The following is a 144,179-nucleotide window of genomic DNA, read 5'->3' as shown; positions in this document are numbered from 1 at the left end:
CTAAGCGCCAGGAAAATGGTGATGCGTCTCACCCGATGTATAATCCTTTGACATGCGCAGTAGGGATGCTTTAAAATGAACAAGTACGCATGCGCTGTGTGAAACGCGGAACGTCATTATCTGGCGATGCGTCTCATTCAACACAGGATCTCCGGACATGCGCATAGGCGATATCTATCGCCAGGAGTATTATTAGCTAGTTTGTTAATATTATCTATTTTTGAGGGTGAATGTTGAATATATGTACATAACAGAATGATCTTAGTGTCAGTATCTTGAGGATATAGTATTTGTGAGTTTCTCAAATAGTAGATGGTGGGAACGTAGGACCTTTTTGACCCTGTTGGGACCCGGTTGGAATACTGTGAGGGGGGCGTGTCCTGATTGGACGCGCGGACCTCATATGGTCTATTTAAACCTGCATTGTGTCACCGCCGGCTTATGCCTTATATCGAGCAAACATCTGGCATCATGCATTGGATATCCTCCTGATGAACTGCTAAAGCGGGGAAACGCGTCGAGGAGAAGAGAAACTGACACACGCTAAGTTATCCTTATAACAAGGAATTTTCTACCAGCATGCCATATGCCCATTTGTTGTTGGGGGATGTATTGTTAGAGATGGATCGTTGTTATCGATCCTGTGAACATCGCTTTTTAGGCCATATTGCTTTTGTATAAGAGTATACTCTTTGTATATATTAATTTTGTATGCAATATATGCGGTATGTAGTTAAGGTTATCTAATTAGACACACACCGAGCATAGGAATTATCCATTTGCATGCTAGAGACTTCTCTCTCTTTTTTGAGACGGGGGATACTCTTTCAATATGGGACCTCTCTAACATAATTTGTCTAGGCAATTGTCTGGGAATAAGAGGATATTAACGTATGCAATATATGCGTTGTGTTGGTTATACATTTATGATTATTTATGATGCTTTTTGGAGATCTAGGTTTTGATTAACTGTGTTTTCACCACTACTCCCACCTATATTGTTTTCCCACGTTTTATCTAAAGGGAAAGCGTAGGGGAGTAAGGGACAGCCTACGTTGAGCGGGGGCGCCAAAAAATCGCCTCTTAGGGTGCCAACCCCCGCAGCAAGGCAGGTGTTAGTGGTAGGTGTACCTAGAATCTTAATAGGTTATCAGGACATTTGGTGACTTATTTATCTTTGGTAAAATATTTCGTTAGTGGGTTGGGATTTTAATACAATATCAATAAAAATTGTTTTTAAGGGAATACATGTACGCAGATTTGATATAGATTCCTCTACATATATATATTTTTTTGAACTTATGTGTGTTTAGATAGGATATGGCTAGTTTTCTTTCGGCACCAATTAACACAGATTTATGGGCGCAGGACGCTAATCAGGTGTTTTCTACCAGCACATTACCTTCAGGTAGCACGGAGAACCCCTCTTTGAAAACATTGTTTAAAGAATTATATTGGGGTTATAAAGAAAATATAAAATCGTGGTGGGAGGTGAAAGGATTAGAAAATTACATCAAGAATCAGATTGTGCCCAAGGGGCTACGTATAAATATACAACCTTCACCACGAACTGCGAACCCTCAGCTACTTGCAGCTTGGACAAAAGAATCCACGGAGGCTTCAATCCGTTTTATGCAACTCCTGATAAAGGAGGAACAAAAACTTTTTGAAGAGTCAACTAGGAGACTTAATGGTCTCATAGATAAGATTCAAAAATATAAATCTGATCCTGAATTCGTAAAGCGGGAAAATACTTTACAAACTTCCGTGGAGAGATTTCAAACAAATTTGAAGGACCGCAAACATAACCAATTCTTGCGGGACCTTAGTGAGTTCAAGGAGAACAGAGCCTATGAATTTCAGCTAGGAACACAATCTGAGGTGTCTTCATCAGATATTGACACCTCGGATACAGAGCGTTCCGAGGGGTTCTCTGGCTACCGAGGAAAAGGAAGGTATAGAAGGGGAAAATGGCGTTCATCCAGGGGCCATTACGGACAGAGGGACATGGGGAGAGGAACCCAATTAAAGTCAGCAGGGACTATGCCATCAGCCTCCTCATCCTTACAGTCTTCCTCTTTTTTAGATCGGGGCCCGATAACAACAGGGTACGATCTACGGAGGAGACAACTGTAGGCCAAGGACAAATTATTAATTTATCATCACACACCCTGTCTAGGGAAGAATATTCAGTTTTACAGAAAGGCTTGAACTTTGTACCAACAGGGGCCTTCAATTGTTTTCAGTGGGTCAAGGACTTGAATCTCTTTGGCCGTAACCTTAAATGGAAACTGTTTTTTCAGAAATGTGATCAAGAGCAATGTAAAAGGTTGGGCCTGTCAGAGGAGGATATTGACGGACTACGTGATCTGACTGATCTCTTGAGGGAGAATGATCGTGAAAGGGGCAAGGGACCGTTTACTGATCTCAAAAACAGAAGCACCAGAATGCCGCCCTCTAATGAGGTAACTAGTGTGGATATTTTTATAAAAATGGTGGAGGCCGACCTGAGTAAGATACCATCTATTAATCAATTTGGTTGCTCTAATCTATTAAGGGAAGAACATTTGGCTCTAGAGGCTTTAGAGAAAAACAGTGATCTGATTATTAAGGCCTCGGATAAGGGCGGCAATCTGGTGCTGATGGATCAACATGTTTATTTAAGGATGTGTCATTCTTTGTTGGATAAAATGAATACATATGAGGTCTTGGGATATGACCCAACTGAGGAATATAGTGGAGAGTTGTTGGATATTCTTAATAGGGCCAGGGAAGGGGGCCTTCTATCTCAGAACGAATGGAAATTCTTGGCACCCAAAAACCCTGTTAAACCTACTTTCTACGCCTTACCTAAGGTGCATAAGGGCCTGTCCCCCCTTAAAGGTCGCCCTATTGTAGCAGGGATTGATTCACTATCACAAAATAGTGGAATATATTTGGATCAAGTTTTAAGGCCTTTTGTTTCCTCTTTGCCCTCGTACGTACGGGATACGTCACATTTACTCAACCAACTGGAGGGTATTACAGTGGGAGCAGATACTTTACTAGTATCAATAGACGTCGAAGCTCTCTACAGTAGCATCCCGCATGAATATGGGATGGAGGCGATCTTCCATTACCTTCAGACACGAGCGGTTGAATGTAGGGAGCACAACTTATTTGTGGAGGAACTCCTTCAGTTTTGTCTCACTCGCAATTACTTCCTCTTCGATGGGAGGTTCTTCCACCAGCTCAGGGGTACTGCGATGGGGAGTCCTTGTGCCCCCACGTATGCTAACATCTTCCTGGGCTGGTGGGAGGAAACCCATATTTTTGTCGAGGAGGAAGCATGGTGGAGCCCGTACATCAGCCTCTGGGCCAGATATATTGATGACATTTTGGTGTTTTGGTCTGGCCCAGAGGCGGACCTTCACCGTTTTGTGGGGATGATTAATGTGAATAAAATTGGTTTGCTTTTCACATATGAATATCACGTTAGGAGCATTAACTTCCTTGATTTAACCATTTCCAAAGAATCTGATGGTAATATTAGTACTTGTACGTATAGAAAACCTACGTCGACAAACAGCTTGTTGAGATGGACAAGTCATCATCCAGCCCCCCTAAAAAGGGGAATACCCAAGGGTCAGTTTATGCGCATAAAAAGGAACTGTACGGATGAAGGGACCTTTAGGAGACAGGCAAGAGAGTTGTATCATCGCTTTAGGGCGAGGGACTATCCCTGCGAGGTGCTGGATGGCCCCTTCTATGAGACTTTGAAAATGGAGAGACAATCCCTCCTCAGATCTAAGGATGCCCAGAGACATGCCAAAAGTGATATAGTGAGACTAATTGGCACTTTTGATGGACAATCAGAGAGGGTCCATCGGGTATTGAGCAAACATTGGGGGATCCTTCGGGCCGACCCTAATTTGGAAAAATTTATACTACCGAAACCAAGTATCACATATAGAAGAGGGAGGTCCTTAGGAGACCGCTTGGTACATAGCTTATATCAGAGACCGGCCAAACAGGGAACATGGCTGGAAAGGAAACCTCTTGGTTTCTTTAGATGTGGGGGATGCACGAAATGTAACTTTATGACTCAGGGTAAAACCTTTCAAAGTGCGGCCAACGGCAAGACCTTTATGATCAGGGACTTTGGTAATTGTAAATCGACTGGCGTGATATATAAGGCAACCTGTGTTTGTCCTAAGGACTACATTGGAAAGACCCTGAGGGAGCTCAGGGTAAGAGTGGGCGAACACCTGGGGGATATTAGAAATAAACGTGATACACCGGTGGCTCGTCACATGAACAGTTGTCATGGGGGTAACCTCAAAGACATCACGTTCAGTATGATTGAATTGGTTCGTCCCAAAATCAGAGGGGGGGATTTGGATAAAACCGTATTAAGACGAGAAACGGAATGGATCTATAGGATGCATTCACTCTCCCCGGGGGGCCTAAATGAGGAGCTCTCCTATGCATGTTTCCTCTAAGTGAAATCTAAAATATGGATCTCATTTGCTATGTGCTGACTTTGGACTACGCCTGATATGTTTAATGTAGCCTGTACTGTATAATTATGGGAGTAAATTGCTGAAAAACATTCCATGTCCGGACATATTTGTATATGTCACCTATTGGTAGGTCTTTATCTTATATCTGACATTTTTTAATGTACTATTTATTTATAAGGATATCTTATGTTCCCATCACAATATACTATGGCTTAATATATGATAGTCTATCAGTTGCTCTACTACACCCTAGTAATAGTCTACATATATAGCGTTCCAGAAGGATAATTATTTTTCTTTACTAGTCTAATCTTTGGCATATTTAAGTACAGACTATTAAATCGCAGATGGGGGTTGTTTCCTCGTATTGCGTGTTTACCTATTTAGCTTATTTATTTCAGTATACTCGGAGGATCCTCTATTATCAAATGCGCATATTTCTAGTGACGCGCTAAGCGCCAGGAAAATGGTGATGCGTCTCACCCGATGTATAATCCTTTGACATGCGCAGTAGGGATGCTTTAAAATGAACAAGTACGCATGCGCTGTGTGAAACGCGGAACGTCATTATCTGGCGATGCGTCTCATTCAACACAGGATCTCCGGACATGCGCATAGGCGATATCTATCGCCAGGAGTATTATTAGCTAGTTTGTTAATATTATCTATTTTTGAGGGTGAATGTTGAATATATGTACATAACAGAATGATCTTAGTGTCAGTATCTTGAGGATATAGTATTTGTGAGTTTCTCAAATAGTAGATGGTGGGAACGTAGGACCTTTTTGACCCTGTTGGGACCCGGTTGGAATACTGTGAGGGGGGCGTGTCCTGATTGGACGCGCGGACCTCATATGGTCTATTTAAACCTGCATTGTGTCACCGCCGGCTTATGCCTTATATCGAGCAAACATCTGGCATCATGCATTGGATATCCTCCTGATGAACTGCTAAAGCGGGGAAACGCGTCGAGGAGAAGAGAAACTGACACACGCTAAGTTATCCTTATAACAAGGAATTTTCTACCAGCATGCCATATGCCCATTTGTTGTTGGGGGATGTATTGTTAGAGATGGATCGTTGTTATCGATCCTGTGAACATCGCTTTTTAGGCCATATTGCTTTTGTATAAGAGTATACTCTTTGTATATATTAATTTTGTATGCAATATATGCGGTATGTAGTTAAGGTTATCTAATTAGACACACACCGAGCATAGGAATTATCCATTTGCATGCTAGAGACTTCTCTCTCTTTTTTGAGACGGGGGATACTCTTTCAATATGGGACCTCTCTAACATAATTTGTCTAGGCAATTGTCTGGGAATAAGAGGATATTAACGTATGCAATATATGCGTTGTGTTGGTTATACATTTATGATTATTTATGATGCTTTTTGGAGATCTAGGTTTTGATTAACTGTGTTTTCACCACTACTCCCACCTATATTGTTTTCCCACGTTTTATCTAAAGGGAAAGCGTAGGGGAGTAAGGGACAGCCTACGTTGAGCGGGGGCGCCAAAAAATCGCCTCTTAGGGTGCCAACCCCCGCAGCAAGGCAGGTGTTAGTGGTAGGTGTACCTAGAATCTTAATAGGTTATCAGGACATTTGGTGACTTATTTATCTTTGGTAAAATATTTCGTTAGTGGGTTGGGATTTTACTGTGTTATATACTACGTGGCTGTGCTATATACTATGTGGCTGTGCTATATGCTACCCATTTTGCACTTTTACAAATGTTCTACGTTAATACTTCCTAATGTTTACTTTAAAAAGTTTTCCATTAAAAAATTGTCATATTCAATGTATGCAGTTTTTTCTTTGCAGCAAGTTTAGCTAACAATAAAATGCCTACTGGTAATTGAGGAAGAGGGAGTAGGTCACAAAAATTGGCATATAGGGGATTGACTTATATAAACCCCCTCTGCTGTATGGTATTGTAGAATTTACAATAGCTATCACTCATGTAAGAAGTGAAATCTGGCATTGTACTATACCTATATTTCTCTGCTGTATCTGTGCATCATGAATCGTGGTATGTGTTAAAGGGGGGGCCCACTGAGACTCTTTCGCCCGGGGCCCTCAAAAACCTGGAGCCGGGTATAACCTTGACCTGGAGTTGTGGGTATAACCTTGATCTAATAAAAAGCAGAATTTGGGTTGGTGATTTGTTAGTCCTGGAAAGTACAGCTTGATGTGGGTTCTGTCTGATTATCTAAGGCTGGGTTCACATTGCGTTAGTGCAGTCCGTTCAATGCATACGTTAAACGGACTGCGTTAACGCAAGTGCCGAAAAAGATCGCGTTTATGCGATTGCGCTAGCGCAGATGCTCTATCTGTACTAGCGGTGATGGACCCGAAAACGCTGGAGACTGCGTCCGAGGGTCCCTCACAGAATGACGGCACATCGCTAACGCATGCCGATTATGACATGCGTTAGCGATGCGCTACATAATGGCAGTTAATGGGTGCGCTAACGCATCCGTTACATAGCGTTAGTGCCGCTATGTAACGGATGCCGTCAGCGCATTGCTTTTAATGTAATGTGAACCCAGCCTAAGGAGTACCTGCTTCCGCTAAGCTTTGAGCTATTCCTGTGACACCAGGTTTAGTAATGTTCTTTTCTTCTTTTTCAATCTATGTGATTGTATATACCATATTGTTTTGTTCACATTTTGTATCATCTTTGTATATTTTTTTATGAACACTGCCTACCTATCCGGATTAAATATATAAAATTGAATAGCTTTGTTCCTCTTTCTCAGCAAACCACACCCCTGAAGGCATTTTTTGTTGTTGTTGTGAAATTGGCAGTGACTGTACCGGGGGTACGTATTGTTATGGTAAATATTTATACTTTACTTTGATTTTTACTAAGACAATAAAATTTACCTATATATTGCTGATAATTTTGTATTTTAATATTAGCTTAACAAGTGTTATTCATAAAAGCAATAACACAGGCGTTGTCTCTGATATAGAGGCGTCTGTGTGTTAAGCTTTCTTTGTTACATAAGGCATAGAAATCTGGGTATAACTAGTTTGAAAGAAATTTTGGCATAACCCATAATTTACGGCCTTGTTATTCCCAAATAAAATACTTTCTTACTTAGGTAATGTAATGCAAGAAGCCATTCCCACTTTCTTTGTCTCTGTGGTTGTAATAAAGACTTCTGACTAGGCATTTAAGAACCAGACATGAATTGTACACTGACAGACACTGGCTGTGTTATTTTCTTGCCTCCGATGCATCGTATTTATTTAATTTGAACCAATAATGGCAGATTGGAGATCATTTGTATCTCAACCCAAATTAGCTCTTCTTGGGAGGGGTATACCACAACATTACATGGTGCCTGAAACCTGGGATGGTTAACTGGATCTCTCTTTGACCCGACTACACGGACCTTTCCATAAATCACTGAAAAACAAACAAACCGCGGTGAGTAGCCTTTTGTGCTACAAAGTTTCAGTGCTTTCTGGTTGGCCAAGTCGGGTATATAGTGGTCCTACAAGACCATTTTTATCAAACCTCTGCCATTGTTTGGATTTTGTGTGTATTATTGAACTTATAGATAATTTGTTGTCTATTATATGCTTCAAGGAGTCTTTAGATGTATAACTAACAATTGTTGAATGAAATTGGATGAATTGCTGAGTATAATATTTAAGGAGTCGTAGGATTGTTATATGTTGTCTTCATTGTCTATATGACTGTCATGGCTGGAATGATATTGCTGTAAACTATGAAGATCTTTAGATGTTAGACTGAATGATTTTGATTGACTAATAAGAGCACTGTGCCAGCGACTGTGTAGTGTGGATTGTGTGAGTGACGTATTGTGAACTAGTTCTGATGGATGATGGTCCTTGGTGCCTGTGCTACTTGTGTCTCAAAGTTGCATGGGTACAAAGGGCTGGTTAGATGATGTTATTAATTACAGTTAGAAATACTGTACTTCTCTTCCTAGAACAGTGGTTCTGGGAGTTGAAATCCTTCTCTTGCGAGCAAATTAAAGGGGTTATCCACTACTTTCAATTAACCCCCCAATGTATCCCCCTGGGGCCCCTAATGAATTGTGCAAATACCTTCCGTTGCCGTTTTTGCCTGTGAGCTGCGCTATTCCAGCAGCTGAGTCCGGGTCACGTGACCCCCAGGCTGCAGCCGCCGCTTATTTCCGCCGACGTCACGTCAATTTCCAGACTCTGGAAATTGACATGACGTCAGCAGCAGGCGTGACCCAGCCTCCACAGTCAGCAGTCACTCATCAATAGTGACTGGGCTGTGGGTGGGGCTGGGGGCTGCCTGCGGGGCTGTGCTGGGGGCGGGCGGGGCTGTTCTAGGGGAGGGCGGGGCTAGGCAGGGATGATTGTGCGGGCACCGGGGGTCTGCGTGCCGGTGCCGGTATGTGCGGGCGCCGGGGGCCTGGTGCCGGCGCCGGTATGTGCGGGCGCCGGGGGTCTGCGTGCCGGCGCCGGTATGTGCGGGCGGTGCTGGGGTCTGCTGCAGTGGGTCTGCTGCGGGGGGTGGTCTTTGGTGTGTGTGTGTCTCTGTGTGCAGGCATCGTCCGATGGGACTACAAGTCCCATTGGGCTCTGCCTGCTACAGTGACAGTGAGTGACACATTAGCCAATGATGGGACAGTAGTAGTCCCATCATCCGGCTAAGGTGTTGAATGTAAAAAAAACAAATACACTTATACAGTACATACATACATACAACACACACCATGTGACATCATGCAACATGTGACTACATGCGACATGTGACAACATGCGACATGCAATGACATGCGACGACATGCGACATGTGACAACATGCGACGACATGCACCATGTGACATGCGTTGACATGCAGCATGTGACATGCGACGACATGCAACATGTGACATGCACCATGCGACATGCACCATGCGACGATATGCGGCGACATGCAACATACGACATGCAACATGCGACAACATGCACCATGCGATGACATGTGACATGTGACAACATGCGACGTCATGCACCATGTGATGACATGGAACATGAAACATGCAGCGACATGCAACATACGACATGCGACAACATGCAACAGCTACATGTGACATGCGACATGCGATGACATGCAACATGCAGCATGCGACATGCGATGACATGCAACATGCAGCATGTGACATGCGATGACATACAGCATGCGACATGCAACATGCGGCGACATGCAACATGCGATGACATGCGACATGTGACACCATGCGACGACATGCAACATGCGACGACATGCAACATGCGACGACATGCACCATGCGGCATGCACCATGTGACATGCACCATGCGATGACATGCAGCATGCAACATGCGATGACATGCGACGACATGCAACATGCGACAACATGCAACATACTATGACATGAAGCATGCGACATGCGACGACATGCAACATACGACATGCGACGACATGCGACATGCACCATGCAACATGCGAGGACATGCAACATGTGCCATGCGACATGCAACATGCCACATACAGTACATACAGTACATACATACAACATACATATAGACATACAGTACATATAACAGAGTACATACTCACCATCACTTGTCACCTTGATCCCCGAAGCCAGTGTCAACTTTAAAAAAATATTAAAATAATAAACAAACACTATACTCCTTGATCCGCAGAAATCCAATTAAAACGAGTGTCCCTTGACGATCTCCCGTGGAGAGGAGGAGCATCAGCTGATGTGACAGCTCTTCAGGGGCTCCAGGAATACAATGATGGAAGGTATCCTTCCACAATGTATTCCTCACAATGTATTCCTACGCCCCTGTGAGAAAATAGTCCCTAGTCTCACTTTTGGCATTGCTGTGTGAGAAATTTTCCCAGGCAGCAATTGCCATAAAGTGAGACTTTGTCCTAAGGTAACCTCTCAGTGATGCACTGCAGGAGCTATTGTCTCCTGTCAGTGTGTCACTGAAGGTCCTATAGAGCAGTGACATCACCTGATGTCAATGTTCTATAGGGGAGATCGTCGTGGGACACTCGTTATTAATTGGACTACGGCGGACAGGTAGTATACGGTTTATTATTTTATGTTTTTTGCAGGCGCTGAAGTATGGTTAAATGAAGAATATTAAAATACTTTTTTCCTAATGTGTGTGTGTTTTATTAACCCTTTATTAGTATTGGATTAATAATGGATAGGCATCTTATTGACACCTCTCCGTTATTAACCCGGCTTAATGTCACCTTACAATAGCAAGGTGACATTAACCCCTTATTACCCCATATCCCACCGCTACACGGGAGTGGGAAGAGAGGGGCTAAGTGCCGGAATTGGCGCATCTTACAGATGCACCATTTCTGGGGCAGCTGCGGACTGGTATTTGTAGCCGGGGGGACCAATATCCATGGCCCCTCTCTGGGCTATGAATATCAGCCCGCAGCTGTCTGCGTAGCCTTTCTGGCTATAAAATATAGGGTGACCCCACGTCATTTTTTTGGGTGGTCCCCCTATTTTAATAGCCAGTAAAGGCTACGCAGACAGCTGCGGGCTGATATTCATAGCAGGCTACAAATATTGACCCCCGGCCGTCGGCTTTCCCACTCTGGTGCAGAAAATTGCGCGGGAGCCCACGCCGGTTTTTCCATTTTTTAAAATTAAATTAAACGCTCATTAAGGCCTCTTTCACACTTGCATCGGTACGGGTCCGTCGCTATGTGTCGGACCAACGTACCGACGCACGTTGTGAAATTTGTGCACGACGTGGGCAGCGGATGCAGTTTTTCAACGCATCCGCTGCCCATTCTGAAGTCCGGAGAGGAGGGGGCGGAGTTTTGGCCGCGCATGTGCGGTAGAAAATGGCGGACGCGACGGACAAAAAAAGTTCACTTGAAGGTTTTTTCGTGCCAACGGTCCGCCAAAACATGACGGATCCATTGCACGACGGACACGACGTGTGGCCATCCGTCGCGATCCGTCGCTAATGATCTTCTATGGGTAAAAAACGCATCCTGCGAGCGCATTTGCAGGATCCATTTTTTTCCCAAAAAGACGGATTGCGACAGATTGCTAAAAACGCAAGTGTGAAAGTAGACTTAGAAACATCGGCCTTTCTATTATATATCTATGGATATATCTATCTATAGATATATTTATAGATAGATATATCTATAGATACATAGATGTATCTATCCATATATCTGGCTGCTTTCACACATCATGTTTTTGCCGTCAGGCACAATCCGTCGAGTTTTGAAAAAAACGGATCCTTTTTTTCCGCCGGATCCGTTTTTTCTCATAAAGTTGTATTAGCGCTGGATTACGTCTGATGGCCACACGTTTCATCCGTTTTTTGCCGGATCCGTCCAAAAAGCTGTTTCCGACGGACGGAAAACACATACAGAGGAACGTTTTTTCTGTCCGGCGAAAAAACCCACAGCGATGGATCCAGCGAAAACCGTATGAAACTGAGATGTGAAATGATGAATCCAGCCTCCAAATCCATTTTTTCATGCATGTTTCCATTCAAATCATGCACATTTTCCGTTTATTTATTTATTTCCAAAAATTGCATCAAAACCGCGCAAAAAACGCACCAAAAACAGCATCAAAACTGCACCAAAAACTGCATCAAAACTGCACCAAAAACTGCATCAAAACCTGGTGCAGTTTTGCAGTTTTCGTGCGGGTTTGATGCAGTTTTTGGTGCGGTTTTGATGCAGTTTTGATGCAGTTTTTGGTGTGGTTTTGATGTAGTCTTTGGTGCGGTTTTGATGCAGTTTTTGGTGCAGTTGATGCGTTTTGATGCAGTTTTTTGTGCGGTTTTGATGCAGTTCTTGGTGCGGTTTTGATGCAGTTTTGGTGCAGTTTTGATGCAGTTTTTGATGCGTTTTTGATGCAGTTTGTGGTGCGGTTTTTGCGCAGTTTTGATGTGGTTTTTGGAGCAGTTTTGATGCATTTTTTATGCGGTTTTTGTGCGTTTTTGGTGCGGTTTTGATGCAGTTTTTTGTGCGTTTTTGGTGCGGTTTTGATGCGGTTTTTTGTGCAGTTTTGATGTGCTTTTGGTGCAGTTTTTGGTGCGTTTTTTGCACGGTTTTGATGCATTTTTTAATTCGCTTTTGGTGCAGTTTTTGAGCGGTTTTTATGCGTTTTGGTGCGTTTTTGAAAGCTAAATAAAGATGTATTATTGAACATAAAAAAAAAGATTTGTGATGTCATTATTGTCCAACCTCCTCTTTTACATTTGTCCAACCCACACTCCATTACACACACAGATAGATGATAGATGAAATGGATAGACAGATCTACATATAGATAGATCTATAGATGCATACATCTATCTATTCATATATCTATCTATAGATATATCTGGATAGATATATCTATTGATAGATGTATGGATAGCGTAGGGTGTGTGTCCACTGTCCGGATTACATCCGAATGAGCTGCAGATTGGATGCTGCGTACTTGTAGTCCCATTGGATGATGCCTGCACACACACCCCAAAAGACCCCCCGCACACACCCGAATAGTCCTGCACACACCCGAACAGCCAGGCACCCACCCGAAAAGCCACGCACACACCCGAACAGTCCCGCACACACCCGAACAGCCCAGCACACACACGAACAGTCCCGCACACATCCGAACAGCCCGCAGACCCAGCACACACATACACGCACACAGTCACTGCCCACATTCCGCCCACACACTTCCCTCCTCCCGAACTGCAGCATTTCTCAGACCCACATCCGCAGCAAAACTGCAGATCTTTTTTACATCTGCGGTTTTGCTGTGGATGTGCCCGACTCAATGAAAGTCTAAGGGTGCAGAATAGCTGCAGTTCCGCACAAAAGAAGTGACATGCTGTGGGAAAAAAAAGCTGCGTTTCGGTGCGGCTTTTTCCGCAGCATGTGCACAACAAGTTTGCGGCTCCCATAGACTTACATTGGTTGTGCACTACACTGCAGATTTGATGCAATTCTGTGCAGCAAAAAACCCTGCGGATCTGCAATCAAATCCGCAACGTGTGCACACAGCCTTAGCATTTAGTGAACCTAGCAAAAAAGCCAAGCAAAAAACAAGTGTGGGATTGCACTTTTTTTGCAATTTCATCGCACTTTGATTTTTTTTTTTTACATTTTCTGTTACACAACATGGTAAAACCAATGGTGTCGTTCAAAAGTAGAACTTGTCCCGCAAAAGATAAGACCTTACATGGCCATATTGACGGAAAAATTATGGCTCTGGAAAGAAGGGGAGCGATAAACGAAAACAAAAAAGCTCCAGGGGTGAAGGGGTTTAGAAACATGGATATGGACATATCTATGGAAATAGACATAGATATATAGATATATCTGTATGTATTCATCTATCTATTTGTTATCTATCTATCTATCTATCTATCTATCTATCTATCTATCTATCTATCTGTGTGTAATGGAGTGTGGGTTGGACAAATATAAAAGAGGAGGTTGGACCGAAATGGCATCGCAAATCTTTTTGAAGATAGAGGGGGGAGAGGAGGGAGGGGTTGGGGTGTGTTTTGGAGTGGGTGTGCCAGGTGCAGAGTTACAGGCGAGTGCAATGCATCATGGAACTTGTAGTATTAGAGCACAATAACTCAGGAGAAAGTAAGTTGTCGATTAACCCCATTAGAGCTGGATCCAGCACTGAAGATGTGCTGCTACAGCATGATAAAAGGTAATATTGCTAAAATAAACACAGTAGATGTTTTCAGTGACACATAATAGCAAGATTTATGAAAAAAAAAAAAGTTATAGTAGTGGACAACTTCTTTAATGCTGGGAGAGGAGTAGAGTCTTCCACAGTTAAGACTCTAAGGGTATGTGTCCACGTTCAGGAAACGCTGCGTTTTTTACGCTGCATTTTTCCGCAGCATCAAAAACGCAGCGTCCAGATGTTACAGCATAGTGGAGGGGATTTCATGAAATCCCGACTCCACTATGCATTAAAAAACGCATGCGCGGTGAGTTTTTTCAAAACGCAGCATGTTGCTACAATGAGCAAAACACGCAGGTACATCGCAGGTGACCTGCCAGTGACCTCAGGTGCAGTTTTGGTCAGGATTTTACTTGCATAAAATCCTGACCAAAGCCTGAAGCAAGCCTGAACGTGGACACATACCCTATGAGCCCATTCAGTTATTTGGATAACTGCTGGCATTGAAGTTGCAGTCAGGAGGTCTGGCAACTGCAAGGAAATAAGCAACCTCAGAGATACCACCATTGTTCCTGCATGTGATATAGTAGAAAGAAGAAGAAGGAATGGGAGAAGCGTATCTGCAATTGAGAAGGACTAATGGAAGATAGATAAGAGCAGGCTTGAGCTTGCTAGGTTGTGGTTAGAAGTAGTCAAAGCATGAACTGAGTGAACATAATTCAGAGCAAATAGACACAGAACGGTGTATATAATTTTTGATAGTATGAAAATGCAGACAGCCCTGTAGTCTCTGTACTTGATGTAAAACTTGCATCTTTTTGACACCCCTGCATTATGCAGGAATGATAGGATGGAACTGCAGATATTATGGCCAACAGAATCCACTGGGGTTAATTACTGTGTCCTGTGGGTCCCCACCCCCATGGATGCCTAAGGAACCTCGGATCCCCATGAGGACCACGAGTTATGTACATTTTCTACCTCCTAGGAAAGAAAATAACCGTATTAATGCAGGAAGACATCTTGGAGGACATACTGTTCCCGAATATGTAACTTGTGAAGGGGGTACAGGGACGACCTACTAAATCACAAATGACTCAGCCCCCCTGACTGAATTTGCATGATTCAATTTCAATGGTAACCCAGGTTTTTCAGTTTCTCCTGATGTACCTTCTAAGGCTACCGTCACACTAGCAGTATTTGGTCAGTATTTTACATCAGTATTTGTAAGCCAAAACCAGGAGTGGGTGATAAATACAGAAGTGGTGCACATGTTTCTATTATACTTTTCCTCTAATTGTTCCACTCCTGGTTTTGGCTTACAAATACTGATGTAAAATACTGACCAAATACTGCTAGTGTGACGGCAGTCTAATTCGTTAGGGACAGACGTGTTACAGAAAATTGTAGCCTGCATAGAATTTACTCCAAATGGTCCTAAGATGACTACCCCCATAGATGAAATAGATGAAGGCCCCCTGAATAGTCTCCTGTGTCTGACAATTCCTACAACCTTGGACAGTATATTCTCCAATCCCCATTCCCTACCTACTTGGCTCGAGAACATACACAGCCAGCTGTGGGCATGTCACAAGCTTGATTTGGGAGAACAACACATTCCCCGGTTACAGTAAAACTTAAACCAGGTCTCCAACCTCCTGTATAAAGCAGGACCCTATAAGTGCTGTCCAGAATGCGGTGATACATGATAACTCCAGACAGGGGTCTTACTGTTCCTATAACATTCCCGCTTAACACCCTCCAATATAACTATCAAACGCTATAATGTTCTAAATCCAGCTACACTGCTATCAATGGATTTAGAAAAGGGAGAACAATATCAGGATGGGGAAGAGGGAGGAACTGAGAGCCAAAACCTGCTCCTGTAAACTAGCAGATGAGAAAGCTTAGTCTGACATTGACACATGAACATGACTGTCAGGCATTGATGGAGGCAGAAATGTAGGGCTTGTTTGATATCACTGATGTTCCCCTCACTAAACACTCTGCTGAGTATTTTGTAGATGGTTCCAGAGCTTGGTACAGTGATCAAGGTTGATTCATCACCGGTAGTGTTGAGCATTCCGATACCGCAAGTATCGGGTATCGGCCGATACTTGCGGGTATCGGAATTCCGATACCGAGATCCGATACTTTTGTGGTATCGGGTATCGGTATCGAAACAACATTAATGTGTAAAATACAACATTACTGTGTAAAATAAAGAATTAAAATAAAAAATATTGCTATACTCACCTCTCCGACGCAGCCTGGACCTCACCGAGGGAACCGGCAGCGTTGTTTGCTTAAAATGCGCGCGTTTCCTGCCTCCCTCGACGTCACGGCTTCTGATTGGTCGCGTGCCGCCCATGTGGCCGCGACGCGACCAATCACAGCAAGCCGTGACGTAATTTTGAGGTCCTGGAAGCCTAATTCTAGGCATTCAGGATTTTAAAATTACGTTCCGGCTTGTGATTGGTTGCGTCGCGGTCACATGGGCGACGCGACCAATCACAAGCCGTGACGTCACGGGAGGCAGGACACGCGCGCATTTTAAAATTACGTCACGGCTTGTGATTGGTTGCGTGCCGCCCATGTGGCCGCGACGCGACCAATCACAGCAAGCCGTGACTTTAATTTCAGGTCCTGAATGCAGAAATAATTCTGTGGATCATGCTGAGAAAACCTTGTTGGCCCTGTGTCAGGGTCAAGTAGCGGCAGAATCATATTGCCAGAAATTTAGAAAATGGTCTGTGCTTACTAAGTGGAATGAGGATGCTTTGGCGGCAATTTTCAGAAAGGGTCTTTCTGAATCTGTTAAAGATGTTATGGTGGGCTTCCCCATGCCTGCAGGTCTGAGTGATTCTATGTCTCTGGCCATTCAAATTGATCGGCGCTTGCGTGAGCGCAGAGTTGTGCACACTATGGCATTGTCTTCCGAGCGGAGTCCTGAGCCAATGCAGTGTGATAGGATTGTGTCTAGAGCTGAACGCCAAGGATTCAGACGTCAGAATAGGTTGTGCTTTTACTGCGGCGATTCTGCTCATGTTATTTCTGATTGCCCTAAGCGTGCCAAGAGAATCGCTAATTCCGTTACCATCAGTACTGTACAACCTAAATTTCTGTTATCTGTGACCCTGATCTGCTCATTATCGTCATTCTCTGTCATGGCATTTGTGGATTCAGGCGCCGCTTTAAATTTGATGGACTTAGAATTTGCCAGACGTTGTGGTTTTCCCTTACAGCCTTTGCGGAGTCCTATCCCTTTGAGGGGTATTGATGCTACACCATTGGCTAAAAATAAACCTCAGTTTTGGACACAGTTAACCATTTGCATGGCGCCAGCCCATCAGGAAGATTGTCGTTTCCTGGTGTTGCATAATTTGCATGATGCTATTGTGCTGGGGTTTCCATGGTTACAGGTACATAATCCGGTGTTGGATTGGAAATCTATGTCTGTGACTAGTTGGGGTTGTCAGGGGGTTCATGATGACGTTCCTCTGATGTCAATTTCCTCCTCCCCCTCTTCTGAAATTCCTGAGTTTTTGTCAGATTTCCAGGATGTTTTCGATGAGCCCAAGTCCAGTTCCCTTCCACCGCATAGGGACTGTGATTGTGCTATTGACTTGATTCCAGGCTCTAAGTTTCCTAAGGGCCGACTTTTCAACCTGTCTGTGCCTGAACATGCCGCCATGCGGAGCTATGTAAAGGAGTCTTTGGAGAAGGGGCATATTCAGCCATCTTCTTCTCCATTGGGAGCAGGTTTTTTTTTGTTGCCAAGAAGGATGGCTCCTTGAGACCCTATATTGATTATCGCCTCTTGAATAAGATCACGGTCAAATTCCAATACCCTTTGCCTTTGCTTTCTGATTTGTTTGCCAGGATTAAGGGGGCTAGTTGGTTTACTAAGATTGACCTTCGAGGGGCATATAATCTTGTTTGTATTAAGCAGGGTGACGAATGGAAAACTGCGTTTAATACGCCCGAGGGCCATTTTGAATATCTTGTGATGCCATTCGGACTCTCTAATGCTCCATCTGTGTTTCAGTCCTTCATGCACGATATTTTTCGGAATTATCTTGATAAATTCATGATTGTATATTTGGATGATATTTTGATTTTTTCAGATGATTGGGAGTCTCATGTGAAACAAGTCAGGATGGTATTTCAGGTCCTTCGTGATAATGCCTTGTTTGTGAAGGGGTCTAAGTGCCTCTTTGGAGTACAGAAGGTTTCTTTTTTGGGCTTCATTTTTTCTCCATCATCTATAGAAATGGATCCGGTTAAGGTTCAGGCCATTCATGATTGGATCCAGCCCACATCCGTGAAGAGCCTTCAGAAATTTTTGGGCTTTGCTAATTTTTATCGCCGTTTCATTGCCAACTTCTCCAGTGTGGTTAAACCCCTGACCGATTTGATGAGGAAGGGCGCTGATGTAGCTAATTGGTCCTCTGAGGCTGTTTCTGCCTTTCAGGAGCTTAAGCGCTGATTTACTTGTGCCCCTGTGTTGCGTCAGCCGGATGTTTCTCTTCCTTTTCAGGTTGAGGTTGACGCTTCTGAGATTGGGGCAGGGGCCGTTTTGTCTCAGAGGAATTCTGATGGTTCCTTGATGAAACCGTGTGCCTTCTTTTCTCGAAAGTTTTCGCCTGCGGAACGCAATTATGATGTCGGCAATCGTGAGTTGTTGGCTATGAAGTGGGCATTTGAGGAGTGGCGACATTGGCTTGAGGGGGCCAAGCACCGTATTGTGGTCTTGACCGATCATAAGAATCTGATTTACCTCGAGTCTGCCAAACGGCTGAATCCTAGACAGGCCCGATGGTCCCTGTTTTTCTCCCGTTTTGATTTTGTTGTCTCGTATCTTCCGGGTTCTAAGAATGTTAAGGCTGATGCCCTCTCTAGGAATTTTTTGCCTGATTCCCCTGGGATTCTTGAGCCGGTTGGTATTCTGAAGGAGGGGGTGATTCTTTCTGCCATCTCCCCTGATTTGCGACGGGTTCTTCAGGAGTTTCAGGCTGATAAACCTGATCGCTGTCCAGCGGGGAAACTGTTTGTTCCTGACAGATGGACTAGTAAAGTGATTTCTGAGGTTCACTGTTCTGTGTTGGCTGGCCATCCTGGGATTTTTAGTACCAGAGATTTGGTTAGTAGGTCCTTTTGGTGGCCTTCTTTGTCACGGGATGTGCGTTCTTTTGTGCAGTCCTGTGGGACTTGTGCGCGGGCCAAACCTTGCTGCTCCCGCGCCAGTGGGTTGCTTTTGCCTTTGCCGGTCCCTGAGAGGCCTTGGACGCATATTTCTATGGATTTTATTTCGGATCTTCCTGTTTCCCAGAGGATGTCTGTTATCTGGGTGGTCTGTGACTGGTTTTCTAAGATGGTTCATTTGGTACCTTTGCCTAAATTGCCTTCCTCTTCTGAGTTGGTTCCGTTGTTTTTTCAGCATGTGGTTCGTTTGCATGACATTCCGGAGTATATTGTGTCCGATAGAGGTTCCCAGTTTGTTTCTAGGTTTTGGCGGTCCTTTTGTGCTAAGCTGGGCATTGATTTGTCTTTTTCTTCAGCATTTCATCCTCAGACAAACGGCCAAACCGAGCGAACTAACCAGACTTTGGAAACTTATTTGAGATGCTTTGTGTCTGCCGATCAGGATGATTGGGTGGCTTTCTTGCCATTGGCCGAGTTTGCCCTTAATAATCGGGCTAGTTTTGCTACCTTGGTTTCACCATTCTTTTGTAATTCTGGGTTTCATCCTCGCTTTTCTTCAGGGCAGGTTGAGTCTTCTGAGTGTCCTGGGGTGGACTCTGTGGTTGACAGGTTGCAGCAGATTTGGGCTCATGTTGTGGACAATTTGGTGTTGTCTCAGGAGGAGGCTCAGCGTTTTGCCAACCGTCGTCGGCGTGTGGGTTCCCGGCTTTGGGTTGGGGATTTGGTCTGGTTGTCTTCTCGTCATGTTCCTATGAAGGTTTCTTCCCCGAAGTTCAAGCCTCGGTTTATTGGTCCTTATAGGATTTCTGAGATTATCAATCCAGTGTCTTTTCGTTTGGCCCTTCCAGCCTCTTTTTCCATCCATAATGTTTTTCATAGATCTTTGTTGCGGAAATATGTGGTGCCCGTGGTTCCCTCTGTTGATCCTCCTGCCCTGGTGTTGATTTATGGGGAGTTGGAGTATGTTGTGGAGAAGATCTTGGATTCTCGTTTCTCAAGACGGAGGCTTTAGTATCTTGTCAAGTGGAAGGGTTATGGCCAGGAGGATAATTCTTGGGTTGTTGCCTCCGATGTTCATGCTGATGATTTGGTTCGTGCCTTCCATTTGGCTCGTCCGGATCGGCCTGGGGGCTCTGGTGAGGGTTCGGTGACCCCTCCTCAAGGGGGGGGGTACTGTTGTGAATTCTGTTGTGGGTCCTGCTCTTGGGCTCCCTCCGGTGGTTATAAGTGGTAGTGCTGCTGTTTGTCCTTCACAGCAGTCATCAGGTGCTTCCACTTTGGACGGGGCTATTTAGTCTGGCTTCACCCTTTAGTGAGTGCCAGTTGTCCATTGTTTTCTTGAGGATTCACATCTCTGCTTGGTTTCTCCTGCTGGATTGTCCAAATCCTCAAAGATAAGTCCTGGCTTTGTTTTTGCAGTCCACATGCGGTGGACTTTATATTTCAGTGAATTGCTATGTTTTTCTTGTCCAGCTTTGTCTGTGTAAGGATTTATTCAGCCAAGCTGGAAGCTCTGGAGTCGCAGAGTTACCCTCCATGCCTTTAGTTAGGTGTGGAGATTTTTGTATTCTCTGTGGTGGATTTTTGTAGTATTTTAATACTGACCGCACAGTACTCTGTCCTGTTTTTTCTTTCTAGGTAGCGTGGCCTCCTTTGCTAAATTCTGTTTTCAGTCTGCGTTTGTAATTACCCTCTCCTCTCACAGTCAATATTTGTGGGGGGCTGTCTTTCCTTTGGGGATTTTCTCTGAGGCAAGATAGTTTTCCTGTATCTTTCTTTAGGGGTAATTAGTCCTCCGGCTGTGACGAGGTGTCGAGGGAGTGACAGGAACATCCCATGGCTACTTCTAGTTGATGTGTTAAGTTCAGGGTCTGCGGTCAGTATAGAGGCCACCTACTCCAGAGCTCGTCCATGCTGCTCCTAGGCCACCAGATCATAACAGGAAGCCCCCTTTTGACAAAGGAGACTGTCACTGCACCAGCCCAGTGGTCATTGATCACAAACTACTGCAGGTTATCCAGAGCCAGGCCCCCACATGGACAGAGCACATGTGTCTACGAGGGTGCCATACGGTCATTGTCAGGGGTATTGCAGATAAACACCAGGGTTTGTCTCCCACGCTGCCTATTTCCCATGTTGGCTGCCCAAGCACAACTCAAAGGGTGTGATGTATGTAGTGGTGCCACAAAACTGGTGTGCCCAAGGGTTCCCAAATGTGGCTACAAAGTATGTCACATTTGTGCAAAACATATCCCGGCAGACCTATTTGAGTCCCACAGAAATGCACACCAAAACCAGATTACTTGTTTCAGAGACTGCAGGTGGACTACATACAGATACCTAAAGGTGGGTATTTATACCTTAATGGTATTCTGAAATTAAAAATCCAGAAGTGCATGGAAGAAATACAGTGGTTCTAGGTAGATTGCTTCCCATTGCTTTCAGTGAGGACTGCCCAATGGTTAGAGAGACAATGTCTCCGTATGAAGTACTGTTTGGTAGTGTCCCTAAAACAGGATTGTATTTCCCGCAGGAGCTGCCGGCCTCCTATAGTTCCCTCACTGAATATGTCTTGGAGTTGCACAAGCATCTGACTGTTACTCATAACTGTTTTCTTTCCTCCATCCTCCACTGGTGCCAGGAGACTGGGTCGTGGTCAAGAGACAAACGAGGAGACCACTGGAACCCAGATACAGTGAGCAATTTTACCTACTACTGACCACTGTGCCACTTTTGTCAAGCTCCAAGGCAAAGACACTTGGATCCATGCCAGCCACTGAATAAGGTCCTGAATCCTGGCAGCAGCAAAGATTATGACCCTGCCCCTTTGGACCATGCTAATGACCATTGCTTCCCTTGCGCTAACTCTCAATGAGGTACTAAATGATGACTGGGACAACAAACTGATAAGTAATATCAAGTTCAGCTGCAACGCATAGTTTCTAAAGACGTTCCTAAAAACTGCTGGATATGCACCCATAGCCCAACCAACCCAACCCTGTGTTGCCCACACTCTGAGGACTAGAAAAAGTGTGAGAGCACTTCTGTGATTTGCGATGATAGATATTTTCAGGGAAATAATCATTAATATTTTGACATTATTGAGTTGCGGTTTACAGATTCTTCCCAGACTTGCTGAAGGAATGAGTTCGTTTTTCAAAACAACCAAACTTGGTGTGCCAAACCTCCGATGCAAGGACTTTTGACTTTTACATGTTGTCTTGGGAGACCCACTGACATCCTTCACTGCTAAGGATTTATATCTAGTATGTGGTAATCAGGCCTATAAATGGCTTCTCCTGGGTGTAGAAGGAACCTCCACCTTAACATCTCTTACGCCTGCAATCTTCATACTTCCGCATGGTGATCTAGATATAAATGCTGTCCCCAAACATTTCCTATATAAACAAGCTGCAGGCAATCGACCCAGACCAAATGGTAGACCTCATAGAGTGGAAATGGGGATAGGGAGTAAGAGTACAGTGCCTAAAAGTAGTATTCAACCCCCTGCAGATTTAGCAGGTTTAATAAGATGCAAATAAGTTAGAGCCTTCAAACTTCAAACAAGAGCAGGATTTATTAACAGATGCATAAATCTTACAAACCAAAAAGTTTTGTTGCTCAGTTAAATTTTTATAAATTTTAAACATAAAAGTGTGGGTCAATTATTATTCAACCCCTAGGTTTAATATTTTGTGGAATAACCTTTGTTTGCAATTACAGCTAATAATCGTCTTTTATAAGACCTGATCAGGCCGGCACAGGTCTCTGGAGTTATCTTGGCCCACTCCTCCATGCAGATCTTCTCCAAGTTATCTAGGTTCTTTGGGTGTCTCATGTGGACTTTAATCTTGAGCTCCTTCCACAAGTTTTCAATTGTGTTAAGGTCAGGCGACTGACTAGGCCACTGCAACACCTTGATTTTTTGCCTCTTGAACCAGGCCTTAGTTTTCTTGGCTGTGTGCTTTGGGTCGTTGTCTTGTTGGAAGATGAAATGACGACCCATCTTAAGATCCTTGATAGAGGAGCGGAGGTTCTTGGCCAAAATCTCCAGGTAGGCCGTGCTATCCATCTTCCCATGGATGCGGACCAGATTGCCAGGCCCCTTGGCTGAGAAACAGCCCCACAGCATGATGCTGCCACCACCATGCTTGACTGTAGGGATGGTATTCTTGGGGTCGTATGCAGTGCCATCCAGTCTCCAAACGTCACGTGTGTGGTTGGCACCAAAGATCTCGATCTTGGTCTCATCAGACCAGAGAACCTTGAACCAGTCAGTCTCAGAGTCCTCCAAGTGATCATGAGCAAACTGTAGATGAGCCTTGACATGACGCTTTGAAAGTAAAGGTACCTTACGGGCTCGTCTGGAACGGAGACCATTGCGGTGGAGTACGTTACTTATGGTATTGACTGAAACCAATGTCCCCACTGCCATGAGATCTTCCCGGAGCTCCTTCCTTGTTTTCCTTGGGTTAGCCTTGACTCTTCGGACAAGCCTGGCCTCGGCACGGGAGGAAACTTTCAAAGGCTGTCCAGGCCGTGGAAGGCTAACAGTAGTTCCATAAGCCTTCCACTTCCGGATGATGCTCCCAACAGTGGAGACAGGTAGGCCCAACTCCTTGGAAAGGGTTTTGTACCCCTTGCCAGCCTTGTGACCCTCCATGATCTTGTCTCTGATGGCCTTGGAATGCTCCTTTGTCTTTCCCATGTTGACCATGTTTGAGTGCTGTTCACAAGTTTGGGGAGGGTCTTAAATAGTCAGAAAAAGCTGGAAAAAGAGATAATTAATCCAAACATGTGAAACTCATTGTTCTTTGTGCCTGAACTACTTCTTAATACTTTAGGGGAACCAAACAGAATTCTGGTGGGTTGAGGGGTTGAATAATAAATGACCCTCTGAAAAGACTTTTCACAATTTAAAAAAACAAACAAACAAAGAAATAACATTCTTTTTTGCTGCAGTGCATTTCACACTTCCAGGCTGATCTACAGTCCAAATGTCACAATGCCAAGTTAATTCCAAATGTGTAAACCTGCTAAATCTGAAGGGGGTTGAATACTACTTGTAGGCACTGTATATTCATTTACCCTTTAATTACATAAATGTTGGTATTACCAGTGTATGTAACCTGTTATGATCCCAGTGGCTGGGGATCACAGGAAATACTAGCTAAGTAACTAAACATAGACACGAGCTCTAGGGAGGTGGTAACTGGACTGACTGCAAAACCTGATCCTATCCAAACACACTAAAGGTAGCCGGTGAACGTGCCTAAAATCCTGGACGTCTCGACGCAGCCTGAGAAACTGACTACCCCTAAAAAGAAAGCAAGACCTCACTTGCCTCAAGAGAAATAACCCCAAAGATATAGGAAGCCCCCAACAAATAATAACGGTGAGGTAAGGAGAAAAGACACACGTAGGAATGAAAACAGATTCAGCAAATGAGGCCCGCTAATACTAGATAGCAGAAGACAGATAGCGAACTGTGCGGTCAGTAAAAAACCCTACAAAAAAATGCTGAGAATTCAAGAACCCCCACACCAACTACGGTGTGGGGGGAGAAACTCAGCCCCCCAGAGCTACCAGCAAGCTGGGAAATCACATATTAGCAAGCTGGACAAGAAACATATAGAACACTGATGATCAAAAAATGAACAAAACGGACACTTAGCTTCTCTTGAAGAGACTGGGAGCAAGGTAGTCAGAAGGAATCAGAATAGCACTGAATACATTGACAGCAGGCATAGACTGAGAGTCCAAGTGAGCTTAAATAGAAAACCAGCCCACAGATAACGAGACAGCTGATGCCAGTCACAAACCTGCAGAAAGACAGCACTCACACAGTACCACTTGTGACCACAAGAGGGAGCCCAGAAATAGAGTTCACAACAGTAACCGCTATAACTGGTATAATTGTTATGATGACACTATGTAAAGAGTCGTAAGATCAGACATCATTGACCGTCACTTATCACGTATACAAAATATCATAGTGCTCCTCCAGTAAACATATATAATTAAATTTACAAACAAGGTATCTGTCGGAGAACGGGATTCATCCCCTCCAGGCTCTTAGAGCATGGGGAAGTAGCAGATAGATAAATTGTCTGTAAATAATATAAAAGAAGGAATTGTTTTGGTAAATATTTATACTTTGCTTTGAATATTATTAAGACAATTAAATCTACTTATATATCTTTGATAATTGTGTATTTTAGTATTAGCTTTATGTTTGTCACGGGTGTGTCAGGTGCAACAGTCACTCTACATCTGAATGCATAAGGTGTCTGCGTTTGGCATTGCAGCCGCCTTCTTAGTCCTTTGAACTGTTGGACCCAGCGGCAACCTCCCTCCGGCTCTAATTGATACACCTGGTCTATGGTGTTTATAAAATTCTAGCCTGCTTCAGGGAGTTGCCGGTGATATTCACTTGTGAAGCTTTTGAGCTGTAGTTGTCAGCTAACTTCCTCTCTGGTGCTGTTGGAGAATGCTTGGTGTTAACTCTCTGAAGTCTGCTCAAGATAAGTTCCTCTCTCCTTGTTTGTGTCCTTTCTTGACATTAGTTATCAGTGGGGACTGACCAGGTCTCATCCCCCCTCCCTAGCTCTAGAGATATACAGAACTTAGGTTTCCTGCTCGGCGATTGGAGTGGAACTAATTTTGGGATGGTAGGGTAGGCAAGGTATTATAACATCTGCCTAGGGGTCTCCACTCCCTTATCCCCTAGTGTTTGGGCTTCCTTCCCATCATCCCTTCATGTTGCACTTAGTCTTTCCCACACGAGACAGTGTTATTCATAAAAGCAATAACACAGGTTGTTGTCTCTGATATAGAGGTGTCTGTGTGTTAAGTTTTCTTTGTTACAGAAGGCATAGAAAGCTGGGTACAACTAGTTTGAAAGGAAATTTGGCAGAATCCATAATTTACGACCTTGTTATTACCAACTAAAATACTTTTTTACTTAAGTAATTTAATGTAAGAAGCAATACACACTTTCCTTATCTTTATGGTTGCAATAAAGAATTGTGACTGGGCATCTGAGAACCAGGCAAGAATTGTACACTGACAACACTATCTGTTATTTTCTTGCCTCCGATGCATAGCATTTATTTAATTTGAACCAATAATGGCAGATTGGAGACCATTTGTATCTCAACCCAAATTCGCTCTTCTTGGAAGGGGCTACCACAACAATATATATATACAGTGCCTTGCGAAAGTATTTGGCTCCCTGGAACTTTTCAACCTTTTCCCACATATCATGCTTCAAACATAAAGATACCAAATGTAAATTTTTGGTGAAGAATCAACAACAAGTGGAACACAATTGCTTGAACGAAATTTATTGCTTATTTTAAAATTTTGTGGAAATTCAAAAACTGAAAAGTGTGTGTGTGTGTGTGTGTGTGTGTGTGATATTATTTGGCCCCTTTACTGTCAGTGCAGCACACTCACTCCAGAAGTTCATTGTGGATCTCTGAATGATCCAATGTTGTCCTAAATGCCTAATGATGATAAATATAATCCACCTGTGTGTAATCAAGTCTCCGTATAAATGCACCTGCCTTGTGATAGTCTCAGTGTTCTGTTTGAAGCACAGAGAGCATCATGAAGACCAAGGAACACAACAGGCAGGTCCGTGATACTGTTGTGGAGAAGTTTAAAGCCAGATTTGGATACAAAATGAATTCCAAAACTTCAAAATTTTAAACATCCCAAGGAGCACTGTGCAAGCGATCATACTGAAATGGGAGGAGTATCATACCACTGCAAATCTACCAAGACCCGGTCGTCCCTCTAAACTATCATCTCAAACAAGGAGAAGACTGATTAGAGATGCAGCCAAGAGGCCCATGATCACTCTGGATGAACTGCAGAGCTCTACAGCTGAGGTGGGACAATCAGGCCTTTATGGAAGAGTGGCAAGAAGAAAGCCATTTCTCAAAGATATCCATAAAACGTGTCATTAAAGTTTGCAACAAGCCACCTGGAAGACACACCAAACATGTGGAAGAAGGTGCTCTGGTCAGATGAAACCAAAATCGAACTTTTTGGCAACAATGCCAAACGATATGTGTGGCGTAAAGGCAACACAGCTCATCACCCTGAACACACCATCCCCACTGTCAAACATAGTGGTGGCAGCATCATGGTTTGGGCCTGCTTTTCTTCAGCAAGGACAGGGAAGATGGTTAAAATTGATGGGAGAATGGATGGAGCCAAATAAAGGACCATTCTTGAAGAAAACCTGTTGGAGTCTGCAAAGGACCTGAGACTGGGACGGAGATTTGTCTTCCAACAAGACAATGATCCCAAACATAAAGCAAAATCTACAATGGAATGGTTCACAAATAAATGTATCCAGGTGTTAGAATGGCCAAGTCAAAGTCCAGACCTCAATCCAATCTAGAATCTGTGGAAAGAGCTGAAAACTGCTGTTCACAAACGATCTCCATCAAACCTCACTGAGCTCAAGCTGTTTGCCAAGGAAGAATGGGCAAGAATTTCAGTCTCTCGATGTACAAAATTTATAGAGACATACCCCAAGCGACTTGCAGCTGTAATCACAGCAAAAGGTGGCACAACAAAGTATTAAGTTAAAGGGGCCGAATAATATTACATGCCCCACTTTTCAGTTTTTGAATTTCCAGGAAAAATTAAAAATAACCAATAAATTTCGTTCAACTTCACAATTGTGTTCTACTTGTTGTTGATTCTTCAACAACAATTTACATTTGGTATCTTTATGTTTGAAGCATGATATGTGGGAAAAGGTTGAAAAGTTCCAGGGAGCCGAATACTTTCGCAAGGCACTGTATATATTTTCCATGGGATCACTCTGAGATCCCCAACAACTGGCCTAGCAGTGGAAGCAGCTGTGTCCATCTCTTGTTGGTCAATCGCTTAATTGTCCTGACGATTGGAGGCAACAGAGTTTCTTCCCCTGACAAACTGGTGATGGCAATGGGGAGGGACCTGAACATATTCGCTCATCTCTAGTCACCACTACATTTCTCACACCTTTCTGGGATTGGATTACAAATACTGATCAAGTACTGAACATGTCTTAAAAAAAGTTTCATAGAGGGACTAAGAACTTTGTTGCTCATCATAAATATGGCGAATGGCGTTGTCACGCCCCACCTACTTTGTAAGAGCTGGTCGAAACTGGCATAAGAATGCCAAAAGTCGCATAATTTTCTCTGACGCCCACGACGGCACCACGGAGAGAGGGGATCCGCCCACCAAGGACAGGAAACCTACAGATAAAAAAGGCGGTACCTCTCTCCCGCATCAGTTGGTTTCCTGTCCTTGATGGGAGACCTACAGATCCACCTCCGTCAGAGGAAAAGTTTCTTCGTGGTAGTCCGGGGCCAATCAGCCGATCCATGCAGCGGGGGCCCCCCTGCCTCGGTTAGATGTGGTGACCCGAAGCGCCACCGCTAGGGGCTGGTAGGCCTTTTTAGGGTGCGCGGAGAGAGGTGGCCGGAGCCGCCTCTCTAAGAAGACTTACCTGCAGCAGCCGTGTCCAAGGGTCCGCCCTATGGATAGGAGCAATGTGGCTCCCTGGCGTCAGTCTGCAGCCTGAGCTCCCGGGGAGTACCGTGGAGTCAGCGTGTAGTAAGTGCGCCGCCATTTTGCCCCATCTGCGTCCGCGCGGGAACAAACGAGTTTTCAAGCGGCAGGGGCTTGCGCGCGCACAAGCACTGCGATCCCCGCCTAGAGCGCCTGCGCGGCCGCCAGAGAAATGCGCAGGCGCGGGATTTCGTGCTCAGGCGATCTGCGCAGGCGTGGGATTCCAGGCGCAAGGCGAACTGCGCATGCGCAAGAAAAAAAAATAAATAAAAAATGGCGCCTTCCACCGCTATTTTAAGCGGGGCATCTAGGGGCAAAAGCGCTTCCAAAATGGAGTCTGGCCAGTGCTCACCAGTGAGCGATGTGGAGCAGGTATCTCCCCTGCCCAGGGCATCTCCACAACCAACACCGCAGCAGCAGCAGCAGCAGCAGAAGCAGCGACGGACCCAGAAAGGGCACCAATGCTCTACCGGAGGGCGTTCTGGATCACTGCGCAGCAAAGAATCCAGCATAGCGTCCGGCTCTAAAGCAAACACGGATCGTGCCCAACCGGTATTTATGGGTCCAGAAGGTGGTGAGTGATCTCCGTGAATGTTAGCGATAGTGAGAATCTATCTTTGTGTCTTTTACCATAGGGGAAGAAAAGCACAAGTAAAACAAAACATATCATATGTGCCCTATGCAAAGAAGACCTTCCATCTTCATGGGACAAAAGACTTTGCAGTATTTGTATTCAGCAGACAGTGTCAGAAGGCCTTCCCGGGTTTGCAGCAGATCTCAAAAACCTGATTAAAGTCCAGGTAGAGGAAACCTTTAAATCCCTCAAAGGGGGAAAAAAGAGAAGGAAGACTAAGCACAGATCTCCATCTCCTGAATCGGGGGACAAGAAAGCGGATGGTTTCCTCAGAGGTTCATGGGAAGCGGCTGGTGGAGGCCTTAAACCAGCAGTTGCTGCAGCTTGTACATCCCGCTCCCTGATGGTATGGCTAGACCAATTGGAAAGCCAACTCAAAAACAGGTCTTCCCGAGACTCAATTCTAAAAATGTTGCCCATTATGCGTGGAGCTGCCGCCTTCTTGGCTGACGCCTCGGCGGACTCAATCAAACTATCCGCTAGGTCAGCAGTGTTTTCTAATGCCGCAAGGCGGGCCCTCTGGCTAAAATGTTGTCCAGGAGACCTCCAGACCAAGGCATCCCGGCAGTCCAATGGGCTCAATTACACTCAAGGGAACTTCAATGGCAAATCTTGTCAGAGGAAGTCTCTCTAAAAGGGAATTTAGAAGGTCAGCTCGTTTTATCTCTAAACACAATTCGGTCTCTAGGCTGGTGGACATCGCTGGGCAATCTTTCTCAAGGGCTCCCGTGGGTAACTCCAGTATCTCGGGTAGTAACAACAGACGCGAGTCCCAGCGGGTGGGGGGCCCACCTGAACGACCTGTTAGCTCAGGGGAATTGGGCTCCATATCTGAAAAAAGCGTCCTCCAATATGAAAGAACTATTGGCAGTCAAATTTGCACTCTTAGAGTTCCTGGGGCCCCTTCGGTCTCACCATGTCAGAATTATGTCGGACAACAAAGTGGTGATAGCATATCTGAATCACCAAGGGGGTACCCGTTCTCGGAGTCTGATGGAGATAACCAGCTCAATCTTCCACATAGCCGAAAGCAACTTTCAATCTCTATCGGGCCTGCACATAAAGGGGGTAGACAATTTCAGAGCAGACTACCTATGTCGCTCCCGCTTGAGGCAGGGGGAATGGGAGCTAAATCAGTCGGTGTTCGATCAAATCTCGGTAAAATGGGGCACACCAAACATAGACCTCTTCGCAAACCACCTGAACAAAAAAGTGAACACCTTTTGCTCAATAACTCCGGGGGGGAACCCTGTTTCCCTGGATGCGTTCCTGATACCCTGGAACCATCATCTAGCATATGCGTTTCCCCCTATTGCTCTGATTCCAGCGGTGCTGAGGAAGATTCGGGAGGACGGGGCTCACATGATCTTGATTGCCCCTTTCTGGCCGAAAAGGTCTTGGTTTTCCTGGATGATGAGAATGTCCATCGCCGATCCATGGGTTCTGCCGGATCTCCCGAACCTTCTCTCCCAAGGCCCAGTGCATAATCCTCAGGTGGCAAGTTTGCACTTGACAGCTTGGCGTTTGAAAGGGAGCTACTAGAAAACAGGGGGTTTTCTCCGGGGCTAGTATCTACACTGTTACAAAGTAGGAAGCCCGTTACAACCAGACAATACGGGAAAGTTTGGAAAAAATTTCTTTCATCTTCAGGCTCCAAAATTGGGGAGGGCGTCCCCCTTAATGCCATTCTGGAGTTCCTACAGAATGGATTAGAGTTGGGTCTGGCCACAAACACCTTAAAAGTTCATGTAGCGGCCCTAGGAGCTCTATTCAACTATGATTTAGCAGGAAATCGATGGATATCTAGATTCATCAAGGCAGCTGGTAGATCAAGGCCTCTACCCGTAAAATCTACCCCTCAGTGGGATTTAAATTTAGTTCTTAGGGCGTTATCTAAACCTCCCTTTGAACCTTTAGCGGATGCTTCAGTCAAAATCTTATCCCTAAAAACTTCCCTGCTAGTTGCACTCACTTCCGCACGTAGGGTCAGTGATATCCAGGCCCTATCCGCTAACCCCCCTTTCACGCAAATCCTAGATGATAGGGTCATCCTAAAAACTGACCCTGCGTATCTCCCAAAAGTGGCATCCCGTTTTCATAGGACACAGGAAATATCTCTGCCCTCCTTCTGTCCTAACCCCAAAAACAAAGAGGAAGAGGCGTTACATACTTTAGATGTAAGGAGATGTCTGATACATTACATAGAAGCCACTAAGGAGAGTAGGGAGGATTCCTCTCTCTTTGTGTGTTTCCAGGGTCCCCGGAAGGGGAAGAAAGCCTCTAAAGGCACCCTGGCAAGATGGATTACAGAAGCCATCAGCCTGTCATACTCAGCGAGTGGCGTACCCGTTCCGGGAAATATCAAGGCACACTCAACAAGAGCTGTGGCAACCTCTTGGGCGGAGAAGGCCGGAGCTTCTAATGAGCAGATATGTAAAGCTGCTACCTGGTCTTCACCGTCCACCTTCTATAGGCACTATAGATTGGACCTTACTTCCTCTTCAGACCTTACCTTCGGTAAAAGGGTTCTGGAAGCGGTGGTCCCTCCCTAATGTACAAATCTCTGCAAATCTCTCCGTGGTGCCATCGTGGGCGTCAGAGAAAAATATAGTTCTTACCGATAACGGTATTTCTCTGAGCCCACGACGGCACCCGTACATTCCCTCCCTTCACTTCATGGGTGTGCACATTAATATAGTGCCTTATGTTAATAGTATAATAGTCACGCGGTATCTCATGATAAATATTTAGATAATGTTAAAAGCAAGTCTCTGTTCATAGTCTCCCATCATTCTCTAGTAAACAACTGATGCGGGAGAGAGGTACCGCCTTTTTTATCTGTAGGTTTCCTGTCCTTGGTGGGCGGATCCCCTCTCTCTGTGGTGCCGTCGTGGGCTCAGAGAAATACCGTTATCGGTAAGAACTATATTTTTTGCACAGCTCCAAAATCATGCAACTTTTCAAAACTTTTTAAGCTTTGATGAATCAGGTCCATGGTGTACTGCTCTGCTTCCTAGGCTGCAGTCTTGGGAAACCTTCAGCAGGGATTAACATTGTAAAATAAAGTCATGGCCATAATTGAGCTGTTATACAGATTACCTTTATATCTTAGGTGAAGAAATACGCTCTATTGTTGTTTAATCCGCATTTAAAGTTTTTTTTCTAATGAGATTTCTATACACAAGGGTGGGACTGTGGGTAGGGGCTTCTCCTCCTCCTCTGGCCCCTCCAGCTGCCTCTGGTGTTTCTATGACAGCTCACTGATTTTTCAGTGACCTGCACACTGTTTGAAATTTTGTGTTGCCACTAGTGATGAGCGAATATACTCGTTACTCGAGATTTCTCGAGCATGCTCGGGGGTCCAAGAGTATTTTTTAGTACTCAGAGATTTAGTTTTTCTTGCCGCAGCTGAATGATTTACATCTGTTAGCCAGCATAAGTACATGTGGGGATTCCCTACCAACCAGGCAACCCCCACATGTCCATATGCTGGCTGACAGATGTAAATCATTCAGCTGCGGCAAGAAAAACTAAATCTCCGAGCACTAAAAATACTCTTGGACCCCCGAGCATGCTCGAGAAATCTCAAGTAACGAGTATATTCGCTCATCACTAGTTGCTACCAACAATAGCATGGGCGGCGGATGTGCAGTTTGACCTCACGGAGGGTCTTAAATAAAATGGCACTGGAAAGCGTCTTCGTTGAGCTGAGATCTCAACCTGTGCATGCGCCACCTCTGGCGCCTTTTTATTTACTACTGTATTTTATCATTGCTACCACATAATGCTGCATTTTCTCTGCACCAGAAATATACTGTATGTTCAGGGGTTATTCCCTGGCCTGTGTCTACTGTATTTAAGGCTCGTTTGCATTGTAATATTGTGTTGTATGGGACTGTATTTTGGCACCCAAGCAGTCTATGGGGTCATATTTTATTAGCTTTATATAATGGCATACAAAGGTTTAAATGAGCAGTCCAATACTTAGATCTTGATGACATCATTAGAATAGGTCATTAGTATGAGATAGTTGGGGTCCAACACTAGACACAACCACCAATCAGATGTTTGTAGATCCTGCAGTGGCATAATGTAAGCAGTTTACAGAGCAAGAATGGCACACCTCCTATATAGTCTGTGTAGAGGTGGTTCTCGAGTACTGAAGCTCAGCTCCCTTTCACGTCCTTGAGGAGCTGAGCTTCAGTGCCCAAGACCGCAAACTACATAGAGTATGGAGTTGTGCTTTTCTCCACCAATTTGCTATTGTTGCCCAATCCTTCCTGAGGACATTTCATGAATTCCTAAGTACTGGACAAAAAAAAACACTGCAAAACTGCAGTAAGACCTAAAAATATAATCCCGCTGCAGAACAAGAGCGATCAAACAGAAATGGATTATTGTATGGAAGCCATTCAAATAAACAGCCCCAATGTAACACATGGAGAGCTTGCGTCCAACAGAACAAGACAAGTTCTTACAGGATGACTCTCCATTGTGTAGGAGCTCCAAAAGGAGGGCCGCTTTCTCATTCTTTCCAACTGTACTAAATTACGATACAATACACTTTATTGATCCAGAGGGAAATTATGGTATTACAGCAGCGTTACAAACAGCATTTCAAACATTACAAATAGCATTACATAAAGTAATTACTAGACACAGATCTTCCACATGACTAACCACATTGCGTAACAAACAAATTTGGGTGAATGTAGGTACTTAAATCTCTGATCATTGCCATTAGTGCACCAGCCATAGGTCATTGTCATCTTTCACCCTTAGGAAATTGTTTATATATCCCCATAGCAGTAGGCACAAACGATTTCCTGAATTTCTCCTTCTTGCACCTAAGTAGGATTAGACGACTGCTGAATGTGCTCTTCTGCTTCAAGAACAGCTCGTATAGTGGATGTGTATTATTGTTCATTATAGCCCTACACTTCATCTGAATCCTATCTTCCACTACCTCCTCAAAAGAGTCCAGATGGCGGCCAACATAAGCACTTGCCTTCTTGATAAGTTTGTTGAGCTTATTAGCGTCAGCTACTCACACACTACTGCCCCAGCATATGATAGCAAAAAAAATGGCGCTTGCCACAACGGACTAGTAAAACATTTCGAGCATTTTACTGCACACACTGAGTGACCTGAGCTTCCGTAGAAAGTACAGTCTGCTCATTCCCTTCTTGCTGGGATATTCTGGAATTTCCAGAAACAGTCTGACGTGAACCAAAAGGGGCAGAATTTCTGCCAAAAGTGAGTGGTTCCATGCATGTTGGGGGAATTCCTTAACGCTTAAAGGGGTTATCATAATTAAATTTATAATGTACTCTAAGGTTACATAGATCTTAAATCACAAATAGAACTGTTCTTCACAATTTGCAGGTAGAGTGCTGCCTCTATGCAACTGACTATGGTCGTTGTTGACAGGCTGGAGTAACTACAGAACTACAGTAAGGGTACGTTCACACAGGACTTTTTTGCTGCTTTTTTTTGCTGCTTTTTTATGCTAATTTTCAGCTGCTTTTTACAGTACCATTAAAGCCTATGAGATTTCAGAAATCTCATGCACACACGTTGGTTTTTTGTTTGATCAGTATTTTCTGCTTTGCTGCTTTTTTTGGACATAGGGCATGTCACTTCTTTCAGCGTTTTTGCTGCGTTTTTGCAGCGTTTTTTCACCCATTGACTTGAATGGGTGATGAAAAAAACGCTGCAAAAACGCTGCAAAAACGCATGTAGCATTATTTGCTGCGTTTTTTGTGCAGAAAATTATGGCCAGCAGGAAGGGATCTCACAGCCAAGAGCTTAGGGGTGTGGTTAGTGAGGTGTGAAGAGCCATTGTGAGGTGTGAAGAGCCATTGTGAGGTGTCCTGATTGTGATCTATTGTGAGGGAGTTCCTGGTAGTAAGGTGTGAAGAGCCATTGTGAGGTGTGAAGAGCCATTGTGAGGTGTCCTAGCAGCTGAAAATTGGCCTAAAAAAAAAACTGCAGCAAAAATCTGTAGCAAAAAACTGCAGCAAAAATCTGCAGCAAAAAAGTCCTGTGTGAACGTACCCAAAAAATGCACCAAATACGCACCAAAAAAACGCACCTAAATTAGCATAAAAAAAAGCAGCAAAAAAGTCCTGTGTGAACGTACCCTTAACGAGACCACTGAACCTGATCACTGAGCTTTATGGCTTATGCCAGCTACATCAGTATCAATTCTGAGCCCAGTGATTGGCAGAGGCGGTCACATGTGCTGTAATCATGGCAGCACACCTACAGCCTGTCAACAAGACAGGAGATGTAGCGAGTCAGAACTTGATCCTGGGAGGGTAAGTAACTAGAGATGAGAGAATAGCTTCAGACAACTCCTTATCCGAATGGCTATAGCAGTCACCAAATAGCTGCATCGGGAACTCGGATAACTGGAGCGCTCCCGATAATCAGCTGTTCGGTGGTGCAGCTTCATGTGTCGCGGCTGTGTGACAGTCACAACAAACAGGCTCTCCATGCATATGTTGTGACCATGGCTGGACTGACCATCTGGCAAATACCAGAATGGCCTGTCTGGTCATTATTATTATTATTTATTTATATAGCACCATTAATTCCATGGTGCTGTACATGAGAAAGGGGTTACGTACAGAGTTATAGATATCGTTTACAGTAAACACATTTACAATGACAGACTGGTACAGAGGGGAGAGGACTCTGCCCTTGTGGACTTACATTCTACGGGATAATGGGGAAGAGACAGAAGGTCGGGGGTGCAGCAGCTCGGGTGGTGGTGAGGCGGCAGCTCGGGTGGTGGTAAGGCGGCAGCTCGGGTGGTGGTGAGGCGGCAGCTCGGGTGGTGGTGAGGTGGCAGCTCTGGTGGTGGCAGAATGGTTAAAGCAGGCTGTAGGCTTTCCTGAAGAGATGGCTTTTCAGGTTCCGTCTGAAGGATCCGAGGGTGGTGGATAATCGGACGTGTTGAGACGTGGAATTCCAGAGGATGGGGGATATTCGGGAGAAATCTTGGAGGCGGTTGTGTGAGGATCGAATAAGTGTGGAGGAGAGTAGGAGGTTTTGGGAGGATCAAAGATTACGTGAGGGAAGATATTAGGGAGATTAGTTCAGAGATATAGGGAGGGGACAGGTTGTGGATGGCTTTGTAGATCAGTGTTAGTACTTTGAACTGGATTCGTTGGGGAATTGGAAGCCAGTGGAGGGATTTGCAGAGGGGAGAAACAGGGAAGTAGCGAGGAGAGAGGTGGATTAGCCGGGCAGCAGAGTTGAGGACAGACTGGAGTGGTGCAAGAGAGTTAGCAGGGAGGCCACAGAGGAGGATGTTGCAGTAGTCTAGGTGGGAGATGATGAGGGCATGCACAAGAGTTTTAGTAGATTGTGGGCTGAGGAAGGGACGGATTATGGCAAAATTTTTGAGGTGGAGACGACAGGAGGTGGCAAGAATTTGGATGTGCGGTTTGAAGGACAGGGCAGAGTCGAGAGTTACCCCGAGGCAGCGGATTTTAGGTGTGGGAGAGAGCGTGATGCCGTTTACCATAATAGATAGATCAAGTAGGGGGATGTTATGCTCTGGTGGCCTAAACGCAGCATGAGACGTACTCTGAAGAAGGTGGTACCTGTACTGACCGCAGACCCTGAACTTAACACCGCAACTAGAAGTAGCCGTGGAATGTACCTATCACTCCCTAGACATCTCGACACAGCCGGAGGACTAATTACCCCTAGAGATAGAAAAGGGAAAACTATCTTGCCTCAGAGAAAATCCCCAAAGGATAGACAGCCCCCCACAAATATTGACTGTGAGAGAGGGAAAAAACATACAGACTGAAATCAGAATTTAGCAAAGGAGGCCACTTCTAGCTAAATAGAAAGGATAGGACAGAGTACTATGCGGTCAGTATTAAAACACTAGAAAATATCCACCACAGAAAATACAAAATCTCCACAGCTAACTAAAGATATGGAGGGTATATCTGCATCTCCAGAGATACCCGCTTGGCTAAACAGATCCTTATACAGACCAAGCTGGACAAGACAAAAACATGGAAAAGAACTGAACAATAAGGCCACAGCATGTGGACAGCAAAAATCAAGGCCAGAACTTATCTTTGTTGAAATGAACAGCAAAGCAGGAGAGACCAGGCAGAGATGTGAATCCTCCAGGAACAATGGGCAACTGGCACTGACTAAAGGGTCAAGCAAGACTAAATAGCCCAGTCAAAATTGCAAAAAGTGAACACACCTGATAAATGCTGCGATCCAGAGACAGCAGTGCTACCACTTATAACCACCGGAGGGAGCCCAAGAGCAGAATTCACAACAGGGGGATAAGCGAGATGGGGGAAAGATGATGAGTTCGGTTTTGTCTACATTGAGTTTTAGGAAGCGAGAAGTGAAGAGTGATAGACACTCCAGGATTCTGGACAGCAGAGAGGTGACATCTGGGCCAGAGAGGTAGATCTGAGTGCCGTCCACATACAGATGGTACTGGAAGCCATGGGACTTTATGATTTGTCCTAGGCCAAGGGTATAGACAGAAAAAAGTAGGGGCCCCAGGACAGAGTCTTGAGGAACTCCAACACAGAGGGCGGGATGAGGAGGTAGTGGGAAACGCTAAGTGTGCGGTTGGAAAGGTATGAGGAAATCCAGGACAGGGCAAGGTCGTTGATGCCAAGGGAAGAAAGAATCTGTAGCATTAGACAGTGGTCGACTGTGTCGAAGGCAGAACACAGGTCGAGAAAGAGGATGGAGAACTGTCTGGTAGCTTTGGCTGTAAGTCATTAGTAATTTTGGTCAGGGCAGTTTCGGTGGAGTGGTGGGGGCGGAAGCCAGATTGGAGGTTGTCAAGGAGAGTTAGATGAGAGGTGGGAGGAAAGTTGAGCATGGACATGCTGCTCAAGGAGTTTTGAAGCAAACGGGAGCAGTAATATGGGGCGATAGCTGGGCATAGCAGTTGGGTCGTTAGTTTTTTTGAGGATGGGTGTGATGGTGGCATGTTTGAAGGCAGAGGGGAAGGTACCAGAAGATAGCGATAGGTGGAAGAGATGGGTTAGGGCTGGAATGAGCATGTTAGTGAGGTTGGGGAGCAGGTGGGAAGGGATGGGTTCAAGTGCACAGGTGATGAGGTGTGATTTGGAAAGGAGGTGAGTAAGCTCTCCTTCAGTGATGTTGGAGAGGGAGGTTATTAGGGAAGTACAGAGGTCTGGTATATGGAGTGGTTGGGGTAGTCGAACAGTAAAGGAATGATTGTTTGGTCGATCTTGTTTTTGAAGTAGGTGGCAAAGTCCTCGGAAGAGATGAGGGGAGTTGGGGGTGGCAGTGGTGGGCGGATGAGAGAGTTAAATTTGCTGAACAGTTGTTTTGGGTTGTAGGATAATGAAGATACAAGGTTTGTGAAATAGGTCTGTTTAGCAGAGGCGAGGGCTAATTTGAAGGCAAGTGTAGCTTATTTGAAAGCAGTGAAGTCGTCTGTCAAGCGTGTTTTCTTCCAACGCCGCTCCATCGCCATCATGGGCTGCCTTGTCTGCTACATTGTTAACAGAATCGGTGTTCCCAAGACATCCATACGGTTAAGGGTTTTGATGGAGCACAAAATCACTGACTCCGTCACTTACCCCAGCAGGCCACGGGAATCATTAGAAATATTGGTCTTGAAGTAAACCTTCCTTTCCTCCATTCAGGGTAATATTAGTAATATAGCCCATCTGGTTCTTGGGACAGGGACAACATGTGCCTGTGCGATTTCAAATGCCAGGGCTGAATTTCAACCCCAGTTTTTGTGATTGTCAGTTGTGACACATGCAGCTGCGGCGCCGAATAGCTGATTATCAGGAGCACTCCAGGTATCCAGGTTCCCCATGCAGCTATTCGGTAAGCGCTATAGCTATTCGGATAAGGAGTTATCCGAAGCTATTTGCTCATCCCTATAAGTAACCTCTTTGACTGCTTAATGACCTGACATGTACATTATCATCAATAGTGGAGATTGCTCAGAGGCCACTTTCACATGTTCAATATATGGTCAGTATTTTATCTCAGTATTTGTAAGTGGCTCCCATTGGCCCACGCGATGCAATTTTGGGAAGCTGATGAAAAAAAATTGAAACACCAGAAATACCAATTTTATGGTAGCTCAAAAAAATGAAGGGAACACTAAAATCCCACATCCTAGATATCGCTGAATTATTATTATTTATATAGCACCATTGATTCCATGGTGCTGTACATGACAAGGGGTTACATACAAGTTACAGATATCACTTACAGTAAACAAACTAACAATGACAGACTGATACAGAGGGGCGAGGACCCTGCCCTTGCGGGCTTACATTCTGCATTGAATGAAATATTCCAGTTGTAAATCTTTATTCAGTACACAGTGGAATGTGTTGAGAACAATATAAAACCTAAAAATGATCAACGCAAATCACAACTAATATCTCTCGGAGGTCTGGAGTTGGAATGATGCTCAAAATCAAAGTGGAAAATGAAGTTACAGGTTGATCCAACTTCAGTGGAAATGCCTCAAGGCAAGGAAATGATGCTCAGTAGTGTGTGGCCTCCACGTGACTGTATGACCTCCCTACAACGCCTGGGCATGCTCCTGATGAGGCGGCGGATGGTCTCCTGAGGGATCTCCTCCCAGACCTGGACTAAAGCATCAGTCAACTCCTGGACAGTCTGTGGTGCAATGTGACGTTGGTGGATGGTCCGAGACATGTCCCAGACGTGTTCAATCAGATTCATGTCTGGGGAACGGGCGGGCCAGTCCATAGCTTCAATGCCTTCATCTTGCAGGAACTGCTGACACACTCCAGCCACGAGGTCTGGCATTGTCCTGCATTAGGAGGGACCCAGGGCCAACCGCACAAGCATATGGTCTCACAAGGGGTCTGAGGATCTCATTTCGGCACCAAATGGCAGTCACGCTACCTCTGGCGAGCACATGGAGGGCTGTGCGGCCCTCCAAAGAAATGCCACCCCACACCATTACTGACCCACTGCCAAACCGGTCATGCTGAAGGATGTTGCAGGCAGATCGCTCTCCACGGCGTCTCCAGACTCTGTCATGTCTATCACATGTGCTCAGTGTGAACCTGCTTTCATCTGTAAAGAGCACAGGGCGCCAGTGGCGAATTTGTCAATCCTGGTGTTCTGTGGCAAATGCCAAGCGTCCTGCACCTTGTTGGGCGTTGAGCACAAACCCCATCTGTGGACATCGGGCACTCAGACCATCCTCATGGAGTCGATTTCTAACCGTTTGTGTAGACACATGCACATTTGTGGCCTGCTGGAGGTCATTTTGCAGGGCTCTGGCAGTGCTCCTTCTGTTCCTCCTTGCACAAAGACTGAGATAGCGGTCTTGCTGCTGGGTTGTTGCCCTCCTATAACTCCTCCACGTCTCATGATGTACTGGCCTGTCTCCTGGTAGCGCCTCCAGCCTCTGGACACTATGCTGACAGACACAGCAAACCTTCTTGCCACAGCTCGCATTGATGTGCCATCCTGAACAAGCTGCACTACCTGAGCCACTTGTGTGGGTTGTAGAGTCCATGTCATGCTACCACGAGTGTGAAAGCACAACCAACATTCAAAAGTGACCAAAACATCAGCCAGAAATCATTGGTACTGAGAAGTGGTCTGTGGTCCCCACCTGGAGAACCACTCCTTTATTGAGGGTGTCTTGATAGTTGCCAATAATTTCCATCTGTTGTCTATTCCATTTGCACAACAGCATGTAAAATTGATTGTCAAACACTGTTGCTTCCTAAGAGGACAGTTTGATTTCACAGAAGTTTGATTTACTTGGAGTTATATTCTGTTGTTTAAGTGTTCCCTTTATTTTTTTGAACAGTATATATATAGCGTGAGGTAGTGACCCCTGTTACAGCTAGGGGGCGCTGTTTGTGCTCTCCAGAATGCGCACAGAGGCGTAGTGAAGCCATGAGGGTGTATGACAGTCACAGGTGTGGCTGTAATTAGAATGAAGCAGTGACTGATTAAAAAGCCCTGTAGTAGAGGGGTAGGTGTGTCAGTGTTGGTCTGGGAAGCTCTTTCTGTGTGGAGCAACACAGGGGCAAAAAGAACCAAAGAGACTGACACCCTGCATCCAGGGCTGTCTTGTGTTTGCCAGGCTGCAGTCCAGAGGTTAGCGTGTGGTGCACGGCGTGAGTAAAGAGACTTGGTAACGGCATGCGGTTGCCCCAGGGAAACTGGACAAAGGGAAGTCTGGCCTGTGTAGGGACTGCAAACTGAAACCGTTTACTGTGTATTTCTAATGTACTGTGTGAAGTAACACAATAAAGGAACGTTTGTTTGAAATTGCTTGGGTCACTGCCTTTTCACTGTGTATGGTCCTACCGCTGCATCACAATATATATGTAGATATATATCTATCTATATCTATCTATATATATATATATATACATATACAGTACATCCGGTTAGCGTTTAGTTGGACCATCATTTATTTTTCAACAGGACAATGACCCCAAACACACCTCCAGGCTGTGTAAGGGCTATGTGACCAAGAAGGAGAGTGATGGGGTGCTACGCCAGTTGACCTGGCCTCCACAGTCACCAGACCTGAACCCAATCGAGATAGTTTGGGGTGAGCTGGACCGCAGAGTGAAGGCAAAAGGGCCAACAAGTGCTAAGCATCACTGGGAACTCCTTCAAGATTGTTGGAAGACCATTTCCGGTGACTACCTCTTGAAGCTCATCAAGAGAATGCCAAGAGTGTGCAAAGCAGTCATCAAAGCAAAAGGTGGCTACTTTGAAGAACCTAAAATATAAGACATAATTTCAGTTGTTTCACACTTTTTTGTTAAGTATATAATTCCACATGTGTCAATTCATAGTTTTGATGCCTTCAGTGTGAATGTACAATTTTCATGAAAATACAGAAAAATCTTTAGATGAGGTGTGTCCAAACTTTTGTACTGTATATATATATATTGAATAGTTTATGAAGATACAAGTGCCGAAATTTTTTGCTTGGATTATCATAGATTTTGTTTACATCGTTTTGGATTTTTTTTTGGAATGTTTTTCACATTTTTCAGCACATTACATGGTAAAATGTTTGGTGCCATTCAAAACTACAACTTGTCCTGCAAAAACAAGTCTTTGTATGACGGAAAAATAAAAAAGCTATGGCGCTTTGATGAAGGGGAGGAAAAAAAATTAAAGCACAAAAATACTAAAAAAGAGTCTGCGTCCTGAAAGGGTTAAAGAAGCCGTTCCATCAAAGTTTTATCCTCTTGATATATTCCAGCCATCACATTATATAGCACTGTGTACTGACAATTGCTCATTTTGCCTTTCTACCCAGATAATTGTTTTCTTTTCTCTTCATTATGTGGAAACAGGATGTCACTTTTCCCAGCAGAAGTCATTCCCGTCTTGACCTCCTGACCTGGCGGCTCCCTCTGCAAGTGACGTTTGCAGTCACTTTTGACATTACATGTGGACACAGAGTGTGGCACGCCACCACATAAAAAATAAACCAAAGATGCAAAGACTAGACGCACGTGATGCTGCGCCATATCACGTGTCACTGAGCTCCCCGCGAGGTCCAAGTTATAGATTACATTTTCTTCTAGGACTAATTTCCAGTGTTGGGAAAGTGCACAGGACTGCACAGTATACAGCACAGCACACAGCAGAGCACAGTACACAGCAGAGCACAGTACACAGCAGAGCACAGTACGCAGCAGAGCACAGCACACAGCAGAGCATAGTACGCAGCAGAGCACAGTACACAGCAGAGCATAGTACGCAGCAGAGCATAGTACGCAGCAGAGCACAGCACAGAGAGCACAGCACACAGCAGAGCATAGTACACAGCAGAGCACAGTACACAGCAGAGGACAGCACACAGCAGAGAATAGTACACAGCAGAGCACAGCACGCAGCAGAGCACAGTACGCAGCAGAGCATAGTACGCAGCAGAGCACAGTACACAGCAGAGCACAGCAGAGAGCACAGCACACAGCAGAGCACAGTATGCAGCAGAGCATAGTACACAGCAGAGCACAGTACACAGCAGAGGACAGCACACAGCAGAGAATAGTACACAGCAGAGCACAGCACGCAGCAGAGCACAGTACGCAGCAGAGCATAGTACGCAGCAGAGCACAGTACACAGCAGAGCACAGCAGAGAGCACAGCACACAGCAGAGCACAGTATGCAGCAGAGCATAGTACGCAGCAGAGCACAGTACACAGCAGAGCACAGCACAGAGAGCACAGCACACAGCAGAGCATAGTACGCAGCAGAGCATAGTACACAGCAGAGCACAGTACACAGCAGAGCACAGTACACAGCAGAGCACAGCACACAGCAGAGCATAGCACACAGCAGAGCATAGTACACAGCAGAGCACAGTACACAGCAGAGCACAGCACACAGCAGAGCATAGTACACAGCAGATCACAGTACACAGCAGAGCACAGTACACAGCAGAGCATAGCACACAGCAGAGCATAGCACACAGCAGAGCACAGTACACAGCAGAGCACAGCACACAGCAGAGCACAGTACACAGCAGAGCACAGCACACAGCAGAGCATAGTACACAGCAGAGCACAGCACACAGCAGAGCACAGTACACAGCAGAGCACAGTACACAGCAGAGCACAGTACACAGCAGAGCACAGTACACAGCAGAGCACAGCACACAGCAGAGCATAGTACACAGCAGAGCACAGCACACAGCAGAGCATAGTACACAGCAGAGCACAGCACACAGCAGAGCATAGTACACAGCAGAGCACAGCACACAGCAGAGCATAGTACACAGCAGAGCACAGCACACAGCAGAGCACAGTACACAGCAGAGCACAGCACACAGCAGAGCATAGTACACAGCAGAGCACAGCACACAGCAGAGCACAGTACACAGCAGAGCACAGTACACAGCAGAGCACAGTACACAGCAGAGCACAGTACACAGCAGAGCACAGCACACAGCAGAGCATAGTACACAGCAGAGCACAGCACACAGCAGAGCATAGTACACAGCAGAGCACAGCACACAGCAGAGCACAGCACACAGCAGAGCACAGTACACAGCACAGTATAGTACACACCACAGTACACAGCAGAGCACAGCACACAGCAGAGCACAGTACACAGCAGAGTACAGTACACAGCAGAGCACAGCACACAGCACAGTATAGTACACACCACAGTACACAGCAGAGCACAGCACACAGCAGAGCACAGTACACAGCAGAGCACAGCACACAGCAGAGTACAGTACACAGCACAGTATAGTACACACCACAGTACACAGCAGAGCACAGTATAGTACATAACACAGTACACAGCAGAGCATTCTGCACAGTGTAGAACACAGCATATTATAGAACACAGCACAGTATAGTACACAGCATAGTACTGTCTCTGCGCTACATAATACAGGTTACAGAACCACGGCTGCACGCAAGGTGATCGCCCTGGAGAGCGCGGACAGCCGCATACACATCTTGCGCAGTGCCACCTATATCATTCCTGACAGAGAGCAGAAAAACTCCAGAGCGCATGCGCATACTACTCTCGTGTAAACGTCACACCCGGCACAGAAGCAGCGATCATGGGCGTGGCTAACGACGTAGAGACGCGTGGAGTAGTTCAGCCAATGAGACAGGACAGACCGGGATATAGTTCTATACGTGTGACGTCATTAGTTACACGCGGGAGATCTGAGCCGAGCCGTAACCATGAGCGGGTATGTAGTGTGTGCGTCACTCACTGGTTTGGTTCTCAGCTGGGCTCTGTGCTGCGCACGCTCCTCGTCTCCATTGTCCTGTATACATGATGACAGGTCCACACATGGCGATTTTGGTGCGGTTTCCTGAAGGCAGTGTTACACATCGCCCTGGTTTTGTGGGCAGATCAGATATGGAGAAGGCAGTGACGTAATGTGTGGGTGCAGTGTAATTCTAAGCAGTGCAGGCGGCCTGTGCCCCATCACTGTGCAATGTTCCTCAGCTCTTACTGCTGCACCTCTGCCCGTCACTACACGGTGTCCAGTCTCTGTACCTGCGCCCCGTCACTACACGGTGTTACTCCTGTACCTGCGCCCCGTCACTGCACGGTGTTACTCCTGTACCTGCGCCCCGTCACTGCACGGTGTTACTCCTGTACCTGCGCCCCGTCACTGCACGGTGTTACTCCTGTACCTGCGCCCCGTCACTGCACGGTGTTACTCCTGTACCTGCGCCCCGTCACTGCACGGTGTTACTCCTGTACCTGCGCCCCGTCACTGCACGGTGTTACTCCTGTACCTGCGCCCCGTCACTGCACGGTGTTACTCCTGTACCTGCGCCCCGTCACTGCACGGTGTTACTCCTGTACCTGCGCCCCGTCACTGCACGGTGTTACTCCTGCGCCCCGTCACTGCACGGTGTTACTCCTGCGCCCCGTCACTGCACGCTGTTACTCCCGTCTCTGTGCCTGCGCCCCGTCACTCCACGGTGTTCAGTTGTGCAGTTCTGTCCACTGCTGCTGCTCCTCTTCCAGGCTGCCAAGGTCCTGCAGCGAAGCAATGTCTCTTGCTGTGAAACACTGTGTGCTCAGATCAGACTGTTTCTGTACTGCAGCCTCCCCAGGATTACACTTAACAAATTCCCTTTAAGTAATTTTAGTTTTTTGTCTTGTGATATTAGTAGCTGTTTTTTTTTGCGTTAAATTCATTAAAATGGCGCACTCAATTCATGAATTTTGCACAAACTTATTAAAAGAAAGCCTTTTTCCTGTTTTGAACTCTTTTTGGACCCCAAAAAAGCATGCTGGCGTCAGTTTTATAGATTGAAGTTACACTTAAAGGGGTATTCTCATCACAAAGATCCTATCCCAATATGTAATGGGGTAGTAACAAATATTATCAAATACCTTCTATTAGAAATGTAGTATAGTTTTTCTAATTTGCGATGTCTTTCCTCATGTGCAGGCATTGCAGGACCTTATGTATCCATGGTTATGACCACTGATATAGTGACTAGTTGCTAGTGGTCGTAACCATGGATACCCAAGGTCCTACAATGCCTGCACATGAAGAAAAAGGCATAGTGAATCAGAAAAACTATACTATGTTGTTATTATTATTGTTGTTGTTTTCAGCCTACAGTATAACCTAATATGATCTTCTAGAGGAAGACAAAAACTCCATAGGGAAGACACTAGAGTGGTCAAAACTTGCAAAAAATGTGCGAAAAAAATACACCACTGTGAGGACAGAAGTAGAGGTGCACCAGATTTTGTAACTTTTTAAATAGTCACAATTGATGAATCGGGCTAAAAGATTGGGAGTTGCTAAATGCCATCTACAAAGAAAAAAACTGAAAAATCAGGCGAGCACAAAAAGATTCAAATCTAGAATATTGAATTGGATGCCAGCAAAAAAGGCACAAAAATCATCCAAATTTATGCGCCAATGATATAATGAAATGGAGTCATAGTTCTTGAAAGAGCTCAGGCGGGAGGTTGTTCCAAACATCTTGGAGAACTGACCATAGATCTGTGGATGTCGCATGTGCAAATCCTTCTGTCTCCATGTAGTCCCTCACTGACGGGCTTTGTGGGGTACAAGTCATCACTTCTAGTACTCCCCGAACGGTTCATATTGACATGTGCTGGGTATCTGTGGTAGTTGTTCTGCTGCAGGATAAATTTGGAGCCAATCGGACGCCTCCCCGTTATCTGTCCGGTATAAATGGTTACAGATGCACCTGACTGTGATCCTACCAATCCCTGACTGTGTCAGTGGGCCTAGAAGGATTGCTGCTGGTTTGAAGGTGAAGGTCGGCACAGCAGCCTTTGATTTAGATTTCTCTTTAGTTCATTCACTTTGCTAATTTTGAAAGCCTTCTTGCCTTGTGAAAGTTTTCGGGAGATGTGTGTATTTTATAATCTCCCATGTCTTGTGACCTGGCTCCTGCATGGTGCTCTAGATGATAGATTAGGCCGCTTTCACACATCTGACTTGTGTGGGTGAGATGACGGCTGTGGGTCTCCTGACTCTGACATATTGGGGCTGTTGTGTTTAGGTCAGGGGATCTGCAGACCATGAATCTGATGTGTGAAGGGTGAGATCTCCGCTGCGCTGCCATAAGCAGAACGTTTGCCTTGCAGATGGCACAAATCCCGTTTTTCTCATCTCCGCTAGCTGTCAGGTCGATGATTACTTGATAGAAGTGTATAAAACAATACATAAACCCTAATGGTCATTATTTGTGGCTGTGTTCGTACTAAACCCTGGTGTAAATGAAGAAATGTCGTGGCCTGGTACCAGCTCCCTGCAGGGCTGCAGTCACCAGTGCTGGCCAGGGCTCTGTGCTGCATCTTTTACCCAGAATCCCTCCTGGCATAGATTATGGAAATCTGTTCATTAGTGCTATTTACAATTGCTCTGGGATCTGATGGAGTGTCATGGGAGCCGGCTGCTGACCCGGGAAGAATTGACAGCTATCAATATTTGCATTGTTTGCTATGCGGATTTCTAAGGCTCATTGCACTCTCCCCATTTACATTTTGCTTTCTAGGCAGCCAGTTGATGCGATGTGTAAGAAGCGCGAAGACTACTTGGAGTGGTGTGAATATTTTATGGCTGTTGCCTTTTTATCTGCTCAGAGAAGTAAAGATCCAAGTTCCCAAGTAAGTGCCCCGCATCACTTATCTCGCCTGACGACGGTAACGTGGAGGCGCCTTTTCTTCTCGTCACATAGTAGCTCTGTGCACTGCATACGGGAGAATGATTTTGGGGGAATTATGCAATTGGTTTCATCACTGTAAGAAATTACATGTGCAGTGTTTTGAAAGTTTTGTGATCTGCCTCGAAAAATGGGAGCAGACTAAGGGAATCTGTCAGCAGGTTTTTACCATGAATTGTGAGATTAGCATGATGTAGGGGCAGGGACCCTGATTCCAGTGATGTATCCCTTACTGGCTGCTTGCTGCAGTTTAAAAAAAAAAAAAAAAATGCCTGTTTTCTCTGTCCCTCATGACGGCACCATGGAGAGAGGGGATCCGCCCACCAAGGACAGGAAACCTACAGATAAAAAGGCGGTACCTCTCTCCCGCATCAGTTGGTTTCCTGTCCTTGATGGGAGACCTGCAGCTTACCGACTGGAAGACATCGTTAGATTCCGGGGCCAATCAGTCCAACTCAGGCAGCAGGGGTCCCCCTGCCTTGGCTGGTGTGACCAGAAGCGCTACCGCTGGGGCTAGTGGGCCTCTAGGGTGTGCGGGGGAGGTGGCATGGACTTCGCGGCCACCTCCTCGGGTAAGATGCTGCAGCAGCGATAAACATCCAGGGGGGTCCCTCTGTGGTTGCGGGAAGAGTGGCGCTCTCCCTCCTGAAGCGTCAGCCTGCAAGCTGCAAAAGCCAGGGCCTCCGGTGTGCAGCGTGAAGGAGAGAAAAAAAAAAAAAAAAAGCTGCTTGCTGCCTCTCCCAGAATCTTCTCCAGAGAACACCGGAGCTGAGCCCAGGGCTGAAACCCTCCTGGGGGGGAGGGACCCTCAGCCACAGAGACCAGTGAGCGGACGAGGCTCCTGGGTGGAGCCGCTTCCTCCCGTAGCGGAGGCACTCTGCTTTAACACCGGCTGGCAAGCCACCGCTACTTCAAGTTTTGTTGCCAGGCCAGACTGATCCAGGCAGCGGGGGTTCTCTGCCTCGGCTGGTGTGGTATACGGGCCTTTAGGGTGTGTGGGGAGAGGCGGCAAAGAGGACGCATGGTGGAGAAGGCTGTCGCACTTCAGCTGACGTCAGAGCAGGGCGCCGGGGCATAAGGTCGCCTTGCGTTTCACGGTAGAAAGTGCGGAACGAGACAGGCAACAGGCTGGTTTCCTGGATCTCATGGGGCAGGAGAGAAAATCATTGACAGCAATGCAGCATTCCTGATGGGACGCCGCTTCCCTTCATGATGGGCTCTCGGTGTTAGGCTACTTTCACACTAGCGTCGTACGACGCACGTCGCAATGTGACGTGGCGACGTACCGACGCATACTGTGAAAGCGCCGCACAACGGATGCAGTTTTTCAACGCATCCGCTGCCCCATTGTGAGCTCCGGGGAGGAGGGGCGGAGTTCCGGCCACACATGTGCGGTCGGAAATGCTGGACACGACGCACCCAAAAACGTTACATGCAACGTTTTTTGTGCCGACGCAACCGTCGCATGATGGTTGCGACGTGTGGCAATGCGTCGCTAATGTTAGTCTATGGAGAAAAAATGCATCCCGCAAGCAATTTTGCAGGATGCGTTTTTTCTCCAAAACGACGCATTGCGACGCTAGTGTGAAAGAGGCCTAACCCGCTCCCCTTGTTTTTTTTAGCAGGTATGGAGCCAGCACAGGTAAGTGCATGGTGGAATGTTCTGTTGATAGCTCATGCCTTTGTGCCAAAGCTGTGCTAGAGCTTCATATGTGAGGTATGGTTTCACATATACACAGCTAGGCCTTGGACCTCTAGGCTATAAGGGTATGTGTCCACGTTCAGGAAACACTGCGTCCAGATGTTACAGCATAGTGGAGGGGATTTCATGAAATCCCGACTCCACTATGCGTTAAACGCATGCGTTTTTGTCGCGAAAACGCACATGCGGTGGGTGCATTTTATCAAAACGCAGCATGTTGCTACAATGAGCAAAACACGCAGGAACACCGCAGGTGACCTGCCAGTGACCTCAGGTGCAGTTTTGGTAAGGATTTTACTTGCATAAAATCCTGACCAAAGCCTGAAGCAAGCCTGAACGTGGACACATACCCTAATAAGGCCATATGTCCAGGCTACATCTCATGATTTGATTTAAGTTAGTTGCATGTCTTGTCTGCGCAAAGCCTCATGATTGGACTTCAGAGTGACTTTTTGGAAGCATGTTTTTCATTTTTTTTTTTTTTTGGTTCGATAAACAGGTGTTTCACTTTTCTTTGCAACTTAACTACTCTATGCCTTGGGAGGACACATGGTGTTAATGGAGCACTTTGTCTCCATGAAGACTGCCCTTCAGCTGCGGCTCATTAGTTAGCTCCTTTGGGTGGGGTCAGTCTGACAAATGAGATGTACTATTCAGAGTGGAGGCTTATCCGTATCTCTGAGAAATTGCTCTTTTGCTTGTAACTGTGGGCCTGTTTGGCATCTTCAAGCATGACTGTAGCTCTATGCATTATATTGCGTGCCTCTTTGCATCAGTGCCTCTATGCATTATATTGCATGTCTGTGTATCATATTGCATCATAGTGCCTCTATGCATCATACTGAGTGCCTCTGTGTGTCATATTGCATCATAGTACCTCTGCATTATATGTCTGTGTATCATATTGCATCGTAGTGCTTCTATGCATTATATTGCATCCCTCTATGTATCATATTGCATCATAGTGCCTCTATGCATTATATTGCGTGCCGCTGTACATCATATTGCATCATAATACTTCTATGCATTATATTGAGTGCAACATGTTGCATCATAGTGCCTCTATGCATCGTATTGAGTGCCTCTGTGCGTTGTATTGCATCATAGTGCATCTATGCATCATACTGAGTGCCTCGGTGCTTCATATTGCATCATTGTGCCTCTATGCATCATATTGAGTGCCGCTGTGCATCATGTTCCATTATAGTGCCTTTATGCATCATATTGAGTACCTCTGCTTCATATTGCGTCATTGTGCCTCTATGCATCATAGTGCCTCTGTGCATCATGTTGTATTATAGTGTTTCATATTGCATCATGGTGCCTTTTGCATCATATGGCATCATAGAGCCTCTGCATCATGTTGCATCATAGTGCTTCACAGTGCCTCTATGCATCATTTTGCATCATAGTGCTTCATATTGCCTTTATGCATTCTATTGCATCATGGTGCTTCATTGTGCTTTTTTGCTTCATATTTCATCAGGGCTTCATGGCACCTCTAAGCATCAAAATGTGTGCTTATGGGCATCTTATTGCATCATATAGCTTCAGTGCCCCTGTGCCTCGGGGGGTATCATTAGTGTCATAGTGCCTCTGTGCTTCATAGTACTTTGGGCTTGGTGGCTTTTTTTGCCTCTGGGTTAGACTTTCTGACTTACGATTTGCAGCCACGCAACAAGACATATCTTTGGCCTACCACTTCACATTTATGTCTTGGGCCCCAACTCTGGCTTATAGAGTCCTAGTGGTTTTGTACCCAGTTCCAACTTCTGTTGCTTCATTCTTTACAACAGGGCTTAGCCAATCAAACAGCTATGCTTGAATTGGCTTAGTAAATTAGCAGTTCTTCCGTTTGGAACAGTTTTCTCAACCTATAAAAGGACATACTACTGTCCGGGGAGCAGAAAATATCAAGAGGTGGAAGGAAAGAATCCTTCCCAATTCCACATACGACAATCAGGCTAGTTTCCTTGATTAACATCCAGTAGACAGATTCTCGTCCCATAAGTCTATTGTATTATGGTTACCAGTGACGGCATGTCTGCCTTTGCTACCTTGTGGCGAATCAGCACCTCTCTGGTGGGAAGAAACCTGCTTTTCTCTAGAGTATGGCTACTCCCTCCATGGCTGTCTGGGTGTATAAATAACACTGACACAAGCTTGCCTTTTAGGATATGTATATGTGTGTAAAATAGGAGTGATGATCCACGTTTCCCTTTCAGCGCTTCTAATGAGAAGGCCAACTCTGGTAATGTCAGGAAATATCACCTGCCGGATTGTGTATTCCTTAGTTTCAATAATATCCAACCCTTGCTTGGGGTTTAGACATCTAAGGATTCGGAATAGATGTGATCTCCTGGATGAGTACTGTGTACATCCTAATGCTCTGCCATTATCTACGTACTAACTGTTATTGGTTTGATCTCCAGCAGTCCAGGACCGGAGGCTAGTGCACACGTGCGGGGTGAGCGCGCGCCCCTATGACGCAGACGCCGCGGTGCATGACTGTGTAATCCAGTCTGAACAGGCACATGTCGCTTCTCCAAGTCCCCTCCTCATGGAAATATGGTGCAGGTGGTCGGGGGCCGGTACTCTAAGCCCTAATATGTGGCAATGGTCAAAAGTCTGGTCACCCAGACTTCACTGGTGCAACTCCTCAGAATATTAACTATAATATTAATTGTGAATGTTTCCAGGAGTGGAGAAGACCATATAGGAACCACCAAACTGCATGGGGGGGGAAACCTGGAGGAACTTCTTTTCAGGTTCCAAGTTAGAAGAGGGAGTTTCCAATAACAGCTGTCTTAGAGTTTCTGCACAAGGGGTTGGAACAGGGGCTAGCCACAAATACTTTAAAAATTCAAGTCTTGGCTCTAAGGGCCCTGTACAATTACGACCCAGCTGGGAATCGGGGGATATCCAGGTTCATCAAAGCGTTGGCCAAGTCTAGACCCATCCCCTCTCGGTTTACTCCTCCTTGGGATTTAAACTTGGATCTTACATCCCTATCCAAACCTCCTTTTGGCCCAGTCAGAGGCTTCTCTGGGAATCTGTCCCTTAAAACATCACTTTATGTAGCTCTCATGAGAGCTCGTAGGGTCAGTGACATTCAGACATTGTCAAGCCAGCCCTCGCTTCACACAGCTTAGAGGATAGGGTTAGTCTTAAGATTGACCCAGCCTAACTTCCAAAAGTGGCATCGCGGTTTCTCAGATCTCAGGAGATCTCCCTCTCTGCTTTTTGTCCCAATCTCAAAGATAGTGAAGGGGAAATCTTACATACACTAGACGTGGGGAAATGCCTAATCCAGTACCTAGCGGCCACACGGGAGCGTAGGAAGCATAGGTCTCTTGTGTGCTTTCAGAGTCCTCAAGAGGGGCGAAAAAGCTTCTAAGGGCACGCTGTAAGATGGATAAGGGACTCCATCACCCTGGCATACTCCTCACATGAATCAGCCATCCTGGAGAAAAACTAAGAGCCCATTCATCAAGAGAGGTGGCAGCCTCCTGGGCAGAAAAAGACGGGGCCTTAATAGAACAGATATGTAGAGTTGCTACGCCATCTTCCCCCTCTACTATGTTCTTTAATCACTATCGGCTGAATCTAGCCTCTTCTTCAGACCTTACCTTTGGGAGTACGGTTCTGGAAGCGGTGGTCCCTCCCTATTGTACAATCTCTGCAAATCTCTCCGTGGTGCTGTCATGGGGGACAGAGAAAAATATAGTTACTTACCGATAACGGTATTTCTCTGAGCCCATGACGGCACCCGTACATTCCCTCCCTTCACGTGTGGGTGTGCACACTAGTAAAAGTTATGCTAGTCCTCATGAAAATAGTCACGCGGTATCTGTTAAGACTATGAGTAATGTCGAATATATACAGTGTGTGTGTGTGTGTGTGTGTGTGTGTGTGTCTATATATATATATATATATATATATATATATATATATATATATATATATATATATATATATATATATATATATATATATATATATATACACACTCACTGGCCACTTTATTAGGTACACCTGTCCAACTTCTTGTTAACACTTAATTTCTAATCAGCCAATCACATGGCGGCAACTCAGTGCATTTAGGCATGTAGACATGGTCAAGACAATCTCCTGCAGTTCAAACCGAGCATCAGTATGGGGAAGAAAGGTGATTTGAGTGCCTTTGAACGTGGCATGGTTGTTGGTGCCAGAAGGGCTGGTCTGAGTATTTCAGAAACTGCTGATCTACTGGGATTTTCACGCACAACCATCTCTAGGGTTTACAGAGAATGGTCCGAAAAAGAAAAAAAATCCAGTGAGCGGCAGTTCTGTGGGCGGAAATGCCTTGTTGATGCCAGAGGTCAGAGGAGAATGGGCAGACTGGTTCGAGCTGATAGAAAGGCAACAGTGACTCAAATCGCCACCCGTTACAACCAAGGTAGGCCTAAGAGCATCTCTGAACGCACAGTGCGTCGAACTTTGAGGCAGATGGGCTACAGCAGCAGAAGACCACACCGGGTACCACTCCTTTCAGCTAAGAACAGGAAACTGAGGCTACAATTTGTACAGACTCATCGAAATTGGACAGTAGAAGATTGGAAAAACGTTGCTTGGTCTGATGAGTCTCGATTTCTGCTGCGACATTCGGATGGTAGGGTCAGAATTTGGCGTAAACAACATGAAAGCATGGATCCATCCTGCCTTGTATGGAGCATCTTTGGGATGTGCAGCCGACAAATCTGCGGCAACTGTGTGATGCCATCATGTCAATATGGACCAAAATCTCTGAGGAATGCTTCCAGCACCTTGTTGAATCTATGCCACGAAGAATTGAGGCAGTTCTGAAGGCAAAAGGGGTCCAACCCGTTACTAGCATGGTGTACCTAATAAAGTGGCCGGTGAGTGTATATATGTATATGTATGTATATATATATATATATATATATATATATATATATATATATATATATATATATATATATATATATATATATATATATATATATATATAAAAAATAGGAGAAAAATACGGAGTATAAAGGTATCAAATACTTTATTAATACATATACATAATAATTAGTCAGTGCACAAAAATAACACAAGGTGTAATAAAACCAGGATGGTAAAAGAGATGAGTGGGGGTCGCCTGGTGTGCACCGCCTATGGGGCCAGCATGCATACCATTATTGGTAAGAGGCCTACTGCTATAGTAGCATATATATCTATGTGCCAAACTGGCATGAAAAAGACCGGTAATAAAGGTTGCTCTTACCGCTGCTAGGCACCAAGGCGGCGCACCCCCGGGTAGATCCTCAGGCACAGTCCCCGACGCGCGTTTCGCCCACGATTTTGATAGCTTTATCAAGGGGAGATGCCCCTGAGCGTATCCACCATCTTTAAATGTGGCCGGCAGAGAAACATGTGACCGGTCACATGTGAAGCAACAGCCAATGGACACCGGGTATGTCGGCGCGTGCGCACGCCGCACGCCGAGCCCCATGCAGTAGAGGGCGTCATGCATCACAGGCGCGCCTGGGACCAAAGGCCCAGAGCGCACGTGCGAGGCAGGAGAGACGCCACCACGGCAGGGGGCAGGGAGAGAGGCGGCGCACGCGCACTCCGGTAAGTATACAATGAAACAGACTTGAAAAGAAATAGAAACACATTGTAAACTCACAACCAGCAACAATAATCAGTTACACCAGTAGGTATGGTTCATAAACGGCAGTTGGTAACAATGTGGTAAAACAAGCCACGGTCATTAATATACAAACCCATGCATCCCCACCACAAACAAAGTATATATAGTAGCAACAAGAGATGTCATAGTTAAAAAACTGAAGAATCAAGTCCATTTTATTGAGAAAAAAAATAATGGAAGTTGCAGTATGATGGAAGGGATTCCAGTACGGCCAACGATATATAGATGTGAGTTGGTGGAATGAACGCTCAGACATCAATAAATTAGAGCTAAAAAATATACAATCAGAAAAAAGAGAAACATTAATGAAAAAATTTAAAAACAATTAAAATAAACAATGATAGAATCACAAATAGATACCCACCCACGGGGGAAGATAGTATGAGGGGGCACAAAAAGGTGAGGGCATACAGAGGCATAATTAAATGCCAACTAATGCATATATACACATATATATATATATATATATATATATATATGTGCTGTACAAATATATATCAAAAAAATTTTTCTCTTCTCCACGACAGCACCCACTGAGAGAGGGGATCCGCCCCTAGGAACAGGAAACCCTACGGAGAGATAAAAGGGGCGGTCCCCCTCGCTCCCACAGTTTGGTTTCCTGTTCCTACGGGAATCCACGGAGAAGAGGATGCCTAGCCTGGATGCCGCTTGCGCAGTTTACCTGTGAGGACGGCAAGGGCTCCAGGGCTGGATGCAGCGTCGGGGGTCCTCTTCTCAGTTCCCCCCTCTGCTGGCAGACGCCATGAGGCCACAACTGCAGGGGTTCCTGGCTCATGGGAATCCATCCGGGCAGTCTGCGGGACCTAGCGCCGAGGAGAGGTAAGCGCTGCGCTTTGGCGAGCGCTCAGGCGGCGTGGAGCTCCACAATTTACCCGGGAGTCCTGAATTGAAACTCCGGGCGGAGGAGGAGGTGGACGGCACCCGCGCTGATGCCGGTGACAGCGCGAGTGCACACAGTATGGCCGCGACCCGGAAGTGGTTAGCACTTCCGGGTTCAACCGGAAGAAGATGGCGGCCCCCATGTAAAAGGACGCCGGCACAAGCGCCCGGTGTCCACAATGGATTCGTCACAGACCCCTGCGATGCTCTCCATAGAAGACACCGCGGCTACCCCACGTACACGGGGCAGCAGCAGTCGCTCCAAACAGAGCGGATCCTCCAGGAAGAAATCCGGTTCTCCACCTAAATCTCCTCGTCAATCGGTACCGTAAAAGCTTCACTGGGGTAAGTGTGCTTCTACCCTCATAAGCTGACTGGTGTTCCCTTTCCCTTTATACACTTAGGGAAAGAAAACAGAGAAAACGAAGCACAAACAGTGTGCATTATGTCTCCAGCCTCTCCCGGATAGTTATAAAAAGAGATTGTGCAAATCATGTATTGCTTCTACCTTGCGGGAGGAAGCCTCAGTTAAATCTGAGGACATCAGGCTCATGATAAGGCAAGAGTTACAAGCCTTGCGAGGTTCTGATAAAGAGCCACATACTAGAAGTAAAAAAGGATATGAATCCCCTATATCTGACCCATCTTCGGATAGGGAGAAAGCGGACTCTGACATCTCCTGCGAATATGTTTCCTCGGACGAGGAACAGAATACATGCTTTCCCACGGATAGTATTGACAACCTTGTCAGGTCCGTGTGTAATACGATGGGTATCGAAGATTCTAAAATTCCCAGAACACAGCAGGACATTATGTTCGCTGGCTTATCGGAAAAGAAAAGGCCTTCTTTTCCGGTGATAGCAGCAATAAAATCTTTAGTTAAAAAAGAATGGGAAAGCCAGGGCCAAAGGGGGTTACCTCCATCCTCAAAGAGACGGTATCCCTTCAATGATGAAGAGTTCTCGACATGGTCAAAAGCGCCAAAAGTGGACGCTGCGGTAGCATCTACATCTAAAAAATCTTTGCTACCTGTGGAGGATTCAGGCTCATTACAGGACCCGTTAGACCGTAAAGCCGACTCACTACTAAAAAGAGCCTGGGAGTCGTGTACGGGAGCCTTCAGACCATCTATCTCTGCTACATGCACCGCTAGGTCCATGTTGGTCTGGCTGAGTGACTTAGAGGAAGGCCTTAAAAGTGGTCTTTCCAGAGACAAACTGCTGTCTTCTATACCCTTAATTAGAGGGGCTACAGCTTTTTTGGCGGATTCATCGGCCGATTCTATACGTTTGGCAGCCAAATCAGCAGGTCTCACAAACGCGGCACGCAGAGCCCTATGGCTTAAGGGCTGGAAAGGCGATCCACAGACAAAGTCTAAGTTATGTGGCCTCCCATGTCAGGGTGAGTACCTGTTTGGTACCAAACTGGACGAGATTCTAACTAAAGCGGGGGAAAGAAAGAAGGGCTTCCCTAATAATAATTACCTTCCATTCTATAGGAAAGCGTTCCGGAAGCCCATATTTAATAAAAGAAAAGATTTTAAAAACCAAGATCGCTGGACCCCTAGAGACGCAAAACAAAGAGGTGCATTCTTTGGGAAGCGCCCTTTTAAATCTGAAGACAAGCCCCGTTAGAGCAGATCTACCTGTGGGAGGTAGATTATCCTCTTTTTCAGACCAATGGAGGAAAATAACTTCGAACAATTGGGCAAATAATCTCGTCACCTCTGGCTTAAAATTAAAATTTGCCCGAGTCCCTTCGGACTCATTTCTATTGACTTCCTTAAAGTCACAGTCTCAACAGGAGGCATTACAGCAAGAAGTAATGAATCTGCTATCCAAAGGAGTTTTGGTGGAGGTTCCATTTCTTCAGGAAGGGAAAGGGTTCTATTCCCCGCTGTTTCTAATCACAAAACCTGATGGATCATTCAGAACCATCATAAATCTTAAAAAACTGAACACCTTCCTAGAAAATCAAACTTTTAAAATGGAATCCATTCGATCCACCGTAAAACTCCTGTTTCCCTATTGCTTTATGGCGGTTCTGGACTTAAAAGATGCGTATTACCATCTACCAATCTTTAAAGAGCATCAACAATTTCTCCGCGTAGCGGTTATATTAAATGGATGTATACGGCACTTTCAGTACACAGCAATGCCCTTTGGACTATCAATTGCTCCAAGGGTATTTACTAAACTAATGTCAGAGGTTATGTCTTATCTAAGATTAAAAGACACACTCATAATCCCGTACTTAGACGACCTGCTAGTAGTGGGAAAATCCACCTCGCAATGTCAGCAAAGACTATGTCATATGATCTCATCCTTACAGAATTTAGGATGGATAATAAATTGGGAAAAATCTAGACTGATCCCGACAACCCGGCAGGTATTTTTGGGAATTATATTAGATTCTGTAAGTCAAAAGTGTTTCCTCCCAGAATCTAAACAGATAACAATTAGGGATAAAGTTCAGTCCATACTAGATAAACCTATAATTTCCCTCCGGGAAGGCATGTCCTTGCTTGGCTCCTTCACGTTATGTATCCCAGCGGTTCCGTGGGCCCAGTTCCACTCGAGGTGCTTACAGTATACAATTTTACATGAGGAGATAAAATTACAAGGGCGTTTAGACGGTAAGATTTCCCTTTCTAATGATGTAGTCCAATCCCTAACCTGGTGGCTACAGCCAGATCATCTAGTTAGTGGGGTTCCCTGGGAGGTCAAACCCTCAAACATAATTTTTACGGATGCCAGCCCTCATGGTTGGGGGGCACACTTGGGAAACCAGGTTGTCCAGGGGCTGTGGTCGGTTACGGAATTAGACGACTCCTCCAATAAAAAAGAACTAAAAGCCATCTATCATGCCCTATGTGAATTCCTCCCGCAGCTGCACGGAACACATACCAGGGTGCTCTCAGACAACATGACATCGGTGGCTTACGTCAACCATCAAGGCGGAACGAGATCAGGCACTCTCATGTCTATAGCCGAAAACATCTTGACTATAGCCGAAAATCATCTTCTGTCCATATCAGCACTACATATCCGGGGGATAGACAACGCAAAAGCAGACTTTCTCAGTCGTCATACCCTCCATCAGGGGGAGTGGGTGTTAAATCGTCGGATATTCAGTATGATAACTATAAAATGGGGTATACCCGACATAGATCTCTTTGCCACAAGAGACAACAGGCAAGTAAAAACATTCGCCTCAATGTTTCGAACAGACAACCCCGATGTTCTCGACGCCCTCCAGATTCCATGGACATTTCAGAAAGCATATGCCTTTCCCCCAATGATTCTTCTTCCAACAGTCATCAGGAAGATAAGAGAGGACAGAGCGAATGTGATATTGATCGCTCCATTCTGGCCAAAGAGACCATGGTTTTCCCTGCTCAGAGCCATGTCCATCTCGGATCCATGGATTCTCCCAGAGAATCAAGATCTGCTTTTCCAGGGACCCTTCAACCACCCTCATGTGAAGGGTCTACGGTTGACAGCCTGGGATTTGAGAGGCAGCTGTTAAAACTAAGGGGCTTCTCTGATAAAGTAATTGATACCCTATTGCTGAGTAGAAAAAGATCCACTACATCGATCTATGTAAAAGTATGGAAAAAATTTTTAAGCCTCTATCCCTCAGCCCTGTCAAATGAAATTCCAGTCCCTATTATTCTTGAATTTCTCCAAAAAGGACGTGATTTAGGCCTTTCAGTTAACACCTTGAAAGTGCAAGTTTCAGCGCTAGGGGCTTTGTATAGTCACAATGTTGCAGGAGATAGATGGATATCCAGATTCATCTCAGCCTGCCAGAGAGCAGAACCAGTCCATATTCCCAACTCACCTCCTTGGGATGTTAATCTGGTCCTTGAAGCCTTAACAAATCACCCGTTCGAGCCTCTACATTCTGCTCACATTAAACATGTCTCCCTCAAAACAGCTCTTCTTGTTGCCTTAGTATCGGCAAGAAGGGTAAGTGACATACAGGCGCTATCAGTAGATCCTCCATTTATGTCAATATTGCCAGATAGGATTGTCCTAAAGACAGACCCTTCCTACTTACCTAAAATGAGTACCAAATTCCATAGGTCTCAGGAAATTCTTCTTCCTACCTTCTATAATAATCCTACAAATCAGGAAGAAGAAAAATACCATACTTTAGATGTGAGGAGGGCTGTAATAACCTATCTAGACAGAACTAGCGCCTGGAGGAAGAGCAGGGCTCTCTTTGTTTCCTTCCAGGGTCAGAGGAAAGGAGCTGGTGTTACGAAAGGCACATTATCCCGATGGATTCGGGAGGCGATATACCTGGCCTATTCGTCTAAAGGGGAAGATCCACCTGAGACTATAAAGGCACATTCCACCCGGGCGATAGCATCATCCTGGGCAGAGCGAGCAGAAGTTCCAATAGAACTCATATGTAAGGCCGCAACCTGGTCGTCTCCTACTACCTTCTATAGTCACTACAGATTAGATTTATCTGCCTCCACTGACCTGTGTTTCGGTAGATCGGTTCTTAACACGATAATCCCCCCCAAATAACTATCTCTGAAAGTCTCTCAGTGGGTGCTGTCGTGGCGAAGAGAAAACACCGGATTACGTACCGGTAATGCTCTTTTATAGAGCCACGACAGCACCCCTTCACTTCCCTCCCTTATATATATTAGTTTGCATATGAGCACAAATAAGGGTGATTGGTTCTTGTAAATATTAGTAGTATAAGATTAAATGATAATAGAATTGCCTACTAATACTGGTGGGCGGTTCCTCGCAATCTCTGTAACCCAAACTGTGGGAGCGAGGGGGACCGCCCCTTTTATCTCTCCGTAGGGTTTCCTGTTCCTAGGGGCGGATCCCCTCTCTCAGTGGGTGCTGTCGTGGCTCTATAAAAGAGCATTACCGGTACGTAATCCGGTGTTTTTTTTAAATTAACACATAGCCCTCTGTCCTCCTTCTCCTCTCAGCTTCAGGCTATCCTGGGTAGGGCCTTTGAAGATGGCATTATAGATAGGAAGGTTCTGGATGGTCTAACGGTGAGGTGCCCAAGAGTACCAACCTTTTATTTACTCCCAAAAATCCACAAGGATCCCGTCAACCCGCCAGGACGTCCGATCGTGTCAGGTATTGAGGGTCTATGTGACCCCATTTGCAAATTCATAGACTTCTTTTTAAAACCTCTTGTAGAAGTATTACCATCGTATGTCAGAGACACGACGGACGTCCTCACGCGGGTTGACGGCATCCTTGTGGATCCTGGCGTCCTTCTGGTCACCGCCGATGTACAGACCTTATATACGTGCATTGATCACGAGCATGGTTTAGCAGCAGTCCGCCTCTTCTTGGGGGCCTCCGACTTGGGCAGCCCCATGTGTGAATTAGTCCTCGAGCTGCTGCGTTTTGCCCTGACCCATAATTTTTTTACCTTTAAAGACGCTTTCTATCTGCAAAAACGCGGCACGGCCATGGGCGCGGCCTGTGCCCCTTCATACGCCAACCTCTTTCTGGGAGCATGGGAGAGGTACATTTTTGGCGATGGGGGGGGTACAGGCCACTGCCCGTGTGCTGTGCTGGCTCAGATATATAGATGACGTCCTCTTTTTGTGGGCGGGAACGGCGCGGCAGCTCGAGGACTTTATGGGGCAGCTTAATGTGAACTCCTTTAATATCAGGCTAACGTATAATTTTGATCTGCAGCGTATTGACTTCCTGGACATCACGTTGGAAATCGACACTACCCGTCGTATCCAGACTGATGTGTTCAGGAAGTCAACATCTGTCAACGCCCTATTATGTGCCGATTCTGCACCTAACCCTACCACCATTGGGGCTGTCCCGGTCGGACAGTTCCTTAGAATGAGGCGGATTTGCTCAACAGAGGATAGGTTCTTTGCGCAGGCGGCTGACCTAGAGGGACGTTTCAAGGACCGAGGATATAGTCGAAGGAGTATTAGAAGGGGTTTTGAGAGGGCCAGACGGACGCCCCGGAGAGACCTCCTATATGCTGGTGGCAGTAGACGTAGGAGAGAGACAAATGGTGACAAGGTCAGGTTCATAACAACCTATAACCATGAATGGTCCAATATGAGAGAGATTTTAAAAAAACATTGGTCCGTCTTAAAGACCGAACCCGCTCTTGCTCAGGTTTTGGGTGATTTCCCATTAATGACCGCAAAGAGATCCCCAAACCTAAGCAACTTGCTTGTCCGTAGCCACTACGTCGCACCCACCATTAACCCTTTCAGTACCAGGGGCCCGATGTTGGGCTCTTTTCAGTGCGGCCACTGTATGGCGTGTGAAAACATCATGCGGGCCACAACCTTTAAATCTTCCGATGGGAGAAAGGAGTTCTCCATCAGGCAGCGTATCACGTGTGGTACATCTAATGTTGTGTATTACGCCATGTGTGGATGCTCTTTAATCTACATTGGTTTAACATCGAGGGAATTACGGATACGTGTCCGCGAACATGTCAGAGATATACAGGCGGCCCGCTCTGTAGAGGATGCTTCTGACCTGAAGACTATTCCTCGCCATTTCAAACTATTCCATAATTGTGACGTGAGGACTCTTCAGGTCAGAGGTATCGAGAGCATCCACCTTGGACTAAGGGGTGGTAACTATAAAAAGGTTCTGGCCCAGCGTGAGGCTGGCTGGATTGTCCGAGTAGATACAATGACACCTAAAGGACTAAATGAGTCCTTAAGCTTTTCCTCTTTTTTGTGAGTCCTTTGTTTATAGCATTCTGCGACATTATATAAAGAGAAATTTTTTTTGATATATATTTGTACAGCACATATATATATATATATATATATATATATATATATATATATGTGTATATATGCATTAGTTGGCATTTAATTATGCCTCTGTATGCCCTCACCTTTTTGTGCCCCCTCATACTATCTTCCCCCGTGGGTGGGTATCTATTTGTGATTCTATCATTGTTTATTTTAATTGTTTTTAAATTTTTTCATTAATGTTTCTCTTTTTTCTGATTGTATATTTTTTAGCTCTAATTTATTGATGTCTGAGCGTTCATTCCACCAACTCACATCTATATATCGTTGGCCGTACTGGAATCCCTTCCATCATACTGCAACTTCCATTATTTTTTTTCTCAATAAAATGGACTTGATTCTTCAGTTTTTTAACTATGACATCTCTTGTTGCTACTATATATACTTTGTTTGTGGTGGGGATGCATGGGTTTGTATATTAATGACCGTGGCTTGTTTTACCACATTGTTACCAACTGCCATTTATGAACCATACCTACTGGTGTAACTGATTATCGTTGCTGGTTGTGAGTTTACAATGTGTTTCTATTTCTTTTCAAGTCTGTTTCATTGTATACTTACCGGAGTGCGCGTGCGCCGCCTCTCTCCCTGCCCCCTGCCGTGGTGGCGTCTCTCCTGCCTCGCGCGTGCGCTCTGGGCCTTTGGTCCCAGGCGCGCCTGTGATGCATGACGCCCTCTACTGCATGGGGCTCGGCGTGCGCACGCGCCGACATACCCGGTGTCCATTGGCTGTTGCTTCACATGTGACCGGTCACATGTTTCTCTGCCGGCCACATTTAAAGATGGTGGATACGCTCAGGGGCATCTCCCCTTGATAAAGCTATCAAAATCGTGGGCGAAACGCGCGTCGGGGACTGTGCCTGAGGATCTACCCGGGGGTGCGCCGCCTTGGTGCCTAGCAGCGGTAAGAGCAACCTTTATTACCGGTCTTTTTCATGCCAGTTTGGCACATAGATATATATGCTACTATAGCAGTAGGCCTCTTACCAATAATGGTATGCATGCTGGCCCCATAGGCGGTGCACACCAGGCGACCCCCACTCATCTCTTTTACCATCCTGGTTTTATTACACCTTGTGTTATTATTTTTGTGCACTGACTAATTATTATGTATATGTATTAATAAAGTATTTGATACCTTTATACTCCGTATTTTTCTCCTATTTTTCATGTTCTTTTTGGAGTTGGTTCTCTTTGGTGAGGGGATGTCTGGCACTACTTAGCGCTATTTCGTTCCTCTCAGTATCTAGCATGTTGCCTGGTTTTGGTATTATTATTATTATATTATATATATATATATATATATATATATATATATATATATATATATATATATATATATATATATATATATATATATATATATATATATATATATATAATTTTATTAACCTACGTTCCCATTATGCTCTGTAAACAACTGATGCAAGAGAGAGGTACCACCTTTTTATCTGTAGGTTTCCTGTCCTTGGGGGCGGATCCCCTCTCTCCGTCGTGCCGTCATGGGCTCAGAGAAATACTGTTATCGGTAAGTAACTATATTTTTTGCTCCTCTGCAGCTCTCTGAATGCTCAGCTTTATGTTCCCATGCACATGATTGTCAGTTTTCTGCCTATGCATAGTGGACACAGAGCTGTCACAGTGCTGGGGTGAGGTTATACCAAGCAGGAGGACTAATGTGTACAAGACAACTAGTGATAATATCCTACTGATGGAATACTGATTTTTATTGAAACACGTATCCCAGTGTGACACATTGCTGAAATTAGGGTCTCTGCCCCTACATCAAATGGCAAAAACCTGCTGATAGATTCTCTTTAAACGGATAGTCCCATCTTCATGGATGTTGTCGGATAGTGTTTGCGGTTTACTGTATATTAAAATTTCCAGTCACTTTTTAAATCTTTACACTTTTTTTTGTTTTGTTTACAGTTTGTTGCCTAGGAGACCGACCACTGCTGATGGCTACGTTATAAGCGCTGCGTTTCAGCTGGCTGGAATTAGGATGTAACAGCGTGTTTTAGCGATCCTTGCTGTCATCGGAACAGGGCTTAAAAGCTGAATACTAAGAGCTTGTAGGCATTTGGCATGTTCTGCTGTCTCGCAGCGGTGGTTGGTCTCCATGGCAAAGAGCTGTAAACAAAAATATATAATATTTCAAGAACTGTTGACATCTTTAAGTTGTAGCTTGCAAAACTATTATTATCCAACAATACCCATTTATCAACATAAAGTAGTTTATAAATGTACAGCGTAGTTGTTGGGGTGTGTGTTTTTTTTTTTTTTATCTAATTGGTCACCTAATATGAACTTGAGGTGTCCAGAGAAGGAATAGCTAATGAGGCGTCTCGGCCGCGATCGTGGCCAAAAAACAAACGTGTCAACACAGTCTAAAGGGAATGTCATCAGAGAATGACTATTGTTTCATCTCCATTCCTCCCACCTTCATCCCCACTGGCCATGTAGCCCAGCATTCGGCCATATTTCCTGTTCTTCTCAGCAGCCACATGTAGGTAAGCTGTTATAGACTGGCGGTGACGGTATACAAGCATTATATCTGCCTATCCTCTGCTCTGGGCAAATGCCATTGTTGGAGGAGGAGGTGAGCTGTGACCTCACCTATCATGTATGGTGGATCCTGCTTGTCTGCTCTATATAGGTGTTACCTGTCTGAATTTGGCCTAAGGACAGGATTATAATGACATCCGGGTATCACAGTAGAACTACGGCCTGGCCACAGGACTCCTGACCTGAACTTGACGGCTGGATATATGGCTGACCAGGTACATCTGTCGTTCACAAGAGACAAATGTACCCAGACAAAACCGCAGTAAAAAAACAAACCAAAAACGCTGGAAACACTCTGCAAAACCTTCTTTTATGACGTTGCTTCTTTACTGCCAAGAGAGCAGGTTTTGCCTGCAGAAAAAAAAGCTGCAAAAACGCTATGTGAACATACAGTAGCTTTAAAAAGTAGATGATTTCTAATGACACCCAATGTCACCACTAGGAGGTGCTCTGTGCAAATGTTTCCTTACAGAGCTACTTTTGAACTCAATGGACGCTTTAAAACGATCTGGCTCCCTCTAGTGGCAGCTTCTGGAAATAATGCTGCGACTGTCTGGAATTGGAGAGTTTGGCTCCAAGGGTCCACACTGCTGCAGTGCTGTGTTTAAAACTGCTTTATTCCTAAATGCTGTGATGGGATTTATGTTCTGACTTAATTTTTAGCAGCATTTTCAATGAGAAGGTGATTATTGCTATTTGTACATCAGCTTTAATTGTCCTAGCGATCATTGATATCTACAGTCTAATTTGTAGATACTGATTGTCGTTTTCTTCCGTTTTAGGTTGGAGCCTGTATTGTAAACCCAGAAAATAAGATAGTCGGCATTGGGTATAATGGCATGCCCAATGGCTGCCACGATGATGTCCTTCCGTGGGCTAGAACAGCAAGTGATCGGCTGGACACTAAATATCCATATGGTATGTGCACACAAGGGACTGCTTTCAGATATGTGATTCATACAGATGAAAACATTACCGGTGAAATAATTGTAGTAAATGAAACTTCACGTGTTCATCAAACATGTGAGTTCTGCTCTTGAGTTCTGAGGGCTTTCCATCTATCCCCTGTGTGTGATGGCTGGGCAGCTATTACAGGAATTATGCAGAACAATGAGATTTTAAGATCTCTTCTTGCAGCTTTGCCATCTGACGTAGCCCCTTCATTACAGGGGGATTTTATTTTTTTCCCGTTCTTCCTAGAACTGTAGCCTTTTTTATTTTCTGTTAACATGAGCTGTATTGCCTGATCGCTTATACTGTATACTGCAATAGCTTTGTATGGTAGAATATAGCTAAAACCACAGTCGCCTATGGCTGAGCTCCACAGTGATAGCTAAGCTACTGCACTGCCCCCCACACATGGGGTAAAGGACATGGCGAATCTGAAGACCTACGGTATATTATATTTCTAATTGGAGATATTTGCTAATGCTGTATTTATTATTTTACCTGCAACATATTGAGATGGGAATAACCCCTTAAGTGGTTGAAAACAGTAATCGGATCACTGCTGTTATAGGCTGGTGTAGGCAATTGAGATGTGGTTTAATGACTTTAAATGGTTAATCACACTGAGGGCTCGTGCACCCGACCTTAACCCCTTCATGACCTTGATTTTCCGTTTTTCCGTGTTCGTTTTTCGCTCCCCCTCCTTCCCAGAGCCATAACTTTTTTTATTTTTCCGTCAATATGGCCATGTGAGGGCTTATTTTTTGTGGGACGAGTTGTACTTTTGAACGACGTCATTGGTTTTAGCATGTCGTGTACTAGAAAATGGGGGAAAAAAATTCCAAGTGTGGTGAAATTGCAAAAAAAGTGCAGTCCCACACTTGATTTTTGTTTTGGCTTTTTTGCTAGGTTCACTAAATGCTAAAACTGACCTGCTATTATGATTCTCCAGGTAATTACGAGTTCATAGACACCTAACATGACTAGGTTCTTTTTTTATCTAAGTGGTGAAAAAAAAATCCAAACTTTGCCAAAAAAAAAAAATTTGCGCCATTTTCTGATACCGATCTCCATTTTTCATGATCTGGGGTCGTTTGAGGGCTTATTTTTTGCGTGCAGAGCTGGCGTTTTTAATGATAGCATTTCGGTGCAGATACGTTATTTTGATCGCCCGTTATTGCATTTTAATGCAATGTCGCGGCGACCAAAAAAACGTAATTCTGGCGTTTCTAATTTTTTTCTCGCTACGCTGTTTAGCGATCAGGTTAATGCTTTTTTTTGATTGATTGGGCGATTCTGAACGCGGCGATACCAAATATGTGTAGGTTTGACTTTTTTTTTTTTTTTTTTTACTTTTGCCATGCTTCAATAGCCTAGAAGCTGGCACAACGCGATCGGCTCTGCTACATAGCAGCGATCATCAAATCGCTGCTATGCAGCAGAAATGCAGGTGTGCTATGAGCGCCAACCACAGGGTGGCGCTCACAGCTACCGGCGATCAGTATCCATAGAGGTCTCAAGGACCTCTATGGTTACTATACAGAAGTTCAGAAGCATCGCTGACCCCCGATCATGTGACTGGGGTCAGCGATGCGCTCATTTCTGGCCGCCCAGCCGGAAGCGCCAGTTAAATGCCGCTGTCTGCGTTTGACAGCGGCATTTAACTAGTTAATAGCGGCGGGTGAATCGCGATTTCACCCGCCGCTATTGTGGGCACATGTCAGCTGTTCAAAACAGCTGACATGTCCCGGCTTTGATGCGGGCTCACCGCCGGAGCCCTGTATCAAAGAGGGGGATCTGACCTCGGACGTACTATCCCGTCCGAGGTCAGAAAGGGGTTAAAAATTGGACAAGTGCGCAGGGCCGTCGTGTCCGTAAGCCAAACCTCAGGTTCCTCAATTTCCATAACACCGACTCTGACTCTACCAAAATGGGCTCTGACTCCGACTCCACAGCCCTGCGTGCGGTCTAACGGGTAGCACTCCTCCCCATGGCCTTCTATAAGGCTGTATGTATGTATGTTATAGAGATAGATATGTTTTTCTTCTCCTCTCCACATCCTAGAAATCAAACTGCATTTCTCAGATAAGAACATGCGTCATGTGACCCTAGCCCAATAATGAATTTTTTCCTATCGCCACGACAGCACCCACAACGAGAGAGGGGATCCGCCCACCTTCCGGACAGGAACCTACAGGTTAAAAAGGGGCGGTCCCCCTCGCCCTCCAGTTTTGGGTTCCTGTCCGGATGGCAGGAGCCTACAGGTTTCGATCGCTTACCCGGGTCCGCCAAGCCTCTGTGCGGTGTCCAGGTGAGAACGGCAGAGTCGGGGGCCCGGAAGCAGCGTCGGGGGAAGTCCTGTGTCCAGCTTCGCCCCCCCACCTCCCCCCCCCCCCCCCCCTCCTTTGGCGGCATGACCGAGCGGTCGAGGTGGCGTTCCCGGGGGAAGGCGCGCCGCCCCGGGTCGTCCACGCGCGCGCGACGCTGCAGGAGCAGGTTGGCGCTTATGACCCGGAAGGGATCTAACGACTTCCGGAGGAGGCCGGGAGGAGGAGCGCGGGACCTTTGAAAGGCAGGCAGCGCTTGGTGAGTGGTGTGCGGCAACATGTCTTCCACAGGAGACGCCGAACACTGACAGGAGAAAGGAGCAGCAGCAGATCTCGTTGTAGAGAGGCACGCGGGCAGCAGGACCCGGGCACGTCACACCTCACCCCCTCAGAAACCGGTACTCTAAGTTCATCAGCAATGGTGAGTTAATATCTGAGCCATTGGCTGATACATCTGTCTTCTATACTATGCTTTGTTATAGGGAAAGAAGGTCTCAAAGACTAAGCATAAGCAGTGCGCGTTATGCACAGAGCCACTACCTGACACCTACTTAAAGAAGTTATGTCAGTCGTGTATATGCCGTACGTTAGAAGAAGAAGCCCCCCTCCGTGTATCGGATTTGAGGGAAGTAATTAGGGAAGAAATTAAATCGTCCCTTAAATCTAGACGGCATGAGAAGAATAGTGTGGAAATGGTATCCGATTCCAGCCCTTCGTTGCAAGAGGGCGTGTGCTCGGAGAGCTCATCACCATCCTCCTCAGATGAGGAGGGAAGGACTTGCTTTTCCACCGAAAATATGGAGACTTTAATTAAGGCTGTCCGTTCAACTATGGGTATGGCAGAGAGTAAAGAGCCGAAAACAACCCAAGAGATCATGTTCGCAGGGCTGAGCCAGAAAAGTCGCAAAGCTTTCCCAGTGGTTGATACCGTTAAAGATCTGGTTAGACGGGAGTGGGACAAGCTGGATAAAGGGTTCTTACCTTCGGCCGCAAAAAGAAGGTACCCCTTTGAGGATGACACCTTATCCCAGTGGATGAAGATCCCAAAAGTAGATGCGGCAGTGGCCTCTACCTCGAAAACAGCCTCGCTACCATTAGAGGATGTGGGACTCCTTAAAGATCCTTCAGACAGGAAGGCTGACATGCTTCTTAAGAAAACGTGGGAAGCATCATCTGGAGCCTTTAAGCCGGCAATCGCAGGCACCTGTATGGCGAGATCAGTTATGGTCTGGGTAACTCAGCTGGAAGAACAGCTTAAAGCTAAAGTACCCAGGGATAAATTGTTAAACTCCCTGTCTCAGGTCAGAGAAGGAGCAGCTTATCTAACGGATGCCTCGATTGATTCCCTGAAATTGGCTGCAAGATCGGCGGGTCTCTCGAATGCAGCCCGACGGGCGCTCTGGCTAAAGACCTGGAAGGGTGATGCTCAGGCAAAAGCCAAATTGTGCTCCATTCCGTGTAGGGGTGAGTACCTATTCGGCCCAGTGCTGGATGACATCCTTGCAAAGGCAGAAGACAGAAAGAAGGGATTTCCTAAAATATTTAATCCCACTTATAGGAATGCCTTCCGGAGACGCATACCCTTCAGAAAATTCCAGTCAGACCAGCAGGGATATAATCGTGACTGGGAGACGTCGGATCAAAAGAAGAAAGGTGGATACTATAAAAACCCTTCATCTTTCTCAAGACGTAGACGTAATTACAGATAGAATAGATCTACCAGTAGGAGGAAGACTAAGATTCTTCTCAGCAGAATGGAAAAGGATAACTTCTAGTGCCTGGATAATGGAGGTAGTCGAGTCAGGATTAAAATTAGAATTTTTGAGAACTCCCCCAAATCATTTTGTTATAACATCACTGGACACTCCGGCCCAACAACAGGCCTTAGAATTAGAGATTCAACAATTGCTTAGAAAGCGAGTTATTGAAGTACCAAAACATCAGGAGAAGACTGGTTTTTATTCTCCCCTATTTTTAATCTCTAAACCTGATGGGTCCTTTAGGACTATCATAAATTTGCGTAAATTGAATGAATATCTTCAGTACCACGCTTTTAAGATGGAATCCATTAAATCAACAACTAAGCTTTTGTTTCCTAGGTGCTACATGTCGGTTTTGGATCTAAAAGATGCGTATTACCATCTTCCAGTTCACAGAAATCACCAGCAATTCCTCAGGATGGCAGTATGGGTAAACCATCAGATTAAACATTTCCTATTTTTAGCAATGCCCTTTGGCCTGTCCATGGCTCCTAGAGTTTTTACAAAGGTTGTTTCGGAAGTAATGGCCCATATCAGGGAAAAGGATACCCTTGTAGTGCCCTATCTAGACGATTTTTTAATAGTTGGAAATTCAATTGCTCAGTGTACGTCTAGGGTAAATGCCATAATATCATCCCTACAGGAACTTGGATGGATAGTCAACTGGGAAAAGTCAAAACTGGAACCCACAAGATGTCAAATGTTCCTAGGAGTTCTTCTAGACTCGGAAAATCAGTTATCCTTCCTACCAGAAGAAAAGAAGCAGAAGATCATTCAAAGGATCACGGCCGTAAGGGAAGCTCCAAGCTTAAGTTTAAGAGACGCAGTGTCTCTGCTAGGATCTCTGACTGCATGTATATCGGCGGTGAGATGGGCTCAGGCTCATACCCGAATGCTTCAATACGAAGTTCTTCAAGCAGAAAGAGATCTTCACGGTGCTCTGAGCAGAAGGTTCAGTCTATCAACCGCCACTCTTCACGATCTGAGATGGTGGCTCAATCTGGCACATTTATCAAAAGGAGTTCTCTGGGCCATCACTCCGGACAACATAGTTACAACAGATGCCAGTCCATTCGGTTGGGGAGCCCATATGGGAGACGTCTAGCCCAGGGACGTTGGTCGACTCAAGAGTCCCAGAATTCCTCAAATCTAAGAGAGCTTGCTGCAGTCAATCAAGCCCTTCTTTGCTTCCTACCATCCCTGAGGAATTCGCATGTACAAATACAAACAGACAATATGACTGTGGTGGCCTACATCAATCATCAGGGGGGGACAAGATCACGATCCCTAATGATCACTGCAGCACAGATATTGTCTCTAGCCGAGAATCACTTACAATCCCTGTCGCCGGTTCATATAAAAGGGAGCTCAATATACAGGCGGACTACCTCAGTCGCCATACCCTGCGTCAGGGAGAATGGTCCCTAAACCAACACATATTCGATCAAATAGTCAATCTGTGGGGGTTGCCGATAATAGATCTATTTGCTACCAGGGAGAACAGGAAGGTCAGGAGGTTCGCATCCTTACACATAGCAGACCAACCATTCATAGTGGATTCCCTTCGCGTCCGTTGGGACTTCCAGCTAGCATATGCCTTTCCCCCTATGTGTCTAATTCCGATAGTTCTCAGGAAGATCCGAGAGGAAAGAGCCAGAGTGATTTTAATTGCTCCCTTCTGGCCCAGGAGGCCTTGGTTTTCTCTCCTCAGGACAATGTCTGTGACCGATCCCTGGGTGTTGCCAGTGGTTCCGGAACTCCTTTCTCAGGGTCCATTTCGTCATCCAAATTTGCAGACTCTTCACTTAACGGCTTGGAACTTGAGAGGGAGCTTCTGAAGGAGAGGGGGTTCTCTAGTGCTTTAATAGCTACCTTATTGAAAAGTAGGAAGGAGGTTACTACAAAGATCTATACAAAAATTTGGAAGACATTCCTTATGTTTTATCAGCAACCATTAGGAGATAATGCTCCAATTTCAGCTATTTTAGAATTTCTTCAAAAAGGCTGGGAATTGGGTTTAGCAGTCAACACTCTAAGAGTTCATGTTTCAGCCTTGGGAGCTCTATATAATAGTGATATAGCTGGTAATAGATGGGTTGCTAGGTTTATTAAGGCTTGTCAGCGTTCTAACCCAATCCATATTGTAAGAATACCCCCTTGGGATCTAAATTTGGTGCTTGAGGCGTTGACCGAACCTCCCTTTGAGCCTTTAGACTCTATTTCGATAAAAAATTTAACCTTAAAAACAGCCCTACTTTTAGCATTAACGTCTGCCAGGAGGGTCAGTGATATACATGCGTTATCAGTAGATCCTCCTTACCTAATAATTCTCCAGGATAAGATTGTCTTAAAACCTGATCCTGCATACTTGCCAAAAGTAGCAACTAAATTTCATAGAACAGGAGATTTATTTACCATCTTTCTATGAAAATCCAGGTTCAGAAGAGGAGAAAAAATCATACCCTAGATGTTAAGAGGGCAATATTAGAATACCTGGATAGGACACAAAGCTGGAGACAGAGTAGGGCTCTGTTTATTTCTTTCCAGAATCGGAAAAAGGGTTCTGGTGTCACGAAAAACTCTATCGCCAGATGGATTAGAGAAGCGATATGTCTTGCCTACTCTGCCAGGGGAGTAACACCACCAGAAGGCATCAGGGCGCACTCCACTCGGGCCATGGCTTCATCCTGGGCGGAGAAGGCAGATGTTCCCATTGAAATGATATGTAAGGCGGCAACTTGGTCATCACCTTCCACCTTTTATAAACACTATCGCCTTGATCTATCTGCTAATTCCAGCTTACAGTTCGGCCGTTCAGTACTCTGTGCTGTAGTCCCTCCCAGTTAATAGTCTTTGAAAGTCTCTCGTTGTGGGTGCTGTCGTGGCGATAGGAAAACCGGTTTTTACGTACCGGTAATAGGATTTTAGAGTCCACGACAGCACCCATACATTTACCCCCGTATTTAGTTACTTATTCCTGCACTCTGTTGGAAGGTGTGCCTTAGAGATCACTCTATAGAGGTGGTGGTATTTAGTAATGTTTAAGATAATATTATCATGTACTGATTCATTGGCGGTATCCCTTGTACTCTGGAACACAAACTGGAGGGCGAGGGGGACCGCCCCTTTTTAACCTGTAGGTTCCTGTCCGGAAGGTGGGCGGATCCCCTCTCTCGTTGTGGGTGCTGTCGTGGACTCTGTAAAATTACCGGTACGTAAAAACCGGTATCCGACTTTAACATGCAGTCCTTCTGAATGAGCATTTGGAATATTTCTGTTCAGACTGCCAGAGTTCTCAAAGCCTTTAATCTACCATACCGCACTGTAAGGCTGGACACCAGTACACCCGATTAAATGGATGTGCAGATAGAATTTGTCTTATTCCTGTACAGTACACTTTGGAGACTAACTGACTGTTCACGAGGGGGAGAAGTCCCACATGGGGTGCAGTAGAATACGTTTGCTCAGAATTTGAGCAGTGCTAGTACTCAGTGTTAGTAAAGGCCCAACATCCTGAACACAGAGCTCACATCCAGCATTTATTCTGGGTGTAGAATAACCACATGGGACAAATCTGCAGACTGCATATTGTGGTGGCTGCAACTGTATCAAGATTGCTCAATGTCACCACCAAATATGTAATTTTTGTTTCTATGTCAAGCCTTTTTCCACCTCTTGGACTCCATTCTGAATCGGTGGCCTGTTGAGCGTCTTCTAGGCCAGTCTGGCAAGTGAAAGCCACAATGGCAATGTGAACATGGCCTCAGTCTTACTTCTTGTGCAGATGATCCCTTGAGGTCGCTGGGGGAAAGAATAACTTTTTGCTCTTAATAAGCTGTTATCATTTATTCTGCCTCCAAATTGCTGAAATGGAATTTGTTCTCTAGTAAAAAGCTTGGATGTGGCAATGTAATATTTCACTCGGCACATTCATAAGGCACCACAGCTGGGTTCTGTGTAGATGGAATGGGGATTGTGACTTTCCCGCTCCAGTATATATATTTTTATTTCTGGAACTCCTTTATATGTTAAATTGCGTTTGTCAGTGGGAATTGGTCACAAAGGCTTTGAGCATAATGAAATGTCCTCTGCATAAGCTGATGAGGACCGCCGCGCTTGTATAGCAAAAACAGATGATACCTTTAGGCATTTGCAACTTTAAAGGCAATCTTTCATTAGAATTGTATGCGAGTGGGGAAAATGTTGTGGTGGCACAGTTGTCATGATTACATGATACAATCTGATGTGAAATCTCTCCCGTCTAGAATACAAAGTTTATATGCAGTGCTCCTTTTTCGTTCCCTGTGTAACCTATAATAAGCTGTGGCTGGAGCTGTAACTGGCTTCGATCTTTGACAGCGGCCAGTGATTGAGAGAATCGAGCAGTATGCCATGTCAGACTGCTCATCAAAAGAAAAGAAGTAGCGGAAGTGTGATGTAGCTTTTTTTTTTTGGTGGGGGTGTTGTGTACACTGTGCATAGGCAGAAAGCTATCAGTGAGTGGGCTTACACATAACCGCTTAATCTGCAGCATTGGAAACAGTGATTTTTATTAGATCTGTGACTAACAAAGTTGCGCCATAGCATGAGAATATGAAATATATGGAATCTGAATTGCAGTAGTGCTCTAAAGTAATATATACAGCAGGGAGAGGGCCTATGCTACTGTAAATAAAATAGAACTTTTAATGATATCACTAAAATAACCCCCAAAAAAACACTTAGAATAAAATCCATGTGACGACCAACAATTCATATGACAATGTGATAAATTGATGATGTTCAAGATAAACCAGTGCTCCAAAATAGAAATGTTCATTGTCATGTCAGTTGTTGGTCATCATATGGCTTTTATTCTAAAAGTTTTTAAGTGATATCATTAAGTTCTATTTTATCTAGATTAGCATAGGCTCTCCCTGCTGGATATTTGGCTATTGTCCCTAAGAGGTTATATAGGTCTGTTTAAAAATTACCATACCATTGCTGATTTTCTGCCCTAGAACATAGGAAACATTGAGAGTATTTGGTGCATAAATTGGCTAATTCACGTGTACGATAAGGCGATTATCTGCGCTGGGAACTTATCCTAATGTGAATCCTCTCCTAGGCTGAAGCCTACATTTGAGTAGATGGGATCCTGCTGTGATTAAAGCGGCCAGGTTGTGTTGCAGCTGTTGAGCAGTCACGACACATGCAACCGTGGGGACTGTAACATTATCTGCAGTTGGAGACATGGCAAATATGGTTTCCGTAGTAGAGCTGCGGGGCGAATTCCACTGCTGACTAAAATGGGGGGAAAAAAGAGAGGTGCATCTCCTATTTGGGGGGGAGGAAAAAATGAAAACCAAACATCTAGACCCTGAAGACTTTGGGGATAAACCTCTACCAGGTTTAGAGGACAATTCCTTTTTCACATAAGGGGTTAAAGGTTTTGAATAAAATTTTGTCTTTAATAAGTGGAAGATCTGAATTTTTTGTGCAGTTAAATAAAGACAGCTAATTTTAATAAGATCATATGAAACCTTTTAAATGTGACAAATTTGCAAAAATAGAAATCGGGTGAGGGTGTAAATGTTACTTCAGAACTCTGTAGGGCTTTCTTCACGTTGTCCTTTCAGTGACACCCCAGCCTTCTCCTCCGATTCCTTCCACAATGGACCTGTTTGCAATCAGCTTTTCAATCTCCAATATCAATACTGAATGGAGTCCTCTTCTGCATCCACTGTTCTCAGAGTTGTACTAATCTCTGCGCCATGTATTTTGCACTCTGTAGACCTCACGCTTCAGCGGTCATTCTCCCGAGCACTGACCACAATATACAGACTTGGTCACCGGTCTTCTGACCTAAAGTCATCAGCTTCCTAGCTCTACAGTCCTTTCTTCTAAGTGTGTAGAGTCGGTGCATGAAAATCCTTGCCTAACGTCATCTTCCCTGGTTTCACGTGCCGCTCCGGTCATCTTCTGATTGGTGTAACTTCAATTTCGCCTCATGGGATCACACTGGGCTATGTGAGAGCCGGAAGTTACTTTTACAGTGCAAGCCTATGGAACTTCTTTCTGAGGCTCTATTTTTTTTTTTTTTTTGTAAGAGTTTTCCCCATACGTTTAAGTTATAACGTGTAGTGACTGGATGTACCATAACTATGGTAGGTGTCTGGTTTTTGGAAACCTCTCCAAGCCTGAAAATAAACTCTACATTGTCTTAGCGCTGTATCCTTATAACTGTCTTCCCCTGCACTAGGGACCTCCCAGCCACCCAGAGAACACTTTTATAAGGGGTGGAGTGTTATACCCCCCTACAATTCTGTGGACCCCTGAGGGTAAAAAAAAATAAAGAAATAATAAATATATATATATATATATATATATATATATATATATATATATATATATATATATATATATATATATATATATATATATATATATATATTTTATTATTAGGTGGCCCGATTCTAACGCATCGGGTATTCTAGAATATGCATGGCCACGTAGTATATTGCCCAGCCACGTATGTCACAGGTTGAAAAATAAACATATACTCACCTTCCGAGGGTAACCTTGTAGTTCTGTCGCCTGTGTGCGGTGCAGGCGGCAGCTTTCGGTCCCAGGGTGTGATGACGTCGCGGTCACATGACTGACGTCATGGCAGGTCCTTGTCGCATACCATCCTTGGCACCGGAACCTGCCGCTTGCATGGAGCGTCACGAGGAGCGGGAAAAGTCTGCGGACGGTGAGTATATAATGTTTTTTTTTAAATTATTTTTAACATTAGATGTTTTTACTATTGACGCTGCATAGGCAGCATCAATAGTAAAAACTTGGTCACACAGGGTTAATAGCGGCGGTAACGGAGTGTTACCCACGGCATAACACAGTCCGTTACCGTTGGCATTAACTCTGTGTGAGCCGTGACTGCGGGGAGTATGGAGCGGGCGCCGGAAACTGACTGCAGGGGAGTAGGGAGGGACTAATCGGACTGTGGCCGTCGCTGATTGGTCGCGGCAGCCATGACAGGCAGCTGGCGAGACCAATGAATATCCGTGACAGAAAGACAGACAGACAAAGACGGAAGTGACCCTTAGACAATTATATAGTCGACTAGATGGTGGCCCGATTCTAATGTATCGGGTATTCTAGAATATGCCCGGCCACGTAGTATATTGCCCGGCCACGTAGTATATTGCCCAGCCACGTAGTATATTGCCCAGTCACGTATGTCACAGGTTAAAAAATAAAAAATAAACATACTCACCTTCCGAGGGCCCCTTGTATTTCTGTCGCCTCCTTCTCGCGCAGGCGCACAGGACCTGTGATGACGTCGCGGTCACATGACCGTGACCTCAACGGCAGGTCCTTCTCGCGCAGGACCTGTGGTGACGTCACGGTCATATGACCGTGACGTCATGGCAGGTCCTTCTCGCAGACCATCCTTGCCACCGGAACCTGCCGCTTGCATGGACCGGTCACCGGAGCGTCGCGAGGAGCGGGAAAGGCAGCGGAAGGTGAGTATATAATTAGTTTTTTTTAATTTTGTTATTTTTAACATTAGATAGTTTTACTATTCATGCTGCATAGGCAGCATGAATAGTAAAAAGTAGGTCACACAGGGTTAATAGCAGCGATAACGGAGTGCATTACACCGCGGCATAACGCGGTCCGTTACCGCTGCCATTAACCCTGTGTGAGGGCAGACTGGAGGGGAGTATGGAGCGGGCACTGACTGCGGGGAGGAAGGAGCGGCCATTTTTCCGCCAGACTGTGCCTGTCGCTGATTGTTTTCTCATGACCAATCAGCGACTTGGATTCCATCACAGAGGCCACGACCAATGAATATCCGTGACAGACAGAAGGACGGACAGACGGAAGTGACCCTTGGACATTTATATAGTGTATATATGTATATATTATATTATATTATATATTATATATTATATTATTAATTTTTTTTTTTTTTTTTTTTCTCTTGTGTTAACCCTGCATTGAAGTCTCTGAAGAGCAGTCTTGAGTCACTCTGTGCAACTGTAGACTAAAATTGTGAGACTGTATGATATTCACACTCACGATTCCCGTGTTCCCTGTGTAGGTGTGTTTACATGACTTTATGGAATTTACATACTTGCAATCGCATGCCAACTAGATTCCTGCATTTCCCCAAATTTTCTAATATTAAAAAAACCAAGAGTCGGATGGCACATACATGCAGTAACATGACCTTGCTTGCACGGAGAATACAGGGGAATCGTGACACTGAGCTCATTGCACTGTCATGATTCTGGTCTCATAGTGACTGCAAACTTTTGAGCCCAGACAAGTCCTTTTAACTGTTTGCTTTCTTCTTTTAAGTTTGTCATGCGGAACTGAATGCCATTATGAACAAAAACTCTGCTGATGTTAAAGGCTGCATCATGTATGTGGCTCTCTTTCCATGTAATGAATGTGCTAAGCTGATCATTCAGGCAGGTAAGCCATGCTATGGGTTCATTTTAACTTTTTTTTTTTTTCTACTTTTATGCTGTATATGATTGCTTACGTTAAAACAAAGTTGCTGCCTTCCAAGGGCAACACCTTTGCTAAGGCTACTTTCACACTTGAGTCGGTACGGGTCCGTCGCTAAGCGTTGCCGCGACGTACTGACGCATGTTGTGAAAATTATGCATGACGTGGACAGCGGATGCACTTTTTCAACGCATCCGCTGCCCATTCTAAAGTCCGGGGAGGAGGGGGCGGAGTTCCGGCCACGCATGCGCGGTAGAAAATTGCGGACGCGACGTACGAAAAAACGTTACACTGAACTTTTTTTCGTGCCGACGGTCTGCCAAATGGATGCGTCGTGTGGCCATACGTTGCGATCTTTCGGCAATACAAGTCTATGGGGAAAAAAAACCGCATCCTGCGGGCACATTTGCAGGATCCGTTTTTTTTCCCAAAACGACGGATTGCTACGTACGTCACACGACACAAGAGTGAAAGAAGCCTAAGGGGCATGGAAATCCTCTATTTACATGGAAATTGAGGGAATTTACTGGGATTGTATGTGAATAAAGTAGTTCTTGTATACAGAAAAGGTATAATATTTACTAATATACAGAGTTTATAGATTAACCCCTTAATGACCGCCAATACATCTTTTAACTGACCTGAGATATAAGAGAATAGCGTTCCCATCCCGCAGCTGTATGCTGTACACTATAGGCTGCTTTCACACTAGCGTCGGTACGGGGCCGTCGCGCTGCGTCGGCCTGACGTACCGACAAGTACTGTGAAGAACATGCCCGATGTTGGCAGTGGAAGCAGTCTTAAGACGCTTCCGCTGCTTCATTGTAAGGTACGGGGAGGAGGAGGCGGAGTTTCGGCCGCGCATGCGCGGTCGAAAATGGCGGTCCCGACGCACAAAAAAAGTTACATGTAATTTTTTGTGGCGATGCATCGCAATGCGTCGGTAATGTTAGTCTATGGGGAAAAAACGCATCCTGCAGACAACTTTGCAGGATGCGTTTTTTCTCCACAACGACGCATTGCGACGTGCAGTGCACGACGCTAGTGTGAAAGTAGCCATAGCTGACAACTTGCTGCATCAGCCATGATCAGTGTTAGCGCCGTCCAAATCTGTTTAACCCCTTCACCCCCAAGAGTGGTTTGCACGTTAATGACCAGGCCAATTTTTACAATTCTGACCACTGTCCCTTTATGAGGTTATAACTCTGGAACGCTTCAACGGATCTTGGCGATTCTGACATTGTTTTCTCGTGACATATTGTACTTCATGATAGTGGTAAAATTTCTTCGATATAACTTGCGTTTATTTGTTAAAATGGATATTTGGTGAAAATTTTGCAATTTTCTAACTTTGAATTTTTATGCCCTGAAATCACAGACATATGTCACGCAAAATACTTAATAAGTAACATTTCTCACATGTCTACTTTACATCAGCACAATTTTGGAACCAATTTTTTTTTTTGTTATTGAGTTATAAGGGTTAAAAATTGACCAGCAATTTCTCATTTTTACAACACCATTTTTTTTCAGGGACCACATCTCATTTGAAGTCATTTTGAGGGGTCTATATGACAGAAAATACCAAAGTGTGACACCATTCTAAAAACTGCACCCCTCAAGGTGCTCAAAACCACATTCAAGAAATTTATTAACCCTTCAGGTGTTTCACAGGAATTTTTGGAATGTTTGAAAAAAAGTTAAATGTTCATTTTTATATATAGAGGTAGCGGCGCTGTTGCGTATGGTAAATATGGACTGCTGCAGGTGAAACCCTTTATCACTAAGGATATAAGATACTAATAATATATACAGAATATGTATGCACTTGCGCTACGTCCTATGTTGTCATAAATAGAAATACCATGAGTATGAGATTTACCTGCTTAGGGGAATGGAGCACTTGGATTTGTTCTAATGGGAACGTGAAGCAAATCACTAATGGTGTAAGGATATACTCTCTAAAAAAAGACCTTTATCCTCTTTTTTTAGAGAGTATATCCTTAACCATTAGTGATTTGCTTCACGTTCCCATTAGAACAAATCCAAGTGCTCCATTCCCCTAAGCAGGTAAATCTCATACTCATGGTATTTCTATTTATGACAACATAGGACGTAGCGCAAGTGCATACATATTCTGTATATATTAAATGTTCATTTTTATTTACACAAAATTTATTTCAGCTCCAATTGGTTTTATTTTACCAAGGGTAACAGGAGAAAATGGACCCCAAAAGTTGTTGTACAATTTGTCCTGAGTACGCTAATACCCCATATGTGGGGGTAAACCACTGTTTGGGCGCATGGCAGAGCTCGGAAGGAAAGGAGCGCCATTTGACTTTTCAATGCAAAATTGACTGGAATTGACATGGGACGCCATGTTGCGTTTGGAGAGCCCCTGATGTGCCTAAACATTGAAACCCCCCACAACTGACACCATTTTGGAAAGTAGACCCCCCTAAGGAACTTATCTAGATGTGTGTTGAGCACTTTGACCCAACAAGTGCTTCACAGAAGTTTATAATGCAGAGCCGTAAAAATAAAAATTCATATTTGTTCACAAAAATGATCTTTTCGCCCCCTTTTTTTTTATTTTCCCAAGGGTAAGAAAAGAAATTAGACCACAAAAGTTGTTGTGCAATTTGTCCTGAGTACGACGATACCCCATATGTGGGGGTAAACCACTGTTTAAACGCATAGCAGAGCTCGGAAGGGAAGGAGCGCTATTTTACTTTTCAATGCAAAATTGACTGGAATTAAGATGGGACGCCATGTTGCGTTTGGAGAGCCCGTGATGTGCCTAAACATTGAAACCCCCCACAAGTGACACCATTTTGGAAAGTAGACCCCCCTAAGGAACTTATCTAGATGTGTTTTGAGAACTTTGAACCCCCAAGTGTTTCACTACAGTTTATAACGCAGAGCCGTGAAAATAAAAATTCCTTTTTTTTCACAAATGATTTTTTTAGCCCCCAGCTTTGTATTTTTACAAGGGTAACAATAAATTGGACCCCAAAAGTTGTTGTCCAATTTGTCCTGAGTACGCTGATACCCCATATGTGGGGGGAAGCACTGTTTGGGCGCATGACAGAGCTCGGAAGGGACGGAGCGCCATTTGGAATGCAGACTTAAATGGATTGGTCTGCAGGCGTCACGTTGCATTTGCAGAGCCCCTGATGTACCTAAACAGTAGAAACCCCCCACAAGTGACCCCATATTGGAAATTAGACCCCCCAAGAAACTTATCTAGATGTGTTGTGAAAACTTTGAGCCCCCAAGTGTTTCACTACAGTTTATAACGCAGAGCCGTGAAAATAAAAAATCTTTTTTTTCCCACAACTTATTTTTTAGCCCCCAGTTTTGTATTTTCCCAAGGGTAACAGGAGAAATTGGACCCCAAAAGATGTTGTCCAATTTGTCCTGAGTACGCCGATACCCCATATGTTGGGGTAAACCCCTGTTTGGGTACACGGGAGAGCTCTGAAGGGAAGGAGCACTGTTTTACTTCTTCAACGCAGAATTGTCTGGAATTGAGATCGGATGCCATGTCCCGTTTGGAGAGCCCCTGATGTGCCTAAACAGTGGAAACCCCCCAAATATAACTGAAACCCTAATCCAAACACACCCCTTACCCTAATCCAAACGGTAACCCTAACCACACCCCTAACCCTAATCCCAACCCTATTCCCAACCGTAAATGTAATCCAAACCCTAACCCTAACTTTAGCCCCAACCCTGACCCTAGCCCTAACCCTAGCCCTAGCCCTAACCCTAGCCCTAACCCTAACCCGAAAATGGAAATAAATACATTTTTATTTTTTTTTTATTTTTCCCTAACTAAGGGGGTGATGAAGGGGGGTTTGATTTACTTTTATAGCGGGTTATTTAGCGGATTTTTATGCTTGGCAGCCGTCACACACTGAAAGACGCTTTTTATTGCAAAAAATATTTTTTGCGTTACCACATTTTGAAAGCTATAATTTTTCCATATTTGAGTCCAGAGTCGTGAGGTCTTGTTTTTTGCGGGACGAGTTGACGTTTTTATTGGTAACATTTTCGGGCACATGACATTTTTTGATCGCTTTTTATTCCGATTTTTGTGAGGCAGAATGATCAAAAACCAGCTATTCATGAATTTCTTTTGGGGGAGGCGTTTATACCGTTCTGCGTTTGGTAAAATTGATAAAGCAGTTTTATTCTTCGGGTCAGTACGATTACAGCGATACCTCATTTATATCATTTTTTTATGTTTAGGCGCTTTTATACGATAAAAGCTATTTTATAGAAAAAATAATTATTTTGGTATCGCTTTATTCTCAGGACTATAACTTTTTTTATTTTTTTGCTAATGATGCTGTATGGCGGCTCGTTTTTTGCGGGACAAGATGACGTTTTCAGCGGTACCATGGTTATTTATATCTGTCTTTTTGATCGCGTGTTATTCCACTTTTTGTTCGGCGGTATGGTAATAAAGCGGTTTTTTGCCTCGTTTTTCTTTTTTTTTTTTTTTTTTTTTTCTCACGGTGTTTACTGAAGGGGTTAACTAGTGGGACAGTTTTATAGGTTGGGTCGTTACGGACGCGGCGATACTAAATATGTGTACTTTTATTGTTTTTTTTTTTTTTTTTTTTTTTTATTTAAAGAAACGAATTTATGGGAATAATTTTTTTTTTTTCTTTATTTAGGAATTTATTTTTTATTTATTTTTTTACACATGTGGAAATTTTTTTTTTTACTTTGTCCCAAGGGGGACATTACAGATCGGTGATCTGACAGTGTGCACAGCACTCTGTCAGATCGGCGATCTGCTGTGCAGGGCTGCAGGCTTACCAGCGCCTGCTCTGAGCAGGCACTCGGTAAGCCACCTCCCTCCCTGCAGGACCCGGATGCCGCGGCCATCTTGGATCCGGGACCTGCGTCGAGGAGGGAGGTAGGAGACCCTCGGAGCAACGCGATCACATCACGTTGCTCCGGGGGTCTCAGGGAAGCCCGCAGGGAGCCCCCTCCCTGCGCGATGCTTCCCTATACCGCCGGTACACCCGCGATCATGTTTGATCGTGGTGTGCCGGGGGTTAATGTGCCGGGGGCGGTCCGTAACCACTCCTGGCACATAGTGCCGGATGTCAGCTGCGATATGCAGCTGACACCCGGCCGCGTTCGGCCGCGCTCCCCCCGTGAGCGCGGCCGATCGCGTATGACATACTATCCCGTCGGTGGTCATACGGGCCCACCCCACCTCGACGGGATAGTACGTCAGATGTCAGAAAGGGGTTAACCCCTTAGATGCTGCTGTCAATAGACTATATCATGTAAATGGTTAACAGTGCGGGGGTGTTCCTCTTTATCCCAATTGGTGCCCTCAGATCATGATTGTGTGGTCCTGTTTGTCATGGCTATTCATGACCAAATAGCGGCCTTACAATCTGCTGGCTGTTGTAACCTGTTCAGAAGTTAGCAACATTTTTTTTTTTTTTTAAATTAGTTTATTTTCAAACACAAATAAAATATAGCATACATATTTGTCCTTATCATTAGTCTGCATGGTTACATTTACAAGGATGGTAAGGACAGCACATACATATGCCAATTATTTCACAGAGAAAAAACACATGTGTATAATTATAAAACAGTCAAACATAAAAGTTATAAACATAAAACTCTTAAACTACAACCAAACCAAGCCTCTGAAACTATTAAGCCGCCGTTTAACGATAGCAGAACAGTATTTCCCCCCTCCACTGCGCAGTGCTTGCAGAACAAAAGTCAGATAAACCATGTCTTTGTCTATTAGTCATGTCACAAGGTGAGATGAGAGGTGTTCCATCTATCCCAGATTTTGTTGAACTTACCCGGGCAACCCCTGTTTTGATAAAGAGTGCGCTCATAGGGGACAACTGCATTCACCAACTCGATCCAGGACCTAATGGAGGGGGGGTGAACTCCCCATCCACCGTAGAGCCAACAACTTCCTACGTGAAACTCTGTTTTTGGCACGGAAGATCCCCGCATAATGGTCCCAAGCCTCCTCGTCCCATATTCCAAACAGACAGACTAAAGGCTCCACAGGAACCGGGATTGATAGCACAGAAGTCAATAGCGACGTCACCTCCCTCCAATAGTAAAGAACAATGGGACATTGCCATATTAGATGTACAAAGTCAGCGTCTGGTGAGTGGCAACGCAAACATTCTGACGTCGAGTATCGACCCATCCGAAAGTCTCAGTGGGGTCAAATATGACTGGTGGATTATATATAGCTGGGTCATCCTGTTATTAACCGACGGGGAGACTTTGAGGGGGGAGTCCAAAATATCCTCCCATTCCTCGTTCTGCATATTAGTGATGAGCCCCTCCCATTTGCCTCTCACCGAGTCTATAACAGAATTCGCTCCCGCCGATAGCAAATATGTGTACAGGGACGAGATAAGGCCCTGAGGTCCCTGTGACTTAAGAATACCTATCAGGGGCAAAGATGAAATGTTACGGTTTGTTCCCATACTCCTGACAAATGACTGAATGGCAGATCTGAGTTGCAGGTATCGGAAAAATTGAGATCTTGGAAGATCATATTTAACTTGTAGCTGTTCAAAGGATCTAAAGACCCCCTGATCATATAAATCACCCATTGACAGGACTCCGTGGGAAACCCAAAAGTTTGCAGACGGGTGGTTCACTAGTGCAGGGAAATAACCATTATCCCATAGAGGCATCTCAGCCACAATGTCCCCAAATCCAATGACCCTTTTAATTTTCTTACAAGTGGATCGCGCCAATCGTATCATGGGCAACAATCGGGGGGCATTTATTTTTTCGGATTCTAGAAGGCCCAGTGGACATTTAGCACCAACAGAACTAACTAGGTGGCTTTCAGAATTAGGGAGATAATGGTGAGGCATCCATTTACAAAGTGCTTTGGTCTGCCCCGCCAAATAGTATAAAAAAAAAATCTGGCAATGCCGCTCCTCCCCCCCTGCTTAGGTCTTTGCAAAGTCGTCAGTTTAAGTTTGGGTCTACTTTTCCCCCCACACGAATGAGGCAACATAAGAATTTTAAGTTAGTGAAAAAGAATTTTGGTACGGTTACTGCGCTATGCTGAAGACAATAGTTGAATTTAGGGAGTAGGATCATTTTTATGAGATTAATACGGCCTGCTACAGACAGTGGAAGTTTACTCCAGGATGTGAATTTCGATTTGGCATATTCTAGCAGGGGGAGGACATTGAGTTGTAGATCCGATCCGCTACATCGGGACATATAAATACCCAAATATTTAAATTCAGACACTACAGGTAATGGGGAAAGAGTGTTAAGATTAGATATTGGGGATTGGGACAGAGGCAATAGAGCAGATTTATCCCAATTAATATGTAGGCCTGAGAACCCACTAAATTTGTCTATGGTATCTATTACCTTTGGCAACGTTTCTTCTACCTTATCCATGAATACTATCATGTCATCAGCATATAGACCAATGATGTCGGTACAGTCCGCTATTTTGATACCATCAATATCGGGGGCAGAGCGTAGACTTATAGCTAATGCCTCTCGCTAGAGCAAACAAGGCTGGGGAGAGGGGACACCCCTAACGGGTTCCCCTATGCAGTGAAATTGACTCAGACATGGAGCCATTTACGATTATGCGGGCTTTAGGTTTCACGTATAATACACCAACCCAATTCAAAAATTTTTCCCCAAAGCCATACCTCTGCAGACAAGGGCCACTCGAGAGAGTCGAACGCCTTAGCCGCGTCCAGCGACGCCAGCGCCCAACTGTTATCTGGTAGTAAAGAGCTATATTGGATCACTGATTGAACCCGTCTAATGTTTATAGATGTACTTTTACCAGGCATAAAGCCTGTTTGATCTGGATGTATAATATCTAATATGATGGAGTTCAGCCTGGTAGCCAGTATCTTAGTAAAGATCCTATAGTCCACGTTTACCAGCAATATGGGACGATAGGATCCACATTCCAAAGGATCTTTCCCCTCCTTCTTAAGTACGATAATATGTGCCTCATAAAAAGTATCAGGTGGACATCCACCCTCCCATATCTCTTTAAATACCTTCAGCAAAAGCGGAGCCAGTATCTCCCGGTATCTCCTATACAGCTCTACAGGGAAGCCATCCGGCCCAGGGGCCTTCCCAGAAGCCATATCCGTTATAGCTTGCTCCACTTCCTCCAGAGTAAACTCAGCGTCCATAAAGGCCTGCTGGGTGGGGTTCAGTGTGGGGAAAGCTATATCGGATAAATAACCTAGACAATCAGAAATGCCAAAACCACTCTTAGACTCATACAATCCTTTATAGTAATTATAAAAACATGGAAGAATTTCCTCAGTAGTGGAATTTAATGAGTTATCTGGTGAGCGAATTTGTATTATCATGTTAGATGCGTTATGCTGACGCACCAAATAGGCCAAATATTTTCCCGCCTGATTCCCCATTTCAAAATACGATTGTCTCGTGAAAAAAGTTTACGCTTAGATTTAGTGTCCAAGTGCTGGGTATATAGTCTTTGTAGAGTCAGCCATTCAATCCTATTGTTATTAGTCTGATCAGCTGTATATGCGGTCTCAGCATTTCTCAAACGCTGTTCAACCTCATCGTCCTCCCTTGACGTTATCTTTTTGATATGAGAGATTGTAGAAGATAGACAGCCCCTTAAATATGCCTTAAGTGCATCCCAGAATAAATAAATATTTTGAAGATCTGCGTGGGATTGGATGTAACAGTTCAACTGATCAACCGTTTTATCATCTGAATTTATTAGTTTGAGCCAGAAGGGATTTAACTTCCATATTCTACCATTATTCATCTTCCTAAACACGAGTTTAAGTATAATTGGGCTGTGGTCCGAGACTCCCCTATTACCGTGTTCCACATTATCCACCCACTGCACTAAGTTGCCGGATCCAAAAATATAGTCTATACGTGAGAGAGAACGTTTAGTGGATGAGTGACAGGTATATCCCCTCTCCCCCTGATGGCTCACCCTCAACAGGTCCACCCAGCCGCTATTTTCTATGAACAGTGCCAGCTGAGTCGGGGCCGAAGAAGGGGGAAGGGCAGGGGATCCCCAGGAGATCCATCTCCCAATCTGACTCTATCGAGATCACTGTCCATAATTAGGTTGAGGTCACCCATACAAATAACATGTGCATCTGGGTAATTTAACGCAAAGCTCATTGCCATCTTAAGTATTGAGGTACTGGCCGGAGGAGGGTTGTAAATACACAATATGACATATTCGCGGGAATCAATTAATGCATGGACAAAAACAAAACGTCCCTCCAGATCCCGTCGAGTCGTCTGGGCCTCCCATCGGACATCTCTATGTACTAACAATGACACCCCTCTCGAGTAACTAGTGTGAAATGCGTGAGCATGCCATTGTACCCGAGGCTTCTGTACACATTTGGCCGTGTCTCTGGTCAGATGTGTCTCCACCAGGACCACAATATGGGGATGGTACCGCCTTATCTGAGAAAAAAACCTTAATTTTCTTTCGGGGTGATTTAATACCCCGTATGTTCCACGTCATACATATTAGCTCAGACCCCATATCCACCCATTAAAGACATATGTATTGACCCTAATAATAAGAGTCCACATACTACGCATAGAAGGTTGTAACAGTGTCGAAGGCGGTTTTTACCTAAATACCTACTGAGGCTAGTTAAATTTAACAAGGAAAAAAAACAACTTAACAAGAACTGAATAATCCAGGAGCTTAATTCAATGCTCCCATTCTTGAATAAACCTGGGGATACCCCCGCTGATTCCAGCGTCCGGTATTATTGGTGTATTAAACGCTCATAGGGAGAGCTCCAATTCAACAATTGAATAGTTGTAGATCAGCTTAGAATCTTCAGGGTTCTGCTCCATTAGACTTCCCACGAGAGCGCAGCCAGTCCGCCGCCTCTTGACGGGTCAGTGAAGAATAGGGAGGAACCATTGCTGACAACCCGCAGACGCGCCGGGTAGATCATGGAATAAATAATGTTCTTATCTCTAAGTTGCCTCTTGACATCTACGAATCTTGCCCGCTGCTTCTGGAGCTCAGCGGAGAAGTCTGGAAATATTGAGATTGTAGCATCGTCGAACTTGATGGGACTCTTTTGTCGTGCCAGCCGCAGGATAGCATCTCTGTCCTTGCAATTGAGGATACGCGCCAGAAAAGGTCTAGGCGGAGCTCCAGGAGGAAGAGGTTTGGTGGGAACTCTATGGGCTCTTTCCACCGAGAACATTGGGGAGAATGCGTCTCCCAACGAGGACTTAAGCTAATCCTCCAAGAATTTTTCAGGCTGCTGGCCTTCCGCACGTTCCGGCAGACCTATGATGCGAATGTTATTGCGACGCATTCTGTTTTCTAAATCATCAGCCTTTTGCTTCCAGGCATTCGTGGAACCAGCAACTTTTGCCAATTTTGCCTCATAGGTTTAATGGTGTCTTCTACCTGAGACACCCTTGTCTCCACTTCCGTCATACGTCCCTTCATAGCTTGCATGTCTTGTCTTAGACGTCCCACCTCAGTGTGCACATCCTCTATTTGCTCAGAAAGGGACGTTCTAGTCAGAGATATAGCTTGCATTAATTGTGCAGATGCTTGCGTAAGAGTCAGTTCATCTTGCTCAACCTCATCAATATTATCAGAAGGACGGTTTTTCCCCCGCTGGGCTTGTGAGGAGCTATTCCTAAGAGATCTTGCATTATCTTGGGCATCACTCCTAGCAAACTCTTAAGTTTATCAGCTGCAGATGTATTCTTTGTGCGCTGCATGATTGACCAGTGAGTGACGCAGCAGGGCGGTCCAAATCAGGATCACAGCAATGCCTAGCGGCCACACCAGAGTTATTGTATATAGTATGCAATGCTGCTGTGAGCCTCTATGACCAGGAGGCGCGCTGATGTATTATCAGGAGATATATGTTGGAAATTAACGGCAGTTCCTGCAATAGGGAAAGTTCCAAGTAGCGGCAATAACGGCTAAGGGGGGCCAGGAGGTCTCCAATTAGAAGTACAGCCGGCTGAGGAGTTGTTTATGGGGGAACGTGGGGCTCAATCTTTCAGAGCTCACACCACGTTGTCCCTGAGTCTATGAGAAACTGATATGCGCTGCTCAGCTGCGCTGTGGTAATGAGAAGCTGCGCTGCCCCCTGTGCTGCAGAGGCACGCGCCTCAGCAATGGCCGCCGCACACAGCCGTCCCCGTCACCAGTACAGCCTCCTCTTCTCTCCCGCCGGACCAAGGCCCTGCAGCTCTCACCTGCAGGCGTCCGCTGCCTTCCGAAAGCCGAGGAGGAACTTCAGCTGCCGTTATCTGCAGCGCCGTGCCCTGTGTCACAGGAGCGCCCGCCGGAAAGATGGCCGCCGTCACATGCAGGGCTCACCGTGCCGCCGGTCTCTCTCCCTCACCGACGCTCTCCAGTCACCACTTCAGCCCTCTCCAGGGGCCAGTAGCCTCTGCGCTTCCAGGAGTCTCGGCAGCGGTGAGGTATATGCCAATATAGGGGTCCAATGGACAGAATGGTAGCAGGATACTGAGGAGCTCTCCCATAACACGTCTTCCTTCACTTACTCCATAGCCACGCCTCCACCAAGTTAGCAACATTTAGGTGGTAAAAAAAAAAAAAATACACTTTTTCATTTGTCATGCCACATTGCATTAATTCCTGAAAATCACCGGAAGGGTTAGTAAACTACCTGACTGCAGTTTTCAATATTTCAGGGGGTGCTGTTTTTAAAATGGTATAACTTTTGTGGGTTTCCCAATATATGAGACCCCTAAAGTCACTCCAAACATGGATAGGTCCCTAAAAAAAAATGTTGTAAATTTCCTAGAAAAAATTAAAAATTGCTGCTACATTTTTAAACCTCCTAAAATGCTAACAAAATAAAAGAACATTATACAAATGGTGCTGATGTAAAGCAGTCATCAGGGAAATGTTGTTAATGTTTTGCTGTGGTATGACTCTCTAGCTTAAAGGGATAATCATTCAAAATTTGAAAATTGGTAATTGTTTAACATTTTTTTCAAATTTCAATATTTTTTATAAATAAGCACAAAACATATCGACCTAAACTTACTATTATCATAAAGTATAATGTGTCACGAAAAAACACCTCAAAATCACTGGGATTTGTTGAAGCGTTCCAGAGTGATTACCAAATAAAGTGACACTGATCAGTTAAAAAAAAAAAAAAAAAAAGTGGCTCCATCACTAAGGGGTTAAAACAAATTAAGTCTTGTTTCTCATTGTAACCACTGGTCATGCAACTATCAATTTTCCAGAGCAGCTTAATCAAGCACTGACCTGGAAACGCCCCTCTATCAACTGGGGTTTCCCTGATATTATATCTAAAAAAAATATATTTTCTGACTAGACAATCCATGTTTAAATTACTTCTGAAATTTTGGGGGGGGAGAAAATCTGGTGTGGGCACTCATTACCTTCAAAACAGCGTGAAGGCATCAACTTTTCTAGACACACTTGCGCACTTTTTTTTTTTAAGGAACTCTGCAGGGAGATTGTTCAAAATATCTTGGAAAACTAACCACAGATCTTCCTTGGATGTCGCTTGCACAAATCTTTCTCTTCATGCTATCCCAGACAGTCTAAAATCAGGTCTCTGGGGGGCATATTATAATTTCCAAGACTCTATAGTTTTTAATGACATTGTTTTTGTATATACTCAAGTATAAGCCCAGGCCCCTAATTTTGCCACAAAAAACTGGGAAAACCTATTGACTCGCTTATAAGCCTAGGGTGGGAAATGCAGCAGCTACTGGTAAATTTCAAAAATAAAAATAGATTATCAATAAAAGTAAAATTGAGACATCAGTAGGTTAAATGTTTTTGAATATCCATATTGAATCAGGAGCCCCATATAATGCTCCATACAGTTCATGATAGGCCCCATAAGATGCTCCATACAAAATATGCCCCATATAATGCTGCGCAAAGGTTGATGGCCCCATAAGATGCTCAATAGAATAATATGCCCCATATGCTGCGATTTAAAAAAAACAAACAAAAACATACACTCCTCTCGTCACTGGGGGAGAGGTGCCAGTGTCCTGAGCAGGCGGGAACACCGGCATGCTATGGGGCGAGGTGACGATGTCGCTGCTGGCTCAGGCCCCCGGCACTTGCGATATTCACCTGTCCCCGTTCCACCGCCGTGCGTCGCTGTGTCTTCCCGCTCTCTGTAGTGACTGTTCAGGCAGAGGGCATGCACTAACCACGTTATCGCGCCCTCTGACCTGAACGTCACAGCCAGAGGATGCGGAAGACTGAGTTCGGCGTTGGAACGGGGACAGGTGAATATCGCATGGCTCACCCTCCCACCGCCATACTTGCCCCCTCCTGGCACTGCCCTGCTTCTCCATCCCTGGCCGGCAGCTCCTTCCAGTGCCGAGCGGTCACATGGTACCGCTCATTAATGTAATGAATGTGTGCTCCACGCCTATGGGAGTGGAGATGCGTCCACATTCATTACTTTAATGAGCAGTACCATGTAACCGCTGAACTCAGGAAGAGCTGCTGCGCTGGGACAACAGTGATGCAGGGAGGACTTGCAGCAATCGCACGAGGAGTGGGTGAGTATGATGTGACAGCTGCCGCTCCCCCTCCCCCGCCGACCCCTGGGACGACTCGAGTATAAGCTGAGAAAGGCACTTCCAGCCTAAAAAAACCAAAAACAAATGGACTGAAATTCTCTGCTTATACTCGAGTATATACGTTACCAAAAAAGTTTTGCACAGTACATTTTTATTATAAGGAAATCATTAGGACTTGGCTTACTCTACCTTAGTTGGTGGCATGGTTGCTAGCTAGGCAGTAGAACATGAGTAAAGGGCGATAAGCCATGCTTATATCTTTTCTGTGGAACCATAAGGTTTGTGAAGGATGAATCCCACCTCGCCACCCAGCCGGACGTCAATATTACATCAGACAGGTCACTTAGTACAATCTCCCCACTTTCACCAATGTGGCTTTCCAAACCCCCTGGGGACAAGTAAGGTCAGCTTGGTACAATTTTACGCAAATGCCCCCTGTTCACACGGGCCCAGGGAGGCACAGGGAGTGAGAGGATGTGGCCCACGCAGTTACTGACACGGCACCACAATCGCTCACAACCCCGAGAGGTTGAGAGGCCTCTTTCACAAATGCCAGTGAAGCCGAGTATTGCCGTCCCAGCAGGACTGCCCCAGTTCCTTAATAGATATAATCTCGTTAACGGACCGGACTTGTATCAGGACAGAAACCAGCCCCGATAGCATGAAAAGTTAAGCCGAGAAACGTCCTTGTGGATCGAGATAAGAGCAGCCCAAGGTTAAATTATATATTTAATAGCCTTAAGGGCACACTAGGCAATACACTATATACACTGATTACACATATACAATGGTCAGATATGCAGATGGTGGTGGACAAAAGATAAGCGGAATGTCAATTACTGGGTTGATGTTCGACTGTGTGTTTGCTGGCCGCAAGGGGGCATGAGCTGACAGCTGTCTCCTTGGTCCCTTCTAAGCACGCTGTTCGATGTGGCTCCCACTTTAATAGTGACCAGCAAGCGCATCGGAGAGCCCACATGCCCTTACACTAGCCTTTATCCCCTTTGGGTCACTCCCCTCCTGCTCTCTGGGCTGAATCTTAATCCCCTCCCCTTGTCTCTGCAGCTAAAAACTCCAAAACCTAAGATGGGTCATAATTCCTTACAGTCCTCGAGAGGTGGTTTTTGCGCCATCAGATTCATCCGGGCCCCTGCTACGCATTAAGACCAAACACCGCTTTGCTATCTGGTTTGTCCTAGCTGTTTTATGTATCTCCATGTCCCTGGGTGCTAGAACGGGTCAAGAGCCAGGAGGGCGTCCTCCATGTTCTGGGGAAAGAACCTATGTACATTTGGGACAATATCCATAACTCCTTTATGGATTTATGTTTCTGGAATGTTCTAAGTGTCTGCAGCTTCAGCATGACTCTATTGCAAGAAGGCCTTTGTCCTGTTGTGACCTGGTCAAGGTGCAAGATCTGTCACTCACAGCCTTTGACATTGAGCCCACCCACCCCTACTCCCTCCCCATTGCTGAGCTAGGTTTTCTCATACAGCTTCACACTGAAGGTGCTTTTTTTTTTTTTTAATCCCATGCCAGATGGGATACAAATGACTGACATCAAATTATATTTCCATGTTTTTCACAAGCCTTATTTTCTACTATTGCACTGCCAACTGCTGACTACAGAATGTTAACTGAAAATGCATCAGTAAACTAATTCTAATTGTAAATCTGTCTTTTTCAAAGTTCTTCACACCTAGTATGTTCTGCTCAACAAGTGGTTGGTTTTTTTGTCATTAAAAAAAGAGAAGCTCAGAAAGACATGAGTTAAGAACTTCCCTTGAGAACAAGGTGACTGACAGATGCTCAATTAACTAATTCAGAAGCCAGCAATGTGCAGGAAAATAACCTGTAAAAGCCAAGTGGTGTAAAGTGTTGTGTTTTTTTTGTTTTGTATTGTTTTTGTAATGAAGCCAGATTAAATAAATACATTTTTATTTTTAGCTTAGATTCCCGCATTTTACATTAATTTATTAAATGTGTTCTTATCCTTTTAAAGGGGTTGTCCAGTCTTAATCTACAAGTCTGCAGTCACTCTGACTGCAGACTTGTGAATCCTCGTACTGCGTGATTCTCTGGTGTTGGGAGCGATATGCATACTACCAGACACATTACAACTAGATGGGCGTGGCCTTGCTCAATAAGTATTTTGCGTGAAACTGGAAACTGTCTAGTCAGAATGTGTCCAGCAGTATGCATATCATATATATTTGTGGTCACTTGACTGCCACTGCCAGCACTGGAGAATCCTCAGTGTGCAGAACTACCTGGACAACCCCTTTTTAAATCATAGTCCCCTTTGTAAAAAAAAATTAAATAAATATTCGCCCCTGCATTGTCGCTGTTCAGTAATTCTTTCTTTGAAGTAAAACATTGTCTAAAAATCAAGGCAGTGAAATGTTTTGCCTCACTGTCATAAAAAATATTAACCCCTTTAAAATGGCCGCTGGGGGCCTTCTGGGTCCTGCAGGGAGGAGGCTTGCAAGCGCCTGCTTAGAGCAGGCGCCGGGAGGCCTCCCTGCAATGCCTGTAATCGCTGATCTGACACAGTGCATTGCAACACATTACATGTGTTTAAACAAAAAAAAAACAAAAAAAAATAAAAATCTTCCTATAAATACATTTCTTTATCTAAATAAAAAAAACAATAAAAGTACACATTTGGTACCGCCACGTCCGTAACGACCCGACCTATAAAACTGTCCCACTAGTTAACCCCTTCAGTGAACACCGTAAAAAAGGGGCAAAAAACGACGCTTTATTATCATACCACCAAACAAAGTGGAACAGCACGCAATCAAAAAGATGGATATAAATAACCATGGTACTGCTGAAAACTTCTTCTTGTCCCGCAAAAAATGAGCCGCCATACAGCATCAGCGAAAAAATAAGTTAGTCCTCAGAATAAAGCGGTGCAAAATTTTTTTATTTTTTTTTATATAAAAGTTTGTATCATATAAAAGCGTCCCAACATAACAAAATGATATAAATGAGGTATTGTTGTAATCAATCGTTCTGACCCGAAGAATAAAATTGCTTTATCAATTTTACCAAGTGTGGATCGGTATAAACACCCCCCCAAAAGAAATTCATGAATAGCTGGCTTTCTCTGACCCCCATGATGGCACCACGGAGAGAGGGGATCCGCCCACCAAGGACAAGAAACCTACAGATAAAAAGGCGGTACCACTCTCCCGCATCAGTTGGTTTCCTATCCTTGATGGGAGACCTACAGCTTACTGTCAAGAAGACGTCGTTGAATTCCGGGACCAATCAGTCCGACTCAGGCAGCGGGGGTCCCCCTGCCTCGGCTGGTGTGGTGACCCGAAGCGCCACCGCTGGGGATAGTGGGCCTCTAGGGTGAGCGGCGGAGGTGGCATGGAGTTCACGGCCACCTCCTCTGGTAAGATGCGGCAGCAATCCCGGGGGGTCCCTCTGTGGCTGCAGGGAGAATGGCGCTCTTCCTCCCGAACATCAGCCTACAAGCTGCGCAAAATCCGGGGGCTCCGGTGTGCAGCGTCTCACGCGTGCTATGCGTGGCGCCATCTTGAGGCCGACTGCGGGAGATTTGGACGGCATCACGCGATAGCGGGCCATTGCGCATGCGCCGGCAAGCAGCGCTACTGCGCAGGCGCACAATTAAATTAAGCGGCGGCAATCGCCTTGTGCCTTGTTTAGTTGCTCCGGTGGCACAGCAGCAGCACAAGCCGCAGCCTATAGCCGCAGCCTATAGCCACAGCCTACAGCCGAGGCACCATGAGCGACCTGGCATCACCCTTACCAGAATCACCACCAGCATCGCCGCAGCAGCAAAAACGGCGACAGCAAAAAGGACACCAAGATACTACCGGTAAAAAATGCCAAAGGTCCCAGCATAGCAAGGAGTCCAGTACGGCGTCCGGAAAAGGACAGATGCAGAGCATCCCCAACCGGTATATATGGGTCCGTGAGGTGGTAAGTGATCTTCGTGAAAGTCAGTGACCGTAAGGGTATATATTTGTCTTTTTACTTTTAGGGGAAGATAAGCTTAGGCAAAACTAAGCATAGGATTTGTGCCCTTGGTAGAGAAGACCTTCCAACTACCTGGGAGAAAAGGCTTTGTAATGTGTATACAGCAAACAGTGTCCGAAGGGCTTCCCGGGTTTGCAGCCGACCTCCAAAACCCTGATAGAAAAAACAGGTAGAAGACACCTTTAGATCCCTTTTAAAAGAGGAAAAAATGGAGGAAGACTAGGCACAGGTCCCCGTCTCCGGTGTCTAATACGGACAGTGATGATGCAGACTCAGATACGTCTCACTCTTCTTCTTCTATTAGACAGTGACGATGCAGACTCAGATACGCTCCTCCTCCTCCCTTTTGAGGATGAATCATCCTCCTCCTCCTCCTCCTCCTCCTCCTCCTCCTCCTCCCTTTTGAGGATGAATCCTGCTGCTCCTCCTCCTCCTCCTCCTCCCTTTTGAGGATGAATCCTGCTGCTCCTCCTCCTCCTCCTCCTCCCTTTTGAGGATGAATCCTGCTGCTCCTCCTCCTCCTCCCTTTTGAGGATGAAACCTCCTCCTCCTCCTCCCCCCTTTTGAGGATGAACCCTGCTCCTCCTCCTCCTCCTCCCCCCTTTTGAGGATGAACCCTGCTCCTCCTCCTCCTCCTCCTCCTCCTCCTCCTCCTCCTCCTCCCCCCTTTTGAGGATGAATCCTGCTCCTCCTCCTCCTCCTCCTCCTCCTCCTCCCCCCTTTTGAGGATGAATCCTGCTCCTCCTCCTCCTCCTCCTCCTCCTCCTCCCCCCTTTTGAGGATGAATCCTCCTCCTCCTCCTCCTCCTCCTCCTCCCCCCTTTTGAGGATGAATCCTCCTCCTCCTCCTCCTCCTCCCCCCTTTTGAGGATGAATCCTGCTCCTCCTCCTCCTCCTCCTCCTCCCCCCTTTTGAGGATGAATCCTGCTCCTCCTCCTCCTCCTCCCCCCTTTTGAGGATGAATCCTGCTCCTCCTCCTCCTCCTCCTCCTCCTCCTCCTCCTCCCCCCTTTTGAGGATGAATCCTGCTCCTCCTCCTCCTCCCCCCTTTTGAGGATGAATCCTGCTCCTCCTCCTCCTCCCCCCTTTTGAGGATGAATCCTCCTCCTCCTCCTCCTCCTCCTCCTCCTCCTCCCCCCTTTTGAGGATGAATCCTCCTCCTCCTCCTCCTCCTCCTCCTCCTCCTCCTCCTCCTCCTCCTCCTCCTCCTCCCCCCTTTTGAGGATGAATCCTCCTCCTCCTCCTCCTCCTCCTCCTCCTCCTCCTCCCCCCTTTTGAGGATGAATCCTCCTCCTCCTCCTCCTCCTCCTCCTCCTCCTCCTCCCCCCTTTTGAGGATGAATCCTCCTCCTCCTCCTCCTCCCCCCTTTTGAGGATGAATCCTCCTCCTCCTCCTCCCCCCTTTTGAGGATGAATCCTGCTCCTCCTCCTCCTCCTCCTCCTCCTCCTCCTCCTCCTCCTCCTCCTCCTCCTCCTCCTCCTCCTCCTCCTCCTCCTCCTCCTCCTCCTCCTCCTCCTCCTCCTCCTCCTCCTCCTCCTCCTCCTCCTCCCTTTTGAGGATGAATCCTCCTCCTCCTCCTCCTCCTCCTCCTCCTCCTCCTCCTCCTCCTCCTCCTCCTCCTCCTCCTCCTCCTCCTCCTCCTCCTCCTCCTCCCTTTTGAGGATGAATCCTCCTCCTCCTCCTCCTCCTCCTCCTCCTCCTCCTCCTCCCCCCTTTTGAGGATGAATCCTCCTCCTCCTCCTCCTCCTCCCCTCTTTTGAGGATGAATCCTGCTCCTCCTCCTCCTCCTCCTCCTCCTCCTCCTCCTCCTCCTCCTCCCTTTTGAGGATGAATCCTCCTCCTCCTCCTCCTCCTCCTCCTCCTCCTCCTCCTCCTCCTCCTCCTCCTCCTCCTCCTCCTCCTCCTCCCTTTTGAGGATGAATCCTCCTCATCCTCCTCATCCTCCTCCTCCTCCTCCTCCTCCCTTTTGAGGATGAATCCTCCTCATCCTCCTCATCCTCCTCCTCCTCCTCCTCCCTTTTGAGGATGAATCCTCCTCATCCTCCTCCTCCTCCTCCTCCTCCTCCTCCTCCTCCTCCTCCTCCTCCTCCTCCTCCCTTTTGAGGATGAATCCTGCTCCTCCTCCTCCTCCTCCTCCTCCTCCTCCCTTTTGAGGATGAATCCTGCTCCTCCTCCTCCTCCTCCTCCTCCTCCCTTTTGAGGATGAATCCTGCTCCTCCTCCTCCTCCTCCTCCTCCTCCTCCTCCCTTTTGAGGATGAATTCTGCTCCTCCTCCTCCTCCTCCTCCTCCTCCTCCCTTTTGAGGATGAATTCTGCTCCTCCTCCTCCTCCTCCTCCTCCTCCTCCTCCCTTTTGAGGATGAATCCTGCTCCTCCTCCTCCTCCTCCTCCTCCTCCTCCCTTTTGAGGATGAATCCTGCTCCTCCTCCTCCTCCTCCTCCTCCTCCTCCCTTTTGAGGATGAATCCTGCTCCTCCTCCTCCTCCTCCTCCTCCTCCTCCCTTTTGAGGATGAATCCTGCTCCTCCTCCTCCTCCTCCTCCTCCTCCTCCCTTTTGAGGATGAATCCTGCTCCTCCTCCTCCTCCTCCTCCTCCTCCTCCTCCCTTTTGAGGATGAATCCTGCTCCTCCTCCTCCTCCTCCTCCTCCTCCTCCTCCTCCTCCCTTTTGAGGATGAATCCTGCTCCTCCTCCTCCTCCTCCTCCTCCTCCTCCTCCCTTTTGAGGATGAATCCTGCTCCTCCTCCTCCTCCTCCTCCTCCTCCTCCTCCCTTTTGAGGATGAATCCTGCTCCTCCTCCTCCTCCTCCTCCTCCTCCTCCTCCCTTTTGAGGATGAATCCTGCTCCTCCTCCTCCTCCTCCTCCTCCTCCTCCTCCCTTTTGAGGATGAATCCTGCTCCTCCTCCTCCTCCTCCTCCTCCTCCTCCTCCCTTTTGAGGATGAATCCTGCTCCTCCTCCTCCTCCTCCTCCTCCTCCTCCTCCTCCCTTTTGAGGATGAATCCTGCTCCTCCTCCTCCTCCTCCTCCTCCTCCTCCTCCCTTTTGAGGATGAATCCTGCTCCTCCTCCTCCTCCTCCTCCTCCTCCTCCTCCTCCCTTTTGAGGATGAATCCTGCTCCTCCTCCTCCTCCTCCTCCTCCTCCTCCTCCCTTTTGAGGATGAATCCTGCTCCTCCTCCTCCTCCTCCTCCTCCTCCTCCTCCCTTTTGAGGATGAATCCTGCTCCTCCTCCTCCTCCTCCTCCTCCTCCTCCCTTTTGAGGATGAATCCTGCTCCTCCTGGGAAAAAGCCCCCAAACTAGATGTCGCCATAGCTAAGGCATCAAAGAAATTTGCCCTCCCATTTGAGGACATGGGGGTCTTGAAGGACCCCATGGACAAGAAGGCTGACACCTTTCTCAAAATTTCCTGGGAAGCAGCTGGGGGAGGTCTAAAGCCAGCAGTCGCCGCCACATGCACATCCCGTTCGTTAATGGTTTGTTTAGACCAACTGGAAGGCCAGCTTAAAGGGGAAAACATCCCGTGACTCCATACTAAACTCTTTGCCGGTAATGAGCTGCTAGATCAGCAGTTTTCGCTAACGCGGCTAGGCGCGCCCTCTGGCTTAAGTGCTGGCCGGGGGACTTACAGACAAAATCAAAATTATGTACCATTCCCTGTGAGGGGGAATTCCTGTTTGGTCCCACCTTAGATGACATCCTAGAGAAGGTGGGGGATAAAAGTCTTTTCCCTCCCTCGGTTTCCCCTCTTATAGAAGGCCCTTTCGGAGCAAGAGGTTTTTCCGTAAAAAGCCAGGGAAGAACCAGAAAAAATGGGAGGATAAGAAACAAGAATCCTTTTTTGTTTTTAATAAAAACACTAGCAACAACAGGAAACCTCAATGAAGGTTTGCCCCAGGTGGGGGGGAGATTGTCACTCTTTCTCTCGGCCTGGGAGAAAATTACCAGCAGCCCATGGATCCTGGGCATAATAAAATCAGGGCTGAAACTGACATTTCTAAAAACCCCTTGCCCCTCCTTTATGATAACATCTCCAAGGTCTTCAGTGGAAGAACAATTGGCATTGGAAAACGAGGTCATTGGACTAGTGGACAAGGGAGTCCTTCTGGAAGTTCGTCCATAAGAAAGAGGGCAAGGATACTATTCCCCTCTGTTCCTGAGGAGAAAACCGGACAGTGTTATGATCCGGTGACCCTGGAGCCGCATGAGACTATCTCTGGAGTAGGTGGTACCTGTACTGACTGCAATCCTAATACTGACACTGCAACTAGAAGTAGCCGTGGGATGTACCTATCCAGGCCTAGACACCTCGACACAGCCGGAGAACTAAATACCCCTAAAGATGGAAATGGGAAATCCTATCTTGCCTCAGAGCAGAGCCCCAAAGGATAGGCAGCCCCCACAAATATTGACTGTGAATTTAAGAGGAAATACGTACACAGGCAGAAAAGACAGAGTTTAGCAAAAGAGGCCCTTCTAGCTAGATAGAAAGGATAGGACAGAGTTCTAAGCGGTCAGTATTAAAACACTAGAAAAATCCACAGCAGAAGATACAATATGCTACATCTAACTAAAGACATAGGATGTATATCTGCATCTCCAGAGAAACCAGCATGACTGAAAAATCCAAACAAGTCAAGCTGGACAAAAACACAATAGATTGCACTGCACATAAAAGCACACTGCATGCGTGCTACAGAGAACCAAAACAAGGCACTTACCTGAGCTGAAATGACAGCAGGGCAGTGGAGCCAGACAGAGATGCAATCCCTCCAAGATACAATGGACAACTGGCAGGGATTGAAGGATCCTACAAACCTAAATACCTAATAGCACAGCAAAAAGCAGAGACACCTGCCCAGCTTATAATCCAGAGACCACTGCACTACCACTAACAACCACCGGAGAGAGCCCAAGAGCAGAATTCACAACAGGACGGGTCATACAGGACTATCATAAACTTGAAAAACCTGAACAAATACCTAGAGTTACAAGCGTTCAAGATGGAAACAATAAAGACCTCTATAAAAATGCTGTTTCCTCGGTGTTTCATGGTAGTCCTGGACCTGAAGGATGCCTACTATCACATCCCTATCCACAGGGATCACCAGAGGTTTCTCAGGATAGCAGTTTACATCAGGGGGGTGTTATACCATTTTCAATTTTCAGCCCTACCCTTCGGACTAGCCATAGCCCCAAGAATATTCACAAAGCTAATCGCAGAGGTAATTGCTCATCTGAGAGAACAGGACACCCTGATTGTACCATACCTAGACAACTTTATGGTGATAGGCTCCTCTCCCCAACACTGCAGCAATCAGCTAGAAACAGCAATGCGTTCTCTAGAGGAGCTGGGCTGGCTGATAAACTTAAAGTCCAGGTTGCTGCCTTCACAGGTCCAGGAATATCTAGGTCTCACTCTAGACTCCATAAAGGAGGAATGTCGCCTTCCCGGGGAAAAAATACAAAAAATAACAGTGATGGTATCCAAGATACAAGCTATCCCCTCCATAACTCTCCGCCAGGCTATGTCCCTCTTGGGATCCATGACTTCATGCATCCCTGCGGTCCAATGGGCTCAACTCCATTCGAGGGACCTCCAATGGCAAATTTTGTCAGAAAAAGTCTCTCTAAGGGGGCATTTAGAAGGTCGGTTAAGATTGTCTCCGTGCACAATTCGGTCACTAATCTGGTGGACATCGCAAAAAAAATCTTTCCCAGGGAGTCCCGTGGGTAACCACAATTTCAAAAATTGTAACCACGGACGCAAGCCCCAGTGGGTGGGGGGCTTATTTGGGGAACCTAGTAGCCCAAGGCACCTGGTCGGCGTCTCTAGCAAAAGAATCTTCCAATATGAAAGAACTTCTAGCGGTCAAGTTCACTCTGCTGGAATTCTTGGGGGCTCTTAACTCTCACCATGTCAGAGTTATGTCAGACAACAGGGTAGTAGTAATTATTCTACCTTTCCTTACCTCCCCTACCCTTGATCCATCACATACTCACTAAAATTGTTGTTAGATTTACCTTGTTAGCTATCCCTTTTATTTCTTTGTTATTTTTATAACTTCATTTGATGTTGTTACCATACAATGGTTAAACACCCTTTGTGATGTATTTTCAACCTAGTTGTACTGAAGAAGGTCCATAACAGACCGAAACGTTTATATACTGGGACTGCTATCTGAAATAAAAAAAGCATATTCCACGTTACCAAGTTGAGTGCCAAGTTTCTGTATTCTATGTTCACTGGTTTGGGGAACCTACCTTGTGCACCAACACAGTAGTGCCACGATATACTTCACAACAGGGTAGTAGTGGCGTACCTGAATCACCAAGGGGGTACTCGCTCCCAAAATCTGATGGGAGTAACCGAGTGAATCTTTCAAATAGCCGAGAGCAATCTTCTATCTCTGACAAGTCTGCATATAAAGGGGGCAGACAACTACTAAGCGGACTTTGAGTCGTTCCCGTCTAAAGCAATGGGAATGGTAGCTAAATCAGGCAATATTCACCCAGATTACAGAAAAATGGGGGGTACCCAACATAGACCTCTTTGCAAACAACCTGAACAAAAAAGTAAATTATTTTTGCTCCATAACTCCTCTGGGGAATCCAGTGGCGTTGGATGCGTTCCTGATCCCATGGCTACATCAGCTGGCTTGCGCGTTTCCCCCATTTGCTCTGATTCCGGCAGTGCTGAGGAAGATTCGGGAGGACGGGGCTCATGTGATCTTAATAGCCCCTTTCTGGCCGAAGAGGCCTTGGTTCTCTTGGATGAGGAGAATTTCGATATCCGACCCGTGGGTACTCTCAGACCATCCAAACTTACTCTCCCAGGGCCCAGTCCACCATCCACAAGTTACGAGCTTACACTTGACAGCTTGGCATTTGAGAGGAAGGTACTAGAAAGCAGAGGTTTCTCTCCTGGGCTGGTATCTACTCTTTTACAAAGTAGGAAACTGGTTATGACAAAACAGTATGGGAAGATTTGGAAAAAATTCCTTTCATCAGGCGCTAAAATAGGGGGAAGAGGTCCCTCTTAAAGCCAAATTAGAATTTTTACAAAACGGGTTGGAGATCGGTCTAGCCACGAGTCCCCTTAAAGTCCACGTGGCAGCATTGGGAGCCCTATTTAACTACGATTTGGCAGGGAATCGGTGGGCTTCCAGGTTTATCAGGGCAGCAGGTAGATCAAGACCGCTTCCAGTAAAAGTTATCCCTCAATGGGATTTAATTTGGTCCTTAAAGCCCTGACTAGACCTCCCTTCGAGCCCTTAGGAGATATCCCATTGAAATTCCTATCCCTCAAAACATATCTGCTCGTCGCCCTCACATCTGCTCTTAGAGTTTGCGACATACAAGCGCTATCTGCTGACCCTCCTTACACAGTTTCTAGAGGATAGGGTCGTTCTCAAAATAGACCCAGCATACCCCCCGAAGGTGGCATCCCGGTTCCACAGAACTCAAGAGATATCTCTTCCCTCCTTTTGTCCCAACCCTAAAAATTAGGAGGAAGAATCATTACATACACTAGATGTCAGGAGATGTCTCATGCAGTACATAGAAGCCACCAGAGAGAGTAGGGAGGATGCCTCTTTTTTTTTTTTTTTTTTTTATGTGTGTGTGTCTTCAAAGTCCCCGGAAGGGGGAAAAAAGCCTCCAAAGCCACTTTGGCAAGATGGATCACGGATGCCATCAGCCTGTCATAATCAAGTGGAATGTTCGTCCCGGGGAATGTCAAGGCTCACGCAACGAGAGCAATAGCAACTTCTTGGGTGGAGAAGGCCGGAGCTTCAATTGACCAGATATGTAGAGCTGCTACCTGGTCCTCACCATTCACATTCTATAGGCACTATAGATTAGACCTTATCTCCTCTTCAGACCTTACCTTCGGTAAAAGGGGTTCTGGAAGTGGTGGTCCCTCCCTGAATGTACAATCTCTGCAAATCTCTCCGTGGTGCCGTCATGGGTGTCAGAGAAAAATATAGTTCTTACCGATAACTGTATTTCTCTGAGCCCATGACGGCACCCGTACATTCCCTCCCTTCACTTATGGGTGTGCACACTAACATAGTGCCATATGCTTTTTATATATGGTTAGGTCACGCGGTATCTCAATTTAAGTAATGTTAAAACTAATTAATAAGCTATTCCAGTGTCTCCCATCGTTCTCTAGTAAACAACTGATGCGGTAGAGTGGTATCGCCTTTTTATCTGTAGGTTTCCTGTCCTTGGTGGGCGGATCCCCTCTCTCCGTGGTGCCGTCATGGGCTCAGAGAAATACCGTTATCGGTAAGAACTATATTTTTTGTTCATTCTACCTCACAAAAATCGGAATAAAAAGCAATAAAAAAAGTCACGTGCCCGAAAATGGTACCAATAAAGACATCAACTCGTCCCGCAAAAAACAAGACCTCACATGACTCTGTGGACCAAAATCTGGAAAAATTATAGCTCTCAAAATGTGGTAACGCAAAAACTATTTTTTGCAATAAAAAGCGTCTTTTAGTGTGTGACGGCTGTCAATCATAAAAATCTGCTAAAAATAACCCGCTATAAAAGTAAATCAAACCCCCCCTTCATCACCCCCTTAGGGAAAAATTATATTTAAAAAAAATGTATTTATTTCCATTTTCCCGTTTAGGGTTACGGTTGGGGCTAAAACTAGGGTTTGGATTACATTTAGGGTTGGGATTAGGGTTAGGGGTGTGTTGGGGTTAGGGTTTCAGTTTGAATTCGGGGTTTCCACTGTTTAGGCACATCAGGGGCTCTCCAAACGTGACATGGCGTCCGATCTCAATTCCAGCCAATTCTGCGTTGAAAAAGTAAAACGGTGCTCCTTCCCCTTCGAGCTCTCCCATGCGCCCAAACGGGTTTACCCAAACATATGGGGTATCGGCGTACTCGGGACAATTTGCACAACAACTTTTGGGGTCCAATTTCTCCTGTTACCCTTGGGGAAAATAAAAAACTGGGGGCTAAAAGATGATTTTTGTGGAAAAAAAAAAAAGAATTTTTATTTTCATGGCTCTGCGTTTATAAACTGTATTGAAACACTTGGAGGTTCAAAGTTTTCACAACACATCTAGATAAGTTCCTTAGGGGGTCTTTCCAAAATGGTGTCACTTGTGGGGGATTTCAATGTCTAGGCACATCAGGGGCTCTCCAAACGCGACATGGTGTCCTATCTCAATTCCAGTCAATTTTGCATTGAAAAGTCAAACGGCGCTCCTTCCCTCCAAGCTCTCCCATGCGCCCAAACAGTGGTTTACCACCAAATATACCAAATATGGGGTATCGGCGTACTCGGGACAAATTGCACAACAACTTTTGGGGTCCCCTTTCTTCTGTTACCCTTGGGAAAATAAAATTTTGCAATTTTCACATTTTGAATTTTTATTCTGTTAAACCAGAGAGTTATGTGACACAAAATAGTTAATAAATAACATTTCCCACATGTCTACTTTACATCAGCACAATTTTGGAAACAAAATTTTTTTTGGCTAGGAAGTTATAAGGGTTAAAATTTGTCCAGTGATTTCTCATTTTTACAACAAAATTTGCAAAACCATTTTTTTTTTTTTAGGGACCACCTCCCATTTGAAGTCAGTTTGAGGGTTCTATGTGGCTGAAAATACCCAAAAGTGACACCATTCTAAAAACTGCACCCCTCAAGGTGCTCAAAACCATATTCAAGAAGTTTATTAACCCTTCAGGTGTTTCACAGCAGCAGAAGCAACATGGAAGGAAAAAATTAACATTTAACTTTAGTCACAAAAATGATCTTTTAGCAACAATTTTGTTATTTTCCTAAGGGTGAAAGGAGAAACTGGACCACGAACGTTGTTGTCCAATTTGTCCTGAGTACGCCGATACCGCATATGTGGGGGTAAACCACTGTTTGGATGCAGGGCTCGGAAGGGAAGCTACGCCATTTGACTTTTTGAATGAAAAATTGGCTCCAATCGTTAGCGGACACCATGTCGCGTTTGGAGAGCCCCCGTGTGCCTAAACATTGGAGCTCCCCCACAAGTGACCCCATTTTGGAAACTAGACCCACCAAGGAACTAATCTAGATGCATAGTGAGCACTTTAAACCCCCAGGTGCTTCACAGAAGTTTATAACGCAGAGCCGTGAAAATAAAAAATATTTCTTTCCTCAAAGATTTTTAGCCCGGAATTTTTTAGTTTCCCAAGGATAACAGGAGAAATTGGACCCCAAATGTTGTCCAGTTTGTCATGAGTATGATGATACCCCATATGTGGGGGTAAACCACTGTTTGGGCGCACGGCAGGGCTCGTAAGGGAAGGCACGCCATTTGGCTTTTTGAATGGAAAATTAGCTCCAATCATTAGCGGACACCATGTTGCGTTTGGAGAGCCCCTGTGTGCCTAAACATTGGAGCTCCCCCACAAGTGACCCCATTTTGGAAACTAGGCCTCTCAAGGAACTAATCAAATGTGTGGTGAGCACTTTGAACCCCCAAGTGCTTCACAGAAGTTTATAACGCAGAGCCATGAAAATAAAAAATATTTTTTTTTTTTTCTCAAAAATGATTTTTTAGCCCACAATTTTTTTTTTCCCAAGGGTAACAAGAGAAATTGGACCCCAATAGTTGTTGCCCAGTTTGTCCTGAGTACACTGATACCCCATATGTGGGGGTAAACCACTGTTTGGGCACAAGTCGGGGCTCGGAAGTTAAGTAGTGACGTTTTGAAATGCAGACTTTGATGGAGTGGTCTGCGGGCGTCACATTCCATTTGCAGAGCCCCTGATGTGCCTAAACAGTAGAAACCCCCCACAAGTGACCCCATTTTGGAAACAAGTTCCTTGAGGGGGTCTAATCTAGATATGTCGTGAGCACTTAGAACCCCAAAGTGCTTCATAGAAGTTTACAACGCAGAGCCGTGAAAATAAAACAATATTTTTTCATTCCTCAAAAATTGTTTTAGCAAGCAATTTTTTATTAAGAGTAATAGGAGAAATTGGACCCCAATAGTTGTTGCCCAGTTTGTCCTGAGTACGCTGGTACCCCATATGTAGGGGTAAACCACTGTTTGGGCGCACGTCGGGGCTCGGAAGGGAGCACCATTTGACTTTTTGAACGCAAGATTGGCTGGAATCAGTGGTGGCGCCATGTTGCGTTTGGAGACTCCTGATGTGCCTAAACAGTGGAAACCCCTCAGTTCTAACTCCAACACTAACCCCAACACACCCGAAACCCTAATCCCAACTCTAGATATAACCCTAACCCCAACACACCCCTAACCCAACACACCCTTAATCCCTACCCTAACCCTAATCCCAACCCTAACCCCAACACACCCCTAACCACAAGCCTAATCTTAACCCTATTTCCAACCCTAGCCCTAATTCCAACCCTAACGCTATGTGCCCACGTTGCGGATTCGTGTGAGATTGTTCCGCACCATTTTTGAAAAACTCAGCAGGTAAAAGGCACTGCGTTTTACCTGCGCATTTACCACGGATTTCCAGTGTTTTTTGTGCGGATTTCACCTGCGGATTCCTATTGAGGAGCAGGTGTAAAACGGAATCCGCACAAAGAATTGACATGCTGCGGAAAATACAACACAGCGTTTCCGTGCGGTATTTTCCGCACCATGGGCACAGCGGATTTGGTTTTCAGTAGGTTTACATGGTACTGTAAACCTGATGGAAAACTGCTACGAATCCAATCCGCTGCGGATCCACAGCCAAATTCGCACCATGTGTGCACATAGTCTGATCTAACTCTAGTTCTAACCCTAATTCTAACCCTAACCCTAGTGGGGGAAGAAAAAAAATAAATATATATTTTCTTTATTTTTATTATTGTCCCTACCTATGGGGGTGATAAAGGGGGGGGTTCATTTACTATTTTTTTTTTTTTTTTTTTTATTTTGATCACTGTGATAGGTTTTATCACAGTGATCAAAATGTACCTGGAACGAATCTGCCGGCGCACTGCGCATGCGCCCGCCATTTTGGAAGATGGCGCCCATGAAGCAGATGGACGGACACCGCGAGGCTCGGTAAGTATGAGGGGGGGGAATCTGAGCACGAGGGGGGGGGGATCGGAGCACGGGGGAGCGGACAGGAGGACGGAGGGGAGCGGACCACAGTACGGGGCAGAAAGGAGGACTGGGGAGGCGATCGGTGGCAGTGGGGGGGGCAGATTAGGTTTTCCAGCCATGGCCGATGATATTGCAGCATCGACCATGGCTGGATTGTAATATTTCACCATTTTCATAGGGGAAATATTACAAATCGCTCTGATTGGCTGTTTCACTGTCAACAGCCAATCAGAGCGATCGTAGCCACGGGGGGGGGGGGGGTGAAGCCTCCCCCCGGGCTGAAGTACCACTCCCCCTGTCCCTGCAGATCGGGTGAAATTGGAGTTAACCCTTTCACCCGATCTGAAGGGACGCGATCATTCCATGACGCCACATAGGCTTCACAGGTCGGATTGGCACCGACTTTCATGACGCCTACGTGGCGTCAAAGGTCGGGAAGGGGTTAAATGTTCATAATTTTTTTTTTTTTTTTAAACATTCCAAAAAATCCTGTGAAACACCTGAAGGGTTAATAAACTTCTTGAATGTGGTTTTGAGCACCATGAGATGTGCAGTTTTTAGAAAGATGTCACACTTGGGTATTTCTATCATATAGACCCCTCAAAATGTGGTCCCTAATAAATTTAAAAAAAAAAAAAAATGGTGTTGTAAAAATGAGAAATTGCTGGTCAACTTTTAACTCTTATAACTCCCTAACAAAAAAGATGTTGGTTCCAAAATTGTGCTAATGTAAAGTAGACATGTGGGAAATGTTACTTATTAAGTATTTTGTGTGACATATATCTTTGTGATTTAAGGGCATAAAAATTCAAAGTTGGAAAATTGTGAAATTTCCGTTTTTTTTTTCACGAATAAATGCAGGTAATATTAAAGAAATTTTACCACGATCATGAAGTACAATGTCACGAGAAAACAATGTCAGAATCAGTGGGATCCGTTGAAGCATTCCAGAGTTATAATGTCATAAAGGGACTGGTCAGAATTGTAAAAATTGGCCCGGTCGTTAACGTGCAAACAACCCTTGGGGGTTAAGGGGTTAAAATCTCTGGGCTTTCACCTCCTTCCTTTTCACACAGATTTCCAGTAAGGAATCAAATAGCTGACAGTAGAAGTCCCTTAGAGGTGGACTGGTACAATGGTCATAAGTAGTGTTGAGCGATACCGTCAGATATTTGACAGTATCGGTATCGGCTTGGATCGGCCGATATCCAAAAAATATCGCATATCACCGATACCGATAGCCGATACCAATACAAGTCAATGGGACACAAATATCGGAAACTATCCTTGATGGTTCCCAGGGTCTGAAGGAGAGGAGACTCTCCTTCAGGCCCTGGGATCCATATTCATGTAAAAAATAAAGAATTAAAATAAATATGGATATACTCACCCCTCCGACGAACCCTGGCTGTCACCGCTGCAAGCGTCTGCCTCCGTTCCTAAGAATGCAGAGAGTGAAGGACCTTCGATGACGTCACATGAGCGGTCACGCGACCAATCACAAGACCGCGACGTCATCGTAGGTCCTACACTCACTGCATTCTTAGGAACGGAGGCTGCCGGTTGCACCGCTGAGGTCCAGGGTCCGTCGGAGGGGTGAGTATATCCAGATTTTTTATTTTTATTCTTTATTTTTTACATGAATATGGATCCCAGGGCCTGAAGGAGAGTCTCCTCTCCTCCAGACCCTGTGAACCATACGCACCGCACACGCCTGGGAACTTATAGGACCTTCCGATATCACAAAAATATCGGAACTCAGTATTGGAATTCCGATACAGCGAATATCGGCCGATACACGATATTTGCAGTATCGGAATGCTCAACACTAGTCATAAGTCATTGTGAGCAGCGCATGATGTCCCCGCCATGCGCTGCTTACAAGCATTAAGCAGCTGCTGGCACCGGAGCAGGACGCTGCGACTGTGAGGGAGCAGAGGAAGGTAGGAGTAAAAATTTTAATCTTTTTTTCTTAAATCTTTTCTAATGGGGCCATGGATACCAGGACTGGGATGGGGCCAGTCACTCATACCAGCAAGGGGATGGGGCCAATCATACCAGAATAAGGATGGGGCCATGCATTCCAGGATAGGTGATCTTAAGTACAGAATTGACCACATATTATATGGCCAATCTCTTTTCTTAAATGGGCCCATTAAATGACAAACAAAATGTTTGGTTTTGACTTCATAAATGTATGTATATTTTTCTAGGTATTAAAGAAGTCATATTCATGTCGGACAAGTATCATGATACACCAGAAATGAAAGCTGCAAGACACATGTTTGATCTAACTGGGATCAAATATACGTAAGACCACCAAGTTTTGTTATGCTTTTTAAAATGGTAAAAAGTTTGGTATACTGTATAATATATACTCTGATGGGAAATGGCTTAAACACCTAAACACCCGGAAAGTTAGAGTATATAGCACAGCACACCCATTGTAAACCAATGCTGAGTAGTTATAGCAGGTTTTTATGCTTATTTTTGTTACTTTGCCTACACCTTATGGATAGTTCGGCTGGCCATGCACAGTGTCGGCCTCCTATCTGATATCCACAAGGGTCTCATTCGAGCATGCTAATGTATGGGGGTGGGGGGACAGATGACAGTCGACCAACAGGTATCTAAAGTGTATGACCAGCTCTACTTCTAGCTTCACTGAATTGTAAAGGGGATCTCTGAATACAAACCCTAAATCCAGACCATCTCATTGTATTGCACTCTTATGGGCGTCTCCCCGATAAAGAAGGCGAGCGTTATCTTTAACACAAGTATACTACAAGTTTTTAAATTAACTTCAACAAAGAGAATAAGAACGGGGCAGTACATTTTGCACAAAGGGAAAAAACTTTAGCAATGAAACCAACTCCTGGAGCTCAGTTGTTAGAAATGTTTTCTTTTCCTGATAATTTATGATCTCTGTTAGCTGAAAAACACACAGCCTCAGCAACCCCATGTGTCTTTTTGTTTCAGTCTATCCCTTCTAAGGATTCTCTCTGCATGGGGCACTATAATTGGCTTCTCCGGAGAGAGCATGAGGGCTAAGCAATGTTTTCCTCCCTCCTCCTCCTTTCTCTTCTTCTACTGATAGAAAGTGAGTTTCAGCACATAACTAACCTATATATTTTCTTTTTTAAGGAAATTTGTACCCAAGCGGAAAACTATAGTCATTGACTTTGATTCGATCAATAACGCCAAGAGAGGTCCTCCCGTATTGTGAAGACTTGATGGCTACCTCATGATCCATGAGCCATCTTTGCTTTATAGACATCACCTGCTGCCATAAGGGAGGGGATAGACAAGCCTGTTATATACTTTTCTCTTTAGAAGTCTTTTGTCTCATCTCAATGGCAATCAATGAAAAGTGTTTTGTTTTTATTTTTTTAATAATGCGCTGAAGAAATGGCTCCCGAGAGCCGTGAACACTATTGCTTAACTGTTATGTTTCATATACTGTACCTGCAAGGCCTGCACACGTGGAATGGGTTGTTACATGGCTGCAGTAATTTAACTTCTGTACCTTTTTATTGCTTGCCAACTTCAGGAGTCTGATCTGTAGGCTGCACTTCTTCTTTCATAGTATATCCTGTTTTAAAATGTTTTCTTTCATTGCTCTGGTAGGTTTTACTACTTTGTACTTTTTTTTCTTTTTATGCTTCTATTAAACTTTTATGATGTACCTTACGGATTTTCTTTTGTAATTTTTCATTTGTCAGTAAGCACTAGAACTTGCAATTTGTTAGGGTTCGCCTGCTGAGGTGGATCCACTGACCAGAAAGGACCAAGGGTGATGGCACAGTGGCAAGGACCAGGATAGTGGACTAGGCTACAATGAAGGCATGCAGTGTAGGTCGTGCCGGAAGCAACAAAGCCAGGAGTGTAGACTGTCACAGGAGAGAATATAAAGGTTTAAAAGACAGGTCTGAGCTAGGCTGTAGATGAAAGTTGTGGAAACCACAGCAGTCTTGGAGCTTAACCATCCACCCAACTGAGACCTGGCTCCCTGTAATTATTTTCTAATTCGGAATGTGAGGAAATCGTTGCATACGCAGATATTTCTTAACGATGATGCAGTCGGAGAGGCAGTAACAGGGTTCCTCAGTGCTGAAAAAACGGAGTTGAAAAGGTCTTTACATATTATACAAATCTTTTTATTAAAGTATCGTATAATATTTACTAACAATAATCAATAAAACATGATATCATAAAGAACAAAATAAATAATTTCGGACTCTGGTAAAAGTCTGGATACTAAATAGTATATAGATCAGGGGAATCCTGTTCCTAAAAAGTATATCCGAAGTTGCAGATATGGACAGATGTCATTAGAAGGTCCAGAAAAATGACCAAACCAGGACAAGTGTCAAGTTGAGTGTAGCTATAGGTATATAGTGGAAAAAACAAACAAAACAAAAAACTACAGTTTGAGCCCACAAAATGGCAACTCAACAATCCAAGATGTAAAGTATTGATTCTTACCTATGTGGATCTTAGTAAGATGACAGACTGCCCCAACGCACGTTTCACATGGGCTTCCTCAGCTGCTACTGAAGGAGGAATTTTTTTTTTCTACTCAAGAAAGATTGTGCCGCCATGGCTTGCGTAATATCATCTATCGGATCACCTATGTACACCGATGGCTACTACTGAGCAGGCGCCATTTTAACATTTATTTTTTCTATCTGAATAACCTTTATTATTGGGACAGTAAACGTGCGATTTATGCTGCAGCTCAGGTGCCTCGGCCAGCACCTGCCTGCAGAATGGTGTTTTTTTTGTTTGTTTTTTCTTCTTTTTCTCTTCAGTATGTACAGATATTCATTATGCAATCTAGGGGCTGGTCAGTGAGGGATCGGTGACCTGTGAGCAGTCTGTATTATGAATACCTAATCAAAGCACCGCATAAAGACACCTAGCTTATGATAGCGGCCGCCGCAGGATACTACACTTCTGCCTCCTATTCAAATCAATAGGAGGTGACTTTGTAGTACCCTGCCGCGGCCAGTACCAGAAGACTGCTGGCTCCACAAGTGAGTACTTCCGGTTGGTGTCTGACACCACCTATAGCAGCTAATCGGCGGGGATGTCAGACCTCCAACTGATCAGAGATTGACCTATTTGAAGGCGAGATCATCAGTGAAAAAGTAGAGGACCACCTTAAGTAACAATGTAGAGTGACCTTTTGTGAGCGATGATGGTTATACAATTAAAGTTATTACTGCTAAAGGTTGGCCAACAAGATGGGGTGTACTATGTTTTTTACACATTTCTTTTTATCTTTACATAGTATTTGGTAAATATACATGGTGTATTTTGTCATGTGGTGCTCACCTGAGGTATTTACTGTAAAGACCTCTAAGGCTAGGTGCATACGTAGGAAGGGTCCTTTGCGGGTTCTCCCGCAGCGGATTTGATATATCTGCAGGGCAAAACCGCTGCGGTTATCCCTGCAGATTTATCGCGGTTTGTCTTGCGATTTCCGCTGCAAGTTTACTCCTGCACTTGTTTTAACTATTGATGCTGCATATGCAGCATCAATAGTAATGTTAAAAATAATAAAAAAATGGTTATACTCACCCTCCGACATCCCGATCTCCTCGGCGCTGCACGCGGCGGTCCGGTTCCAAAGATGCTGTGCGAGAAGGACCTTCATGACGACACGGTCATGTGACCGTGACGTCATCGCAGGTCCTGCTCTCATAGCAACCCTGCAACAGGACGGCCGCGTGCAGCGCTGAGAGGCGGGAGGACTTCAGGGGCAATCAGAAGGTGAGTATATCATTATTTTTTTTATTTATTTTTTTTTTTTAAACAAATATGGTTCCCAGGGCCTGGAGGAGAGTCTCCTCTCCTCCACCCCGGGTACCATCCGCACATGATCCGCTTACTTCACGCATGGTGGGCATAGCCCCCATGCGGGACGTAAGCGGAATAATGCATTCCTGTGTGTGCAGAATCGCCGCGAATCCGCACAAAGTGACATGCTGCGGATTGTAAACCGCTGCGTTCCCGCGCGTTTTTTTTCCGCAGCATGTGCACAGCGTTTTCGGTTTCCCATAGGTTTACATTGAACTGTAAACTCATGGGAAACTGCTGCAAAATCCGCAACGTGTGCACATACCTTACGAATCCTATGCTTACCTGATAAATAAATCCATAGAATTCAAAGTGGGTATACATGGTTTTGCTAATGACCTGTGTATGTATGTGTGTTTAAACAAAAAAAAAATTATATATACTTTTTTTTTTTTTTGCTACTAAATAGCTGTTGAAAGCTTTTTAAAAAATGATATTGTTTGCTCATAAATGAACCAAAGTTGACATCTGTATCACACCCTATGGTCCGCAGTATGCAGTTAGCAGAGGCTAGCAAAGGCTCCCGAGACTGCTACAACTGTGGCTACTGTTTTTTATTTTATTCTCATCCTTTTGCTTTTCTGTCATTTCTCAGAAAACAGGGTTTTGTTTTAAAGTAATCACCACGCAAGCATTTGTCATCGATGCTCATAAATATCAAAGAATTTCTTCATTCTTTTGCCCAAAGCAAAATTCTTGGATATGTTTTTGAAGAACAGTAAAAAAGACGGATCCTGCATACGTGTGCATCTCTTGAGAAACAAGCCTTTATTTATACTTATATTAACTGAATGCACTTATTGCTATCTTTGACCATTTTCGCTTCTTGTTTATAGATGTATAACAGGGCAATAAGACTTGAAAGTGTGATCATAATCAATATCTAGTAGCGCATAAAATGCGTTCCAATGTGTAAACACTCTGCCAATCCAACATGTGTATTGGTGGAGATTAAGAGCAATATAAACAGTGTTTTCCCATATGTAATATAAAAGTATTAACCCCTTATCGACCTCCGATACGCCTTTTAACAGCTACAGTTAAAGGTTCTTATTCCTCAGCACCGAGAAATAAGGGTATAGGGCCCCCCAGCATCGGAAAATCTCTGGGGTCTCGGCTACCGAGGGTAGCAGAGGCCGTGGAGAACATGATTCGGGTCGGTTTTTACCATCCCCAGTGTTGCAAACGCCGTTATTCACCTGCATCCTCATACCCTCCGGCTCTGTCCCCAGCCCTCAGCATCTTCTGTGAAGAAAATGGCGGGCACACATGCGGTGCGCCCACTAAGATTTGCCATCCGGCAACAGTAGATTTTTCCTATTGGTTCATTTTGATCACTGTGATAGGGTCTATCAAAGTGATCAAAATTAAAAAAAAAAAAAAAAAAAAAAAAAAAAAGTAAATCACCCCATTAGTTAGGGTAAAATATATATTTTTGCGTTAGAGCCCTTGTTTAGGTACATCGGGGTCTCCAAATGCGACATGGCGCCCGCCTTTTGATTCCAGCCACTTTTGCGTTCAAAAAGTAAAACGGTGCTCCCTCTCCTGAGCCCTGCCATGCGCCCAAACATTGGCTTTCCCCCATATACTGGGTATCGGCATACTCAGGGGAAATTGCACAACAAATTTTGTGGTCCATGGACTCCTGATACCCTTGTGAAAATAAGTTTGTTTCCAAAGTACATATTTTTGTGGAAAAAAGTGAAATGTTAATTTTTATTTTTTTTTTTCACATTGTTTTAGTTCTCCTGGTTTTGAGCATCTTCTCGAGGGGTGCAGTTTTTAGAATGGTGTCACTTTGGGGTATTTTCTGTCATATTGACCCCCCCCCCCCCCAAAAAAAAAAAAAAAAAAAACTCGCTTCAAATATGAGGTGGTCCCTAAAAAAATAATTTTGTTGGAGAAATCGCAGGTCAACTTTTAACCCTTATAGCTTCCTAACAAAACAAATTGTGCTGATTGTAAAGTAGACATGTGGAAAATGTTATTTATTAACTTTTGTGAGACATGACTCTGATTTGTGCACAAAAATTAAGTTTGAAAATTGCTAAATTTCTGTTTTTTCATAAATAAACACAAGTCCTATCAAAGAAATTTTACCACTCACAGGAAAAATCAGTCTCCAAATCAGTGGGATCAGTTGAAGCGAAAGTGACAGTGGTCAGAATTGGACAAATTGGCTTGGTCATTAAGGACAACATTGGCTTTCACTGAGGGGTTAATGATTCTTTCAAAAGCTGGTTTACGTCTTCATTCCACATCAGTTTATTTTGCATCCGGCTACTGTGCATTTTTAAAACGGACAACACACTGACCTACTGAACTTAGAGGGAGGTTGCATCAAAAGTCTCAGATTGACAGGGCAAAAAATTGATATTTTCTAAAATACTGTATAGTGCACACTAAAAACAGTATGGTCAGTGGTGTACTATGTGCAATAAATGGCCAGTGTGAGTAAAGTGTGCATTATATGGACTGTGTCCAGTATACAGTCAGTGTCAGTGGGGTGTGCAGTACATGGCCAGTGTGAGTGGGGTATACAGCTGAAACGCAGGTATTTGGATGCAGCAACACAGAGGCGCAGAGCAAGGGTTTGGTTTAATTAATACAGGGAGGGTCCTCCTCACGGGGAGCCAAAGGGGTAAATCAGATTTTAAACTAGAGAATGCAAAAAAACAGGGTAACTTAAGGCAACAGTTTATGCATGTATCTTTTTCACATCGCGTGAGTCCGATGCTGATCATTTCTTCACAGATGAAAGCTGAAAGCCGGCTGATGCTGGTTTTGTGGTGTTCAGGCTTCCCCGCCCAACAAATCTGCTCCGACTCTTCTGGTGCCAGCAGGTGGTCAACGGTCTGACGCGCTGAACCCCTAGTCTAGTACGCTGCCCTGCGCAGCCGAGGGCCTTTCACAAAAAATCTCGAGTTCGGCGCTCTCTGCAGTCAGAAGTCCTGTCAGTCTCCTGCTCGATGTGCTTTGTCCTGTGACGTTCCCCAATCCTTCCTGCACTTCTTGCTACCGCGCGAACTTAAGCTACCTGCGGCGCTCACTAGGTCTCTGCTCTCTGGCAGGAACTTCCTTTCACTTCCCACACACAACCCCTTTTTACCTTCCTCGATTACCACGCCCCCGGTCTGCAGGTCATGGGTCCTCTTTATCCTCCATTTCCTCACCCCCCCCCCCCCCCTGCAACACTGGACGCAGCCCCGACAGTTCCGGACCCGGTGCCTTGTTGGTACCCACAGCCCGGTCTTCTTCCTTACACCCCTGTTCTTCTTTAACTCGCCATTCCACGGGAGACCAGACGTTTGCATTCTTTAACTCCTTGAATGATTTGTTGCCAGGTGAATTGATCTTGTTCATAAAGGGTGGGGGACACTCCAACTGTTTCTCGGATTGGCGTAATCCAGTTTGACTGACGGACGGTAGAGAACTACTTTGATCCGACGAGCACACCACGCCCGTACCTTCAAGCATTGGTCCTTCTGTGCTCACTTCCTTGGGGGTGGTAGATGGTGAACTGTCGAGGTCTAGGGGCGAGGCCGGCATCGCTTCTTCATCAAAGTAAAAAACCGTTGAAGTGGGCGCATTGATGACTTTCGGCGCTTCTTTTTCATCCTCACTTCCTTTTGACAGGCAGGGCCGCAACATGCTATCGTGAACGACCCGAGTAGACACCCCCTCTGCTCGCTCAGGCTGGACTTCGTACACTGGCCCATCAGAACCGACTCTGCGAGTCATTCTGCGGGGTCCGCTTCATCGGTGTTCCAGTTTTCCTCAAGGCCGCTTGTTCCGGATCAACACCCGATCTCCTGATTTCAGAGCTGTCCCTTGAATAGGTGTTGTTTCATGGGGCTGGAGTCCTCGAAAATTCATCTGCACCAGTCGACAGAGTCTGATGTTGGTGTTCTTGAAGCTAGGAAGACACCCACGTCTGAGTAGTCCTCTTCTGGGTCTAGCTCCAGCTCGGTGATCTCTTGTCCCTTTCGCCCGTACAGCAAGGTATACGGGATGTACCCCATCATACTGTGCACTTGATTATTGCACACCCACACCAGTTCAGCTACGAACTCAGGCCATTGTATCTTTTGTCCACAAAATGAAGAAAAACACATCCGCACTGCTGCTGTGTGAACAACACCCGAATGAAACAACCTCCAACCCGGCACCCAAAAGGTTGTCACGGCTATATGTATCCTCCACACCTTGTCTGCAGGGGTGCTGCGTCCAAAAAGTGTAAGTGGTATCCAACGAAAAATAGAAACAAGTAGGAGCGCACTTACCTTGGTGGGATAATCATCACTTTATTTGGACATCATAAAAAGCAAACGGCAGGGAGGAATGGAGACCGCTACGGACAACGGCCGTTTCGTGCTGCACGGCACTTCAACAGGTCCCGAAACGGCCGTTGTCCGTAGCTGTCTCCATTCCTCCCTGCCGTTTGCTTTTTATGATGTCCAAATAAAGTGATGATTATCCCACCAGGGTAAGTGCGCTCCTACTTGTTTCTATTTTTTATTGTATCTTTTGATCTTCCTCAAATGTTCAAAGTATCTGGATCAACATCCGTTTAAAGCGTTGACAAGTTCCATTCCCCTGAGGAAAAGGAATAGTTTGTGACTTCTCAATCCGGTATAAACGATGCAACTCTTCCATTACTCGACCTTGGAAGCAGGCGCCCTGATCAAAGTGGATCCTCTTCGGACAACCGTACACCCAGATGAACTCTTGACAAATGGCCTGTGCATCTGATTCAGCAGTCTGTTCTCGGGTCAGAGTCACTACAGAGAACTTGGTGAAATGGTTGGTCATCACCAGACATACCCAAGATGTGCCAGGACTACAGCTAAGTAATCAATCATCAAAATCTCCAAGGGGACAGAAGTCACAATAGTCTGCGTCGAGGACCTCTGTTTTGGATGTTTGGCTAGCTCACAGCTCTGACATCTTTGACAGGCCTCCTCTACTGCACCCCAACCGTGGGTGATGCACCAGCTTCTGTAACCACTGAAACGTCTTCTCCAAACCATAGTGAGCTCCCCTCATAAGCCTCCGTGGCTACCACGCTGATTAACTTTTTTGGGAGCACTACTTGCCAAGTGACCCCCAATTTATATAGTAGCTGTACTCTTCAGTAAAGAAACCCATCTTCCCTCTCCCCCTGTCTCAGAATCTGTAGAGTCCCTGGAGACAGAGCATCTCCTGCCGGCTGGGAAGTTGCTTCAGGGCAATCCACTGTCTCAGCTGAGCGAGTTCCTTATCTGTCAGTTGAAGTTGCACCCAATCATCCCGGGGTCATCCCAGCACCTATTCTCCAGGCGCCTCACCGATCTGTCTCTGCGTCGCTACCAAAGATCTGGCAAGGTCACGAAAACCAGGAATCTCTTCTGCCTCCTGCTCTTCATCTCGGTCGTGTTGGGGCCTCTCATGAGTCACTCTCGAGAGGGCGTCAGCGTGCGTGTTCTCTGCCCTGTACCGGTAAGCGGTCTTTTACAATATTTCACCATGCGGACTACCCATCATTGTTCCAAGACCCCCAATTTTTTGCATTTTCCTGGTGGTCTAGGGGAGTATAATCCATGCGTACCAGGACTTCTGACCCCAACACGTATTCTTCAAACCTTTTTGTCATTGCCCACACCATCACTAGTAGTTCCAACTTAAAGGAGCTGTAATTGTCCGGGTTCCGCTCTGAGTCGTGAAGCAATCACTCATTCCTTTCCTCCCTGCATTTGTGATAGGACTGCCCCCAGACCATGTAGACTTCCATCAGTATGATGAAGGGCTGTGAGAAATCCGCATAGGCGATTATTCAAGCTTCTGTCAAGGCCATTTTCCAGGCTCTGAAGGCTTCTTCCTGGCTGCTTCCCCATTAAATAGTTCTGTTCTTTGAACTAGACGGCACTCCTTTTAGCAGTACCAATAGCAGTTCCAATAGAGGATTACCTAGGCGAGTGAAATCTTTCACGAATCTTCAGTAGTACCCAGTGAACCCCAAGAAGGCCTGAACATCTTTCACCGTTGGCCGGTGGGCCACTTTTGTACAGCCGCTATCTTCTCATGCGCAGGCCTCACTCCTTCATCGGACATGATGTGCCCCAAATACTCAATTTGCTTGAGGAAAAGGTGACGTCTTCAGCCGACTTGGCACCTGTTCCAGCCGCCGAAGATGTTCTTCAAAGGTGGCCGCGTAGGCGATGATGTCTTCAAGGTAAATGAGTGTTGCTTCAAAATTCAAGTCCCCCAGGCATCTCTCCATCAACCTCTGGAACGTCCCAGGAGCGTTGGTCAGGCCAAAAGGCATCCTATTAAACAGTCCCATGGGAAATATAAACACCATCTTCAGCTGGTCATGTTCAGCTATGGGCACCTGCCAGTACCCTCTGGCCAGATCCAGGGATGAAAAGTGCTTTTCCTTTCCCAAGGTGGACAGGGACCCCTCAATTCGAGGCAATGGATAGGAGTCCCGCACTGTGCAAGCACAGTCATCTGTAATCAACGCAGAAGCACAGGGTTTTGTCCTTTCAAACTAAAATGATGGGAGCTGCCCACGGACTCTGACTTTCCCGTATGACTCCGCTTTGCAGCATGTGAGCTAGTATCTCCTTCACTTCTTTATACATCTGAGGAGGTGTATGCCTATATCTTTCCAGAACTGGTGCAGCACATCCCATGGGAATTTCGTCGGTGATAGCCTGAGTGCACCCTAAGTCATCTTCAAGGCGGGCAAAGACCTCTTGATATCGCTCTAACACAGCTTCCACATGTTACACCTGCTGAGGTGAGAGTTCTGTCAATTCAGCCCGCATCTGCTCCAAGATTCGATGACCCTACTTTGCACTTCCAGACGAGTGGTCCGGTGCCATTGTAATGGCTAGGGTCCAGGGGTCTCCTTGCATGACTGACAATTGCACGGCCTCAGCGTGCATCACTTCCGGAAATCCCAGAACCTGAGCCACTTCACTCTTAGGCGAGAGGATGAGGCTATCTTCCCCCAGGTTGACGCAAGGCACTACGACATTGCCGTCATGATCTTTGGCCAATGTCCAAGCCATGAGGAGTCCAAGGATACTTGATCCACAGATGTCGGCTCTATCTGCACCTCCACCCCCTCGAGGGGCATACAGGCTCGGCCTGGCAATGTGAACACCGTCTGTTGTGAATTCTGCTTTTGGGTTCCCTCCGGTGGTAGTAGGTGGTAATGCAGTTGTCCCTGGGTTGCAGTCCTGGTCAGGTGTGTCTGCTGATTGCAGTTCTGACTGGGGTATTTAGGTGTGCAGGATTCATTAGTCCTTGCCAGTTGTCAATTGTTGTTGGGAGGTGTAGGACCTCTGCCTGGTTCCTCCTGCCTTTCTGCCAAATCAGCAAAGATAAGTGTCTGGTTTTTTTTTCCTGTGGCACACATGCTGTGTGCTTCACAATTCAGTGCTATTCTTTGTGTTTTCTTGTCCTGCTTAGATTGTGTCAGTATTTTCTCAGTCTTGTTGGATTCTCTGGAGTGGCAGATATACATTCCATGTCTTTAGTTAGATTGTGGAACTTTTTGTATTATCTGTTGTGGATATTTTTGGAAGGGTTTTAATACTGACCGCCTAGTAATCTGTCCTATCCTTTCCTATTTAGCTAGAGTGGCCTCTTTTGCTAAATCCTGTTTTCTACCTGCGTGTGTCTATTCTTCTCCTACTCACAGTCATTATTCGTGGGGGCTGCCTATCCTTTGGGGGTCTGCTCTGAGGCAAGATAGCATTCCTATTTCCATCTATAGGGGTATTTAGTCCTCCGGCTGTGTCGAGGTGTCTAGGGTTTGTTAGGCACACCCCACGGCTACTTCTAGTTGCGGTGTTAGTTCAGGATTTGCGGTCAGTACAGGTTCCACCGACTCCAGAGAAAGTTTTCATGCGGCTCCAAGGTCACCAGATCATAACAACCGTCTGACCAGGCGGTATAATAAGTAGCAGCTGCGGGAACCATCACCTTCCCCAGAACTTTCCCTCCATTTGACGTTTCCTGAGCATGGGCAGCTGAAATCAGTTGCTGGAATATCATCCTTTGTGGAGTTTGTGGGCTCCACCTGTCCAAAAAGGCCTCTTGCGGGTCACTGATCAGGAGAGATCCAATCTTTCAGTACAGTCATTCTGAGAGTCACCACAGGCCCGTTACCGACATCTCCGGCAACAACACAACCCTTTTTCAGCCTACATACTTTCCACGCACTCTGATCTCAATCCAGACCACCCCTGAGACTGGCATGGGCAACTTGTTGGCTGTCAATCTGATTATCGGGCCCCACTCTGGCCACGACACTTCCGGAAAATGATGTCTAAAGTAAGCTTCTGGCATGGTGGTCACTTGTGATCTGGTATCAATCAGGCAATGAACTGCTCGCCCATTCACTTCAGACCCGACAGTAGGGCTCGTAGAGATTAAACCTCTAGGACTCCCATCTCTTTTCCTTGGTCGTTCAGGCTCCGGGCTGTGTCCCCCAGCCACGGAGCCCACTACTTTAATGGCTGCCGTGGTAGGGACCATCCCTGTCTTGCACAGCCCCGTGCATAGTTCCAAGTGTTCCTACACCGAAAAAAGTTGGATCCCATTATACACGGGGCTGTCTCATTCCCTGGAGAGGCTCGACAGACAAGCGGGACTCCGAATTACTTATCTCTTCATGAAGGGCCACACTTGACGTATCTTGGGCTGAAACGGGGAATCTTCTAAGGTTGGACCACTCTTCCCACATTTCTCGTATTTCTTTCCGGATTTCCTAGACCCACTCTGGCTCAGCTGTGGGTGGGGTGGGCACCTCATTGCTCCTGACCGTTCTAGCCAAGGCCGCCTCCCCCTGTTCTTGCTCTTGCGTGGGCTTCCGCCTCTATTTCTAGGAAGTTCATATGTGGCTTAGTACGCAAGCACTCTCACAAACCCTGTTTAAGCGGCGCATCCCTCAGACACAAACTGATCCTTCAATATCACATCAGGTGGCCCCGCTCCTTTGCCCCCACATCATCTTGCTTAGCAATATGCGCAATCATCCCCTGCAACGCATTAATACACTGGGTCACAGACTCTTCTTCCCTCTGGACACGGTGGAACAGTCGCATCCATAGCTCCCCAACGTTGGTAGGATCCCCATGCATTTCTTCTAGGATCTGCATCACTTTATCCAAAGTATCCCACTCATGGGGGGAACGAAACATGACGGAACACTGAGCCTCACCATCCAGGGCCATCACAGCAATCTCAGTTTGCAGAGCAGGCATCATGGGATGCATCCGCAACATGCTTTTAACCCTCTCGGTCCAGTCCCACAGCATTATATTACTCCCCTTGAATTTTGGGAGATTGCTGAGCATGGCCCCCAATGGCAAGCTAGACCTTGGGGCACTCGTGGTGGATTGGTCTTCTGCGTCTGTGTCCAAAGACTGCATCCTGCCGACTACGCCAAATAAAATGCAGGTATTTGGATGCAGCAACACAGAGGCGCAGAGCAAGGGTTAACAGGGGTTTTGTTTAATTAATACAGGGAGGGTCCTCCTCGCAGGGAGCCAAAGGGGTAAATCAGATTTTAAACTAGAGAATGCAAAAAACAGGGTAACAAGGCAACAATTTGCATGTATCTGTTTCACTTAGCATGAGTCCGATGCTGATCACTTCTTCAGAAATGAAAGATGAAAGCCAGCTGATGCCGGTGTTGAGGCCTTCAGGCTTCCCCGCGTAACAAATCTGCTCCAACTCTTATGGCTGCAGCGGGCAGTCACCAGTCTAACCCGCTGAGCCCCTAGTCTATCACGCTGCAGTATGCAGCTAGGAGCCTTTTACAAAAAATCTGTTCGCCGTGCTTAGCAGCCAGAAGTGCCGTACCTCAGTCTCCTGCTCGACGTGCTTTGTCCTGCACGCCCGCCGGCATTCCCCAATCCTTCCTGCACTCCTCGCCTCTTGCTACCCGCGGCGCTCACTAGGTCTCTGCTCTCGTTGCTCTCTGGCGGGAATTTCCTGTCATTTCCCGTGCAAAACCCCTTTTATCCTCCCTCGCTTACCACACCACCTCTCGGCAGGTCAAGGGTCCTCTTTACACCCCAATTCCTTTCCCCCTGCAACACTGGATGCGGCTCCGGCAGTTCTAGACCCGCTGCCTTGTTGGTACCCACAGCCCGGTCTTCTTCCTTACACCCCTGTTCTCCCTTAACGCGCCATTCCACGGGAGAGAGCTCTTTCACCAGACGTTCGCATTCTTTTACTCATTGAATGATACGTTGCCAGTCTTCTTCCTTACACGGCCAGTGTGTGAGTGCGTAGTCCGGTATACAGCCGGTGTGTGAGTGGGGTGTGCATTATATAGCCAGTGTGTGGGAGGTATACGTCTAGTGTATGAGTGCTGTGTACAGTACATGGCCAGAGTGAGAGTGGGATGTGCATTATGTTGGCTGTGTCCTGTATACAGCCAGTGTGAGTGCAGTGTGCATTATACGGCCAGTGTGTGAGTGCTGTGTGAGGTATGTTTGCAGTGTTGGGTGAGTGGGGAGTGGCGAAGCCCACTTGGCAGGTTCATAACTTGCACCACTAAGGTGTGTAAAGTACACCAAAAATATACCTCTGTCCCAGACTAAAGTAATATTTCTGGTGGAGCTGTACATTAGTTTCAAAATGCTCCTTAATCACTAAGATGCAAACACTTCTTAAGGTGTTGCTCCACTAATATTACTGGTAGCAGATCTTTGGGGTACTGACACCTGTTATCCCAACTGATCAGCGGTTCAGTGCTGGCGGCAGCCTGATGTTGGCAGTTAGGGAGCAGAACAGCACAGCTCCATAATCTATGTAGTGACTGAATGAATAGGAGTGAATCTGCTGTACACGGCCATGGCCACTAGACAGATGATGGAGCTTTGCTGTTCTGCTTTGCAACTGCCAACATCCGGCCACCGCCAGCACTGAGAACAGCTGATTGGTGAGGGTGTCAGGTGTCAGAACCCCACTGATCTATTTTAGATCATCAATTAAAAAGTAGTAGAGCAAACCTTTAATGAATTGGGTGCATCAAGTGCTTTCTTTATTAATGGGATTTTCCACTATGAGAACCCTATCTCAATTACTGTATTCCTCCTTGTAAAATAACATTTAGACCACATTCACACACTCATTATTTGGTCAGTATTTTACATCAGTATTTGTAAGCCAAAATCAGGAGTGGATAATAAATACAGAAGTGGTGACGTGTTTCTGTTATACGTTCCCTCTGTTTGTTCCACTCCTGGTTTTTGCTTACAAATACTGATGGAAAATACCGACCAAATACTGACCGTGTGAATGTGGCCTTATACTCACCTCCGATGCTTATGTCGTTCCAGCAGTGACAGTACTTGGTCGCCCAGGGCCACTGTGACGTTGTTAACCTCTTCGTGACATGCGCTGTACTAGTACTGCTCTGCAGGAGATGCATTTGTGTCCAGAGCAGTACTGGTACGGCTTCGATTGCGGCAGCCTTATGCTGAGCGCCACGGTGATCACGTGCGGGTTTCAGCTGTATAAAACAGCTGACATCCTGAAGCAACGCCCATAATCGGTGCTAGCACCAATTGTGGGCATCTAACCCAACTGATGCCACTGTCAGTAGTGACAGAGGAGGCTCCTTGCACGCTTCTCTCAGAACAACGCGATGCGATTGCATTGCATCTCCATTGAGACCCCTGGCACCAAGATGGCCGCGGAGTCCCTCTGGGTCCTGCAGGGAGGTGGCCGGCGTGCCTCCTTCCCTGCCTGTCCGATTCTGATCTGACACTCAAATCATCGATCTGATGTAATATAGTAATATCCCATACTGGGACAATGTAATCAAGTAAAAAAAAATCTATTATAATGTGTAAAAATATTTTTTTTTAAATCCCCAAATAAAAAAATATATATATTTTACCAATGAATACATTTATATAAATAAAAAGAAACAAAAGTACACATATTTGGTATGGCCGCTTCCGTAACGACCTGCTCTATAAAACTGTCCCACTGGTTAACCCCTTCAGTGAACACAGTAAAAAAACAAACAAAAAATCGAGGCAAAAAACAATTCTTTATCATTATACTGCCGAACAAAAAGTGCAATAAAACGCGATAAAGACAGATGTAAATAAAAATGTTACCGCTGTAAACGTTATCTTGTCCCGTAAAAAACAAGCCATGATACCGCTCCATCAGCAGAAAAATATAAGCCGTAGCTCTCAGAATAATGTCAAGCAAAAATAATTATTTGTCTGTAAAATAGTTTTTGTGTAAAAGCGACAAAACATAAAAAATGATAAAAATGAGGTATCACTGTAATGATTCTGACCCGAAGGTTAAAGCTGTCTTACCAATGTACCACATGTGAAACGATATAAAAAAAAAAAAAAGCAATTCCTGAGTTGCTGTTTTTTGTTCATTCTGTCACTGAAAAATTGGAATGGAAAGCGATCAAAAAATGTCATGTGCCTGAAAATGGTACCAATAAAAACATCAGCTTGTCCTGCAAAAAACAAGCCATCACATGATTGTCTGGCGAATGATGAAAAAATTATGGCTGTAAAAATATGGTGATGCAAAAACAAGTTTTCGCAATAAAAAGCGTCTTTTAGTGTGTGATAGCAGCCAAACATAAAAACCCGATATAAATCTGGTATCGCTGTAATCCCACCGACCCGAAGAATAAAGTCGCCTAATCACTTATACCACACGAGGAATGACGTAAAAAATAAAACCAATTCTTCACATGCTGTTGATTTTTTCATTCTGCCTCCCAAAGATCGCAGTAAGGCTCGGCGCACATTTATCCTGAACTCTGCGCTGAGTGCTTACATCGGGGTGTCTGTAAATCTCTGAAATGCGTGATTCAGACAGAACCTCGGGCTCAAGATTCCCTATAATGAGGCAGATGGAGGCACTGTGGATGCCATAGGACCTGTGATCCGTCTTTTTAGGATTACATAAAAGTGCTGGCTGCCACAGTTTTGTGCACGTCTGAAAAAAATAAACCACGGAACAGAGGCCAGACAGAGTCCAGAGTAACTCTGCTGCCTCACTATAGTGAATCGATCCATCGGGGGTTTCATCTGAATCACGTCACTCAGAGATTTAGATGGAAACTGCAAAGTAAGTGGTCAGCGTAGAGCGCCGAACATCTGTGATCCCAAACATTATGTAAAGTGTTCCCAATAAAAGCTTCCACTCAATCCACAAAAAAGCAAGTCCACACTCAAATCTGTCATTTGTAAACTGAAATATAGGGGGCTTCCACACTACTGGTAGCACAAAGTCTCTGGAAAAGTGAAATGGATCCCCCTGCCAAAAGAAATTCTACTGCCTGTGTCTGGAAAACACTCATGGAGTCAAAATCATCACTACATCTGTAGATAAATTCCCAAAGAGTTATAATTTCCAAAATGGGGTCCTTTATTGCACTGTAATATGGTGCTACTTCCCTTCTGAGCTTTGCACTGTGCCTCAAAAGTAGTTTTCGACCACATATGGGGTATTGGTGAACTCAGGATACATTGCACAACAAACTTTGAGGTCCATTTTCTCCTTTTGCCCTTGTGAAAATATAAAATATTGAGCTAAAAAAGATTTATTTGGGAAAAATTTGATTTTTTTTATTTCCACGGCTCTACGCTAATAAGCTTCTGTGAAGCACCTGTGGTTTTCAGGTGCTCAATACGCATCTAGATAAGTTCCATAAGCGGTCTAATTTCCAAAATGGTGTCACTTGTGGGGGGTTTCCACTGTTTAGGCACATCAGGGACTTTCCAAACGTGACATGGCAACCACTAATTATTCCAACATATTTTACTTTAAAAAAGTCAAATGGCGCTCCCTCCCTTCCGAGCCCTGCTGTGTGCACAAACAGTACCGTGTTTCCCCGATAGTAAGACAGCGTCCTACATTCTTTTACAACTCAAAAGTCCCACTATGTCTTACTTTCGGGGGGGGGGGGGGGGGGGTGTCTTACATTGGAAAAAAAACCTGTGTGGTCGTTGGAGAGCTGTCACACAGACAGCTCTCCAGCGACCAACTATGCGAAGTCCCCTGGTAACCAGGGTAAACATCGGGTTACTAAGCGCAGGGCCGCGCTTAGTAACCCGATGTTTACCCTGGTTACCAGTGTAAATGTAAAAAAAAAAAGAAAAAAAAGTGAGGTGTCATATCTTGTTTTTTCCAGAGGTGATTTTGGAGTTTTTGGGCTGCCGGGACAGAATACAGTGGCTCTTCCTTTGCCTTTTGGTGTTTTTAATCCTTCAGAAAGATACTGTTGACTTCCATCTCCAAGTTCTAATCGTCGCTTCGCCGGAGGGCGCCCCAGTGCAGGCTGCAGTAGGCCGGCTCTGGCGGCGGGTCCATGCGGGGTGGAGTAGATGAAGCTGGCCGCTGCTTGCTGCTCCGGAGCGCACAGTCCGTGCGGGGGATGGTGCACCGGGCCGGGGGAGGACAGGACGTGCAGGTATCCGCCGCCTCCTGCGCCAACCACAGCGCCGCCCCCGGCCACGAACCCCCCGGAGAAGCTGGAGCATTTGTCGGGGAGCAGCAGCTGGTCGTGCCCGAGGTGGCTTCCCTTTCTCATGGTACGGAGCCGCCGCCTTCTCCGCTCTCCTCCTTGTGACCCCAGTAATCCGCACTGCCCGGCCTGCACCCTACAAATAGCCAGGGCTGCAGTTAGAGCAGGTCCCCTCGGTGCTGAGGTGAGCTCGTCAGAGGGCTATCGAGCACCGGGGGAGGCGGATTGTATGGCTGTGTGTGCTCGGGCCCCAGCTCCGACCTCCCTGCCACCGCTGCGGCTGAAAAATGGCTCCAGGAAGCTGACAATGAATGAAGGGATGCGGTTTACATGCGAAGGTCGGAGCTGGGGCCCCGAGCACACACAGCCGTACAGTCCGCCTCACAAGGAACTGTGAACTGTGAAAAAAAATCCAGAAAATCACATTGTCTGTTTTTTTATCATTTTATTTGCATATTATGGTGGAAAATAAGTATTTGGTCAGAAACAAAATTTCATCTCAATACTTTGTAATATATCCTTTGTTGGCAATGACAGAGGTCAAACGTTTTCTGTAAGTCTTCACAAGGTTACCACACACTGTTGTTGGTATGTTGGCCCATTCCTCCATGCAGATCTCCTCTAGAGCAGTGATGTTTTTGGCTTTTCGCTTGGCAGCACGGACTTTCAACTCCCTCCAAAGGTTTTCTATAGGGTTGAGATCTGGAGACTGGCTAGGCCACTCCAGAACCTTGAAATGCTTCTTACGAAGCCACTCCTTCGTTGCCCTGGCGGTGTGCTTTGGATCATTGTCATGTTGAAAGACCCAGCCACGTTTCATCTTCAATGCCCTTGCTGATGGAAGGTGGTTTGCACTCAAAATCTCACGATACATGGCCCCATTAATTCTTTCATGTACCCGGATCAGTCGTCCTGGCCCCTTTGCAGAGAAACCGCCCCAAAGCATGATGTTTCCACCGCCATGCTTTACAGTAGGTATGGTGTTGGATGGATGCAATTCAGTATTCTTTTTCCTCCAAACACGACAAGTTGTGTTTCTACCAAACAGTTCCAGTTTGGTTTCATCAGACCATAGGACATTCTCCCAAAACTCCTCTGGATCATCCAAATGCTCTCTAGCAAACTTCAGACGGGCCCGGACATGTACTGGCTTAAGCAGTGGGACACGTCAGGCACTGCAGGATCTGAGTCCATGGTGGCGTAGTGTGTTACTTATGGTAGGCCTTGTTACATTGGTCCCAGCTCTCTGCAGTTCATTCACTAGGTCCCCCCGCGTGGTTCTGGGATTTTTGCTCACCGTTTTTGTGATCATTCTGACCCCACGGGGTGGGATTTTGCGTGGAGCCCCAGATCGAGGGAGATTATCAGTGGTCTTGAATGTCTTCCATTTTCTAATTATTGCTCCCACTGTTGATTTCTTCACTCCAAGCTGGTTGGCTATTGCAGATTCAGTCTTCCCAGCCTGGTGCAGGGCTACAATTTTGTTTCTGGTGTCCTTTGACAGCTCTTTGGTCTTCACCATAGTGGAGTTTGGAGTCAGACTGTTTGAGGGTGTGCACAGGTGTCTTTTTATACTGATAACAAGTTTAAACAGGTGCCATTACTACAGGTAATGAGTGGAGGAAAGAGGAGACTCTTAAAGAAGAAGTTACAGGTCTGTGAGAGCCAGAAATCTTGATTGTTTGTTTCTGACCAAATACTTATTTTCCACCATAATATGCAAATAAAATGATAAAAAAACAGACAATGTGACTTTCTGGATTTTTTTTTCTCAGTTTGTCTCCCATAGTTGAGGTCTACCTATGATGTAAATTACAGACGCCTCTCATCTTTTTACGTGGTGGAACTTGCACTATTGCTGACTGACTAAATACTTTTTTGCCCCACTGTATATTCCCATCTCACTTGTTTATTTTCACCAGGTAAACCAATATAACTGCACAAAATTTAGAAATAAACATTTCTGATATGCAAAAACAAAACCCCAAAAAATTAGTGACCAATATAGCCACCTTTCTTTATGATGACACTCAACAGCCTTCCATCCATAGATTCTGTCAGTTGCTTGATCTGTTTACAATCAATATTGCGTGCAGCAGCCACCACAGCCTCCCAGACCCAGACACTGTTCCGAGAGGTATACTGTTTTCCCTCCCTGTAGATCTCGCATTTTATGAGGAACTACAGATTCTTTATGGGGTTCAGATCAGGTCAACAATGGGGCCATGTCATTATTTATTATTCTTTGAGACCTTTACTGGCCAGCCACGCTGTGGTGTAGTTGGAGGCATGTGATGGAGCATTGTCCTGCATGAAAATCATGTTTTTCTTGAACGATACCGACTTCTTCCTGTACCACTGCTTGAAGAAGTTGTCTTCCAGAAACTGGCAGTAGGTTTAGGAGGAGCTTCACTCCATCCTCAACCTGAAAAGGTCTCACAAGTTCATCTTTGATGATACCAGCCCATACCAGTACCCCACCTCCACCTTGCTAGTGTCTGAGTCAGAGTGAAGCTCTCTGCCCTTTACTGATCTAGCCTCTGGCCCATCCATCTGGCCCATCAAGAGTCACTCTTATTTCATCAGTCCATAAAACCTTTGAAAAGTCATTCTTAAGATATTTCTTGGCCCAGTCTGGATGTTTTATCTTATGTTTCTTGTTCAAAAGTGGTCGTTTTTCAGCCTTCCTTACCTTGGCCATGTCCCTGAGTATTGCACACCTTGTGCTTTTTGATACTCCAGTAACGTTGCAGCTCTGAAATATGGCAAAACTGGTGGAAAATGGCATCTTGGCAGCTTCACACTTGATTTTTCTCAATTCATGGGCAGTTATTTTGCTCCTTTTTGCCCAACACGCTTCTTGCGACCCTGTTGGCCATTTGCCATGAAACGCTTGATTGTTCGGTGATCAGCTTCAAAAGTTTGGCAATTTCAAGACTGCTGCATCCCTCTGCAAGACCTCTCACAATTTTGGACATTTCAGAGCCCGTCAAATCTCTCTTCTGACCCATTTTGCCAAATGAAAGGAAGTTGCCTAATAATTAAGCACATCTTATATAGGGTTTTGAGGTCACTGGACGACACCCCTCCTCATTACAGAGATGCACATCACCTGATTTACTTAATTGGTAGTTGGCTCTCAAGCCTGAGCAGCTTGGCGTAGGACAACATGTATAAAAGGTATCATGTGATCAAAATACAACTTGCCTAATAATTCTGCACGCAGTGTATGTCACGAGAAAACATTCTCAGAAACACAGGGATTCGTTGTAGCGTTCCTGAGTTATTACCTCATAAAGTGACAGTGGTCAGAATTGTAAAAATTGGCCTGGTCATTAAAGTGAAAAAATGCTTAGTCTCAAATCGGTTAAGCTACATGAGTTTTGCAGCCAGTGAACTGAAACTGACAGCCAGAAGAATTGCGAGCTGCTGCTGCTCTCCAGCTTCCTCCAAATGTCAGTGTTTCATATGAAGGAAGTGATTGGTTGTGGGACTTGTGTGGCTTAACAATGGTCACATTGACCCCGGAAGACTGAGTACCATCACTGCTGGAACGACACCGGAGGTGAATATAGGATGTTTTTATTTTATAAGAGTGAATATAGCAATTGAAATGGGTTTGTCCAAGTAGTGTACAACCCCCTTAATACTGGCATACATATGTACAAAATGCCAGTCTTGATGAATATGGGTCTACGCAGGTGTCCTAGGAAAACTGAGTAAAAAAAAAACCCATTAGAGTGGGCGGCAGCAAAGGCAACTTTGCTCAGGGTACGATTTAGACTAAGACCGGCCCTGGATGGAACCAGACACTATGATGAGGCCAGCAGTGTTACTGTGGCTTCTGGCCTCTATTCTTGCAAGGTCTGTCTTTTTAGGCTCCTTTTTAGTGCACAAATGTGTGGTTGAACACAGGCTTGTACAACCTGAAAACACAGGACCCTGCCTGAACAGAGGCCACCACCAGACCAACGTGAATCAAGTGACTTCACTAAAGTGCATCATCCTGTCAGCGACTTAACATGAATCTAATTTTTTTGAGATTTAGACCCCAATGTAAGTGCTTAGCATAGAACACAGGATAAATACGAACCTAGGGCATAAGCAAATAAAAAAAATAGTATGCACCTCAATAAATATGTTACCAATAAAAACTTCAACTCAACCTACAAAAAGAAAAGAAAAGTCCCCACTCATGTTTGACACCTGTGAATTCAAAAATAGGGGGCTTACACATTACTGGTAGCCCTAGAGAAGCCACATAGTTCCACCTCCAAATAAAATCCAGTGAAAATCTGGCATAACTGTAGTAGGAAGAACCTATTTAAAAATTTGTAGGGTGCTGATCTACAAAACCCCAAGCTGGCATATTTACAGTTTTCTCTCCGAAATATCCACTGACTACTTTTGTCTTGAAAATATCTTTGGGGCCAAAAAGGTCATTATGCCTATAGATTAAGTAAATTAATTCATATCTAGTTTACAAAATGGAGTCACTTTGGGATTTTTCCCTTGTTCTGACACCTTAGGAGTTGTGCATATGGTGTCTGCAAACTATTCCAGCAAATCTGCATTGCAAAAGTTAAATGGCGCTCCTGTTTTCTGAGCCCTGGCGCGTGGCCAAACTGTTGACATATGGGGTGTCACTGTGTTTGGCAGAAATTACTTAAATTGGGTCAATTTTCTCCTATTAAAAATAGGAACCTGGTCAGCATTCCGCGTGACCACGGTCCACATGGAGAAATACCGCAAAATGGAAGGAAATTCCGGCACTCACGTGTAAAATAATGGCTTATTTAAGCCAGGGCTGGACTGAAACATCTTGTTTGGATTTCACTGGTTTAACTAAGCAATTATTCTACAGGTGAGTGCCGGGATTTCTTTCCATTTTTGCATTTTCTCCTATTAACCCTTGTGAAAATAAACATTTTCAGCTAATATAAAATATTAGTGATAAATTTATTTTTTTCTTTTCACATGGACAAAGGCCCTGTGTGGCCGAAACATTGCTAATTTTTCTTGTGTACACTAGTGTCAATAAAAATAATTTTTGTGCAAGGAAGATACCCGGTGCCTTGGATTTTTGGAGTATGTGTAACCTACGTGAGGAGCTGTACCAAGTCTGCATGGGACATGGAGTGGTGCATGGGATACACTTGTACTAATGTTATAAAATACTGTGAGGGTTCAAAATAGCCACTATACCCTTGGATGAGCTTAATTTTTTCATTATTACCCATTGAGAAAATTACAAAGTTGGGGCTAAAACAACATTTTACTTGAAAAAAAACATAATTTTTGTTGTCACATCCAAATGTGAAGCACGTTTTTTCCCTCTTCTTCCAAGAACCATAACTTGTTTTATTTTTCTGTCGATATAGCTATATTGAGCATGTTTTTGCGGGATGAGTTGTACGTTTGAATGACTCCATTTAATTTAACATGTGATGTTTTGGAAAGCGACAAAAAAATTCAAAAGTATAGCGAAATTGCGAATAAAGAGCAACTGCACAACTGGTTTTTGAGTTTTTTATTTACCATGTTCACAATATGGTAAAAATGACCTGGCACTATGATTCTCAAGACCAGTACGATTACGGAAATACCAAAAGTGTATTTCTTCAAGTGGTGAAAAAAATTTGGAAACTTTGTAGAAAAAAATGTTTTGCTTGTGTCGCATTTTTCGAGAACTATAAAGTTTCAGTTTTTTGGTCTTTGTTTTTTTGCACCTTGAGCTGATGTTTTTATTGATACTATTTTAGGGTAGGTAATATGGTTTGCTAGCCTTTTATAGCAATTTTGTGGCAGCTGAATAAACGGAATTCTTTCCGTTTAAATTTTTTGTTCTCATTGCGTCATTTACCTATTGGGTTAATTTCATTTTTGGATCTGAATATTTCACAAGTGACAATAGCAAATATGCGTATTTTTAAATTTATCTTTAATGGGGCAAAAGGGGATGATTATAACTTTTTTTAATATATATTTTAAAACCTTTTTTTTACTTTTCACTATCTTTTAGCCCCTTCAGGGGACTTGAACATGCGATCGTGTACAATATAGCAAAAATCATGGTCTCCTAAACTGGCGTTGACAGAAGTACCATCATGACAGGCACATGGGTCTGCAGTAGACCTCTTGCCATCATGGCAACTAATTGGTGTCCTGCAATGCCAGTGTGTGCATGGAATGACATTTCCCCCTTCTGTAAATTCTGCTGTCAGAGATGGACATTGACACTTAACAGTTTGACAGCCGCTTGTGGATTTCTGCTCCATGCATGGCTGTTAGAGACAGATGAAGGCTAAATATCTCAACCATCAAAAATTTCATAAAAGCAGTTTCCAAAACTGAGGCGCATTTCTAAAATGGTATCGCTTTGGTTTTTTTCCAATATGTAGGCCCCTCAGCAACACTAAAAAGATTGATAAAAAATAGGATTTGTAAATTTCCTTGAAAAAATAAAAATTTCTGAAAATTTGAACTGTTTTAAGATTTAAAAAAATAAAAGAATGTTTGAAAAATGACACTGACCTATAGTAGACATATGGGTAATGCTGTTTAGTAGCCAGTTTGTGTTGTAATAAGTTAAAGACCTGTCACTTGCTAAAAAAAAAATGGGTAAAACACCTTGTAAAAATTCCTTGATCGTCACAGATTCAGCTGCTCTTTTCCATTTTGCACTGATGCTCCTTTGCAGAAATATTCACATTTGTCAATGGGAGTGAGGGGTGAAATCACACGCCCCTAGAGAAAACTCTGAAGACACACCCAATTGGATTGCAAGCAGAGATGTCACTGTTGTGAATTCCGTTCTCGGGCTCCCTCCTGTGGTCGTGAATGGTTCTTTGGTGAGTTCTGTCCTTGGAACCCTCTGGTGGCTTTGAGTGGAACTGCTGATCTTTGAGGTTGGCTTTCTCAGCTGCCCTCGTTTATTGCTTCTGCTGGTTTCCCTATTTAACTCTGCCCAGGTCGTTAGTCCATGCCAGCTGTCAATGTCTCAGTACTGGTTCAGATCTCTCTTGGATTTCTCAGATGACCTGTCTACTCCAGCAGAAGCTAAGTCCTTGCTAGTCATTTGCTGTTCATCGGTTTTTGAATATATTTTTCAGTACATGCTATGTTTCTAGTCCAGCTTGCTATTATGATATTTCCTTGCTAGCTGGAAGCTCTGGGGGTGCAGAGCTGCACCTCCACACCGTGAGTCGGTGTGGAGGTCTTTTTGCACACTCTGCATGTTTTTTGTAGTTTTTTAATACTGACCGCATAGTTCCCTTTGCTATCTGTTGTGAACTATATTTCTTGGCTCCCTCTTGTGGTCACTAGCGGTATTACACTTGTATCATCTTTCTCCAGGTTGGTACCCACCTGGTTCGTTAGGCCTTGGGTGTTCCTATTTAGACTTCCTGGAAACTCAGTCTAGTGCCTGGAATCGATGTAGTCAGTCTATGTCTGTTTGCTCCTGACTCCTGGTCTCCTGTTCTTTGCATGATAAGCTAAGTCCTGCTTTCTTATTTTTGTTTATTCGCTTTGCTTCTATTTTGTTCCAGCTTGTTCATAATGTGATTCCTGATTTTTGCTGGAAGCTCTAGGGGGCTGATATTCTCCCCCCACACCGTTAGTCGGTGCGGGGGTTCTTGGATATTCAGCGTGGATATTTTTGTAGGGTTTTTGCTGACCATATAAGCCTCCTTCCTATTTTCTGCTATTAATTAGTGGGCCTCTCTTTGCTAAATCTAGTTCATTCTTACGTTTGTCTTTTCTTCTTACCTCACCGTTATTATTTGTTGGGGGCTTGTATTATAACTTTGGGGTCCTTTCTCTTGAGGCAAGTGAGGTCTTATTTTCTCTGAAAGGGTTAGTTAGTTCTCCGGCTGGTGCGAGACGTCTAGAATCAACGTAGGTACGTTCCCCGGCTACTTCTAGTTGTTGTGCTAGGATTAGATATACGGTCAGCCAAGTTACCACCTCCCTATGAGCTGGTTTTTGTGTTTGCGGACTTAGCTGGAACTTCTGAGATCCTCTACCACTAGGATCATAACAGTATTCCAGGCCCAAAAGTGAATATTTATTGCATTGCAGAAGCGGGATTAAAAGAAAAGAAGTTCTGAGTTTTTTTTTTTTCTTCTTCCCCTTTTTCCTCTGAGTGGCTTGAAGCTCTGCTGCAGACATGAATGTTCAGACTCTGATTACTAGTGTGGATCAGCTTGCTGCATGAGTGCAGGGCATTCAGGATTTTGTTATTAGTAGTCTTATGTCAGAGCCTAAGATACCTATTCCTGAGCTTTTCTCTGGTGATCGATTTAAATTTGGGAATTTTAGGAATAATTGTAAATTGTTTCTATCTTTGAGACCGCGTTCCTCTGGAGACTCAGCTCAGCAAGTTAAAATTGTTATCTCTTTCTTGCGTGGCGACCCTCAGGATTGGGCTTTTTCATTGGCGCCAGGAGATCCGGCATTGGCAAATATTGATGCGTTTTTTTCTGGCGCTCGGATTGCTTTATGAGGAGCCCAATCTTGAAATTCAGGCAGAAAAAGCGTTGCTGGCTATCTCTCAGGGCCAAGATGAGGCTGAAGTGTATGGCCAAAAATTTCGGAAATGGTCCGTGCTTACTCAATGGAATGAGTGTGCTCTGGCCGCAAATTTCAGAAATGGCTTTTCTGAAGCCATTAAGAATGTGATGGTGGGTTTTCCCATTCCTACAAGTCTGAGTGATTCTATGGCTCTGGCCATTCAGATAGATCGGCGTTTGCGGGAGCGTAAATCTGCTAATCCTCTGGCAGTGTTGTCTGAACGGACACCTGACTCAATGCTATGTGATAGAATTCAGACTAGAACTGAACGACAAAATCATAGACGTCAGAATGGGTTGTGTTTTTACTGTGGTGATTCTACACATGTTATCTCAGCATGCTCTAAACGCCTAACAAAGATGGTTAGTCCTGTCGCCATTGGTAGTTTGCATCCTAAGTTTATTTTGTCTGTAACTCTAATTTGCTCATTGTCTTCCTACCCTGTTATGGCATTTGTGGATTCAGGTGCTGCCCTGAGTCTTATGGACTTGTCGTTTGCCAAGCGCTGTGGTTTTGTCCTGGAGCCTTTGAAAAATCCCATTCCTCTTAGAGGAATTGATGCTACGCCATTGGCGGAGAATAAACCGCAGTATTGGACACAAGTGACCATGTGTATGACTCCTGAACATCGGGAGGTGATTCGTTTTCTTGTTCTGCATAAAATGCATGATTTGGTCGTTTTAGGTCTGCCATGGTTACAGACCCATAATCCAGTTTTGGATTGGAAGGCAATGTCTGTGTCAAGTTGGGGTTGTCAGGGAATTCATTGCGATTCCCCGTCGGTGTCTATTGCTTCTTCTACTCCTTCTGAAGCTCCGGAGTATTTGTTGGACTATCAGGATGTATTCAGTGAGTCCAGGTCCAGTGCCCTTCCTCCTCATAGGGACTGTGACTGCTCTATAGATTTGATTCCTGGTAGTAAATTTCCTAAGGGACGATTATTTAATTTATCTGTACCTGAGCATGCCGCAATGCGTTCTTATATAAAGGAGTCTTTGGAGAAGGGACATATTCGTCCATCCTCTTCCCCTCTTGGTGCGGGATTCTTTTTTGTAGCCAAGAAAGACGGGTCTTTGAGACCTTGTATAGACTATCGGCTTCTGAATAAAATCACGGTCAAATTTCAGTATCCTTTGCCACAATTGTCAGACTTGTTTGCTCGGATTAAGGGTACGTTCACACAGGACTTTTTTGCTGCTTTTTTTTGCTGCTTTTTTTTATGCTAATTTTCAGCTGCTTTTTACAGTACCAGTAAAGCCTATGAGATTTCAGAAATCTCATGCACACACGTTGGTTTTTTGTTTGATCAGTTTTTTCTGCTTTGCTGCTTTTTTTGGACATAGGGCATGTCACTTCTTTCAGAGTTTTTCCTTCGTTTTTGCAGCGTTTTTTCACCCATTGACTTGAATGGGTGATGAAAAAAACGCTGCAAAAACGCTGAAAAAACGCATGTAGCATTATTTGCTGCGTTTTTTGTGCAGAAAATCATGGCCAGCAGGAAGGGATCTCACAGCCAAGAGCTTAGGGGTGTGGTTAGTGAGGTGTGAAGAGCCATTGTGAGGTGTGAAGAGCCATTGTGAGGTGTCCTGTTTGTGATCTATTGTGAGGGAGTTCCTGGTAGTGAGGTGTGAAGAGCCATTGTGAGGTGTGAAGAGCCATTGTGAGGTGTCCTGATTGTGATCTATTGTGAGGGAGTTCCTGGTAGTGAGATGTGAAGAGCCATTGTGAGGTGTGAAGAGCCATTGTGAGGTGTCCTGATTGTGATCTATTGTGAGGGAGTTCCTGGTAGTAAGGTGTGAAGAGCCATTGTGAGGTGTCCTAGCAGCTGAAAATTGGCATAAAAAAAGCAGCAAAAATCTGCAGCAAAAAAGTCCTGTGTGAACGTACCCAAAAAACGCACCAAAAACGCACCAAAAAAACGCACCTAAATTAGCATAAAAAAAGCAGCAAAAAAAAGCAGCAAAAAAGTCCTGAGTGAACGTACCCTAAGGGTGCCAAGTGGTTCACCAAGATAGATCTTCGTGGTGCGTACAACCTTGTGCGCATTAAGCAGGGAGATGAATGGAAAACTGCGTTTAATACGCCCGAAGGTCATTTTGAGTACTTGGTGATGCCTTTTGGGCTTTCTAATGCTCCTTCAGTGTTTCAGTCTTTTATGCATGACATCTTCCGGAAGTATCTAGATAAATTTATGATTGTTTATCTGGATGATATTCTGTTTTTTTCTGATGATTGGGATTCTCATGTAAAGCAGGTCAGGATGGTGTTTCAGGTTTTGCGTGATAATGCTTTGTTTGTGAAGGGCTCAAAGTGTCTCTTTGGAGTGCAGAAGGTTTCCTTTCTGGGTTTCATTTTCTCCCCTTCTACAGTAGAGATGGACCCAGTCAAGGTCCGAGCTATTCATGATTGGACTCAACCCACGTCTGTTAAGAGTCTTCAGAAGTTCTTCGGTTTTGCTAATTTCTACCGTCGTTTTATTGCTAATTTCTCTAGCGTTGTTAAACCTTTGACGGATATGACCAAGAAAGGTTCTGATGTGGCTAATTGGGCTCCGGCAGCCGTGGAGGCTTTCCGGGAGCTGAAGCGCCGGTTTACTTCGGCGCCTGTTTTGTGCCAGCCTGATGTCTCACTTCCCTTTCAGGTTGAAGTGGACGCTTCTGAGATCGGTGCAGGGGCTGTTTTGTCGCAGAAAGGCTCTGGTTGCTCTGTGATGAGACCTTGTGCTTTTTTTTCTAGGAAATTTTCGCCTGCGGAGCGGAACTATGATGTTGGTAATCGGGAGTTGTTGGCCATGAAGTGGGCATTTGAGGAGTGGCGTCATTGGCTTGAGGGAGCTAAGCATCGTGTGGTCTTGACGGATCACAAAAATTTGATGTATCTCGAGTCTGCTAAGTGCCTGAATCCTAGACAGGCTCGTTGGTCGTTGTTTTTCTCCCGTTTTGACTTTGTGGTCTCGTACCTGCCTGGTTCGAAGAATGTGAAGGCTGATGCTCTTTCTAGGAGTTTTGTGCCTGACTGTCCGGGAGTCTCAGAGCCAGCTGGTATTCTTAAAGAGGGAGTAATCTTGTCGGCCATTTCTCCTGATTTGCGTCGTGTGTTGCAGAGATTTCAGGCTGGTAGACCTGACCCTTGCCCACCTGATAGACTGTTTGTTCCTGATAAATGGACCAGCAGAGTTATCTCCGAGGTTCATTCCTCAGTGTTGGCGGGGCATCCTGGGATTTTTGGTACCAGGGATTTGGTGGCTAGGTCCTTTTGGTGGCCTTCCTTGTCGCAGGATGTGCGTTCTTTTGTGCAGTCCTGTGGGATTTGTGCTCGGGCTAAGCCTTGCTGTTCTCGTGCCAGCGGGTTGCTTTTGCCCTTGCCCGTCCCGAGGAGGCCCTGGACGCACATTTCCATGGACTTCATTTCAGATCTTCCGGTGTCTCAAGGTATGTCTGTCATCTGGGTGGTGTGTGATCACTTTTCCAAGATGGTCCATTTGGTGCCCTTGCCTAAGTTGCCTTCCTCTTCTGATCTGGTTCCTTTGTTCTTTCAGAATGTGGTTCGCTTGCATGGCATTCCTGAGAATATCGTGTCTGACAGAGGATCCCAGTTTGTGTCCAGATTCTGGCGATCTTTTTGTGCTAAGATGGGCATTGATTTGTCGTTTTCATCTGCCTTTCATCCTCAGACTAATGGCCAAACGGAGCGAACCAATCAGACGCTGGAGGCTTATTTGAGATGTTTTGTTTCTGCGGATCAGGATGATTGGGTGACCTTCTTGCCATTGGCTGAGTTTGCCCTCAATAATCGGGCTAGTTCCGCTACTTTGGTTTCGCCATTTTTCTGCAACTCTGGTTTTCATCCTCGTTTTTCCTCGGGTCATGTTGAGCCTTCTGACTGTCCTGGGGTGGATTCCGTGGTGGATAGGTTGCAGCGGATTTGGAATCATGTGGTGGACAACTTGAAGTTGTCACAGGAGAAGGCTCAGCGTTTTGCCAACCGCCGCCGCGGTGTGGGTCCCCGACTTCGTGTTGGGGATTTGGTTTGGTTATCTTCTCGGTATGTCCCTCTGAAGGTTTCCTCTCCTAAGTTTAAGCCTCGCTTTATTGGTCCTTATAAAATTTTGGAAGTCCTGAATCCGGTGTCTTTTCGTTTGGATCTTCCGGTGTCATTTGCCATTCACAATGTGTTCCATAGGTCCTTGTTACGGCGGTACGTTGTGCCTGTGGTTCCTGCTGTTGACCCTCCGGCTCCGGTCTTGGTTGAGGGCGAGTTGGAGTACGTGGTGGAGAAGATCTTGGATTCTCGTCTCTCTAGACGGAGGCTTCAGTATCTGGTCAAATGGAAGGGCTATGGTCAGGAGGATAATTCCTGGGTGGTCGCCTCTGATGTTCATGTGGCCGATTTGGTGCATGCCTTTCACGCTGCTCATCCTGATCGCTCTGGTGGTCTTGGTGAGGGTTCGGTGACCCCTCCTTAAAGGGGGGGTACTGTTGTGAACTATATTTCTTGGCTCCCTCTTGTGGTCACTAGCGGTATTACACTTGGATCATCTTTCTCCAGGTTGGTACCCACCTGGTTCGTTAGGCCTTGGGTGTTCCTATTTAGACTTCCTGGAAACTCAGTCTAGTGCCTGGAATCGATGTAGTCAGTCTATGTCTGTTTGCTCCTGACTCCTGGTCTCCTGTTCTTTGCATGATAAGCTAAGTCCTGCTTTCTTATTTTTGTTTATTCGCTTTGCTTCTATTTTGTTCCAGCTTGTTCATAATGTGATTCCTGATTTTTGCTGGAAGCTCTAGGGGGCTGATATTCTCCCCCCACACCGTTAGTCGGTGCGGGGGTTCTTGGATATTCAGCGTGGATATTTTTGTAGAGTTTTTGCTGACCGTATAAGCCTCCTTCCTATTTTCTGCTATTAATTAGTGGGCCTCTCTTTGCTAAATCTAGTTCATTCTTACGTTTGTCTTTTCTTCTTACCTCACCGTTATTATTTGTTGGGGGCTTGTATTATAACTTTGGGGTCCTTTCTCTTGAGGCAAGTGAGGTCTTATTTTCTCTGAAAGGGTTAGTTAGTTCTCCGGCTGGTGCGAGACGTCTAGAATCAACGTAGGTACGTTCCCCGGCTACTTCTAGTTGTTGTGCTAGGATTAGATATACGGTCAGCCAAGTTACCACCTCCCTATGAGCTGGTTTTTGTGTTTGCGGACTTAGCTGGAACTTCTGAGATCCTCTACCACTAGGATCATAACAGTATTCCAGGCCCAAAAGTGAATATTTATTGCATTGCAGAAGCGGGATTAAAAGAAAAGAAGTTCTGAGTTTTTTTTTTTTCTTCTTCCCCTTTTTCCTCTGAGTGGCTTGAAGCTCTGCTGCAGACATGAATGTTCAGACTCTGATTACTAGTGTGGATCAGCTTGCTGCATGAGTGCAGGGCATTCAGGATTTTGTTATTAGTAGTCCTATGTCAGAGCCTAAGATACCTATTCCTGAGCTTTTCTCTGGTGATCGATTTAAATTTGGGAATTTTAGGAATAATTGTAAATTGTTTCTATCTTTGAGACCGCGTTCCTCTGGAGACTCAGCTCAGCAAGTTAAAATTGTTATCTCTTTCTTGCGTGGCGACCCTCAGGATTGGGCTTTTTCATTGGCGCCAGGAGATCCGGCATTGGCAAATATTGATGCGTTTTTTTCTGGCGCTCGGTTTGCTTTATGAGGAGCCCAATCTTGAAATTCAGGCAGAAAAAGCGTTGCTGGCTATCTCTCAGGGCCAAGATGAGGCTGAAGTGTATGGCCAAAAATTTCGGAAATGGTCCGTGCTTACTCAATGGAATAAGTGTGCTCTGGCCGCAAATTTCAGAAATGGCCTTTCTGAAGCCATTAAGAATGTGATGGTGGGTTTTCCCATTCCTACAAGTCTGAGTGATTCTATGGCTCTGGCCATTCAGATAGATCGGCGTTTGCGGGAGCGTAAATCTGCTAATCCTCTGGCAGTGTTGTCTGAACGGACACCTGACTCAATGCTATGTG

The 144,179-nt window shown here is 45.2% G+C and overlaps 1 protein-coding gene across 1 annotated transcript; it reads left to right on the top strand.

Moving 5' to 3' along the window:
- Window positions 1-45,196: 45,196 nt before the first annotated feature.
- Window positions 45,197-112,903, top strand: DCTD (dCMP deaminase). Its single transcript, XM_077279556.1, has 6 exons — window positions 45,197-45,324; window positions 48,140-48,251; window positions 66,760-66,895; window positions 79,359-79,475; window positions 111,427-111,523; window positions 112,358-112,903. The coding sequence occupies exons 1-6, from the start codon at window positions 45,317-45,319 to the stop codon at window positions 112,437-112,439; spliced, it is 552 nt and encodes a 183-aa protein (XP_077135671.1). The 5' UTR covers window positions 45,197-45,316; the 3' UTR covers window positions 112,440-112,903.
- Window positions 112,904-144,179: the final 31,276 nt, after the last annotated feature.

This window comes from Ranitomeya variabilis, chromosome 1, assembly GCF_051348905.1.
Source record: "Ranitomeya variabilis isolate aRanVar5 chromosome 1, aRanVar5.hap1, whole genome shotgun sequence".
In the NCBI taxonomy this organism is placed as follows: domain Eukaryota; kingdom Metazoa; phylum Chordata; class Amphibia; order Anura; family Dendrobatidae; genus Ranitomeya; species Ranitomeya variabilis.
This window is presented reverse-complemented; position numbering and strand designations above follow the sequence as displayed.

Excerpts from the sequence above, each read along its gene's own strand:
- DCTD (XM_077279556.1), top strand. Across the intron at positions 79,476-111,426 it reads TAAGCTGATCATTCAGGCAG|GTATTAAAGAAGTCATATTC; the intron begins GTAAGCCATGCT and ends ATATTTTTCTAG. Across the intron at positions 111,524-112,357 it reads CTAACTGGGATCAAATATAC|GAAATTTGTACCCAAGCGGA; the intron begins GTAAGACCACCA and ends TTCTTTTTTAAG.